Source organism: Oryctolagus cuniculus, chromosome 7, assembly GCF_964237555.1.
Source record: "Oryctolagus cuniculus chromosome 7, mOryCun1.1, whole genome shotgun sequence".
NCBI lineage: Eukaryota > Metazoa > Chordata > Mammalia > Lagomorpha > Leporidae > Oryctolagus > Oryctolagus cuniculus.
The window spans coordinates 156,327,589-156,449,484 of record NC_091438.1 but is presented as its reverse complement, the minus strand read 5'-3'; the positions used below and the strand labels follow the sequence as shown (position 1 = coordinate 156,449,484).

Sequence of the window (121,896 nt, the reverse complement as noted above, 5' to 3'; positions counted from 1 at the left end):
GGTCTTCTCAAGTTCACTGGTTCACTCCTCTGAGTGGTTGCAACAGCCAGGGCCAGGCCAGACCAAAGCCAGGAGCCCGGCGCTCCATCCGGGTCTCCCATGTGGGTGCCGGGGCCCGAGCACTTGGGCTGTCACCTGCCTCTTCGCAGGCCATAGCAGGGAGCTGGATGGGAGGCATAGGAGCTGAGACTTGAAGTCGTGCTCGGGTTTGGGGTGACGGTGTCACAAGCTGAGACAGACCCTGCTGCGCCCTACTCCCCCCCCCCCCCCCATAATTCTCTGCAGCGTTTGCAGTGTGCCTGCCACCTGAGGTCAGGGCTGGGGTTTTCCACGTGCCCTGTCAAGGGCGGCACCCAGAAGGTTCGCATTCTGGAGCTCTTTGGATTTCAGGCGTTTGGGTTAAGAATGCGCAGCCAGTGTGGCCGTAGCTGGTGAGGACCTGCTCAGTTACAGGGGTTCCTCTCTTTGTGCGCACAGCGAGGCCTTGGAAGCCAGACAGCGTCTCCCGCTGGGTGGGGAAGCAGCCTGGCCCTGTGCTCCCCTAAGGAGACTGCTGAGCAGAGCGGAGAGGAGAGACTACTCCATTCGTCAGGGGCTGGGGAGGGGGCCTCCTAAACTACACTCAGCCCTCCCCCGGGCGCCTCCACTCAGCCCCATGGGATGCTCAGCTGGGCTGCAGGTGGGAAACCAGTTGAATCCAGGGCGGGCGCTGGGCGCGGTGCTTCAGTTGCTGTGTGGGACCCTCGCAGCCCACGCCGAGAGCCTGCTGAGTCTTGGCTTCTCCGCTTCAGATCCAGCTCCCTGCGAGTGCACATCCTGGGTGGGGGGGCAACAGGTGACGCTCAAATGCGGAAGTCCCTGCCACCCGTGCGGGGGACCCAGATGCAGCTCCTGGGGCTTTGCTCCGGCCTGGCTCAGCCCCGGCTGTTGCAGGCATTGGGGAGTGAACCAGTGGATGGAAGATCTCTTGGTCTGTGTTGTCACTCTGTTGCCTTTCAAATAAAATGAAAATAAAGTTTAAAAAACTAAAATAATTTTTTAAAAAAGATTATTTATTTGAAAGGCAGAGGGAGGGAGGGAGGAAGGGAAAGAAAGAGAGAGAGAGAGAGGTCTTCCATCTGCTGGTTCACTCCCCAAATGGCCACAACAGCCGATCCGAAACCAGGAACCAGGAGCTTCCTCCGGGTCTCCCACATGGTGCAGGGGCCCAAGGACTCGGGCCATCTTCTACTGCTTTCCCAGGCCATAGCAGAGAGCTGGATCGGAAGAGGAGCAGCTGGGACTTGAACCAGCGTCCAAATGGGATGCTGGCACTGCAGGTGGCAGCTTTACCCACTATGCCACAGCACTGGCCACTAAAACAAATTTAAATCCATTTGGGTCCTTGTCCCTTTAGCAAGGGAATCCGTGAAAGGGTGGCAAGCTAAAGCAATTTCTTGATAAGCTGTCAGTGTAATGATTCTATATTCATCGTATCTATTACTACCTAATTTTGTTACATTGTATTCATTAATTCAATACATGGCTATTGTGCCAAGCCCTGGTGGAAGATAAAGCATGGATGACAGCAGACGGAAGTCCCTGTCCTCGGGGCGCTTGCTCCAGCGGGAGTCCTGGGACCTGAGGGGCTGCCTGAGCCAGGCGCACCTGCTGCTGGGCAGGTACGCGCGCCCTGTGAGGCTACTTAGTTTATGGGTGCGGCCGTGCCCTGCCGAGAGGGGCCGCTCACTACAGGGCCCCCCGACAGTGCATGGAGAATGCCTCTGATGAGAAAGAAACTTTGCACAGGTTTCAGAATAACTTTGCTTCTTAATCCCATTTCCCCCAACACCTTTCGGAGTCCCTGCCATCCAGGATGGATCCTGGTCGCTGCAGTGTTTGGGCAGTGAGCATTCTGCAGCTTCCTGGGTGAAGCAGTGGCATTGCCTTTAAGTGATTTGTGATGCCGTGAGGCCGTCAGTGTTCCCATTTGACGAATGAGAAAACTGAGGCCAAGCGAGGTTAGGGCTCCAAGTTGTTTAGCTCTGTCAGGGACGGAGGGGTGTGAATCCAGCTCTGCCCGACTTTTCCAAAATACCTTTTTTTTTTTTTTTTTTTTAAATTTCGGAGCAGAGAGACAGGCAGAGTTCCCATCTGCTGTTTCCAAATGCCTGCAGCAGGGACGACGGGGCTGGGCTGGAGCCAGGAGGCAGAAACTCAACCCAGGCTGCTCCCTTCGGTGGCAGTAACCCAAGCAGCTGAACCATCGCCACTCGTCCGCAGCGGGAGCGGAGCACTGAACCCAGGCTCTCATGGGGACACGAGCGGCTTAGCCAGCAGCCAAACACCTGTCCCCTCCAGAGACGGCTTCTTAGAGCGACACCGATGACATTATTAGCGCAGCTTTCGCTTCCTTTCCTTTCTTAGGCCGGAGCTCTGATCGCTGACGACGGATGGTTTTCTGCGCGCGGCTGCTCTCCCTGGGCGTCCCAGACAGGTGGCGGGGACGGGCCCCGCTCTGCAGGCGTGCGCTCTGGGCTCCGCCTGACCTGGTCATTCTGAAATCAGGGGCCCCTCTGGGGCCAGGGCCAGGCCGGTGTGCAGCGAGGCAGGCTCAGAAGCGGGGCTGGAGATGACTCACCTGTGCCTGTTTGTGCCCCGACTCCACTTCTCGGTCTGATTGGGCTGCTGCCGGGCCGAGCCTCCTTCCTTCTCGGTGCTGAGTAAGCAGCCCGCGCCGGCCAGGCCCGCCTCTGGCCTCCGCCAGCCCCAGCTCTCTCCCCTGCCCCTAGCAGAGTTCAGGCCCCTGGGGCTGCTGGAAGTCCCCCCCCACTGCCCTCGCGAGCTCTTCCCAGCAGCCCCTGTCTCTGCTGTTGTTGTTTTTCCCCAGCCAGCTCTTAAATGCCACCTCCCCAGAGAAGCCCTCCCTGACTGCCGCGTCTGCCGACCGACCGTGGTCTGCTCAGACAGTCCTTGCCACGCGCTGCAGCAGCCGTCCTGCGCGGCGCCGCCTCCCTGTCGGCTGTGGGCAGCTCCACGCTCCCAATTTCCAGGCCCGAAGCCTCCACGCCTCACTTCCTTTCCCATTCAGAGCATGAGCGAGGCCCGTCAGCTCCACCCCAAAGCTCATCCAGAATCTGGCCAGGTCCCCACTGCTCCCTCCTGCTCTCCCCACCCCCCTCCTTCCCCTCCCCCCAAGGTATCTGGGGGCCACAGAGCGGCATGAGTGAGCTTGGAAAACCCGAGTCAGTTCATTCTCCTGTTCAGGACTCCCCAGCGGCTCCATCTCACGAGGGGAAGGCCCAAGTCCTCACGGCAGACACACAACCACCTCCTTCTGCTCTCAACGCCTCACCCGGGCTGCCGCGCTCCTGCCACAGGGCCTTTGCACAGGCTGTGCGTGCGGCCTGCAGTTCCTCCCACCTTCTCTCGCCTCGTCCTCGCGTCTTTGCTGAGCGTTTTGTCTAAGCGTGTGCACCCCACCTCCCTTCCTTTCCCGGAGTTTAGTGTCCAGCACTTGTTCCTATTTCATATGCTTCTTTGTCTTTGTTGCTGGAAGACAAAAGTTCAGCAAGGCCCTGGGCTCCTTGTGCAAGTTCAAGTCCAAGCCAGGGCCACGGCTGCCCTACCTACTGCCAAGTGTGAGCGGCTGCCCCCAGGCTGCTTTTGTGGGTGACATTGTCTGGAGCCACCTGGTGGGTGCTTGACATGCAAGTCTCAGCCCAGGAACACGCAGGGCCCCCCGGGAGCGGTGTGTGGGCGGCAGCACACGCTGCTTCCGGGCCAGGCTCCCCTGGGTTTCTGCGCCGTTTCCTTGGACATCAGCAGGGTGGTGTCCAGGTAGTGGATGGGAAAGCTGTGCTGAGCCTGGGAACGTGCGTGGGCGTGCACGGATGTGCGTGGGGGCGCGTGCGTGTGCTAGCATGGATGTGCGTGGGGGCGCGTGTGCGTGCGTGCACGCAGCATTTCAATGGTCTGGCTGGCGGCTCCCCAGCCCTGCTGTTCCACGGCCTCAGAGCCACGGCCACACAGACCCCTGGGACCCCCGCCACCCTCCTCCCTCCCTTGCCAGGTCTGAACCTCTGGGCTGGAAGATGAAGTCGCCAGCAGACGCAATGGAGCAGGTGGAGGCGGAGGAACTGGGTAGGGGTGGTCCCCTACTAAGTCCCCGTGTGGCCTTGGCCTCTGTCTACACTGGGTGGGGGAGGGGTGGTTGGAGGGGGACACCCCTACCAGCTTCCTCTCTCCGGGCCACTTGCTGATGTGAACCAGAACTCTGAGTCCTGGGGGTCGTGTCGGGTTTTTCTCAGCCCGGGTGGGACCCCGGAGTCTCCAGGTCCAGTGGAGGCCTGAACGAGGACCCTACTTCAGGCTGCGGGCTTTCTGCCTACTGAGCCTTGGGCCAGACCCGGCCTGTGTGGGCCCAGAGAGGGTCCTGGGCGTGGGGCTGACCCCCTCACCTCCCTGGCGGTGCAGGAAATCCCAGCAGGGGTTTCTGAATGAACTCTGCCCACGGTGTCTGCCTCTCAGCCTCCACGTGGCTCGTGTGGCTCGCGTGGCTGGCACCAGGGAAGGGGGAAGGCAAGGCTGGAGCCACTGGGCCTCCCAGGGCTCCTGCCCTCGCCCATTCGTTCATCGAAGAATCTCCGTGAGCCACGCCCACGCACCTCGGGGGCCAGAGGCGGTCTGGTGCCCACGAGCCTGGTCCCAGCTGGGAAGCTGTGCTGGGGGTGATGGCCTTTCTCACCGCGGTGTGCGTGCCTTGAGGCAGCGTTTGTGTGATTTGCTTTTATGCAATTTCTCCGGAGTGTGATTGACATGAGGAGAATGGAAAAGTTCATGGAAAAATGGAATGCGATGATAGTTTAGGGGCAGGTGTTGGCCCAGCTGCTTGGGGTGCCTGCACCCCACATCTGAGTGCCTGGGCTTGAGTTCCGGCTCCAGCTTCCAATGCAACCACTAACGCACAGCACGGGAGGCAGTGGTGACCGAAACAGTGGGGTCCCCGCCACCCACGGGGAGACCCAGTCTCGGCTCAGCCTCAGCTCAGCCTGGCCATTTGGAGAGTGAGCCAGTGGGAGCTTCCCCTCTCTCCCTCTCTCTTCCTCTGCCTCTCTCAGTCTCTGCTTCTCGAGTTTAAAAAAGAGGTAAGTTTATTTTTGGTGCAAAAACTCTCAAAATATTCATAGAGAAATGCACATTATGAACAACCTGCGTAGATTTCCAAGTTGTTTGTCCCCAGTAAACTCACCTTTCATTTCATTTCGCACACACTTTTCCAGGGCCCCGCGCAATATACTTGACCTTCTGAAAGCTGCGATGTTGTAGGTTGTAGCATTTGTCTAACCCATCAGCCCAATGAGGATGGTGCGTATCACCGTCACCCTGTCGAGGGTGAGCATTTTGGAAAGCTGGGAGAACGAGGTTTCCCACAAGTGCAAAGGTCCTGTGACAGGGACAGGCTTGGTGGCACTAACGTCGTAAACAGGCCCATGGGGAAGGTGACTAAGGGGCCAAGGTGGACCAACAGGTCTGAATGGAGCAGCCAGACTCAACCTGGCACCCATAAGGGATGTGGCGGCTCAGCCCACTGCCCCAAATGCTGGCTCCTGCTCGACGCTTTCTTGGAAGTTCCGAGTTACTTACGTTGTGATTCAAGGGCAGAATGCCAGAAGGGGCTCCTGGCTCCTGGCTCCGGATCGGCACAGCTCTGGCCGTTGCGGCCAATTTGGGAGTGAACCATTGGATGGAAAACCTCTCTCTCTCTGCCTCTCCTCTCTCTGTGTAACTCTGGATTTCAAATAAAATAAACAGATCTTTAAAAAAAAAAAAAAAAAAAAAAAAAAAAAAAAAAAAAAAGAAGAAGAAGGCCAGTGCTGTGGCTCACTAGGCTAATCCTCCGCCTTGTGGCGCCGGCACACCGGGTTCTAGTCCCGGTCGGGGTGTGGATTCTGTCCCGGTTGCCCCTCTTCCAGGCCAGCTCTCTGCTGTGGCCCAAGTGCTTGGGCCCTGCACCCCATGGGAGACCAGGAAAAGCACCTGGCTCCTTGCCATCGGGTCAGCGCGGTGCGCCGGCTGCAGCGCGCCGGCCATGGCGGCCATTGGAGGGTGAGCTAACGGCAAAGGAAGACCTTTCTCTCTGTCTCTCTCTCTCACTGTCCACTCTGCCTGTCAAAAAAAAAAAAAAAAGAAGGAAGAAAAAGAAACAGCATCACAGCCCTCCGTGGCAAGTATTCTGTTCCCATCTTGTGGGTGAAGGAGCCGAGGCCCCGAGTGAGGAACTTGCCCGAAGCACACAGCTAGCAAGTGGCAGAAACAGGATCTGGCCGGCGGCTGTGTGGTTCCAGGGTCCAAGGCAGCCCGGAGTGGAGCTGGTGCAGGCTCCCCGGGCCCCTCTGCCCCTCGCCTCACATGAAGGGGACTTGATGAGAGTGTGGCTGCCCAGGCCGGCATTTTACACCTGCGGATTCAGAAGGGGGAGGTCTCAGGCTTGAACTCGGGGCTCCAGACTCCCCAGCCAGGCTCCCCGCACCTGCAGCTGCCGCCCGCTGAGGAAGCCACTGTGTGGCTGGCAGGCTGTGTGTCACCCACCTGACATCACCAGAGGGCCTGCCCCCTGCCCACAGCCGGCGGGGGATCCCCAGGCCCCGGGTGCTTGGCCGCCATTGCGAAAGGAGAAGCCGGGGCCCCTCTTGTCCTTGCCTGTCGAAGGGTCCTTGGCGCCCAGGGCTTGCTGCCAGCCTCGGAGGGCAGGGGAGGAAAGCGGCACCCCTCTCCCGCCGCCATGCTCCCGAGCCCCTGGAATTCACACGTGTGCCCCGTGCCCCCTTCTGCTCGGGCAGAGCCACTGGTGTAGCCAGAAAACATAATGACTTTCGAGCCGGGTCCTGTGGTGTCCGTCACTCACCTGGACTCCTCTCCCAGCCACCACGCTGCTGGGAACACTCGGGCAGCCCCTTGGGACGCCCGGGAGAGGCGGGGCTGGGAAGCAGGTCCTCCCACTCCAGCCTAGCATGGAGACGGCCCCCGCCCTGGCCAACACTGTTTCTGCAGCCTCCCGAGAGATCCAGAGTGGGAGCCATGGGAATCGCCTCTCCCAAATGGAGGACCCACAGACGGCATGTGTCCCGGGTAATGACCTTGTGCTCAGATCCCAGCCCCACCGCGCTGAAGCTGTGTGCCCTCAGGCAAGTCACTTAACTATTCAGAGCCTCAGTTTGTTCATCTTTAAAATGGGGCTACTACACTGACTCAAAATGCTGGGGTCAGGATTGGATGTCCAGGGACCAGCACTGTTGATATTGCATGGAAGGTCACCAAGGGCAAGGCTGAGGGCCTGCAGCCTGCCCTTCTCGGTGGCCAAGCTGGAGAGATTGTACTCCTGTGCCTGGTTTCCAGCCAGGCTTGGTCTCTGGGTATCCCATCTGTGGGTGTGCATGGTTGGGGTTCACCCATGTGTTGGGGAGCCCCAAATGTTTACCACCAACTCTGAGGGGTGAATTCCCAGGGGCCGGAGTGTCCTGGACCTCAAAAGGGTGAGGAGCCGTGGGGGCTTAGGTGGACAGGGGTCGGCTGTGGCCAGGGATGGTCCACAGAAGCTCCTGGTGGGGGCTCCTCCTTCATCAGGGACCACAGGAGAGGCTCCGGGATTAGCAGCCCGGCCCAGGGGAGAGGAAGGGGCAGGCATTTCCCTGAGGGGAGGGGCAGTCAGCCTCCCACCTGCCTGCTGCTGCTGGGGGAGGGGGTGGTGAAACCGAATCCTTAATCTGCTGAGGGTATCTGGGGGCCGGGCTTCCCAGCTGCTGGGGAAGTCCCTGGATTTCCTGTACCCAGCGGGACCCTGCGTCTTGTGCAGTATGCAGTATCCCACCAGCAACACGTGTCCTGCTTCCCTGCCCCCCGCCCAGGGCCTCCTGCTGCACCCGCCTGCCTCCGCTTTGCTGAGCTGGGGCTTGGTCTCTCCAGCTGGCTCTGGGAGCCCCTGTGACCCCCACGGGACCTGCTGCTGCCGCCCGGGACTTCCCCTGCGCTCTTCAAAGCACTTTCACGCCCGGGAGGGGTCACGATACCTGAACCCTGCTTGCCCCAGGCTCCCTCCCGGGGATGTCTGGAGCCCGGCTGCAGCCCGCCACGCTGGCCCTGGCTGCCGGCTGTGCCCTCTCTCCAGCTGCCACATGGGCGCTGTCCTCGGTGCTCAGGGGCCTGGCGCTGGGGAGAGGGGCTGTGAGGTTCCCAAGGAGGCTCCCGGAGAAGATGCAGCCGGGCTGGGGTGAGGAGCGGCCCCACAAGTCGGAGGAGTTGGTCTCAGCCTTGAGCACTGCTGGTGGTGGGGCGCCCTGGCTGGGCGCATTCACTGCTCTGTGCCTCAGTTTCTCCCCTTGCAGAATGGGCACAATTATAGGATCTTCATGAAGTGTCTGTGGGGACTCAGGCGCTAACACCTGGTACCTCTGAGCACAAAGTGAGCACTCGGTGAGCTGCTATTATTACCGTTACATTCGAAACAAATTCCCAGGCGACGAGGACTCTCCCCGAACACACTGGGCGTCCATGGGATTCTGTGCAAAGGAGGGGCTGGGGGAACCGTGTGGGCTGCGGGAGGTCCCGTGGAGTCCACGCCGGGGGCCGACGGGTGGAGAGCCGCCTCCACAGCCCCTCTCCGCGGTCATTTTTAATGGATGTTAGTATTCCATTAAGTGCATGCACTACCATTTCACTCTTCCCTGTTGTCGTGACTCTCAGGGTATTTCCAAGCGCATAAGTAACATGCTAGAAAACACTGCTGTATTAACAGTTTCTTTTTCCAGTTGAGCTGTCTCCCTAGTTTTTCTTCACTGGGGTGAGATGATTGAGCCAAAACTGGTACTTTTTTTTTTTTTTTAACTTTTGCTAAGAATTGCCATCTTGCTTTCTGAAAATGGTTGTGACAGTCACCAGCACAGCGTGAGTGAGTGTTCTGGTTTCACCACAACTCTGGGTTTGGATTTTACCAAAATTGTTTTTATAAAGCAAAAGCAAAAAAAAAAAAAAAACAAAACCCTAGGCTTAAAGCTTAGAAAAATTGCATTAATTTGCATCTCTTTGGTTACTAGAAAGGCTGAACTTTTTCAACATGCAATTAATTTTTTAATTTACATTTCCTCTTGTGTAGATTTTTAAAAAAGATTTATTTATTTATTTGAAAGTCAGAGTTACACAGAGAGAGAATGAGAGAGAGAGAGAGAGAGAGAGAGAGGGAGAGAGAGAGAGGTCTTCCATCCACTGGTTCACTCCCCAGTTGGCCACAACAGCCGGAACTGCGCCGATCCGAAACCAGGAACCAGGAACCTCCTCCAGGTCTCCCACGTGGTGCAGGTGCCCAAGCACATGGGTCATCTTCTACTGCTTTCCCAGGCCATAGCAGAGAGCTGGATGGGAAGAGGAGCAGCCGGGACTCGAATTGGCACCCATATGGGATGCCGGCACTGCAGGTGGTGGCTTTACCCACTGCGCCACAGTGCTGGCCCCGGTTGCTTTGTTCTGTGCTTAGCAAACATTTATTTATTCAAAACAATAGTTCTGCTACAGTAGAAAGTTCTAGGCCAGGAAGCAGATGTCCCCACCGCCCTCTGTGAGCCTCACCGACAGGTCACTCGGGTGGTCACTGACCTCCCTGTGGGAGCCCAGAGACCGCAGGAGAAGCAGTTTCTCCAAGAATCCAAAAGCTAGGGGAGATTGGTCGTGAGGTTATCAGTCGTCAAAAAGGTCCCAGTGGGAGGTGGGATCCCGCAGCAGAGGCCCCCAGCAGAGCGAGGCCTGGCACCGGCCCCCTTGGGACAGGCCCAGGCGCGGGAAGAGGCGTGATCCTCGGCGTTCCGGGCTCCGGGCAAACCGCTGGCCTGCCTTTCGTCAGAGCACCTGGGACAGTTTTCCTGTTGGTGAGCCTCAGTTCCCATGTCTGAAAAAAGAGGAACAGGCGCCGCAGACACTCAGTACAGATGTGTTGGATGTAGAATGCTAGGATCAAAGAGAACCGAAGCAACAGGGGAGAGCTGGAAGGGAAACCCAGTCCCTCAACAAGAATCAAAGCAGAACCAAGTAAGAATGCCAGACACCGCCCCAAGGCGTAAGCCTCCCAGAGGGCAGGGGACCGAATATTCTGTTCTGTCCACCGTCCCTCTGACAGTTCCCTCGAAATCCACCCATCCATCATCCATCCACGTCCATCATCCATCTACCCGCACACTCATCCATCACCACCCACCCATCTATCCATCCATCATCCACTCACCCATCATTCATCCACCTGCCCACTCATCCATCACCACCTATTCATCTACATCCATACATCTACCCCCCCATTCATCACTCATCCATCATCCACCCATCATCCCTCCATCTCCACCCATCCACCATCCCTCCATCCTCCACCCAGTCACCCAGCATCCACCCAGCATCCTCCACCCAGACGCACCCCCAGCAGGTGCTATGAGTGGGATGGGTGTGTGGTGGCTTTCTCTGCAGTCCCCACTCCAGGGTCCCTTCCAGAGGATCTGCAGGGCGCGGGAAAAGGCTGCTACTCAAGGCACGAGGGGCAGGAAACCGCTGCAGGTTCACCCTGCTTGGTGTGGAGGTGGGGCTGGGGCCTCCGATCTCCTGAGAGTCCCTCTCCTCCAGGGTCAGCTGCCCCTTGCCTCCTGCACCCCAGCCGGCTGGGGCCAGCAGCAGACTCCTGGGAGCCAGGACCACTGACGCTCGTCAGTTCCGGGGCGGGCCATTCAAATGACCAGGGGAGTGTCTTGTCCTGAGTCATCTCTGCACGTGTTTGCCCCCTTTTTTCTCCGTGGCTAGGAGCCCCGCGTTCCTGGAACCAGTCAGTCTGTGCGGCTCGCGGTGGTGGGGGCGGGGAGGAGCCCAGATGAACTGCACCGCGTGCCGTTAAAAGTGGCCTCCCGAGGTCCCCGCGCGCTCAGCTCAGAGCGCCGGGACTGCACGTGGGCGCCGCGCTTCCCGGGCTGCTGGCTCCGTGCTCAGCCAGCCGGGATGCGCACCCTCCGCGCCGCGCTGGGGCTGCTGCTCCTGGGGGCGTTGTGGGCCTTTCCACAGGTAAGGGGGTTCCGGGGGCATGGGGAGGAGGCAGCGGCCCAAGGGCATTCCCCGCCCACCTGGAGTGAGGGGGCGAAGGTGCCGGCAGGGGCGCAGGGAGGCGCAGACGTACAGGTGGGCGGTGGTTGCCTTTAGAGCCAGTGCGGCACCTCCTCCGGCCCGCGCGGGTCCCGGGTCTGACTCAGCTGGGAGCCAGAGAGGTGCTGTTTGTCCGTGCGCAGGCCAGCTGCGGTCCTCCGTGGCCAGCAGGGGCCAGTGTCTGACTATGCCCCTCTGCTGGGGGGCCTGGGAAGGGAGGCAGAAGGAGGTGTGCGTGAGACGCAGGGGTGAGCGCGCTGCACCAGCCAGACTGGCTTTCCTATCCTGCCTGGCCAACCAGCAGTATGGACAGAGCATCCTGGGGGGCTCCGGCTCCTGGAGAGAGGTAGGAGTGGTGCTGACGTGGGCTCTGGGGGTGGCATCTGTCCAGGGAAGCCCCAAAACTGAATTTAGGAACTGCTTTAGGGAAACCGGGCATGTGCCAGTAGCACTGGTAGGGGGAGGGGGAGTCAGATCCATCAGGTGTGGCCCCTGCATCCACACCCAGAGTTGGTACTGGTGGGTACCGGTGGAGTGTGCAGATGGAGGCGAGGGCCTGGGGCTCTAGCTCTGTCTGAGCCTGCGGGCAGGGGGAGGAGGGAGGCAGAGCAGGCTTCAGGCAGAGGAGAGAGGATATGGGTGGGACCGGAGTGGGGGGGGGGTCAGGCAGGGATCCCGCCTCCAATGGGGTTACCCAGGGCAGAGGGCAGGGGGAGCAACCCGCGGTGTTGTGTGGACTGCATTCCCCCTTGCAGGTCTCCCAGCCCTCACCTGGGGCAAGGCAAGGGCTCCCAGTGCCAGGGTGCCCGGGAGAAGACACGAAGGAATGTGAGAGGGGTTTGGGGTACTGGGCTGGTGTCTGGCAGCTGAAGGTCATGGACTTCATTTCTTGAAATCCCTCCCTCAGTTACAAACGGCAAACTCTATGCACTTCATTCTACAAGGAATAGCTGAACACATCCTCACCGCAAAACTAGACACGCTACGGATAGAGCCCGGGCTCCTGACACCTTCTCCTGATTCCTTTGAAGTTGTAGTCACCACCATTGATTTGTGCAGCTCTACCGGGGCATGCCCGTGTTTATACTGTGTACATAGAAGGTTCTGTGTTAGGTGCCCCACGGTGTGTGTGGCGCGTCCTTTGGCTTTTACAATGTGCACCTGTGCCGGGGAGAGCTTTGCTGTGGGTCCTGCCAACCTTTGCCAGTGCTGTGTAGTCTCCTCCTCCTCCTCCTTCTTCATGAGATTTATTTATTTATTTATTTGAGAGGTAGAGTTACAGAGAGAGGAAGGGACAGAGAGGTCCTCCGTCCACTGATGCACTCCCCAATTGGCCGGACTGGAGCTGGGCTGATCCGAAGCCAGGAGCCAGGAGCTTCTTCCGGGTCTCCCACGTGGGTGCAGGGGCCCAAGGACTTGGGCCATCTTCCACTGCTTTCCCAGGCCATAGCAGGGAGCTGGATTGGAAGTGGAGCAGCTGGGACTCGAACTGGCGCCCATATGGGTTGCCGGCGTCACAGGCGGAGGCTTAGCCTACTGTGCCACAGCGCCGGCCCCATGCTGTGTTGGTTTCTGCCAAGCGGAGCGGTGCCCAGCTGAGTTTCCTGCTGGTTGGCCCAGTGTATAGCCCTGGGCGTGGGAGTTTGGGGGCAACGTGTGTGCTTCTCACTCAGAGGAGCACCTACAAGGGTCTTGCAACAAGTTCGTGAAAAAATGGAACAAAATGCATGATCCACGTTGCCCAAAGGTCGCTGGTCCCGGGCTGCCGAGGGGGCTGGCTGGACAGAACACCCTCCCGCCGGCCGCCCAGGGAGTAGCAGCTTCCGCACATCCTAACCGACTTTGATCTTATCAGGGTTTTTATTTTTGTCACTGTAACCAGTGGAAGGGACTACATCCTTGTTGTCTTCATTTGCATCTTCCACCTCCTGGACTGAGTATCTCTCCTGGTCTCATGCCTGGGCACTGGGCCTTTCTGAGTAGGAATCGGATGCGGGGGGTGAGGTGCCCAGCAGGGGACTCCCTTTGGCCCCTCAAGTGGGCTTCCTCCTCCGGTTCCCCAGTCAAGACTTAGGATGCTCATTAAAAAAAAAAAAAAAAAAAAATCCAATCAGGGCTCGTATGCCTTTGACTGTAGAATCTTTTTGTCGTCTCCGTCTGGATTTTCAAATCTCTGTCGCATGTGGCTGGTACCCCAGGGCGAAAAGGCCTCTGACGCCACCCAGCGCTGCCTTCCCCAAGAGGGGCTGTGTCATGGGACCCAGGACGGCTCTGCCATCACTCGGGCGGGGGGAGGAGGGCGTGTCCCTCACCACCATCTTTGCATCCAGGTGCTCAGGGTGGGGGAGGGGAGGCCAAGCCCTTTGGTAGACTGCAGACTTAGGTCCCCCAACGTCATCCTAGCACCGAGGCCACAAGCCCCTTGCACATCCACGTCCCCCAGTTCCAGCCGGGCTCAGCCGGGGAGGGTTCCCCGGGGTGAAGCTGCTGGCGTGAGAAGCTCTGTGTGTCATCGTCCCACTGGGGCTCCCACTTAAAAATAAACCTTTTTTTCCCCTTAATTACTTCATTTGAGAGGCAGATAGACAGCCAGCCAGAGAGCCCATCTGCTTGTTCATTGCCCAGATGCCTTCAATGGCCAGCGCTGGGCTTGGGCCCAAGCTTGAAGCTGGGAACTCGGTGCAGGGACCCAACTACTAGAGTCATCCATCACCCACTGCCTCCCAGGGCCTCCATTGGCAGGAAGCTGGGATCGCGCGGAAGCCAGCTATCAAACGCAGACGCTCCAATGTGGACTGTGGGCATCTTCGTCAGTGTCTTAACCACCAGGCCAGACACCCACCGGGGCCCCACGTGAAAAGCTAGCTCTGCCCAGAGCGGAGTGCGCCTGGGCCGTGGGGTCGCAGGTCCCGGGGGGAGGGCAGGAGACGTTTGCTGGGCCAGTCCTGGGAAGGTGGCATTTGCGGGGCTGGGACCATGGGTGCAGGCAGGAGAAAGAGGCGCTGGCCTGCCGTCAAGGGCGCTCTGCTCGGAGTGGGGCTGGGGCAGTGGGAGCCCCGTGGCGGGAGGGTGCCTCATTACTCAGCCTGAGAGCAGCCAGTGCTGGGAGGCGGTCAGCGTTTACTGGAAGTTTCTGCAGCTCCCACTCATCTCTTGCTTCTTGAGTACTTGTGATTCACCCTCAGGTTTGTGCGCCCTCGGCGCCCTCGCAGCGCAGGAGTGCACAGAGGAAAACGGGCCGCGGGGCGGCTTCGTTCAGCTGGGCCTGGGCCAGCAGGGCCTTGTGGGGTCTGGGCACTGACCCTGGGATGGGGGGCCCCCTTTTCCTGGGCGGGCCTAAGCCCTGCACGCAGAGTGTCAGAAAAGGCCGCCCCGGGTCCATGCCAGTTCCCGGCCTCTCTCTTTTCCAGGGGGTGTTGGGGTGGGGGCGGGGCCCTTGTTCCAGAATCTACATTGGAAAACCACTGGGCATTCTCAGTGGCCTTTGTGGCGGGGAGGGACTTTCTGTTCGCCACCTGGTCCAGTTACTCACTGAGAGCCTGGGTCCTTCCGGGACTTTCATTCATTCACTCATTCATTCACCCGCAGCTCCTTCCGGGACGTTCATTCATTCATTCACTCACCCCAGACCTTACGCGAGCAGCTGCGCTGTGCTGGGCATGGCTCCAGGGCTTTCAATCCCCAGGAATCATTCAGCCCCTGCTTGTCTGCCTCCTGCGACGGGACGCTCACTCCTTCCCAAGGCAGTGCGTGCCGCCCGAGGTTTAGAAGATCTTCAGGCTGGCGCCGCGGCTCACTAGGCTAATGCTCCACCTTGCGGTGCCGGCACATCGGGTTCTAGTCCCGGTCGGGGCGCCGGATTCTGTCCCGGTTGCCCCTCTTCCAGGCCAGCTCTTGCTGTGGCCCAGGAGTGCAGTGGAGGACGGCCCAAGTGCTTAGGCCCTGCACCCCATGGGAGACCAGGAGAAGCACCTGGCTCCCAGCTTTGGATCAGCGCGGTGCGCTGGCCGCAGCGTGCCAGCCGTGGTGGCCATTGGAGGGTGAACCAATGGTAAAGGAAGACCTTTCCCTCTGTCTCTCTCTCTCTCACTGTCCACTCTGCCTGTCAAAAAAAAAAAAAAATCTTCACGGTGCTCCGAAGTCTGCCTCCTCAAAGCTTCCCCTGTCCTGGACATGAGTCACCCACCCCCCACCTCAAATACGGCTCAGCACTGTGGCGGCTACTGCTCTGGGCTCCCAAGACTCTGGACCCGTCATACCCAGGTCCCCCAACACGGATTTCCCAGGTGGCATGGGCCTGAAGCCCTTCGTCATCCTGTTATTGCCAACTCATTCATTCCACAAACATTCGTTGAGCACCTACTGTGGGCCGGGGGGCGGCAGGTGCAGCCACTGGGTGGCATTGTGAGACGGGGGGGGGGGGGGCCCAGCAGACACGCACTGTGTTTGTGCTGACCACAGTGGGGGCGGTACAGCCTGTGGCATGAGACAGACAGGTGTCTCTAGGTGGGGGAAACGGGACAGCCCCTCGGAGCAATGGCCTCCACACAGAGTAGAAGGCAGGAGGCAGCCAGTAGAAGGCCCAGGGGCAGAAGTCCTGGGGAGCCAGGGGTGTGGCAGCCAGAGCAGAGCGGGGAGGCGGGGAGAGGGGCCCAAGGGAGGCATGGGAGGGGGAGGCTGGCGCGGACCTCTGTGGCCTGCGGCTGGGAGGGAGGTTCCTGGCTGAGAAGTGATGTCACAGGATGGGTCAGCCGTGGGGTGGGGGCGGGAAGCTGACGAGTGCAGGAATCCAGGAGGGGCCGGTGGAGGTGGGGGTCGCTCCGAAGTCAGAGCAGCCGGGCCTGTGGATGGACCGGGTGCGAGTGCCGAGGGCAGAGGGCACCCGGGACCCTGTCCATGGCTGGGGGCAGCACCTGGCTGGCTGGTGACTTCCTTTGGGGAGGTGAGAAAAACCAGTCAAGGATAAGTCAAGGATAGAATGTGTGTTTTTGGGAAAAGCCCAAGTTCAATTTCACCTATACCTGAGTCTCCTACAGCCACGAGTGTGAGAAACCTTGCATGAGCCAGCAGGGCTGGTTCTTCCCGGGGCTCGGGCAAGCCACGCCTCCTTGCTTCTCCCACCACCCACTGCTGGCCCTGCTGGGCCGCTCCCCCGCCTGCTGGCCCCCCATCAGGTCTCTCCTCCGTCTCTGACACTCTGGGAGTCTCCCTCTCGTGCACACCTTTGCGATTCCACTGGGTCCCCGTGGCTGTGGATGAACCAGGATAATGACCTTGACTCAGGAGCCTACACTTAACCCCACAAGCTCAGGTTCTGGGGGTCAGCATGTGGCCACTGCTGGGGGCTCATTCTTCTGCCCGCCACTCCCTGCGTTTGCCTCAGTCTGCCCACTGCCCTCGTCAAAAGTCTTTTTTGGGGGACAGTAAATCATGTGCTCGGGGTGTGTGGCCTTTAGAGTCAGCCAAGGTCATACCCTGCTTGTTTGTTTTTTGTTTTAAAGATTTATTTATTTATTATTTGAAAGGCAGAGTTAGAGGCAGAGGCAGAGAGGGAGAGAGAGAAAGGTCCTCCATCCTCTGGTTCATTCCCCAAATGGCCACAACGGCCAGAGCTGGGCCGATCTGGAGCCAGGAGCCAGGAGCTTCCTCTGGGTCTCCCATGCAGGTGCAGGGGCCCAAGCACTTGGGTCATCTTCCTCTGCTTCCCCAGGCCACAGCAGAGAGCAGGATCAGAAGTGGAGCAGCCAGGACTCGAACCAGTGTCCATATGGGATGTCTGCACTGCAGGAGGCGGCTTTACCGGCTAGGGCACAGCGCCGGCCCCCACACCCTGCTCTTGACCTTGGTCTCACAGTGACCTCAGGCATTGTGGCCTCTGCACCGCCCCCCCCGGAATGGTCCCAGGCTTCCCAGACGGCGTGAGGGAAGCCAGGACTGCAGCGGCTGTGCGGAGAGTTCTCTACCTCTGTAGGGGTGGGCTTCTGGGCCCTGGTCCCTCCCCACAGGCAGGAAACACACCGGCCCTCTGGAAAGAGGCCAGGGCGCCCCCTGCTCGCACCGGGGGCCCCTCCATCCCCCCATTATGCTTTCTGTGGCTGCTACTGGGGAGTATTTTTTTTTTTTTTTGGACAGGCAGAGTGGACAGTGAGAGAGAGAGACAGAGAGAAAGGTCTTCCTTTTGCTGTTGGTTCACCCTCCAGTGGCTGCTGTGGCCAGTGCACCGCGCTGATCCGAAGCCAGGAGCCAGGGGCTTCTCCTGGTCTCCCATGGGGTGCAGGGCCCAAGGACCTGGGCCATCCTCCACTGCACTCCCGGGCCACAGCAGAGAGCTGGCCTGGAAGAGGGGCAACCGGGACAGAATCCGGCGCCCCAACCGGGACTAGAACCCGATGTGCCGGCGCCCCAAGGTGGAGGATTAGCCTAGTGAGCCACGGTGCCGGCCCCCATATTCTTAAAGAAAAGTTTGTTTGTTTGTATTTGAGATGGGGAGAGGGATGACTTCCATCTGGTTCACTCCCCAAGTGGCCACAATGGTCAGGGCTGGGCCAGGCAGAAGCCAGGAGCCCACGCGTAGGGCACACATGAGCAGGAAGCTGGCTTGGAGGCAGGGCCGCCGGCACTGCCGCACGGTGCAGCTGCCCCAGGCCGCGGCTCACCCACTGTGCCACCCCGCCCGCCCCTCTGGGGTGGTTTTTACCACATCTGAGCTACCGCTGGGAGTGTACCGCCCACACTTGCTGCAGCCCAGAACTTTCCGGAAGGCTGCAGCCCATTTGACCGGCTCCTGAAGCAGGCACGGGATTTCTGCGGAGCAGGGAGGCACAGAGGGGAGGAGGGCGGAGCCGGGGCTGAGTCTGGACTCGGGCCAGGCGGTTCTGGTACTGACCCACTCTCCCCATCGCTCTGAAACAGCTGGGAGCCCCTCTCTGCCAAGGCCCTCCGGAGACACAGCGTCATCCGCGGGCCCGATGGCTTGATCTGCAGGTCCCACCCGCAGCTGCCTTGGCGTGGCCAGACCACGGTTCCTCGGGCCCACCCCTGCTCTCAAACCTTGAGTGGCTCGCTACCGTCAAAGACAGCGTTTCCCACACTCACTTCCGGGGAGCAGGAGTGAAGTAGGAGTTCCGGGGAGAAGGGTGCTGTGGCCAGTGAAGTTTGGGAAACAACATGCAGTTTGTCTGTCTGTCCCCCTCCCCCCACCTGGCCCATTCCTGGACAGAGAGCGAGGAGAAGCCTGCGACTTAAAGCGAAGACCTCTTCCGTGGAAGTCAGTGGTTCTTGCGCTATCTGGGTTTTGCTGCCCTTTCTCGCCTCCTAACAGTGTAGAGCCAGCGCGGGATGCAGTGGTCTGTGGGAGATGACAGTAAAGGACAGGCGTGTCGCCAGGGCCCCAGTACTGGGCCTCCTGTCCTCCTGCCCGCACCGTCTGACCCCCGGACCCCTGGCGGCCCGGCCCTTCCTGCGGGGGCACCCTGCTTCGGCCGTGCCTGCTGCCCACAACGCGCTTCCCCCAGTCCAAGCCTTCTTGGCGGCCAGGGTAGATGCAGGGCTCCGCCTCCACGGCCCGGCCCTGCGCACTCTCCTCTCTGCCCGTCTCATGATCCTGGTGCCGACGTCCTGCACCGCACCAGTGCTGCTTGTTTTCCTGTTCTCGTCTACAGGTATCTCCATCTGTCTGTCTGTCCGTCCGTCAGTCATTCTCCAGATGGTCACCTAGTGTCTGCCCAGTGCCTGTTCTGGGCGCTCCCAGCACCTGTGCATCGAGACCCCTCCCCGCCCCGTGCATTGTCCCCGTGTCCAGCACGTGCCTGGTTCAGGCTGGGCACGCGGGCCGGGACTTTGGGTCTCTTCTTTGTCTTCTCAGGGGGGCTTAGTTTCCTGTTGCAGCTGCCGGTGCCACACAGTTAATGGCTTAAAATAACTCAAATTATTATCTTTTGGTTCTGTAATTTTTTTATTTGCTTGAGAGACAGAGAGAGAGAGAGAGAGAGAGAGAGAGAGAGAGAGTCAGTCTTCCATCAGCTGATTCACTCCCCAAAATCCTGCAGCAGCTGGGGCTGGACCAGGCCAAGGCCAGGAGCCCAGAACCCCATCCAGGGCTCCCTCGGGCATGGCAGGGAGGGAGTCCTTGAGCCATCACCTGCTGCCTCCTGGGGACAGGTTAGCGGGAAGCTGGAGGCAGACGCAGAGCGCGAGCTGACCCAGGCACTCAGGGGGGCGTCTTCCCTGCTGTGCCCAACCCCTTCCCCAGTTCCGTAGCCTCGGAGTCTGAGTGGTTGTTCCTCCTGAAGGCTCCGGGACAGAACCCGTTCCCATGCCTTTTTCCTCTTCGCCCCAGAGGCCGCCCCAGGGCCTTGGCTTGTGCCCCCGCCTCCACCTTCGGGGCCAGCCGCGTGGCGTCCCCGACCCTGCTTCTGTCACCACCGCATCTCTCTCTCTGGCTCTCTGAATCTCGCGTTTTTAAGGACTGGGATTACCCTGGGCCCACCCAGATGACGCAGGATGGGGTGGTCTCCCGTCTCAAGGTCGGTTAGCAGGGATTTTTGCTGCACCTGCTTCCTGAACTCCCCTGTGCCCTGTAGGTGACAGGGGCGTCGAATCTGGGGTTGGGGGTGGTCGTCGCTGGGGTCGCTGTCCTGCTGCCCCCAGCCCCTTCTCGTCTCCTCTTCCAGCCCTGGTGGGCGGTACCAGGTGAGGATGGTGCTGAGTCTCGCTACACCTGTTCCGGCGAGGGGCTCCGGCTCTATCCTCTGTGGCTGCGTCTGTGTCCCCTGAACAGGGGAGGGGGGGGAGCTGGGGGGAAGCCTGGCTCCTGCTCCCGGGTGTGACAGCTGAGGGAGAGGCTGTGTGCACCTGGGGGGTGTGTCTGGGGGGGACAGGGCGACTTCACTCTCAGGTGGCTCCTGACCTGGAGCTCAGGTGAGTGCCCTGGGTGCAGAGGGGTTCAGAGCTCCCCAGAACTGGGAGGCGACTAGTGTGGTCCCTCAGTCCCTGCGGAACGGGGTGTGGTTGGCAGATGACAGCTTCTGAAAAGTCATGCTACCCCCCTGATGTCACGAGGGAACAGGCTTGGGGGTGGGGCCATGATCTGCAGGAGGAAGCCGCTGGCAGGGGGCAGTGAGAGACTGGGAGACGGGGAGGACAGAGCCTTTTGGAAGCAGTCTCGGGGGTCGGGGAGGGGGTCACAGCCTGGAGGAGAAGCACATTGCCGAGCTGCACGGCGCTGGGCACATTTCTTCCCTGGGGCTCGGTTGTGCTGCCTGTAAAATGGGACGATCCTATTTGGCTATTAGAATCACTTTTCCTGCTGGAAGTGAAAGAATGTGGCATTTATGCTCTCTTTACATCAGCACTCTTCAAACATCGGTGCACCTGACTCAGTGGGGGGGCGGGGCGGGGCCTGGCCAGGAACGAGCAAGTCCCAGGCACCGCCCCCGAGTCAGCAGGTGTCTGTGTTGCGGGGTGCGGGGAGGGGGTTCCCTGCACAGCGCTGGCCCCGGTGAGGATGTGCGCTTGTGCCGCCCCCACCGCCCCCGCTGCAGACTTGGCCGGCACAGGTGTGGTCAGCTCCTTTCCCTCATTCAGCGGAGACCAGGTGGGGATTTTTGAAAGTGAAATTTACCAAGTCTTACAGGGAAAACCAAACCACCCGAAAGTAGCTGAGAGCTGCTCAGGCCTAGGCCGTTCTCTCTGGGCCGTGGGGCCACTAGGGCTGGCCACAGACCTCTGGCTGCACAGCTCAGCACCCCGTGGACACCTTGCTCTGCCTCCAGCAGACAGGGGAACCCCACCCAAAGGCTCCTCCTCCAGCCTCGGGCTTCCCCCTCCCACTCTTCTCCCCCCTCCCTGCGCCTTCCCAGGCAGGGCCCAGAGCGAAGCCCCCAGGCTCCCTCCCTGGTCCCCTGGAGCGGGAATGTCAGGCCCCTGAAATCCCGAGGGGCAGACTTCCGGGCTGCTGCTGCTCCAAGGCAGCTGTCACTTCTTCTCCGCCAGGAGCTGGATGGGAGCGGGGGGCAGCGAGGGGCAGCGAGGGGCAGCGTGGCAGGTGGGGGAGGCAGCAGGGCGTTGTGCTTGGGGCAGGGACTGGGCCAGCTTCGGGGGCCACAGACAGTGCAGCCCGTGGCAAAGCTTTCTCTACTTGACGGGCTGGGGGCCCTACGGAGGGGTCACAGTTCCTGGGGGCAGTTCTGGGTCCCGTTCAGCTGCATGGTGCCCAGGAGGGCTTGGCGCCACTGTGCTGTGGTCGGGATAGCTGACCTGGCCTCAAATACTTTTTTTTTTTTTTTTAAGCTTTATTTATTTGAAAGGCAGAATTACAGAGAGGAAGAGGGAAGGAGAGAGGTCTTCCATTTGCTGGTTCACTCCCCAGATGGCTGTGACGGTTGGGCCAGGTGGAAGCCAGGAGCCGGGAGCTTCATCTGGGTCTCCCATGTGGGTGCAGGGGCTCAAAGACTTGGGCCATCTTCCACTGCTTTCCCAGGTGCATTAGCAGGGAGCTGGATCAGAAGTGGAGCAGCCAGGACTAGAACTGGCACCCATATGGGATGTTGGCACTGCAGGCTGTGGTTTTTAACCCACTGCACCACAGTGCTGGCCCTAGATCCTTTTTTTCTTTTTAAATATTTATTTATTTGAAAGGTGGAGAGAGGAGAGAGGAGAGGATAGGAGAGAGAGAAAGAGAATATCTTCCATCTGTTGGTTCACTCCCCCAATGTCGGCAACAGCTGGGGTGGGACCAGGCGAAGCCAGGAGGCAGGAGCTCCACCCAGGTCTCCCCACGTGGGTAGCAGGAACTCAAGCACTTGGGCCATCACCCGCTGCCTTCGAAGGCACATTAGCCCAGAGCCAGAGGAAGCGGAGCAGCCGGGTCTTAAACCGGCACTCGGGTGTGGAGCGTGGGCATCCCAAGTGGTGGCTTTACCTGCGGCACCACAACACCCCCCCCCCCCGCCTCAAATCTGGACCCCACCTTGGGCTGGGCTCCGCCTTCTGGGAGCCTGGTTTCCATGGTGACAGGGTCTCGGGCTGCCATTCCCATCACTTCTGCAACCACACAGGTCCTTGACTCTACCCCCCTTTCTGGACTCTTGTAAAGTGATGACATCACAGGCCAAAGAAACCCTGCTGTGTCTTCTGGGAAAGGCCAGCCGCAGGGGCTGGGTGCTGGGAGAGGGGGCTGAGCCGGGCCCCCACCCACATGTCTGGGAACAGCTGGCGAGACCTGTGGCCTGACCAGTAAGCGCCACATGGAAGATGGACTCAGCTTTGAGTCTGGCAGTGGGAAGAGCGCCCTCTGGGGGTCAGCCGTGGATGCACACCGACACCCCCTGGCTGTTACAGGTGCGGTTTTGTTCGCTCCTCTCCATGCATACACGCGCTGCTGTATTACTGCTATTTTCTTTTGTGGAACCATTTGCGGGTTAGTTGCAGACATTTGGACCCTTCGCTCCTGAATATTTCAGCCTGCTTGCTTCTGTTATGTAAATAAGTCATCAATGCCACTCACAGAACCCAGCATCAGGGCTCACCGCTTATCCCACCAGGCTCCTTGGTAGCTGCCCCCCACCCCGATTCAGCATCAGCCTTCATGTCTCTCCCCCATTCTGGAACATTCCTCGGCTCTTCCTTGTCTTTCCTGCATTGGTTTGTCTGATGTTTCTCCCTGATTGGATTCAGACCGTGGGCTTTTGTTAGGATGGCCTTAGGGTGATGTGTCCTCGGCACATGGGCTTTTAATTGTTTTAAAGATTTTTTTTTATTTGAAAGGCAGAGTTACAGAGAGAGAAGAGGAGGAGGAGGGGGGAGAGAGAGAGAGAGAGAGAGATCTTCCATCTGCTGGTTCACTCCCCAGATGGCCATAACAGCCAGGACTGGGCTGTGCCAAAGTCAGCAGCAGAGCCCAGAGCTCCATCCGGGTCTCCCACATGGGTGCAGGGACCCAAAGATTTGGGCCATCTTCTGCTGCTTTCCCAGGCAGATTAGCAGGGAGCTGGATCAGAAGTGGAGCAGGCTGGCGCCAGGGCCATTAGGCTAATCCTCCACCTAGTGGCGCCGGCACACTGGGTTCTAGTCCCGGTTGGGGCACCGGATTCTGTCCCAGTTGCCCCTTTTCCAGGCCAGCCCTCTGCTGTGGCCAGGGAGTGCAGTGGAGGATGGCCCAAGTGCTTGGGCCCTGCACCCCATGGGAGACCAGGAGAAGCACCTGGCTCCTGGCTTTGGATCAGCGCAGTGCGCCGGCCGCAGCGCACTGGCCACGGCGGCCATTGGAGGGTGAACCAACGGCAAAGGAGGACCTTTCTCTCTGTCTCTCTCTCTCTCACTGTCCACTCTGCCTGTCAAAAAATTAAAAAAAAAAAAAAAAAGAAGTGGAGCAGCTGGGTCTCGGACCAGCACCCATATGGGATGCCGGCATCATAGGTGGAGGCTTAACCAGCTACACCACAGCACCAGCCCTAGCACCTGGGCTTTTGTATGCTAAGCATGATCCTGTGGCCCAGAGATGGGGACAGAATTGGGGACACAGTGAGTTCAACTCTCCTCTCTGCACCTGGCTGCTGTGTGACCTCAGGCAGGTGGCTGCACCTCTCTGGGCTGCATTCCTCCTCTGTAACATGAGATTTCCTCTCTTAACCTCTTCCTAACCGTGGGGCTTGACTTCCAAAGAGCCCCAGGGATACAGCAGGGAGTTTGTTCCAAGTGCACATTCCTGAAAAAACCAGTCCTGGACCTGTGCTTCACCCCAAACACAAGGAGGGGACTTGGCAGCAAAGGTCAGACCACAGCCCCCGGCAGGTCACGTGGGGGAACTCCCGGACACGCTGGGTGGACAGACGTGGCTTAAACAGCACTCAAATATAAAGGGTGCTAACCCCCAAGGGGATGTTGGTGAGCTGTCCGCCAGGGCCAGGGCCAGCCAAGACAGGGAGGAGGGGGCGGCGTGGTGGCGCCCTCCTGCTTGCCCGGCGCCTTCTCCCCGCGCCCACGCTGGGCGCCATCTGTAGGGGTTCGGCCCCAGCAGCCAAGCTCGTCAGGAGGCGACTCCGTGGTGAACCCCGGGGAAGGCGGAGGGGGAAAGCCGGCAGAGGGCCAGGGTTCCAAAGGGGGCCGGGAGCGTTTGCTGCAGGTGTGGGGGAGGAGAGAGGCCGGAACGCCCAGCGTTGGGGTGGGCGTTGGAGTTGCCCTCCGCCTCTTCTCCCTCATGGAGTGTTTTGGGGAGGAAGGAATGGATCCGGAAGTTCTCATCCTGATTTTTAAATATGTTGCTGTGTGTTTATTTTCATTTTATTTGAAAGGCAGAGAAACAGAGACGGGGTGATTAATTCCATCCACTGGTTCACTCCCCAAATGCCCAAAGCAGCCAGGGCTGGGCCAGGCTGAAGCCAGGAACTGGGGGCTCCATCTGGGTCTCCCATGCAGGTGACAGGGACCCAAGCATTTGAGCCATCCCTGCCACCTCCCAGGATGTGCACCAACGGGAAACTGGAGTCAGAAGCAGGGCCGAGGCCAGCGCCGTGGCTCAATAGGCTAATCCTCCACCTAGCGGCGCCAGCACACTGGGTTCTAGTCCCAGTTGGGGTGCCGGATTCTGTCCCGGTTGCTTCTCTTCCAGGCCAGCTCTCTGCTGTGGCCCGGGAAGGCAGTGGAGGATGGCCCAAGTGCTTGGGCCCTGCACCCCATGGGAGACCAGGAGAAGTACCTGGCCCCTGCCATTGGATCAGCGCGGTGTGCCGGCCGCAGCGCGCCGGCCACGGCAGCCATTGGAGGGTGAACCAACGGCAAAGGAAGACCTTTCTCTCTGTCTCTCTCTCTCACTGTCCACTCTGCCTGTCAAAAAAAAAAAAAAAAAAAAAAAAAAAACAGGGCTGGATTTGAACCCGGGCCTCTGATATGGCCTTGGACAGCCCGTCGGCATCTTAACTGCTGTGCCACGCGCCCACCCCTCATCCCGGTTCTGCATTGTGCGGCTGGGTCTCAGGCCCAGCCTTGGCCGCGAGCAGACCTAGGGCTCCCAGGACTAGAGTGGCTCAAGGGCGACCTCTGTTGGCTCTGCCAGGCCTCACCCTCTTCTCTGACCCCCAGGATCGCGCCCTCAAGGACGCCTGTGCCAGAGACCCCGGACGCTACTACGACAAGGCTGCCGGCCAGTGCTGCTACCGCTGCCCCTCAGGTGAGCTGGGCCTGGGCAGGGGACAGCAGGGCTTTGTCCTGGAGTTCTGAGCCTCTGGGGGCTGGCGAGGAGGAAAGCCGGAGCTGCCAACGCTGCGGCCCTTGGCTGCGGGTCACTGAAGGAAGGCAGAGTGGGGGGACCGGGTTGGCTGCCACGGCCAGAAGAATCCATTCTGCGGGTTTGTGACTCAGAGCTGCCCCTTACTGGGCACTTACTGCATGGCAGCCTGAGACGGTCCTGGCCTGATGCATCTCCACGCGCTCACCTTGCTGCCTCTGCACACGACGCTATCCGGCTCAGCAAGGGTACTGCAGAGCGGCCGGGGCTGGGGTGGACCCCAGCGGCCCCTTGTTTCTGGGGCCTTGAAGCCCTTGGCAGCTCCGGTCCGCTGCAGCCCAGAACACATCTTCACCCTGGGGCGGTGGGCATCTCGAGTGGGGGGCGGGCAGGCCTCTCAGGGGCTGTGGTTGACCATGGAAGCCCCACAGCCCACCCAAAGGCCTCCGCCGGCTGGGGCACGAGACAGAGCCGCTGTGCGGTCTCCGAGCTCCAGACCAGAGGTCATGGCAGGGGGGCACACGTCACTCTGCCAGCGGCGGGGGGTGGGGGGGAGTCACTGCACGTGGGCATCGCTGGATGTGGGCGAGTGTTGTCTGGAGGGCTTCCTGGTGAGGGAGGGCAGGCCTGTGGCCTGGCAGGCAAAGAAACCCAGGGTCATTGCGGGAACCCTCGCCAGGTGTTCCCAGACCTGTGGCCACTGAACACCCTCGTGAGGCTCAGACAGACAGAGGCAGACATTTAGGGAAAGAATTTGCTATTTTTGGTATTTTCTATTTCCAAAAATGATTCAGAGTAGCCACTGAAGGGGGGGAACAGAACTGTATTTTATGCTTTAGTGTGGATCCTGACGGAAGTGTGAGGTGGGTCGCCTTGCTTCCGGGCTGGGGACTTCAGTGCCCCCCACCCCCGGTCTGTGCACCTGCCGTCCGCCCTCTGCTTTCCCTCCCCTCTGGCCCCCAGCCATCCATCCCCTGTGTGTGTCACTCACCTCTGGCTGCCGTGGACTGCACAGACAGCAGGTGTCTGTTTGCTCACAATTCTGGAAGCTACAGGGTCCACAGTCAAGTACAGCTCTTGGGGAAAGCTGCCCTCCTGGCCGGTAGGCGGCGGCCTTCTCGCGATGGGGACTCTACCCACCCACCCCCCCATGAAGGGAGGCCACTGCTCCTCTCAGGCATCACTGAACGTCAGCTGCCTCGTGAAAGTCCTGTCTCCAAATATCGTCACTCTGGGGTGGGGCATGAGGGTTTCAACACGGGAATCTTGGGATCGCACAGTCCAGCCCATAGCACCGCCCCCTCCCGTCTCCTTCCCACCACCCTGTCGTCCCCATCCCCCTCCTCATCTCCTTCCTCCCACCTCTCGTCCATTTGTCTGCTCGTCTGTCCATCCACCATCTAGCCATTCACTCCTCATCCATCCGTCCATCCATCCCGCCAACAATTAAATCTCATTCTTATAATAACAAGGTCACTTTTTGCCTTTCCAGTCTTTCTCTTCTCTCTCTCTCTCTCTCTCTCTCTCTCTCTCTCTCTCTCTCTCTCTTTTTCTTTTTTTGACAGGCAGAGTGGACAGTGAGAGAGACAGAGAGAAAGGTCTTCCTTTTGCCGTTGGTTCACCCTCCAATGGCCGCCGCGGCCAGGAGGCAGGTGCTTCTCCTGGTCTCCCATGGGGTGCAGGGCCCAAGCACTTGGGCCATCCTCCACTGCCTTCCCCGGCCACAGCAGAGAGCTGGCCTGGAAGAGGGGCAACCAGGACAGAATCTGGCGCCCCGACCGGGACTAGAACCCGGTGTGCCAGTGCCACAAGGCGGAGGATTAGCCTAGTGAGCCGCGGCGCCGGCTCTCTTCTCTCTTGATATATTTTTATTTGTTTATTTGAAAGTCAGAGTTACAGAGAGAGGGAGAAACAGAGAGGGGTGGGGCAGGGGGAGACAGGAGCCTGGAGCTTCTTCCAGGTCTCCCACGTGGGTGCAGGGCCAGGGACTTGAGCCATCTTCTGCTGCTTCCCCAGCACATTAGCAGGGGGCTGGATCAGAAGTGGAGCAGCCAGGACTTGAACCGGCACCCGTGTGGGATGCCAGGACTGGATACGGCAGCTGTACGGTGCTGGCCCCCCCTCTTGACCATTCTATGGGAACTTGTGTACGTGGTGTCCTCTGCACCTTCTGTGTGCTTTCAAGTCTCTGGCCCTTTAGACACGCCCCCCGCCTCCGCCCCCCAGGTGCCCTCCCCTGTCACCCCTACCTGCTCCAATCCCAGCACCCCTCCCTCCAGGGAGCCCTCCCTCCCTCCCTGGCTGCTGGGGCTGCTTCCCACAGGGTTCTCCTGGGGGCCTCTTGTTGGGGTTTTCACCCCTCCTCCCCACTCTGTGACTCTCCGTGGGCCCCACAGTCGCAGCTGTGGGGAGCAAGACGGTCCTCCTCTGGCTCCTTTACCCCCAGCTTGGCAGTGCCAGGACAGGGAGTGGGGGAAGGGAGAGGGACGTCCCAGGCCCAGGCTCCCTGCACTTAGAAGGTGTGACTTAGGGGGAGGCCCCCCCACCCCCCCACCCCCACCCCCACCCCCACCCCGCTCCAGGGCCACACCCATGCTGATGTGGTGGGCGGGGCATTTTGCTGGAGATTTAGTCACTGGGGGCTTCTGGGCAAGCCAGAGAGGAGAAATGAAAACCCCTCAAAAACCCCTCCCTCCGTCTTGGGAGGGGAATTTCTGACATTTGCCGGCCGCTGTCTGTGTGCCGTCAGCTCAGCTGTGTGGCAGGGCGCACACGTGGGCGGGCAGTGGAGGAAGGAAGCTGGGGGACCTTTGGGACCCAATGCGGTGATGTCACCCAGCCTGTCCTGCTTCCTCAGCACTCCCGACAGCTACTCCCCTGCCCTCGGCCTCCACCCCTCAGTGACATGGTGCCCCCCCACTCCGGTAAACACAGCCACGACCCACACTGACGCAGCCTGCTGTGTGCCCGCCGCGGTGCCACATTAGCAGGGAGCTGGATGGGCCAGGCTGGGGCTGGCGCTGTGGTGCAGCGAGTCGGGGCTGCAGAGGCCTGAGCTCCTCGGGTTTGGATCTGGCCCCCAGGGCACTGCACTGGGGGGTGGGGAGGAGCCCGGCTAGACCACCTCCCCTTGTGCCAGCGCTCTTGCTCCCCACAGGGAGGGGTCTCCCCTGCAGTGCGGCCAGGTTTGAGGGGTGATGTGCGGCCAGGCTGAGTGTGCAGCAGGGAGCCGGGCTTGCTGGGGCGCCAGGAGGGGTGCATGTCATGTCCCAGGAGCCCGGATTTCTCCAACGGCTGTGAGAGTGGGGGGGGGGAGGGCTCGGTGGGCTCTTCCTGCTCCCACTGGCCTTGGACAAAGCCCAGCCCCTCATGTGGGCCCACTCAGCGTGACAGCTGCCGCCCAGGCTGACCCCTCACCCTCCACCATCCCTCCTGCCTTGGGCAGCCGTCGGGGGTGCCAGTCTCCCCCTTGCCCCCTGAGGCTTCGACCCTGCACAGCCCCTCCCCACTCTGCCCCCTCCCTCCTCTCCCTCCCCCATCCCTGTCCCTGTCTCTCTCTGTAGGATGCATTCCTCTTCATCCCTGGGCTTGAACTGACGGTACCTGAGTCCCTTGACCCCAGCCCAGCTGTAGCGCCTTTGCCGTGGGCCTGCGGTGCCTCCCCAGTCCCACTTGCCTGACCCTTGATCTGCTCGTCCTTACTGTCCGGCGTCTGTCTTCCAGATCCCCGGCCTGAGCACACAGCCGGTTCTTACCCGGGTTTTGGATGATGGACGAATGCCCGAACGTGGCTGTGTTGTCCCACCCCAGCGGCCCAGGTTCCCACGGTTCCCCCAGCAGCTCCCTCCCACCAGCCCCCCACCCAGCTTCACCCCACTCTTGTCTGTGTCTCAGCCTGAAATGTCCAGCAGGGATTTCTGTGTCGTAAGTGTGTGAGTGAGTGTGTGACGGGGAAGGCGTGGAGGGGGAGAGAAGGAATTGGGACCGGCGCAGCAAGCACTTATTGAGCTCCTGTTGTATACACGGGTGAGGAGGACAAGGTCCTGGCTCCCAGGAGCTTACCCAGCAGTAGAGGAGGTGACAAACTTAGGTTTAGGTGACACTGCAGAGAGAGCTCCGCCAAGACAAGGTCACAGGGGAGGGCGTGGGAGCTCGGAATGGGGGGAAGGCCCAAACAGCTGGTGTGCACCCCCCATCCATCCTTCCGTAACTGCGTGACTGCGTGAGTTTTAGAGAAGAGAGGTCTACTTGTCTCGTTGGTTTATTCCGGGTGCTGGGGAGCCCGCGCTGCCGGCACTCGCGCCTGCCCCGTGAGGCTGCCTGCGGCGTCCTGCACGCGCGGCGGAGCAAGCCCCCAGCGCAGGGCGCCGCCCCTTCTTCACCGGTCGCTGGTGTCCCGTGACTCCATCAAGCCCTCGTGACGCCCCGATGGCTCCGACGGCAAATGCCGTCCACATGGCTTGGGGATTATGTTTCCAACACACGAGCTTCTGGGATTCACGCTCGCCCCACAGCGTTCATTTTGGGCCGTGACAGGCACATGGACCCAGGAGGAGGTCAGCGGGAGGGTGACCGAGGCGGAAGTAGGGCGGTGACACACGGGACAGACAGCTGTGGTGGGAGCCGGGGACCGCGGGGGCTGCTAGCAGGGTGCTGGGGACTTCTGGAGGGGTGCTGGGGGCTGCTGGGGACTGCGGGGGCTGCTGGGGGCTGCTGGGCCCCCTGCTGATGTGGGCTGCCCTGTGCTGGCGGAGCCGGCTCGGGGGCCTCTGGGAAGCCGTGCAACACCGAGAGGCTGATGCCCATGTGGGAGCTGGGCGGGAGCTGGCGGCAGCTCCCGCAGGAGGGCGTCAGTCCCAGAGCCCAAGTGGATCTCATGAGGTCCGAACACAGGACCCAGGAAATTGGGCTGAGCCAGGCGGTCTCCCTCCCCCCCCCCCCCCCCCCCCGCCTGTCTGTCTTGTGCTGCCGTCACAGGATGTCCCATTTCTAAAGAAGCGAATGTTGGTTTCTCCTGGTTCTGGGGGCTGGGAACTCCCAGATGGAGGGCGTTTTGGCCTTGTGGCCCTTGGTGGCAGGCGAGAGAGTGAGGTGGTGAGAACTCCGTTTTATTACAAACCCACCCCGTGCGGGGGCAGAGCTCTTACTGAAAAAGCCCCTCCCACGACCCATTACTTTGCTCTGGGGACTCCATCTCAGCACACGAGAGCATCACCCAGTGTCCTCCGCCTATGATGTTCTCTTTCTCCCTGCACGGCGCCCCGCCCTGCCCTCCCTACACTTGACCAAGCTGGGCTGGCCCACGGTACTCCCAGTCTAGTCTGTAGGTCTCTCCTGGGGCACCGGAAGGGATGCTGGGTAAGCATCTGCCAGCCCCCAGCTCCAAACAGGAGAAAGCAAGCATCGGGTGGCTTGAGGAATCCGGGGGTCCCTTCCTCCCTGGACCAGGGCTAGGGCCAAGGGGCGGGCAGGGAGCCATCCTCCAAGGAGACCTCCAAAGTCAGCCGCCTGGCTGTGAGGATCTGGGGCGTCTGGAGCCCTGGGGCGTCTGACCTAGTTGGGGCAACCAGGGGCGCCTTGAGGAGGTGGTGTTACGGGACGATGAGGGCCGTCTCGGTTCTCCTCTCGTGTCAGAGAGCTTCCACGCAGACAGTGAGCAAAGCGAGATTATTCAAAGCAAGAAACCTCCTGCCACAGCCCCTGGGAGTGGGGCTCCGAGGGAGTCGCCCAGGAAGCCTGCGGATACTGGCCTTTTAAAATTTCTTTGTAAGGATTGATTTATGTATTCGAAAGTCAGAGCTACAGGCAGAGAGGGAGACACACACACCACCCACCCTACTGGTTCACTGCTCAGCAATGGCCAGGGCTGAGCCAGGCTGAAGCCAGGACCCGCCTCCGGGTCTCCCACGTGGGTGTAGGGCTCCAAGCACTTGGGCCATCTTCCAGTGCTTTCCCAGGCAATAGCAGGGAGCTGGATCAGAAGTGGAGCAGCTGGGACCTGAACCGCTGCCCAAATGGGACAGCAGCATTTCAGGCAGTTGTTAACGTGCTACACCAAACAACGGTGGCTCTGGATACTGGCTTGTATCCACAGAAGTGGCCACCTAGATTTAACCAGTTGGGGAGGAGCAGAGTCACAGCCACTCAGAGGGCTGGGATAACGACCAATCAATTAGAGGGCTGGGATAACGACCAATCAGAGGGCTTAAATAACAACCAACCAATCAGAGGGCTGGGATAATGACCAATCAGAGGGCTTAAATAACAACCAACCAATCAGAGGGCTGGGATAACGACCAATCAGAGGGCTGGGATAACGACCAATCAGAGGCAGGGCTGAAAAACCCATCCGCGGGCTGGACTTGGTAATCCCACTAGCCGCGCTCACGATAGAACTAAGTACAGCTGAGGGCAGCCTTTGGGAAGAAGCAAGCACTTTGCTGTTAAAGGGGCTCTCCCCGCTTTCTCAGGCTGGCAGGAACCTGACCTAGCTGCCTCGTAGCCGTCTGACTCCTCACGGTGGTGTCCAGAGGAGCCCTGAGGATGAGCAGGAGCTGGCCTGGCCAGGGTGGGGAGAGCAGGTGCTCAGGGTGGGGACAGGGAGTCTGTGAAGCCCAGAGGTGGGCGCAGACGGGCCAATCTGGAAGCAGCCCGGTGGGGCTGCTCAGGGCTGAGGGTGTGACGGAGACGACGGGGGACGGGGAGGGGCTGGTGACCAGGCTCCAGGCGGAGCGGCTGTCTGGGCAGGAGTTCCCGGCCCAGAGCGGCTGGGTTCGGTTGCCGGATACCGAGGCCGAAGCTGCCGGACTCTGGGGCTTGAAGGCAGAAAGGTCTTGGGAACGAGCCCCGAGAAGACCCCCAACAGGTCTCTGGTGGCAGGATGGGTGCTCAGCGGGAAAAGCTACCTGGAGAACGGGAAAGGACCAAGGAAGTGACGGAGCCCCGGCCTTCCTGCCTTTGCTCCCCGACCTTGGTCCTAGCTGTTCCTTCCCCAGCTGGAGTCCCCTGCCTGGTGTGCTCTCCCTCCAGCCCACAGCATGGCTGCCACCTCTGTCCCTTGGGGCAGTGAGGCCACGCCCCCCCACTCTGCTTTCCCACTCATGATCCCTGCTCTGTCGTCCTGAGAGTTCAGATCCACCCTAGAAACCCACTTGCGCATTTCTCTCTTCCCTGGTTGTCGCTTGTCTGCAGGCTACAGCGTCAGGGCCACGGGGACAGGGCCTTCGTCGTCACCTGGGACATCCATGGCGTTCAGTAACTGTCCCGAGTGGAAAACCAGTGCCACCCCATCCCCGCCACTTGGCCTCTAGTGTGTCTCCTGCCGTGGGACAGGTGCTGGTGCCGAGAAGGGACAGGAGAGGGTGGCGTGGGGTCAGGCATCCCGGCACGGGTGCAGGTGGAGGCGGCGAGGCTGCACAGCCTCCGAGGCCGGCAGAGGGCTCAGACCAGCAGTTCTCAAGGTCTCTGAGCTCCTGGTTACTGGTTGTTGTGCAGGCTTCCCGGAGTGACTGGGGGCACAGAAGAGCTGGGGGCTCCGCATCTCGAGTCCTTGCTGTTGTCCTTTCTGGGCCCGCGTAAGACAAAGGAGACTTGGGTGGCTCAGCCACAGATGCGTCCACGGAGCCCTAACTTCAGGGGCTGTTCAGTGGTGCCCTCAGGAACCCGGCCTGGGCTCAGTGTCCACCCCTTCTGGGCAGCTTCGAGCTCAGGCGAGCCTTTCATCCAGGAACCCAGCAATAAAGGCAAGGCCACGCGTGGGGGTGCCCCCCTGGGAGTGCTCGGAGCAGGGGCGCAGTGCAGGCATGCGTGGGTCATGTGCACATGCTGAGCCAATCCGTGATGAAGAAGATGGTGCATCCTGATTGGCCTGTCTGGCTGCTGGGTGCCTTCCACAGCCTCCCTGGACAGAGCCGTGCGGACAGCCAGGGTGCCCAGCGCCCTGTGCCCCCTGCCTCAGTGCCGACTCTTGGTCTCCTCCTGCAGTGAGAGGCGAGGGCTGCTGGGTGCTTTGTGCACCCCGCATGCCGGACTTGGCTCTCAGGGTCCAGACACTCTTGGGCTCCCCAGTGCTGGCAGGGGAACGAGGTTGCTTTCTCAAGCCTGCTGGGTGCCATGGGTGCCGGAGCTGTCCCTTTCACCCTTTCAACAGCACCAGGAGGTAGGTCCTCTTATTAAAACCTAATTTTCTGATAAGGTCATTCTTTGTAGCTTGACCGAAGCCAGGCAGGTGCAGGTAGCAGCCCTGGAATCCCAGACCTGGCGCTTTCTGGTACCTGAGCTGTTTGTCCCACCTGTTGGGTGAACTTGGACAAGGCTTTGGCCGTTGTGGAGTTCCCTTTCCATCTGTTAGGGGACTTTAAAATGTCCATGAGAGTAGAATTGAGTGATTTTTTTCCTGATATAAAGAATGTTGAAATCCATGCGTACCAGGGGGTTTTCAGAAAGTTCCAGGAGAACTTTTATCACTTGTTATGATAAAGTTATGCAAGGATTTCAAAATGCCTCGCACCAAAATAAACTGATCTTTTAATTCTCTTTTTCCATGAACTTTCTGAAGGTCTCTCTTGTAGCTCTAGAGTTGGACTGATATGTTTGGGGGTGGCAGGGATCAGAGGTGGCCTGGATTTTTTTCTGCTGGCTGCTGCTGCTTTTTAAAACAATTTATTTATTTGAAAGGCAGAGTGGCACAGAGAGAGACAGAGATCTTTTGTGCGCTGGTTCACTCCCTATATGGCTGCGACAACTGTGGCTGGGCCAGTCTGAAGCCAGGAGCCAGGAGCCAGGAGCCAGGAGCCAGGCGCTCCATCCAGGTCTCCCACCTGAGTGGCAGGAGCTTGGGCCACCCCCTGCGTTTTCCCAGGCTCATCAGAAGGCAGCTGAATCAGGGACGGAGTCGCTGGGATTGCAACAGGCACTGCAATATGGGACGCAGCGTCCAGGTGGCGACTTCAGCTGCTGCACCACGCCCCTCCCCCTCCCTCTGCTTCTTTTCCCAGGGCTGTCACCCACGCAGCCGTGCCCGCAGGGGTCTGCCGACTGCAGGAAGCAGTGCGAGCCCGATTACTACCTGAACAGGGACGGCCGCTGCACCGCCTGCGTGAGCTGCTCTACAGGTGAGCGTCGTGTTCTCCCTCCGCGGGCTCCTTCCAGGGGCTCAGAGGGGAGGTGGAGGACCTGGAGGGCAGGGTGCATCTGTGGCTGGTGCCTCGGTTTCCCTCTCGGGGTTTTGGGTTAGTCTCAGCCAAACTCTCTTGCATCTGTATGCTACAGAGACTTGGCCTGTGTGCAGATGAAGAGGCCTCCCGTGTGTTGAGTGCAGTCTTTCCCGCAGTCCTGGGCTGAGGGGAGGGGTCGTTGGTCACCCCCGGCTTACAGTGAGGAGTCGGGATTGGTGGGGCTGAGGGACTTTGCAAAGCAACGCAGCGCTGGTGCGTGGCAGAACTGGAGGTTGAGTCGATGGCTTGACGCCATGAATTGTGTGTGTTCTCTCCCTAGGACCACAGTGCTTCCAAAAAAAGCTCATTTAATGGGCGCTTTTCTTATTAATTTCTCTTTTTAAAAATTTTATTTGAGGGGCTGGCACTGTGGCGGAGCGGGTAAAGCCCGCTGCCTGCTGTGCTGGCATCCCATATGGGCGCCGGTTTGAGTCCTGGCTGCTCCATTTCCAATCCAGCTCCCTGCTTATGGCCTGGGAAAGCAGTGGAAGATGGCTCAAGTGCTTGAGCCCCTGCACCCATGTGGGAGACCCAGAAGAAGCTCCTGGCTCCAGGCTTCAGATCAGCCCAGCTCCGGCTGCTGTGGCCATATGGGGAGTGAACCAGTGGATGGAAGACCTCTCTCTCTCTCTCTCTCTGCTTCTTTTTAGCTCTGCCTTTCAAATAAATGAATCTTTAAAAAAAATTGTTTGGAAGGCAGAGCTCCAGAAAGAGAGGGAGAGACAGAGAATCTTCCATCTATTGTTTCACTCCCCAAATGCCCACAACAGCCAGGGCTGGGCCAGGCTGAAGCCAGGAGCCAGGAACTCCATCTGGGTCTCCCCCGTGGGTGGCCAGGGCCCACCTGCTTGGGCCATCCTCCACTGCTTCCCCAGGTGCATTGGCTGGGGACTGGATCAGAAGTGTGCGAGCAGCTGGGACTCGAACTGGCACTTATTATGGGCTGCCGATGTTGTTGGCACGAGGCTTACCCTGCTGCACTACGGCGCTGGCCCCACTGATTTCTTCCTGTGGTTAGTGAACGCCACCTGGTGTTCATCTGGTATTTGTGTGGGTTTTTGTGGGAGATGGGGGGTGGGGAAATTTGAGTTCTTCTTATGGCCTAATAAATGATCACCTTTAGAGTGTTCAGTGTCTGTTTTTTGTTTTTTTTTAAGATTTTATTTATTTATTTGAAAGAGTTACACAGAGAGAGGAGAGGCAGAGAGAGAGAGAGAGAGAGGGAGAGAGAGAAAGAGAGGTCTTCTATCTGCTGGTTCACTTCCCAGTTGGCTGCAATGGCCAGAGCTGGGCCGATCCGAAGCCAGGAGCCAGGAGCTTCTTCTGGGTCTCCCATGCGGGTGCAGGGGCCCAAGGACTTGGGCCATCTTGTGCTGCTTTCCCAGGCCACAGCAGAGAGCTGGATGGGGAGTGGAGCAGCCAGGTCTCCAACTGGCACCCATATGGGATGCTGGCACTGCAGGCCAAGGTGTTAACCCATTGTGCCAGAGTGCCGGCCTCTGTGTTCGGTGTTTTTTTAAAGATGTGTATTCTCTTTGTTGCATGCAAAGTTATCTGTGTTTTAGATCAAACTTGCTAATCATGGTATTTTATAAAATTTATTATTATAAGGTGAACAAGTCTCGTACACACAGATTTAGGAGCAGAAGGGTGTGTCCATCCTAGCCTCCCTCCTGCCCAGCCAAGGCATTTAAAGGAGATGCCGCCTGTTACCGGTCACCAGCTTTGCTCTGCTGGTGGCTGAGAGCTGTGTGAGTCTCACTGCCCACGTGCATGTTCACCCTGAGGCTCTCATCATCTTCTTCCTGCTTTGGCTTCACCCGTGTCAAGCGTATGCTAGTAGGAACATCGGTGCTCATAGATAATGTATAGTTTTAGTGACTGGACCTTTTATCCACACGAAATACAACTCTTTGTTCCTTCCAGTCCCTTTTCACTTCATGCCATGATTGCTTGATGGAAATATTCCCATTCCTGGTGCCGCATTGTGGCTTAGGCGGCTGAGCCTCCACCTGCGACCCTGGAGTCCACTTCTGATCCAGCTTTCTGATGCGCCTGAGAAAGCAGCAGAAGACGGCCCAGGTGCCTGGGCCCCTGCACCCATGTGGGAGACCTGGAAGAAGCTCCTGGCTCCTCGGCTTTGGCCTGGCCCAGCCCTGGCCATTGTGGTCATTTGGGGAGTGAACCAGTGGGTGGAAGGTCTCTCCCTCTCTTCTGCTTCTCTCTCTCTCTCCCTTCTTCTCTCTGTAACTCTGCCTTTCAAGTAAATAAAAAATAATTCTTGAAAAATATATTAGCACTCCTTCTTTCTTATATTAACTTATTCTTATATTCTTCTTATATTAACTTATATTCATTATTAAACTCGGGCAATGCAGAGGGTAAAGGAGGAAGCTGTGCTGCCGTCCCAGCTGTCCGTCTTCCAGTGCCTCGTGCTATCCTTGGGCAGCTCCGTGTTCTTGTAGCTCTGTGTAGGGTGGGGGCTTAGTAACCAGAGTGCAGACGGAGAGAAGGGGTTTTAAAGGAATGACGAATGTTTTTAAAATTGATAGAGAGAGCACATTCCTGTCTGCTATTTCATCCCCCAAATGCCCACAGTGCTCAGGACTGGGCTGGGCCCAAACTGGCAGCCAAGGACTCAGGCCGGGTCTCCCCTGTAGCTGGAGGGCCCAGATCACGTGAGCCGTCTCCACTGCCCCAGGGTCCGCACGGGCAGGCGGCTGGAAGTGGGAGCTGGGCTTGGGAGTCGAACCCAGGCCCTCCGATATGGACGTGGGCATCTTAACTGGTATCTTTTTTTTTAAGATTTATTTTTCATTTATTTGTGAGAGTTACAGAGAGAAGGAAAGAGAGAGAGAGAGAGAGAGAGGGAGGGAGGGAGGGAGGGAGGGAGGGAGGGAGGGAGAGAGGGAGAGAGGTCTTCCATCACTGCTTCACTCTCCAGATGGCTGCAACAGCCAGGGCTGGGCCAGGCCAAAGCCAGGAACCTGGAGCTTCATCTGAGTCTCTCATGTGGGTGGAGGGGCCTAAGGACTTGGCCATCTTCATCCGGGGCACGAACAGGCGCCCATATGGGAATGCCAGCACCACAGTTGGCGGCTTAACCCACTGCACCCCAACACCGGCCCGGTAACTGGTATCTTAGCTGCGAGCCGCCACCCCAGAACGGCTGTGTGCTATTGATAGTGTTCAAGTCATCACAGCTCACTCTATTCAGCTGTATCAGAGGAAGTAGAATGACAAAGCTCAGACTCAAAACTCAAGTGTCTACATCAAAAGAGACAGCAGTTTCTTAAAAAAAAAAAAAAAAAAAGGAAGAAAGAAAGAAAAAGAAGAAACCCTCTAAAGCTCAGAAAAGAGGTTCTGAGAACCAGCAAGTGGTTAGGGGCTTCGTGAGGATGCCCTGGCTCCGCCTGACGCCCCGGCTCCTCCTGTCAGCCTTGGGAGGGCAGCGAGGAGCCGGCCCGCCCCCACTGCCCCCCCAGGACGTGGCCCCTGCGAAAGCCGAAGTCCCCGGCAGGCCAGCCTTGATGTGCTGTCCAGATCCGTGCCTGCGCCCTGGGGCAGGCCGGCCCAGCTCTCACTCCCACGCCTCACCTCACCTCACCGGTTCCGGTTCCCGCTCGGTGCATTTTTCCGGGAGGACTTGAGCCCGGGCCCCTGACAAGGGGGGTGGACATCCCAGGAGGCGTCTTAACTGCTGCGCCCGATGCCTGCCCCGAGAATAATCCTTATTCTTGCAAAACCAGAACTGTTTGCAGGCGGTCGGTCCTCCCCGGCGTCCCCCACCCCCCGCCCGGGGCCTGGCAGCCGACTTCCCGGTCCCACCCCCCGCCTGGGGCCTGGCAGCCGACTTCCCGGTCCCCGTGTGTCCCTGGGCTGCTCTGCCTCCCTTCTCACTTGCAGTCTTGAAGTCAAGTTTTCCGGGAGCTTTGCCTCTTGCTAAGGCTGCTCGCAGTGCCTCTGTTTCCGTTGGGCTCTTTGCTGTGTCCCTGTCCCGTTGTCCGCTGTGTCCCTGTCCCGTTGTCTGCCCCTCCCCTTCGCTCCTGCCACGATGGCCCAGCTGTCGCCTTTCTTGTCTTGCTCCAGCGTAGCGGGGGCGGCAGCTCCGTCCTGACGTGGTGGGTGCCGACCCCTCGGACGCCTCTGGCCTCACTGGGCTCCGGGGTGTCTTCTCAGCTCAGGGCTTCCTGTGGGGACTGAGGGTCACTTCTGAAACTCGTTTTGGAGCCTGAGGGTCGGGGACGGGAGGCATAGGTCAGCCAGAGGTGGGCGTGTGCTTGGGGTCGGGGTGGGTAGGGGCTGGGGATCTGCCTGCGCCCTGGGCAGGTGCTTGCTCAGAGCCCCGGCTGCCTGGGCTGCCTGGGCAGGGGCGCTGCACTGCTGGGGCTGCTTTCACCCCAGGCCAGGCCTGGCTTCCAGGAGGCCGGCACACCCGGCCAGACCGCTTCCCAGCGCTTGCTCGTTTGTCTCTTTCTTCTGCTCCCTCGACTGTTAGCGCTTGTTAAGTTTAGGACCTTCCTCCATTAGTGCTGCTTTTCCTGATAGTCGATGACTTCTACTTCTTCCCCCCAGTGAAAAATTTTACTTATTTTCCATTTTATTTGAAAGGCAGAGACTTAGAAGGCACGTAGTTGGTTCATTCTTCAACTGCTCTCTCTCTCTCTCTCTCTCTCTTTTATATTTATTTATTTGAAAAGCAGAATTACAGAGAGGCAGAGAGATAGAGATCTGGTGGTTCACTCCCCAGATGGCCACAATGGCTGGAGCTGTGCCGATCCGAAGCCAGGAGTCGGGAGCTTCTTCCTGGTCTCCCACATGGGTGCAGGGGTCCAAGGACTTGGGTCATCTTCCACTGCTTTCCCAGGCCACAGCAGAGAGCTGGATTGGAAGTGGAACAACTGGGACTTGAACATGTACTGATATGGGATGCCAGCACTGCAAGTGGTAGCTTTACCCAGTACACCACAGTGCCACGTCCCCTAGCCCCAAAATGCTCTTAACAGCCAGGGCTGAGCCAGACTGAAACCAGAAGCCTGAAACTCCATGTGCGTCTCCTCTGTGGCTGACAAGGACCCAACTACTTGAGCCATCGTCTCCAGGGTGTGCAATAGCAAGAAGTTGAATTCAAAGTAGAGTAGCCGGTGGGGGGGAGGGGCATTCAGTGCTGTGGCACAGTGGGTAAAGCCTCCACCTGCAGTGCCAGCATCCTATATGGGGGCCGGTTCATGTCCTGGCTGCTCCACTTCCAATCCAGCTCTCTGCTGTGGCCTGGGAAAGCAGTGGAAGATGGCTGAGGTCCTTGGGCCCCTGCACCCACATGGGAGACCTGGATGGAGCTGCTGGCTCCTGGCTTCAGCCTGGCCCAACCATTGCTTCCATCTGGGGAGTGAACCAGAGGATGAAGACTCTCCCTTTCTCCCTTTCTCTCTCTCTCTCTCTCTCTCTCTCTCTCTCTCTGCCTCTCTCTGCCCTTCAAATAAATAAATCTTTTAAAAACCTTATTTATCTGTTTGAGAGACCCCTATGTATTTATTGCGAAAGAGTGGTGGTGGGCAAGGGGAGAATTCTGGGATGCCTGTGCTAACCAGGGCTGGGCTGGGGCTGGAGCCAGGAGCCGGAGTCTCAATCCAGGTCTCCCATGTGGGTGTCAGGAACCCACTCACACCACTGCCTCCCAGGGCTGCCTCAGCAGGAAGCTGGGATCAGGAGCCGAGCTGGGGCTCATACCGGGTGCTGTCTCCACCAGCGTTTTAACTGTTGGGCCAGATGCCTGCTCCTCGTTGTGAGTTGTTTTTAAAGATTGCTTGATTTGAAAGAGAAGGAAAGACAGAGAGAGAGAGAGAGAGGGAGATCCCGTCTACTAGTTTGCTCCCCAAACAGGGCTGGGCCAGGCCAAAGCCAGGAGCCAGGAGCTTCCTCCAGTTCTCCTGTGTGTGTGGCAGGGACCCCAGCATCTGAGCTGTCTAATGCTTTCCCAGGTGCATTAGCAGGGCGCGGGACCGGAAGTGGAGCAGCCGGCATGGCTGGCGCCCACATGGGCTGCCGGCATTGTGCAGGAGGCAGCTTAACCTGCTGCGCCAGAGCGCAGGCCCCTCATTATGGTTTTAATTTGCGTTTCCCTAGTTGCTAATGAGTTGAGTGTCTGATCTTGTGTGTATTGCCACTCATTTATCATCCTTGGAGAGACGTCTGCTCAAGTCCTGGCTGTTAGAAAAATCGACAGACTTCATTTATTGCTTTCAGAGCAGTTTTAGGCTTATAGAAAAAATGCACAGGAAGTGCCAAGATTTCCCATTTACCTACTCCCTGGCCCCTCAGTTTCCATCTTCAACACGGGCCAGTGCATGGTGCAGTGGGTAAAGCCGCTGCCTGCGACACCAGATCAGGGTACCAGCTCAGGTCTCGGCTGCTCCACTTCCCATCCAGCTCCTTGCTCACGCGCCTGGGAAAGCAGCGGAAGGAGGCTGAGTGCCTGGACCCCTGCCACCCACAAGGGACACCCTGATGGAGCTCCAGGCTCCTGGCTTCAGCCCGGCCCAGCCCTCCCTGGCTGTTGTGGCCTATGGGGGAGCAAACCAGAAGATGGAAGATCTCCCTTTCTCTCTCTCTGACACTCTGGCTTTCAGATAAATAAAAATCAATCCTAACAAACTTTGCGTTAGTGCCCCAGGCTTGTTCTGCCCACCCCTGACACTCTGTTGTTCACCCAGGTCCATGCCTGATGGCTGGGTTCCCTGGGGTGCTGCAGACTCCGGGCTCGGACGGGTGGCTAACGGCACGGCCCCCACCCCAGCGCCACACGGAAGGGTTTCCCTGTGCTCCACCTGCGCCCTCCCCCGAGTCCCGGGGGCTCCCACCTTTGTGCTGTCCCCACGTCCCAGAGTGTCACACCTGGGCATCCCAGCACACCGCGGCTGTCACTCACAATGTGTGTGGAAGGTTCCGCGTGTCTTTTGCCTGCTTTACAACTGGGGCATTCATTTATTTCCAGCCCATTTTAGTGGCCTGGGGGTGTGGGTTGTGGACCCCGCTAGCTCTCCTGTCCTCCCGGGGGCTCTGCACGGAAGGGCCCAGATGCCATTCCCTGCACTACAGAGGCCCACGGTGGCATCTGATGCCCTGGGCGAGGCTGTCTCCACCCTTGTCCCTGCCCTGATCCCCCAACCCCGTGGTGCCCCTCTGTGCCCTTCAGACGACCTTGTGGAGAAGAGGCCGTGCTCCTGGAACTCCTCCCGCGTCTGCGAGTGTCGGCCGGGCATGTTCTGCGCCACCTCCGCGGCCAACTCGTGCGCCCGCTGCCAGGCCCGCCCCGCCTGCCCCCCAGGGATGGCCAGCAGGTTCCCAGGTAAGTCCCCACCCGAGGCCCAGGGCTGAGGTGTGTGCTGCCGCCCCCTCACCTAGCGACTCTGACCTCCAGCCTGTAGGGCTGCTTCCAGGAGGCACCGTGCACCTGCCCGCCGGCACCCCGGTGCTCCAGGCCTGGATGGCCCGTGCCTGTCTGTTCTTTGGAGCTGCTTGTGTTTCTTCAGCTCTGTGTCTGGGGTATGGGAGGCAGGGGCACCTCCAGGGACTCGCGCGGTGTTGCTCCTTGGTCCCCGGCTCCCGGCTGGGGCCTTTGTTGTATGCATCACTTCCAAGGCTTTTAGCTGCCCTGGTGGGGGAACAGGGAAAGGCGTATCTCTCACCAGAGGGAGCCCTGGGGTTCTTGTCTTTGTGCAAGAAAGAATTCAGGTGAGAGACGAGAGCAAAGTAACAAGTAGCAAGGTTTTCCTGGGGACAGGGCATCCGTCAGAACGGAAGGGACAGGGAGAGCGAGCCCAGACACTCGGACTGGGGGAGAGCGAGCTTGCATGGTTGAGTGGAGAGAACACATCGGGCAGGCAGAGGGCTGGGCTGCGAGGTTTTGAGGGAGTCTCTCTCTCCCCCTCCCCCTTCTCCTCCAGGACCAAAGGTTTGCTGAGTGTGAAATTCCTTCCCCGTAGGGGGAGCCCTGGCACAGGCAAAGGGCTTCCCCCGAGGGCAGCTCTGAAGGTTTCGTTGCCCCGAGTTACCAGGCCAGGGAACCCGCCTGGTCCTGGAGAGGGAGAATCCTCCGGGGAGCCCTCCTTGGGGGCGGGGCTGGGGCCACCTGGGAGGCTCTCAGGGTCTGGGCGGGACCTTCAAGGGTAGGTGCTGGGCTTCCTCTCACTCACACACAGGCTGATTGCTAACTCCCACCTAACTTATCTACTCTATCTGCCCAGCATGGAGTCTTGGAGAACACGCTTCTCTGCACAGCCCCTCCCTTTCAGCTGCACCTGCCCTGCAGGGCTGCGTGTGCTTCTCCCTCCCCCGGGCCTTTGCCTGCCTTTGCCCCTGTGGGGACACACTTCCTCTGCACAAGGGGACCCGCTCAGTCCCTTCCTACTCAGCTTGGGCTCTGTGGCCAGACACCACTTCCTCGGGGGCCTCGCCTGATCGCTCCCCAGGCGGCTCAGCACGGGAGCTTCTGCAAACGTGGGCAGGTACCTTCGTTACCTTTGTTCCTGTCCGGGGCTGACCCATGCCCGTCTCCCTCCTAGGCCTGAGGCCTCACGAGGACAAACAGCAGGTGCACGGGGCTCACCCTCGTCTCTCCACTGCCTGATCAAACGCCAGGCGTGGGCTCCGTCTCCATGGGTTCTTGCTGAATGACATGGGGCACCGGACAAGGAGATTGGAGCTGGGGTGGGTGGGGTTCTAGTCTAGTCAGAGTCTCCTTGGGTCCCAGGGGAGCACTCAGCTAAAGGACACAAAACCCTCCACCCACAAGCAGGGGCAGTGCCCTGGACTGGTGTCAGCTACCTGGACTTTTCCAAAGCTTTGCATCTCTGGGGCATGCTCCCACCCTTTTCTACGCCTCAGTCTCCCCAGCTGTAAGATAAAGAGGTGGAATTTGAAGGCCTTGGTGGCCTTCGAAGCTCAGAAAACCTTGCATTTCTGCCTTGCCTGAGTGAGTCGTTCTAGCTGGGCTTGGAGCCGGCTTCCTGCCTGCCTGGCTGTCTGGGCTGTGTTCCTGTGACTGCCACACGGTGGCGCCAGACCCCACTCCTTGCTGCTGCACTGCCCAGTGCAATCCCACTGGCCGTGGGCAGCCACGGAGCACTGAGACTGTGGCTGACCCACACTGAATGCCCGTGAGCATGGAGGGCCTGCTGCATCTCAAGGCTGAGTGTGAAGAAGGGATGTGTCCCGTCAGGATACTGATGACCTGGGCGTGTGATCAGATTTCAGATCATTGAGTCAAATAAATACATTATTAAAATTCATATTTTTAGAGATTTATTTATTTATTTGAAAGACAGAGTGACAGGGAGGGGGAGAGAGAGAGCTTCCATCTGCAGGTTCACTCCCCAAATGGTTTCAACAGACAGGGCTGGGCTAGGCTGAAGCCAGGAGCCTGGAGCTCCTTCCAGGTCTCCCATGCAGGTGGCAGGGAGCACCTGGGCCATTTTCTGCTGCTTTCACAGGCGTGTTAGCAGGGAGCTGGATCAGAAGCAGAGCAGCTGGGACTGGAACCAGTGCTCCGATTTGGGATGCCAGTGTCGCAGGCTCTGACTTAACCTGGTGCGCCACAACACTGGCCCCTTAAAATTCCTTTTAGTGATTTCTTTTTACTTTGTAAAGTCTAGCTTCTAGAAAATTTATTTATTTATAGATTTATTTGAAAGGCAGAGTTACAGAGAAAGAGAGAGAGAGAGGGAGACAGCGACAGATCTTCCATCTGTTGGTTCACTCCCCAAATGGCTGCAACAGCTGGGGCCGGGCCAGGCCAGCGCCAGGAGCTTCATCTGGGTCTCCCATGTGGGTGTGGGAGCCCCAGCACTCGGGCCATCTTCCACTGCTTTCCCAGGCCATTAGCAGGGAGTTGAATCAGAAATGGAGCAGCCGGGACTCGAACCGGCGCCCATCTGGGATGCCGGTGTGGCAGGTGCCGGCTTAACCTGCTGTGCCACAGTGACATATGAGAGACATCACGTTTCTGTTGGGTATCACTGCTTCAGAGGTGCTCTGGGCTTTGCTGCCACATCTTGCTCTCTCCTGCTTCCCTGCGCCCCCCACAAACCCCCCCAGCGGAGCCCCCCAGGCTGGGTTTTTAAAAGCAAAAGTTTTTTAAAGTGCAAGCTGGCCTCTGCTTCCGGGTCAGCTGGGAGGCTCCGCTGGCTTCCTCTCCCGGGATTCCCGAGTCTCCATACGCCCTGATTTCCAAGGGAGGAAACAACTGGAGGCCCAGGCCGGGGGTGGGGGGGGTAGGTTACCGGAGGACACCCAGCAGGGAACAGCCTCACAGGGATTCGAATGTCAAGCCTCAGTCTTTTACCCCAGCCCGCGACACATCCCTAACAGAGGCCGGCGTGGCTCCCGCCATCTTCCCTGAACCCCTGGGGTGCGGTACCACGCTGGGGTCACCTGAGTGTCACGGAGCAGGACTGGGGGTGGGGAAGGACGTGCTGTCACGGGGCGCTTCCGGTCCGCGTGCGCCTGCTGTGGGCGGACAGCCGCGTGCACTCTCCCTTGGCCGTGGCCTGTGGTAGCAGGCGACTTGCCCGGCACAGCAGGGCCCTGGGGGCTGAGGCTCAGGTGTGCTTGCTGGGATGCACCTGTGTTTTCCGGTCCACTCTGCTCCCACCATGACGCTTTGGGTTGCCCGTGACAGCATCCCCATGTTTGCCATGAGTCCCAGCATGGCTGGACCCCGGGGCTCTGTCTTTCCCGCCTCTCATCTCTTCCCTTCTGTCCGGAAGAGCGGGGCTCCAGGCTTGCTTCCTGCCACGCCTTGGTGGAAAGGACACCATCTTTCTTGCCATACGTTTCCCTTCCTGCCAGAACCAAGGCCTTAGAATCGCCTCGGGCAGGCATGGCTGTGTGTGCGCCCCGCCCTGAGCAGCTGGTCTGGCCCGAGGAGTGGCCTGGGTTGATCAGTCCCCCTGGTCCTGGGGTCTCCCATGGTGGGGAGCCTCGGTCCCAGACCTGACTCGCAGAGACTGAGATGGGAGCTGGAGGACCCCCCCCCCCCCAGGGACGATCAGGCTGCTGGAACCCTGGTGGCCCCTGCGTTTCCGAGACTCTGCAGGTGCACCCCCGCCACGTGGCTCCTCCACACCCCTTCTGAAGGCACTGTGATCCCCGCAGGCACAGCCAAGGACGCCGAGTGTGAGCCGCCTTCCCCGGCCACCAGCCCTGCCTGTAGCAGCCCCGAGGACTGCAAGGCGCCCCCCAGGTGACTCCAGCCCCCTTCCTCCTCCTCCTCCCTTCAGGGGAGTTGTCCCACCCCTCAGGGTGCGGCTGGGTGGCGGTGCAAGGGGTGCCTTAGCCCAGGCCACAAGTCACGTGCAGCCCCACTGTGGGCGCACATGCTGTCCCTGGGAGCTCACAGCCGGCCTGCCGGGGGCTGGGATGGGGGCTGGGCCGGGGGCCAAGGGCTGCCTCCACCCAGCACCAGTGTCCCTGAGCAGGAACCCCCCAGGGCCCCAGGGCGGGATTGTCAGGGCCACCTCTGGCTCTTCCCCAGGGGCACCGCTCCCCAGGCCAAGCCCAGCCTGAGGTCCCCAGCCACCTCCAGTACCAGGACCACGCTCCTCACGGGGGCCACCCCTCCCACCCCAGAGGATGCTTCTAGACCACCGAGGACCGACCCTCCCTCCACCATGGCCAACCTGGGCATAGACCCAGACCCAGGTAAGGGCCGGTGAGGCCGGCCGTCTCCCTGGCAGCGGCGTTCTGTGGGTGAACTACGTGCGAGTGCTGGTGGCCAGGGCAGCTGGGCACTGTGCCTCTCTCTTTGACCGGAGGGCACAGAGGAGGGTCTCAAGGGCGGAGCTGGCGAGCTGTGGGTGTCGAGGGCCGGAGGTGGGCCCTGCAGTGGGCTCGCTGTCTGGGGATGTAACAGAGACCTGGCGTGGGAAAACTGCCTCTAAGCAGGCACCAGAGAGTGGAGGAGCCAAGCAGTGTATCAACGCCACGGGCTCAGCTGGAATCATTCCTGAGACCTGAGCGACAGTCCCGAGTGTCTTACATAGTTGTAGGCTCATCAGCATTGCACCTTAGCTGTTCCAGCATTGGTGGGTTTAAATTGCAGCCTACGTGACTTAGGACTACACTTCCAATGGTCTGCGGGCTGGCGTGTTTGTAAAAGAGAATCCTAGGGCGGATTTATTAGCACAGATTTATGACTGGAGTTGGCAGAAGCAGAACTTAGGACGTCGTCCCTCCCTGGACACCATCCCAGGGCAGCTGCTCCGCTGGTTAATTGCTAGTGGCCACTTTACAAGGTCTGTGCCGGGAGGAGGGGCCCGTGTTTGTCTGGTTGTGGCTGCATTTCCTCTACAACAACACTTCCGAGGGCCATCTGCTGGCCAGGCAGCGTCCGGGCGCTGAGCCGATCCTAGGCGAGCCTTCCTTGTTCCCAAGGTGACAGACGGGCCCTTGCTCCACTCCCTTTACTTATTATTTCTAAAAATATCTATTTTACTTATTTGAGAGAGGGAGAGAGAGAACACTCCCATTTGCTGGTTATTCCCCCAAATGCCAGGCTGGGTCTCGCATGTGGGCGACAGGGATCCAAGCACCCAGACCATCCTCTGCTGCTCTCCCAGGTGCATTAGCAGAGAGCTGGATAAGAAGTGGAGCAGCTGGGACTCGAACCAGCATCCATGTGGAATGCTGGCATCACAGGTGGTGGCTCAACTCTGTGCCACAGCGCCAGCTCCAATCTCAGAACTTGGAGCAACACTGGACATGAGCCCTTTGTCCCCGGGCTGTGTTCAGGGGGCCCCTCCCTCCTGTGCATGGCCTCCCTGTGCCGTGTGGTGCCGGTGGATGCCAGGAGGGTCCGCCCTGTCCCGCAGTCCCTCTGACCCCGTGGTTTGTGCCGCGTGCTCTCTGTGCTCAACCACCTGTATGTATTTTCTAGGATGATTACTGCTTTTCCTTCATACCCTTAACTTTTATTTATTTATTTTTAAAAAATTAAAAGATTTATTTATTCATTTGTGCTACGGGGAGGGGGGGGAGAATCTTCCATCTGGTGGTTCACCCCCCCAAATGGCCATGATGGATGGGGCAGGCCAAGCCAAAGCTAGGAGCCTGTCACTCCCTCTGGGTCTCCCGCGTGGGTGCAGGGGTCCAAGCACTTGGGCCGTCGTCTGCTGCTCTCCCAGGCCATTAGCAGGGAGCTGGATGGGAAGAGGAGCAGCTGGGATGCGAACCTGTACCCATATGGGATGCTGGCACTGCAGGCGGCGGCTTTACCAGCTATGCCATGCCCTGGTCCTGGTATTATTTTGAACTATGAGAAATTACTGATATTTGACCATTTTTGACCGACAAAACCAGAACTTTGTATGGCTCAACAAATCCTCATCTACAGAAATCCAAGGTGTGTTTTTTTTTTTTTTTTTTTTAAGATTTACTTATTTATTTGAAAGGCAGTGACAGAGAGGCAGAGAGAGAGGGAGAGAGAGAGATCTTTCATCTGCTGGTGCACTGCCCAAATGGCCACAATCGCCAGAGCTGGGCCGATCCGAAGCCAGGAGCCAGGAGCTTCCTCTGGGTCTCCCACGCGGGTGCAGGGGCCCAAGCACTTGGGCTGGTCTCTGCTGCTTTCCCAGGCTCGTGAGCAGGGAGCTGGATCGGAAGCGAGCAGCCGGGACTCTCACGGTGCTCTGTGGGTGCTGTGCTGCAGGAGAAGGCTTCCCCGTGGCCCCCCTGTCTTTGATGTGGCGAGGCTGTGCCCAGCTGCCTAGCCTCGCTGAGCTCCCTGCTTTGCGCCAGTAGGGCACCTGCGACAGGCGGCTTGTCCGTGAGGGACAGCCTGGCTTTGCTCTTCCCTGCTCTGCCGCATTGGCTGGCGTCTCCTGTGCCCTAATAGGGTGGACCCCCTTGCCTTGTTCTATGACAGCCACGAGCAGGAAAGTGGCATGGCCACAGAACCGGGAGAGGCTGGCATGATGGCCGTGTTGGGTCCCAGAGGGCAGAGTGGGAGGCGGGGGCCAGTGGGACACAGCTGGTGCTCCTCCGTGGGGCTGGGACACGTCCCTTCCCTCCGAGTCTCAGGACTGCGTCTGCAAGGCGGGGCTCACCTGATGGGGGCGGGGGTGGGGTGGGAGGGATTGGGAAGCTGGGCCCGGTGCGTGGGGGCTTCAGGGATGGGGGGGTGGTAAGACCCTTGCCCGGGCGGCCTGGCCTGGAGCTCCTCTGCTCTTCCCAGGGTCGTCCCCGACGCCGACACAGCTGTGCCCGCAGGGGTCTCCCAGCTGCAGGAAGCAGTGCCAGCCAGACCACTACCTGGACGCGAACGGCCGCTGCATGGCCTGTGTGAGCTGCTTGCGTGGTAAGACCCTGCAGACAGTGGGGGGGGCTCGTGGGGAGGCGGAGGCCTGTGGGGCTGGGGAGAGACCTGGTGTCTCCAGTGACTCCTGCTCCGTGCGTGGGGGCCCCTGAGCAGAGCTCCCCCCATGCTCCTTCTTCCCTTCATGGAAATTTACCCATCAACCCCCTCCAGGTTCCACAGCCGTTCCAGCCTCGTAGGCACTGCGATTGCCCCATTTTACAGATGGGAAGACTGAGGCTTTGGGAAGTCTGGGGACTTCTGACGGCTGGAGCTTGCAGCCAGGCACAGCTACCACGGGTTCTGGCTCTTGTCCATCCTCAGGGAGCCCCCTGCCTGCTGGCGCTTCCCAGGGGCTCCCGTAGGACAGGTGGGATGAGGGTGCTGGGCTTTCCCCTGGACAGCTCACCACAGCTGCGTGGCAGCATCGGCCGTCCGGTGCCATTCGCCAGGGCCACGCAGGGCAGGGAAGCTGCCGGCGCCACGGGCCACTCACAGAGGCCGCTGGGAACGGTGCTTCTGCCTCCTTGTCCGGAGCCTCGGCCTCGTGGCAGTGAGGACAGGAGAGGCAGGGAGGCTGTCCGAGGAGAGGCAGGGAGGATGTCCGAGGAGTGGCCTCCGTCCAGTTCCCAAGGCTGCGTGGCAACTTTTCCCCAAACTCGGTGATGCAAACCAGCCATTTGTCGTGCTCCTGGGTTCTGTGGGCTGGAATCCAGACCGGCCCTGCCCTGCGGCGCCTGGGGTCCTGGCTGGGAGACCTGCAGGTGCAGCTGGGATCAGGTCATCGCTGTCATCCGCTGTCTGGGGGACGGCACCCAGCTCCTGCCCAGGGCCTCTCCTGGGCTTCCCTCAGAGGCGGAGACAGTGAGCGAGCGAGCGAGGGAGAAGCAGAGGCAGGGACAGAGACGGAGGGACAGGTGGTGGCAGCAGCCTGTCCTTGGTCACCCAGTGGGGCCTCAGCCGAGGTTCTCACGAGTCTCGCTTGCGATGGAGGAAGGGAAATAATTGCACTGCAGATGGATTTATTTGAATAGTAGAGAGAGAGGACAGACAGACAGGCAGACAGATCCCGTCTCTGGCTTACCGCGGAACGCCTGCAGCAGCTGGGGCTGGGCCAGGAGCTGCCGGGGCCGGGAGCTGGGCCGGGTCCCCACAGGTGTCTCCGGGAACTCTGCCCTCACCTTGCGATTCCGGCTTCCGTGAGCGCCGCGAGGTGCCCGAGTAGAAACGTGTTCCATGTTCTTACGTCTTTTCTTTCGCAGAACCTCTCTCACTTTATTTTTGCCTAAGAAAAAATTCTTTTTCCCAGCACCGGAAACTCCAAACATAGCAGGGAGCGGGCTCAGTTGGGCTGTGCTTCCTCCGTGGCTTTAAACAGTTACAGCCACGGCCAGAATGGGTCCACAGAAGCCCAGGCTGCTCCGCTGTGCCTGGGGGGGGATCGGTTAGCTTCACTGAGATCGGGGTCGCGTGTGTGCTCTGGGCAGTGGCCTCTGAGCTGCCCGCCGCCCCGGGGTTTCCTCCAGCCACTGTTCCCCACCTGCTGTCCCTGCCCCACCCCCAGCCCCAGCTTCCTGTGGGGGAGGGAATGTTTGCATTTTCTAGGATTTTCCATAACTGTGCTCCCGGCCCCTCCCCCACCTCTCTGTGCCCTTCAGACGACCTTGTGGAGAAGAGACCGTGCTCCTGGAACTCCTCCCGCGTCTGCGAGTGTCGGCCGGGCATGTTCTGCGCCACCTCCGCAGCCAACTCGTGCGCCCGCTGCCAGGCCCGCCCCGCCTGCCCCCCGGGGATGGCCATCGACCCCCAGGGTAAGCCGTGCCCACCCCAACCACAAGGCTGAGGTCTCTGCCCCTCCTGCCGAACCTCTGGCCTGACCATGACCTTCAACCCCGGCTGTTAGCGAGGTCAGGTTTGGACTTTGGTTATTCTTTGAGTAATTAGTCCCAGTTAGCAGAATAAAATCTGTATTTGGCATTTTGGTAAGATTTTGATGATTTTTAAAAAAGATTTATTTATTAGCCGGCGCCGTGGCTCAATAGGCTAATCCTCCACCTTGCGGCGCCGGCACACCGGGTTCTAGTCCCGGTTGGGGCGCCGGATTCTGTCCCGGTTGCCCCTCTTCCAGGCCAGCTCTCTGCTATGGCCAGGGAGTGCAGTGGAGGATGGCCCAGGTGCTTGGGCCCTGCACCCCATGGGAGACCAGGAAAAGCACCTGGATCCTGGCTCCTGCCATCGGATCAGCACGGTGCGCCGGCTGCAGCGGCGGCCATTGGAGGGTGATCCAACGGCAAAGGAAGACCTTTCTCTCTCTGTCTCTCTCTCTCACTGTCCACTCTGCCTGTCAAAAAAAAAAAAAAAAAGATTTATTTATTTATTTGAAAGTCAGAGTTATACACAGAGAGGAGAGGCAGAGAGAGAGAGAGAGAGAGAGGTCTTCCATCCACTGGTTTGCTCCTCAATTGACCCCAATGGCCTGAGCTCCACTGATCCGAAGCCAGGAACCAGGAGCTTCTTCTGGGTCTCCCACGTGGGTGCAGGGGCCCAAGGACTTGGGCCATCTTCTACTGCTTTCCCAGCCACAGCAGGGAGCTGGATTGGAAGTGGAGCAGCCGGAACTTGAACTTGCGCCCGTATGGGATGGCAGCACTGCAGGCGGCTGTCTCAACCTCTAGCGCTGGCCTCTTGATGATTTCTTTTCATTGTTTGAGAGGTAGAGAGCTTCCTATCTGCTGCTTCACCCCCCACTCTCCCCGTCCCGTGCACCCTCAGTGCCTGCAATGGCTAGGACTGAGCCAGGTTGGAGCCGGGACCTAGGAACTCAACCCAGGTCTTCCGCATGGGTAGCAGGGACCCGACTCCGGGGGCCATCACCTGCTGCCTCCCAGGTGTGCGTCAGCAGGAAGCTGGATTGGGAGCTGGGACTGGAACTCAGGCTGGCCCAGTGTGGAGAAGCTCCTCGCCCTGCTACCAGCTACAGGAATATTCCATAAAGTCCTTTTTGATATAAGCACGAATGAGCAGCCACAACCGTCAGACTTGCAAGGAAAGCCAGCGCTGGGGAGGGGGAGGGACCAGGTATGCAAGCAGAAAACCCCAGCATGCCGAAGCAGCAACAGAGGAGAACCTAGCATTAAACTCCTGTCCACAGAAAAATTCCCCAAGTTGTTACAGCCGTAAAGCGAGCTTAGGATGCTATAAAAACGGAGCAACAAGAGATCAGAGGGCGAGAAGTGGGTTTCAGGCCTGTGTGGTACTGACCTATCCCCTCGGGGCTGGGGCTCCCCTCGCACCTGCTCTCCTTGGCAGTGAGCGTGATGCTCAGCTTCGCCAGTAGAGGGCGCAGGGAGCCACTGCAGGAGGAAAGCGGCTCCTAGGGTGGTCTTGGCTTGTTCCGGCTCCTGCTGCAGTCTGCCTGCCCCAGGGTGTGTAGGGTGGGGGTGTGGGGGCACATCTGGGGGTGCTCTGCCTCCGTGGCGCTCCCGGAGCAAGCAGACCGCACAGCCCCAGCTTATGCCTGGGGACCACCCTCATGTGGCCCTGCCTATGCAAGTTGACACCTGCAGGGTTGGCCAGCAGAAGGGATGGCTGTCCTGCTGACCAGCTGAGCCAGGGCAGAGCGGGATGACCAGGGCTCAGAGAAGGGGGAATTGCAGTACATTTCATGATTACTAGAGTTGAAAACCTGAGGCTGTGATAAAGACACATTATTCTTAAAAAAAAAAAAAAAAAAGATTTTGGGGTCAGCGTTGTAGTGCAGCTGGTTAAGCCACCGCCTGCAAAACCAGCATCCGATATGGGTGCCGGTTCGAGACCCAGCTGCTCCACTTCTGATCCAGCTCCCTGCCGATGCACCTGGGAAAGCAGCAGAGGATGAATCAAGTCCTGAGGCCCCTGGACCCACGTGGGAGAGCCGGATGGAGCTCCAGACTTCTGGCTTCAGCCTGGCTCAGCCCTGGCTGTTGCAGCCATTTGGGGAGTGAACCAGCAGACGGACGATCTCTCTCTCTTCCTCCCTTTCTCTCTCTCTGACTTTTTGTTTTGTTTTGTTTTGTTTTGACAGGCAGAGTTAGACAGTGAGAGAGAGAGAGAGAGACAGAGAGAAAGGTCTTCTTCCATTGGTTCACCCCCAAAATGGCCACCATGGCCGGCCCTGTGCTGATCTGAAGCCAGGAGCCAGGTGCTTTTCCTGGTCTCCCATGGGGTGCAGGGCCCAAGCACTTGGGCCATCCTCCACTGCCCTCCCAGGCCACAGCAGAGAGCTGGGCTGGAAGAGGAGCAACTGGGACAGAACCGGTGCCCCAACCGGGACTAGAACCCGGTGTGCCGGTGCCACAGGCGGAGGATTAGCCTAGTGAGCTGCAGCGCTGGCCATTTCTCTCTCTGACTTTAAAATTTTAAAAAATGATATTAAATTTTCTTTTCAAAAATGGAAGTGATATTTAAACTGGAGGAATGCACCCCGTGCTCTGCCTCCCGGAAGTCACCGGCCCCCGCTGGTGAAGTCCTTCCTGGAGACACCAGGCTCGCCACACTGACCCTAAGATGTTGTCACCCTCAGAAATTCCCGCTGAGAGCGACGCCACCCCTGAGCCGCCTCCCCCGGGGACCCTCCCTGACTGCAGCTCCCCCGAGGACAGTGGGGCGCCTGCCAGGTGACTCCCGCCCTTTCTCTCCTTGGGCTGCTGGGGGACGTGGGGAGGGGAGACGGCTGGGCCTGGTGGAGGGGTCCTGGGCTGGGAGGGCGTCTTGGGGACAGTGTGTCCTGCTCTGTGCTGGCACCACTGGCAACCTGCAGAGCGAGACCACACGCTGCCTCCGGCGTGCTCGGCAGGGGCCGTGCGCAGAGGCCGGGGCCTGGGCTGTGTCCCCGGCAGGGGCCGTGCGCAGAGGCCGGGGCCCGGGCTGTGTCCCCCGGCAGGGGCCGTGCGCAGAGGCCGGGCCCGGGCTGTGTCCCCCGGCAGGGGCCGTGCGCAGAGGCCGGGCCCGGGCTGTGTCCCCCGGCAGGGGCCGTGCGCAGAGGCCGGGCCCGGGCTGTGTCCCCGCCGAATCCCGAGGTAGCGAGTGGTGCCTGTGCAAGCACTCTCCCTGCTCTCCCTGCAGCACCGCCACGCTCAGCTCCCAGCTGGACCCCCACACCCGCTCCTCCAGCACCCCCGGCTCCTCCTCCTCCACCCGGAAGCCCACGCTGGATCCAGGTAGGGACCGCCCCAGGGTGGGGCCTGAGTGGAGCCAGCCTCCTCCGGTCAGGAGGTGGGGGTGCGGGTGGTGGGAATCAAAGTGGACCGCGGGGTTCGGGCCTCCGGGGCCGGGGCGGAGTCGCTGGCTCCGTTGCTGGCTCCCGCTTCATTCCATGGCCCATCACTCCCCTTGAGAAGAGCTTTTAAAAAAGATTTCATTTATTTTTGTGTTTTAAAGATTTGCTTGTTCTTTACTTGAAAGTCAGAGTTGTGGAGAGAGAGGGAGAGACAAAGATCTCCCATCAGCTGGTGCACTCCCCAGATGGCCGCAATAGCCAGAGCTGAGCCAAGCCCAAGCAGGAGCCAGGAGCTTCTTCCAGGTCTCCCACATGGGTGCAGAGGCCCAGGCACTTGGGCCATCTTCTCCTGCTTTCCTAGGCCATAGCAGGGAGCTGGATTCAAGAGGAGCACCCGGGTCTTGAACCAGCCCCCATTTGGGATGCTGGTGCCGCAGGCAGAGGCTTAGCCGGCTACACTGCATCGCTGGCCCCCAAACACCTTGATTTTCACATTTGGTGCCTCAACTCATTTTCTATTTATTTATTTATTTTAAGATTTATTTATTTATTTGAAAAGCAGAGTTACACAGACAGAGAGAGAGAGAGAGAGACAGACAGACAGATCTGTCCACTGGTTCACTTCCCAACTGGCCAGAAGGGTCCAGGCCGAATCCAGGAGCCAGGAGCTTCATTTGGGTCTCGCTGTGGGTGGCCAGGGCTTAAGTGTTTGGGCCTTCCTCTGCTGCTCTCCCAAGCACAGTAGCAGGGAGCAGGATGGGAAGTGGAGCAGCCAGGACTCGCATCAGCGCCCATGTGGGATGCCGGCACTGCAGGTGGTGGCTTTACCCGCGACGCCCCAGTGCCGGCCCCCAGAAAGTATTTCGTGAGTGATTTCATGACCTTGACTGGTTGTTTAATTCCATCGAGCTCCAGTTTTCTATTCTGTAAAGCTGCAGTGGCACAGCCACGGGGGGCTGCATGTGACTTGTCCACACTACGTGGCTGGCGTGGGACTGTCCCACATATCTGGCAATTCACGTTAAGATTTGCAGTTCTGGGGGGGGCATCGTTGTGGGGTAGTGGGTTAAGCTGCATCTGCAGTGCCAGCATCCCATATGGGTCGTGGCTCCTGTCTCAGCTGCTCCACTTCCTGCCCAGCTTCCTGTAATGTACCTGGAAAGTTGTGGAGGACGCCCAAGCGCTTGGGCCCCTGCACTCACGTGGGAGACCCGGATGAAGCCCTTGGCTTTGGCCTGTCCCAGCCCTAGCCATTGCAGCCATTTGGGGAGTGAACCACTGGATGGAAGATCTCTCTCTCCCTCTCCCTTTCTGTCTCTGTAACTCTGCCTTTCAAATAAATCAATCTTAAAAAAAAATACTTGCAGTTCTGACTATGGACACTAGGTGGAGGTAGTTCTCAGGTCTTTAAGGGCTTTAAGGGCTGAGACGCCCTTAGCCGGCGCTGACTCTGAACACCTGAAAATGGACATAAACGGAAAGGGATGGCGGCACGGGTGAGCTCACCGGGGAGGCCGCTGCAGCCCTAAGGCGTAAGGAGATGCAGCCAGACAGGCCCCTGGCCTGGCCGGAGCCCTGACCTCCCATTTACCCCCCGGGGGACCTCGGGCAGGTTTCCTAGCCGTCACGGACCTCAGTTTCCCTAGTTTGTGAAATGGAGACATGCAAGGTTTCCAGGCATGGGGAACCCCTGTTTTGGGGGTGCCCAGGGCGGCCCCTCCCTGCTGCAGCCACACTGCGAGCCGCGAGCCGCCCGTCCCCCTCCTCCACGTCCTGTTGACCCCCATTTCTCACCCTCTCCTCCCACCATCAGCGGTGCTCAGCTCCCTAGGCCCAGGCGAGGGCGGGCGGGCAGGGTGAGGTCTGGGCGGGACCCCGTCCTGGCATGGGAAGGGACCAGGCGCTGTTGGTCACGGTGGAGTGCCCGTCCTGGCAGAAGAAGGCAGGCAGGGCCATGGCTGTCGTGTGCGGCGCTGCGAGGTCCCCGGCCCCCTGCCATGGGCTGAAAGTGCAGCACCCGCGTGTTTCAGGCCCCGTGCTCTTCTGCGTGATCTTGGTGCTGGTGGCGGCGCTGGGCTCCGGCTCCTTCCTCCTGTGCCACCGGAGGGCCTGCAGGAAGCGGATCTGGCAGAGTGAGTGCCTGCGGCCTCTGGCCGTGGGGGGTGGGGGTGGGTCAGGGTGCTCTGTGCTGGCCTGGCGGTGGGGGGGGGGGCTCCCCTGCCTGGCCCGTCTCGCCAGCCCTGCTCCTGGTGTCTCCCCAGAGCTGCACCGGTGCTACTCGGCCCAGACCTTCCGGCCTGCGGTGGAGCGAGTGGGTGAGTGTCTGGTGGTCCCAAGGCTGCCTGAGCCGCAGGACCTGTGGCAGCTCTGGGCCCGGCTCTGGGCTTGGAGACTTCAATTCTCCTCCCAGCCCGGCCTCCCCACGAGCTGCCCCTCCCCAGTCTGCAGTGGGCAGACAACACCAGCGCACTGTGTGCTGTGGGTGGTGCTGGTGTCAGGTGCAAACCCAGCTGGTCCTACCTCTGCCTCGGGGACCCCACAGGGCTCCCTGGCGCCTTCCCCTCTCTCCTGTCCCCTCCTCTGCCGACACAGCGGCGGAAAGGCCTAGGGCGCCAGAACAGGTGGCCGGGCTGGAATCCTGGCTCTGTACCAGCTGCGTGGCCCTGGGCAAATTCTTCTGTCTCAATTTCCTCATCTATGAAACGGGGACAAGGGTTACTGCAGACGGGGCCTGAGAGGCACGGGTGGACGCCTGCCCACGGTCCACGCTCAGCCAACAGTGGGTGCTGCCTGTGTCTGCAGCCTGTTCTTCACCTGGTGGCTTGGTGGCTGGGCCCAATCGCCAGGTCAATTCTTGGAGGTGGCCTTGGGGAGCCCTTGACCCTCCCAGGCTGTCCAGGCCAGGGATCACCTGGACCTGGGGCAGGGGCCGGGGGCCGGGAGCGTGGGTCTGAGCCTTCTTGTGCCGGGGCCTCGTCTCCCGGTGCAGCCGGGCAGGTCCTCCTCCCCCACAGCGCTGATTGTGCACCTGTGGGGAATTGTCTGGGCTTCCCTTGTGGTCTACACGGCAGCCTGCTCCCAGGGACCGTGCCCAGTCCAGACGGAGGAGATGAGGGGCAGAGAGGCGCACGGTGGCCCAGGGCCCTCAGCCTCGGGCAGCAGAGCCCGCCCCGTGGGGAGCGTTGCCCGATGGTGGTTGTGTGTGGGGTGGGCTCAGCCCTGTCCCCTCTTCCTTCCTCCCCCAGCTCTGTCTCCTCCGCCCCACCCCACCCCATGCCCCCCCAGGTCCCAGGCTGCGTCCCGAGACCCCCGTGGGCACAGGAACACAGTGCGCCGAGGCAGGGTTTGAATCTGCTGAGTTTCACAAGCAGGGGTTTCTGTTTTGATGGTTCCAGGCCTGTTTCCATGAGCTGTCAGCCTCAGCGAGTCACTGAAACCGGCGTTTGCTTTCTTGACATTTTTCTAGTATTAGACTTTCCATTGCCGTCAGTTTATTTTTCTCTTCAAACCCTGGTGACACCCGTTGTGTCCCCTCCTTCCTCCCTCCCCCCCCCCCAAAAAAAAAAAAAACAAGCAAGCAAGCAAGCGCCTTCCTTTACAAAGCCAGGCCTGGCAGGGACTGAGCCTGGGGCGGGCCGGGCACCTGGATCGTCTCTGGCCTCCTGGCTTCCTTGGGTTCCCAGAGGGAAGGAGGGTGAAGCTGTGATCTGCGCGATGAGACGCTGAATTGCTCTGCCCTGGCCGCCTGTGTCCTGGTGACGGGGCAGCACCTGCCGCTGCTGTCTCCATCCTGCGGCCGAGCAGCTGGGGGCACAGGAAGACACAGCACCTGGTTAAAAGCCTCGTGCTTAACAAGCGGTTGGATTTTGATCCTGCTGTTGCGATTTTCCTAAAACGGGTTTCTCACCCCCAGCACGACTGCCATGACTGTGGGGGCCTGTACTGATGCCAGTAGCGCCCGCTGGCGGCCGGAACCCGCATGTCTCCAGGCATCGCTGCGCAGGCCCCGGAGGGAAAGGGCTCCGGGTCGCTGAGAGCCACCGGGCTGAATTCTTGCCACCTTTCATTTCAGCGGGATCTGAGTCGTTACTTTCCTGTTACTTTGGACAGATTTAGGTTGAGAAAATTCTTTTTCGCTTTGAAACAACTTCGGGCTGACAGAAAAGTTGCTTGTCTGCCCCTGAGCCATGGGGAACCAAGGCTTTTCACATCGATACGTTACCCGCAGTGAGTCCTCAGGTCCTGGTCACGTTTTTCTTTTCTTTTAAAGATGTATTTATTTATTTGAAAAGTAGAGTTACAGAGAGAGAGAGAGAGAGAGAGAGAGAGATCTCCCACCTGCTGGTTCACTCCCCAAATGGCTGCAACAGCCAGGGCTGGGCCAGGCTGAAGCCAGGAGCCAGGAGCTCCATCTGACTCTTCCACGTGGTTGCAGGGCCCTAAGCACTCGGGCCATCTTCCACTGCTTTCCCAGGTGCATTAGCAGGGAGCTGGATGGGAAGTGGAGCAGCCGAGACTCGGACTGGTGCCCCTAGGGGATGCCTTCATCCCAGATGGTGGCTTTACCTGCTGCACCACCAAAGCAGCCACCCCAACCCCATTCAGGTTCCTTCGTTTGTCCCAGTAGCATCTGTCGCGGCAGCAGAATCTGGCTGAGAGCCGTGTGGCGCACGTGGTGCTGTCTCTTGAGTCTCCCTGTGTCAGCTTCCCGCCTTTCTGTGGCTCTCGTGGCCTTGCCACTTGGGCCTGTGGTTTCCTGGATGCGCCTCGCTTTGGGCTTGTCTCGTGTTTCGTTGTGCGTGGACTCAGGTGGGGCGACTTGGGCGGGCGATCGCAATAGGGCTGCTGGGCTCTCCCCGGGCCGGTCGAGTTCTGGTGTGCCCTGGGGCACTATGGGCTTTGTGAAGGTTGCAGGCGAGGGGACTGCCCCTCCTTGGGATTGGTCCCGGGGCACCCTGCACACCCCACCCCCCGGGGGGTGCTCAACGTGACATGATGTCTCATGTGAAGTGATGGCACAGAAGCCACACCGTCCTCCACGCACTTGCGTCGTCTCGCAGAGGCTTCGAATCCTTGGCACAATGCAGATGCGGTGGAAAGAGTGGTCAGCCGTGCTGCTGAGGCCACTGGGGTGGGGCGCCTTGTCCTGCCAAGGGCCGGTTGGCTATCTGTGCCATCATTTGTGGGCCACGCAGACTTGCAGCCTGCTGTAGATGCAGTGAATGTCGGGTCCTGCCTGCCCAGGCCAGATCCAGTGATGTCCCTCAGCCCTGGTTAGGGAAGAGCGACGAGACATGGTCGTTTTCTGTCTTCCATCCGTGGCTGGTTGAAGCCCAGATGTAGACCCCGTGGCTAGAGGGCCAGCCGTGTTTTCAGAGGAAGTTTTTTGAGTCTCCAGAATTCACTCTTCATCAGGTTTTATTTTCCCATTTATTTTTTTAAGATGTATTAATTTATTTGAAAGTCAAAGTTACACAGAGAGAGAAGGGAGGGAGGGAGAGAGAGAGAGAGAGAGAGAGGTCTTCCATCTACTGGTTCACTCCCCAGTTGGCCACAGTGGCCAGAGCTGTGCTGATCCGAAGCCAGGAGCCAGGAGCTTCTTCCAGGCCACGCAGGTACAGGGGCCCAGGGACTTGGGCCATCTTCTACTGCTGTCCCAGGCCCTAGCAGAGAGCTGGATCGGAAGAGGAGCAGCCGGGACTCAAACCTGCACCCATAGGGGATGCCGGCACTGCAGATGGCGGCTTTGCCGCCCCCCATTTTTGCATAGATCTGTGTATGGACTCAGGGATTCTTGTTTTTACCATCGATATATTTTTTTTTTTGACAGGCAGAGTGGACAGTGAGAGAGAGAGACAGAGAGAAAGGTCTTCCTTTGCTGTTGGTTCACCCTCCAATGGCCACCGCGGCCGGCGCGCTGCGGCCGGCACACCGCACTGATCCGATGGCAGGAGCCAGGTGCTTTTCCTGGTCTCCCATGGGGTGCAGGGCCCAAGCACCTGGGCCATCCTCCACTGCACTCCCTGGCCACAGCAGAGAGCTGGCCTGGAAGAGGGGCAACCGGGACAGAATCCGGCGCCCAGACCGGGACTAGAACCCGGTGTGCCGGCGCCGCTAGGCGGAGGATTAGCCTAGTGAGCCGCGGCGCCGGCCTACCATCGATATTTTTTAAGATTGACTTTTACTTTATTTGAGAGGGGGCAGAGAGAGCGAGCGAGTGAGAAGGTGCACTCTCGTTCACTGGTTCACTCCCCAAACACCCACAAGGCTAAGCCAGGCTGAAGCTGGGAGCGGGATATTCAGTCCAGGTCTCCCACATGGGTGACAGGGGCCCAACCACTGGAGCCATCACCTGCTGCCTTCTAGGGTGCGCATTTGCAGGAACGTGGGCCTGGGAGCGGAGCTGGGACCTGAACCCTATGTGGAGCCTGGGTTTCCCAGCCGGCAGCCTAAGTGCCAGGCCGAGGGCAAATCCCCTGTCTTTATTTCGATGCTCGGGTTGTCTCTGCTGGGTCCGTGGGAGCCCCTTCAAGCGCCTGTGTTCTCTTGGCCCTATCCTTTTGTGCTTGGTCCCTCTCGATCCTAAGACGCACCTGGCTCATCTCGTCCTCTCGCGCCCCAGCCCCGGGCCAGGCTGTGTCTCCCAGGGCCCAGGCTGTGAGCCTGGGGCGCCCACCGCCGGAGCCTGCCGCCCCCTGTGCCAAACCTCTTCCTTGAGCCGCTTCTGCTTCCAACAGCATCAGCGGATCCGGGCCGGAGGAGGGATGCGGCAGAAAGGGGCGAGCCCTGACGACGGGGAGGGCTGGAGGGCGCCCCCAGGGGTCACCGCAGATCCGTGCCAGATGGGTTTATGAGAAGTCTGTGATTAGTCCAAAAAGCAAGGAAACCCATCAGAGAAGAGAGCGGGCTGGAGGCACATCCACGGGGCAGAGCGCTTGTGCAATCTGACCTGTGTGCTCCGCTAGACTGCTTCTGCCTCTGTCGAAGGCTCTGGGCTGTGGCACGGCCGGCCGTAGGCGGATTCCGGGTCTTCCTGTTTACTGTTCTGTGCCATTGTGCTTGCTTCTGTCCAGCTCTGGTCTACTGTGCATGTGTGGGGCGGGGAGCAGCCCCGTGTCCCCCGGGGCGTTTCTGGGCCCATTGTGTGCTAAGCAGCGTCCCCAGGCAGCTTCCTTTAGCAGTATTTTGATTAAAAAAAAAAAAAAAGAGTTCTAAGTAGACTGCATTTTTAGGGGAACAGTCCTGGGCTTACGGAAAATCTGAGTGGGCAGTACAGAGTCCCCTTGGCCCCGTGGCCTGTTTCTCTGTCGTTAGCTCCCTACAGAAGTCGTGATCCTTGGCCCAAAGCTGGCTACATGGCGTGCAGCTGCAGTGCGTCTCCTTAGGCCCCTCTGGCCCGGCACAGTCAGAGATTTGGCAAAAGGCCCCCTCCTGGGATCTCTTTAATGATCTCACAGTTAGCCTGGGGCTTGGGGCTTTGGGGAAGGCGGGCTGCAGAGATCAGCAGAGATCACGGCCGTGGTGGTCTTGCCGCAGCAGGTGCACCTGTCTCAGCACGGTTCGCCAGCAGGCGTCGCCACGCTGGAGCGCTCCTCCAGCCTGCACTAAAACCCCGAGGTTGGCACGCTCCGTCCCATTGTCCAGATGAGAAGACCGAGGCTGGGTTGCACCGTCGAGGCGGCCTCTGCTCCAGGTGCCTCGTTGTTTGATGTTTGGTGTCTCCTCAATTCTGTCATCACAGGCACCCCTGCTGTGCCGGCCCTTTCGCTTCTCCCTGGTCGCAACCCCGGGTCACGGGGCTCGGCCCCTCGCTGAGACCCTGTTTCCTTCCTCTCCCAGAAGGAGTTTTGTCAGTTTTATTTGTTTGCTTTGTGACTCAATCACATGCTTTTTGGGCCTCCTCTGGCTACCCCAGAGACCTGGCACCACGCAGCCGCCGGCTGTTTGCAAAGCTGAAACCCTCAAAGCATGCAGTTGGCGTCGTTGATGTCATTGACAAGAATGTGGCAAGGGCAGTGGACGGTGGCTGTGCCTTGAGGGAGTGAGCCATGGCTTCCCATGGTGACTGCCGTGCCGGGACGGCAGCTCCCGGCGTTTGCCGAATGCAGATGCGGTCCTGTCCTGTGGTCCCACACTTGTGCCTCCTGCTCTTGTGCCCCCAGGCTCTCGCTGCCGCCGCTGCTCATGTAACAGATGTCCCAAGGATGCTTTCCGAACTGACCCCGTGACCACACTGCCAGGCCCCTGTGGACGAGGGTAGCAGTGCGCATTCGGGGCTGCTGGCATCAGAGAGGGCCCTAGAGGGCGTCTGGCAGCACCGGCGTCTGGCAGCGGGGTTGTCGAGACCACGGCAGTCGCCACGTGGCGCGTCCCTGGAGGGTGGTCTGCGCTGGCCGCTGACCGGCAGCCCTAGAATAGACCGGCCGCCTGGCCTCCTCCTGCACCCTGCTCCGAGGGCTTGGCCCTGCCCTGGCCTGTGCCTGGGATGAGAGAACACTTGTGGGGGGGGGAGGGCCGCGCAGCCCACGGGAGGGAGGAGAGCGCGGCCCCCCTGCCGGCCACTGCCAGGAAGGGAAGCGGGGCTCCAGTGTGGGCAGCGTTCCCCAGGACCCATCCTCTCTCTCCCCTGCGTGGGGTCCTCCGTGTGGGCTCCGCGCTGCTCTGATGACCTCGGGCAGCTCAGACCCTGGGGGCTGCAGGGCGGAGGCAGAGGCCCCTCCGAGCGCGGCGCAGGGGGCCATGCACTTCCAAGCTGAGCTCGCGTGTGTCTGTGGTTGTCTGTGTGTGTGTGTCTGCGTGTCTGTGTGTATGGGTGTCTGTGTGTATGCATGTCTGTGTGTATGGGTGTCTGTGTGTGTGTGCATGTGTCTGTGTGTGTGCCTGTCTGTGCGTGTGTGTACAGGGGGCTGGGCAGGGGTCCAGTGTGCGATCACTCAGTCATTGAAAGTGGGAGTGGCCGGGAGACAGAGGTGGTCTCCCAGTTCTCCAAGTGCTGCGGGAGAAGGACCTCCCCAGTGCAGTCTGGGGGTGCCCATGGATCCCTCAACCGAGGTGCTCAGCTGTGGGCAGAGCTCAGCACCCCCTGCCTCCAGGGAGCCCCTGGCGACTGGGGGGCGGGGCCGGTGGCCGCCAGCCCCACCCTTGTGACACCACTGCTCTTCTGCCTCTTGCAGATTCCAGACGATGGAGGAACCCAGAAGTAAGTACCCGCCCTTGCTCCCCCCTCAACCTGACTCCTGCAGTTTGGAGAGCGGCCAGGGAGGGGGTGCAAGGGCCAGGGTGCAGGTCCCTCCCGGGGAAGGGGAGCCCCGCCCCCACAGCAGCCCTCAGCTCCTGGCTCAGCCTGAGGGGTTTTCCTGGAGGAGGGAGGGTGGTGGGTGTGGCCAGGAGGAAGCCCCGCCTGCCCGCCTGTTTCCCCTTTTCTCCTTTACTGGGGGGGGGGGGGGTCAGTCTTGTCCTCGAAACCAGGTGCCAGATCAGTAGCACAGATTTTTTAAAAAATTAGCCATGGTGCACCGGGCCCCTGCTACACGTGCGAAGAGGCTGGGGCTGCCGTCCTGTCGTAGGAAGGAGAAGCAGGACCCGGACCGGCCAGGTGGTTCTGCAGCGGGTGGTGCCAGGAGGACGTGAGCCCTGCTTTGTGGGACTCCAAAGCCCGCACTCCCGCCTGCTCCCCTGCGCTGCTTGCCGCGTGCCTGGTGCCTGGCGCAGGGCGGTGGACTTTGCAGCTGGGCGTCCCTGACAGGGGCCCGTGGGTTGGGTCCTCGGGAGTCCTTCCCTGCCCTGGGCCCAGCCTCCCAGGGGAGGAGCCGAGGGAGGAGCCGGCCATTTGCAGCTGGCTGAAGCTCAGGTGTACCTGGTCCACATTTTTTTTTCCATGTATCAGTTTTTCCGTTACTTTGTTTGAATGAAGCCTTCGTACATTAAGAAAAGTCTCTTCCCCTCACGCTCGGCAGGGCACACAGAACCACAGGGCTCTTTCCGTTTCTAGTCGGGGAGGGTCTCCCGCACCTGGGCTTGCGTTTGGCCAGTTGCTGTTGTGATACTGAGAGTCCCCGGGCGAGGTACTTGGGGAGGGGTAAGATGTTCCGTGTGGGCCGCCAGCGGCGGTGACAGATGAGTGACTCGCTGAGACCTGCGACCTTTTGGCTGCTGTGAGAGAGGCAAGGTTAGGGGGTGCTGTCTGAATCACTCCCAGTTGTTCATCTTGGAAGGTAGATGGTGCCCTCCTGGGTACTCGCTGGCACTTTCCCACGGCGCAGCTGCCTGGAGCGCTTCCGGGTAACAGTGAGAGGTGACCGGCCCAGGTGGTCGGCCTGGGCAGTGCGGGAGTCCGGTGCTTCCGGGAGACTTCGGTGCTTGTGAGTGAGGATTAGAGAACGAGAGCCCGGAGTTCAAATCCCGGCCCAGACACTTACTACCTATGTGAGCCTGGGCAAGTTACCCCTCTGTGCTTCAGTTTCCTGATCTGTGAAGTGGGAGGGTGCTGTTGGTACCACGTTGAGGGGGTTGTGAGCATTCCACGTGTCGAGGACTTAGGATGGGCCCTATGTGCCTGCTAAGGCTGGCTGAGTTGCTCGTCATTATTACCCTTATTATTTATTTTTTTAAAGATTTATTTATTTATGTGAAAGGCAGAGTGACAGAGAGAGGGAAAAAGACAGAGAGATCTTCCATGCACTGGTTCACTCCCCCAAATAGTCTCAATGGCTGGGGCTGATCCAGGCCAGAGTCAGGAGCCAGGAGCTTCCTCCAGGTCTCCCACATGGGTGCAGGGGCCCAAGTACCTGGGCTGTCCTCTGCGGCTTTCCCAGGTGCATTAGCAGGGGGCTGGATCAGAAGCGGAGCAGCCAGGACTGGAACCAGCACACCAAAGTGAGAGTGTCCCCAGCTGTGGCTAACCGCAGTGCCACAGTCCTCTGTGCCAGCCCCTACTTGGTGATTTAGTCCAAACTCAAGCAGAGCCGGGCCCGCCTTGGGGAAGTGGGCTCCCCGGCCCCAACGCTGGGGGAGGTCGGGGCGCCGCCTCAACGCCTGTCCCACTCCTGCAGTCGAGCAGCACCGTGGTGGCGGAGCTGGGCCCAGAGCCGGCCGTGGAGACCTGCCCCCTCGTGGGCACCGCTCTCGTGGAGGACCTCCCGCTGCTGAACGCCAGCCCGGCCGGGGGCCCCTCACCCTCATGGGAGCTGCCTGAGCCCCGAGTGTCCACGGAGCACACCAATAACAAGATCGGTGAGTCCTAGGGTGGCCGTGGGCAAGGGGGCAGAGCAGAGACGGGCTGGACCTGCAGTGGGACCCGAGCTCCTGGGCTGCACCTGGATTCAGGTTTCGGTGAACAAGGAGTAGCAGTGAGTTTACCCCGAGGGCACACAAGGAGTGCCGAGGGTGGCACCTGCTGGCGCTCGGGTGAAAAGTGCCCCCAGTCCCCAGGTCCGAGCACCAGGAGTGCAGGAGGGACACAGACATGGCAGCAGACCCCCACCTGCCTGGCATCCCACGCACCTGGTAGCCACCATCTCTTCCTCTCCAAGAGCCACACCCCCTTTCTGGGGAGGAAGGAGGGTCTTCTCCCCGGTTCGCAATCGGGAAACCAGCTCTGAGGGCCGGGAGGATTCTCCTGGTCACGTGGCTACAGAGTGGCACAGCTGGGACCCGAGCCTGCATCTGCTGGGTCTGCAGCCCCTGGCTTTTCCTCCCGGCCCAAAGTGGGCTCTGGTGCCCAGCGCCTCCCAGCTGCGGCCACCCTGTGGCTTGGGTGAACACCCTGCCAGCCTCCCAGGGCCTCCCTGCCTCCTCTCTTGCTTCTTCTGGTACAAGCAGATGCTTTCTCCCAAGTGTAGCTACGTGGTCCGTGTCATGCCCAAGTGTACCTGCACGGTCCGCGTCACACCCTAGTGAACCTACACAGTCCGTGTCACTCCCTATTGCACCTACATGGTCCATGTCACTCCCAAATGAACCCACACTGTCCGCGTCACGCCCTAGTGTACCTGCACTGTCCGCGTCACGCCCTAGTGTACCTCTGCACCCCAAAACAGAGAGCAGCGGCTCGGGCCCCAGCCCACGGCCTCCAATGGGGCCTGAGGGCCCCTGGCTCTGGGGTCTCCACCAGAGGGGCTGGGTGAGAAATGGCACCCAGAGGTGGGGGGGAAGGGAGACAGGAGGTGAGACGTGTCATGCCCCCACTCGGAACCCTCCAGCGGGCCCCAGCTCCCTGCTTGGTGAGGTCCAGGAGTCTTAGTCGCGTGTCTGAGGCTGCCCACGAGCCGACCCGCAAGCCTCACTGGGGATGGCAGTGCTGATGGGGATGCCCTCTGCCATGGGGGCAGGGGAGGCCTGCAGGTCCTCTGGACCCCAGGACACAGGGACCCCTGGTCCTCTTGATCACCCCCAGAAGAGCGCCCCCAAGAGGACCAAATGCAGACCTGGCCATGGGGCCCCTTCTTGGCCTCCTTCACCCCTGGAGGACACAGCTCCCCTGGATCTGGGAGCTCTGGTAGGGCAGGAAGCTCCCAGAGGGCGGGCAGCCCTGTGGCCGAGGCAGAGCCAGCAGGGGCAGGACTGCCGGAGGTGACGAGGCCGGAGGCCCCTGCTTTGGCTGCTTCTGCCCAGTCGCACCCCTGCTTGGCGCCCCTGCCCGCTGCGCTGCCCCTCAGCTCCCCTCTTCTGCTGGTTTGTCCTCTGAGTCCTGTCTCACCTCCTGTCTCCCTCCCCCCCCACCTCTGGGTGCCATTTCTCACCCAGCCCCTCTGGTGGAGACCCCAGAGCCAGGGGCCCTCAGGCCCCAATGGAGGCCGTGGGCTGGGGCCCGAGCCGCTGCTCTCTGTTTTGGGGTGCAGAGGGTACCTGGCCCGTGCTTGCCCCCTCCCCTCACCCCAGCCTGCCCTCCAGTTCTCACTGCTATTCTGAACACTTCTCTCTTTCCTGGGGGTGCTGCAAGCCGAAGAAGGGCCAGCATTGTGCAACAGGGCGAGGGGCGGGGTCCCCGAATCTGAGGATGTGACCAGAGCACCCCACAAGGGAGGGGTCCCTGAGCTCCTGGCCTGCCACTCCCCGGTTCTCCCCCTGGTGGCAGCTGGGTGCTGGGGGCCAGAGGCGGCTGACCTGGCTAAGGTCAGGCATCCCCACTGCCCAGATCCTGGGCACTTAACTCCCCTGAGTCCCTGTGACCCCTCGAAGAAAAGGCCGCCCTGGAAGCCCCCGTGATGGCTGTGGTGGGGACCACAAGGAACTGCACCTCTGATGAGCGGAGGGAGACCCACCGGCACCCACTGTGCATGGCAGGCCGGGCGTGCAGCCCCGGGGGAGATGGGCTTCAGCCAAAAGCCCTGAGATGTGTGCCCAAAGCGAGGCTGTGTGCCCCCTGCTGGGGTGGCCTGGGCTGAGCTGGCTCCCAGGACAGGATGCCAGGATGGCGCGGCCACTCCAGCTGTCCACTGGAGCAGAAGAGGTGGCTGGATGGGGTGGGGGTCTCTCGGGGTTTCTCCTGACTGCCTGGGACCTTAGCCAGGTCAGTGGGCCTCTGTGGCCTTAGGGTCTCACCATCCAGGGGGACAACGGTGGCCTCCTGGCCTTGCAGGAGCATGGAAGCTTGGGGCAGGGTGGGAAGGGCCTGGTGCATGCTCGCGCCTTCCCCGTTGCCTTCTCCGGAGCCACGTTCTCCTCCTTCTTCCTGGCCCCCCACCCTGGGAGTGTGAGGAACACCTCAGGCAACCTTCTTGGGTACCAAGTGGGTCAGGTGTTACCTCCTCAGCACACAGGGCCCTGGGAGGATAGTGGGGCTCGCTATGCACCAGAGAGGCTGTGCCGTCTGCCTGAAGTCACACAGCGAGAACGGCAGGAGTGAGGCCCGGCCCCTTCTCTGCCTCTTTGCTCTCCTCCCGGGGGTGCAGGTCTCCCCATCTCGCCCATCTCTTTGTCTTGCAGAGAAAATCTATATCATGAAGGCCGACACGGTGATCGTGGGGACTGTGAAGGCCGAGGTGCCCGAGGGCTGGGGCGTGGCAGGGCCCACAGAGCCCCAGTCGGAGGAGCTGGAGGTGGACCATGCTCCCCACTACCCGGAGCAGGAGACAGAACCTCCCCTGGGCAGCTGTGGAGATGTCACGTTCTCAGTGGAGGAGGAAGGGAAGGAGGACCCCCTGCCCAGCAGCGCCTCTGGAAAGTGAGGCCCACCCTGGGCTGGGCCTGAGAGGGCAGCTGGATGTCCCCGGGAGGCCAGGGAGGCACTGGCGACACCGAGCTGGGGTCTGGAGTCCCTGTGGCCTGATCGGAGGTTCTAGCGTCCTGTGGATCTGTGCGGGAGGGGTGCTGGTGGTGGTGGTCTCTGCTCCTGTCTCCCACTTGGTGACTGTACAGCCAGAGCCTAGGGTGCTGGGGCCTGGACAGGAGACCCTTGCAGGGAGCTAGCTCCCAGTGGTGATTTTGCTGGGCCACAGATCGATGGCCGAGACAGGGCCCCTGCTTTCTCTGCTGCTGGGGGCACCAATTCCAGAGCCTTGGCACCAGACACTCGCCACGAGAGTCAGTGCCCACCGAGGGAGAGTCGGGAAGGCCGGCTCACTCCCTGCCTCCACCCCCTCCTCTCCTGTGGCCTTGCTGCCTTGCCACCAGCCCCTCGTCCCTGCAAACGTGGACCCCGCAGGCACAGAGCCAGTGCCCCTGGTTCCTCCCGAGTCAAAGGGAAGTTGCGGGATGGGGCAACATTGCTGGCACCATCTGGGCTCAGCCTGGTCCCCAGCCCTGCTCCTGCCCGCTCTCCCTGTTCCTTGCTCCATGGTGGGCCCAGCTCAGCTCGCTGGTCCCTGAATGTCCCCAGCCACCCCCGCAGCCACCCCTGCAGCAGGAAGCATCTTGGATCCAGATGTCTGCGGCCCCTCAGCAGCTGCAGGGCCCCGCCCCTGAGCCCCCGCCTGCTGGCCATGCTCACAAGGGGCAGCCTCGTTTGCCAGGGACTTCCTCCTGCCACCGAGATGGGGAACTGCAGGCCCTTCCTGGGGTCCCTGGCTGCTCTGTGGGTACCATCTGCCCTGCCCCGGAAATGGAGAAGCATCTCCCTCCATCTGCTACGCTTGAAATCCACTGCACCAGCCCCGCCGTCTGCCGCCACTGCTGGGTGCCCTCGGGGTGCGCTGTTGGCCAGCACCCGCCTCCCAGCCGTTCGTCCTGCCTCCTTGTGCACGTCGGGACCTTGCACGCGCTGGCTCGGCCTGGACTCTGGGACTGTGCATTTCACGCTAAGGAGCAAGGCTGCCCTTGGCTTCCAGGCTGCAGCCCCCCCCCCCCCCCCCGAGTACAGATGGGAGGCCCACAACCAGATCTGCAGCCTCGGGGGCGGGGCGTCCAGGCAGCCTGGGTTCTCCTGGACTTGCCCGCGGGCCAGGCCCGGGAAAGCCGCCGTGACTCACCTCTGCTTGCTCTCTGCAGGAAGTTGGGGCTGGGCCAGGCGTCACGAGGGCCGTTTCTGAACTCGCTCTGATGTTTTGGGGAAAGTTGGAGAGGCCGGGCGGGGCGTGGCCAGAGGTGGTGGTACTGGGACCTGGACTCTGGCCAGTGGGGGGGGGGGGGGCGGACGCTGTCTATTCAGGTGCCCCCATGGGGGAGGAGTGGATGAGGTCTTCCCCCCCCCCCAGCTGGGGCCGTGAGGAGTGCGGGACTCCACGCACCTGCCAAGCAGGGCTTCCCGGTGGAAGGACCCTGACCCACGTTTGGGAGAAATGATGCGCTCCCTCACCTGGTGGCTCTGCACACAACTTCTCAGAAGTCCTGACAGCCCATAATAATGAAAAATGGCAAAGCTGAGGCAGGGGTTCCCTCAGCATGCAGACACCAAGACCACTGGCCCCGATGGACTGCCACTTCTGGGCCAGGAGCCTGCCACCTGCTGTGGCCCCGCCCCCCTCACCCACCCACCCAGACTTCTGTGCCCTGGGCCAGGGCCACCCTCGGAGGATGCTCTCAGTAAAGCCCTCTTGCCAGAGGCTCCTTTTTGGTGTTTGTGCAAAGGTCCTGGGGCACTCCAGGGCCTTCTACCCTGCGGGCCGGGCTGAGCAGCTCTGCAGCTTTGCAGGGTGAACTCCTAGAGCTGTGGAAGGAAGGGGAGGACTGAGGGTCTGTGGAGCCTTGTGGCCTGTGCCTCAGCAGGAAGTGCCCGCCTGCCACCGTGGGCCCAGCTCAGGGGCCTGTGCCCACCGCAGGCTGCCACCTGAGAGCCTCCTATTACGGGCTGTGTGTGGGGCGGATGAGACCAAGGGCTGTGGATGGACCCCTCTCCACCCAACTTGGGATGTCCCCCTCAGTCCATCTGTGAAGCAGCCCCTGCCTGCCGCGTGGTCAGTGCAGGAGCCAGGGTGCACGTCCCTGGGGAGACCGGGCTTCTGGACTCTGCTGTGGGGACTCCCAGTGGGCACACGCTCAGGCTCCCACCACTCAGCGTGGCAGTGTCCAAGGTTCCCTTCTACGCCCTTCTGGAACAGGTGTGGTAAGCGAGAGACAGCAGGTGCACAGGTCCCCGAGGGGTTGGCAGGCTCTAGGCTTCTGAGGGACGCCGAGACCGGATGCCAGTCCCTAGTTTGGGACGAGAACCGACTCCCCAGAGTGGCTCTCTCTGTCTCCGCCGCTCCCCTGCCCACCGTGGAGTCCTGCAGACCCGGGCCCAGGACCTGGGCCCCCTGTCCCGTGGTCGCCAGCACTGACTTGTGGAGCTGAGCCAAACGGAAACTGCAGGGACAGAAGGTCGCGCGGCAGCCGCAGTCCCCTGGGGCCCCTCCCTTCCCGTCCTCTCCTTGACTGTAGCCGTGGGTGGGGGGAGCTGTGGCCATAATGAGTGGGGGTGAGGGTTCCAGAAGCACAGGCAGGACCCAGGAGAGAGGCACACGCCTGCGAGTGCAGTGGCACGGGATGCCCGGGTGAGAACCGCCAAGGGTCAAGGGCGGCCCCCTGGGCCTGAGAGAAGCTCACTGAGCACCTTTGGGGCCCTGCCCCCTCCCCAGACTGGGCACACACCCTGAGACCCTCGCCCAGGCTGACCGGCAGCGGGGTCTGCTCGCTGCCTCCCGTGGCCCTGACACCCATGGGAGCAGCTCCAGATAGAGATGGCGCTTCGGAGGTTCAAATCCCAGCTCTGCTCACCTGCTGGGTGATGTCGGTTACAGTCTGATCTCTCGAGGGAGCGCCTTGGTCCACTCCCTGTGGCTGTTACATGGCACCCACCACTGCGTGAGTCACAAAGATAAGAGGGGTCTCTGGCTGGGGGTCCTGAGAGCGGGCGGGGGGAGTGGCAGGGAGGCAGGTGCGGGCGGAAGAGGCAGCACATGAGCTGGGGCCTCGCTTTGCAACACCCAGTCCAGACCCAAGGCAGCAGGAGTGAACCCAGTTCCCTGAGAGCGGCAGGAGGGACCCGCACATCTCACAACCGCCCTGCCCCGCTCTGCGGCCAACATGGCTTCGGAGGGGCCGGGTGTACGCGGACGCCGTGGCGTTCAGTTTCCTCATCCGTGCGGTGCGGGCGTCTGGAGTCTCCCTGGCAGTCTCCCCGAGCAGCCCCTGGCCTGTGGCTCCTGCGCACTGAGCGGCCGCCCCCGCCCTCGGGCCAGCCTGGCAGCCACTTGCCAAGCGTGAGCCCTTCCCACACCCACAGGTTCAGCCGCCCAGGCTTACAAGCAGCTCCCCCTCCAGGGGGCTTGACTCGGAACAGCCGGCTCCCAGGAAAACGCGGCCTTGCTGGTTGGTTCCCAGGCTGGCCTGCTCATGGTCGTTGCCATTACCCAGGGCTTTCGGGCTAGCCTGGGCACCAGCCCCCGGAGAGGGGGGTGAACTGCTGTGGGAACTCCCACAGTGCTCTGTAGGGTGCATGAGAACCCCTTAAACCACAGTCCCAGGACTGGCTATCCGTGGGATGCCTGCAGCTCTGGACACGATTGTGAGGTACCGTCATGGTTCTAGTATGTTCCGCTGCACCGCTTTCCTGCTCAAGGCCTCTCCTCCCATCATTCCTCCTCCCCTCCAAAATCACCAATGGTTGGCCAGGCCCAGGTGTCGCTCTGAGCTTGCTGGCCGGGGTTCTGTGTCAGGTGGGTGGGGCAGACAGTGGTGCCTGATTCAGTCCCCAAACAAGGTCTTTCCAGTTCCATGGGGACATTTGCTGTGAGAAAAGCCCGGCCAGGCCCTGGGACCAGGTCTGGAGGGGACCTGGAGGGGTCAGTTCCAGCCAGGGCACAGGGGTAGGCTTCTCGGAGGAGGTGCCCTTTGGGCTCTACCCGAGTGATGGGCCCAGCCAGCGAGCCCCAGGAGGTGTGGTATTGCACGGCGGAGGTGGGACTTGGCCTTGAGATTCGGAGAGCAGACGGCCTGGAAGCAGAGTGAGGGGGCGGGGAGGGGCGGCCGTGCAGGAGTGAGTGGGGCCCTTGGGTTCTGTGGTCCGAGCCCTGGGCCATGCTTGTTTTCCTCCTGCGGGGACAGCACACATCCTGCTATTATGTCCACGGACGAGAAAGGTGGTGATCAGTGGGCTCGGAGGGAGGCTGTGAGCCTTGGCTGGATGTGTTTCTCAGGCCCCGAGTTAAGGAAACACGGCTGGCCGCGAGGTGGCCACGCCCGCGATGGCGCCGACGGGGGTGGGGGGGAGCAGTGCTCGGCGCCCCCTGGCACCAGATTGTCTTCCAGCAAAGACCGAAGGAGCCGTGTTCGCAGGCACGAGCGTCACAGCGGCCGGCGTGGCCTGCACCCTTCCTGGCCCTTCCTAGGAGAGGCCTCCCCACCACGTCCTGGCCGTGGTGCGGGAGCCGTGGTTAGGGACAGACGGGCGGCCAAGTTCAATCTCCAGCTCAGTGAAGTCCAGCTGCCCGGCCTCAGGCAAAGCCGAGAGGCACCCTCACCTTAAGCTTCCTCCCCGTGAAATGGACGTAACGGTTGCCTTGCAAGGTGGCCCGATGTGGGGGGTGGGGGTGTGTGGGACGTGCTCAGCCCAGCGCTGGACCCAGCTGCACATCGCGCTAAGGAGTCAGCAGCTGAAGCGTTTGCCCGAGCCCTTCCCGACCCCTCGACCCCTCGACCCCCCCCCCCCCCCCCCCCCCCCGTGCCTCTGAGCTCTGCGATGACAGCCCAGCCCTGGAAGTAGGAGACCTCCTGCAAACCGAGGTTCAGAGATGCAAAGCAGCTGGCCCCCATCACACAGCAGGGAAGTGCCAGCGCTGGGGTTCCCCGCCCCCGCCCCGACTCCAGGATCACCGTGCACGGCCGGGGCCCCTGTGGTCAGGCTGTGTGTCCATCGCGGTCACTGCCTGGCCCCGTGCTTCCCAGACAAGCTTCCTGTCACCGCCAGTCACCGCAGCTGGGCGGGGGAAGGAGATTGATCTCAGTCCTTTTTATGGGGAGGTGGGGACCGTCACCTGGGATCCAACAGCCTGTCAGGTATGGCTTTCCAGTTCCAGAAAGGACGCAGGGTGAAGCCAACCAGAGCCTGCCCCTTGAGGCAGCCGTTCCTGAAGGCGTGGGTGGCTCCGAGGGCCTGGGACACTCAGGGCCGGGGCGGCTCTCGCTCTCAGAAAACCCTGGAGTCTCCCTCTCTGGCCTGCCCAGGACACGGGTCAAGACCACGCCTGCCCATTTTACAGATGGGAGACTGAGCCTGTGGCGGTCAGCATGTTTGCCTGGGGTCCCAGCTTGGTGCTGCCCAGTGGAGACCGGGCCAGTTGTGAGCTGGGGCCAAGGGCCCAGGGGTTCACCCTCCAGTCCAAGGGAGCAGTACGGAGGATGGGCTGGTTTTTATTCTTCCTTAGGAACAAAACAAAACTGGTGTTAAAAGGAATTGAGAGAGGGCAGAGCGGGAAGAATTGCTGTGTTCCTACATTTGTGTATATGAAATGCATGAAGTTTGTATACCTTAAATAAAAGGTTTCTAGGTTAAAAAAATTTGAGATAGGATCTGGTGTTGGTACGCTGGCATCCCATGAGTGCAGGTTCGAGTCCCGGCTGGTCCAGCTCGCTGCTAATGCACCCAGGGAGGCAGCAGAGGACGGCCCATGCCTGGGCGCCTGAACCCACGTGGGAGACCCAGATGAAGGTCCTGGCTTCAACCTGGCCCAGCCCTGGCTGTTGCGGCCATCTGGGGAATGAACCAGCACGTAGAAGATCTCTGTCTCTCCCTCTCTCTGTAACTCTGCCTTTCAAATAAGTAAACTTTTTTTTTTTTTTTTTTGACAGGCAGAGTGGACAGTGAGAGAGAGACAGAGAGAAAGGTCTTCCTTTTGCCGTTGGTTCACCCTCCAATGGCCACCGGTGGCCAGCGCTCTGCGGCCGGCGCATCGCGCTGATCCGAAGGCAGGAGCCAGGTGCTTCTCCTGGTCTCCCATGGGGTGCAGGACCCAAGCACTTGGGCCATCCTCCACTGCACTCCCGGGCCACAGCAGAGAGCTGGCCTGGAAGAGGGGCAACCGGGACAGAATCCGGCATCCCGACTGGGACTAGAACCCGGTGTGCCGGCGCTGCAAGGTGGAGGATCAGCCTATTGAGCCGTAGCACCGGCCAAACATGTATTTTTAAAAAGGAATTGAGATAAGTGAGTGGTGAGGCAGCTCCGCCGGCGTGGCCGTGGCCGTGGCCCATTGCTGTGGCCCGCAGCCGGAGCAGAGAACATCACAGGGGCTCCCGGGCTGACGACCTGCGCGGTCACAGAGGGCTCCGTGCTGTCACCATCTTGAAAATTAATAATTTTGAACACGTGGCCCCATGTTTTCATTATTTTTGCCAGTGCTGGTGGGGCTGGGGGCTGGTTCATCAGGCGCCGGCTCGCAGCCTCGCAGTGGCCGTGAGGATGAGCTAGCAAACCCCTTGCCTGCTCTGCTCACCACCCCTGAATCCTCGGCTTAAAATCCCAAGGGACGTCCATTGGGCCTGCCCGTCTGCTGTTTGGCCCCGGGCTGGGCAGAGAGCACCCACGCCCACTGGCACAACACCAGCTGGGACCACGCATCGGGACCTGGAGCCTCCGTTTCCACAGGGCTCTTGGCTTCCCTCCACGGCGTGGCTTGGGCTTCCTCGGGCATGCCAGCCGCCGGGTTCCTGGAGCAAAAGACCCCAGAGGCTGGAAGTGGGAGGCTGCCAGGGACTTGCAATGTGGACCCAGAACTCGCTCCGCGTCACTTTGCCACCACGTTCTGTCGCTCAGGCAGGCACAGCGCCCAGACTCAAGGGCAGGGGCCCGGATCCTTCGACAGAGCTTGGAGAGCCCAAGAACTTGGGGATCACGCCCCATGTCAGACCGTGTGCCTGTCGCTCTCTCCTGCGTCGTCTCACCCCCTGCAGTGTTACCACGCACTTCCTAGAGTTGGTGCAAGGAAGCTGTACCCCGACAGAATCCCAAGCTCACCCGGCCAGAACTTGAATCCGAGTTTGCCCACCTCCCGGGCGTGCGCCAGATCTGCTCCTGGGGCTGCCCCGTGCCCTCAGGGACCCCCGCTGGCTGCGGGTGGCAGGCTCACAACCCAAGCCCACATCTATCAGGTTGGAGAGCGAATGAGGCTCCCGGAGGAGTAGGGGCAGCACCTGGCACCTTCCAGGGCAGGATGGGGGCCCCCGGGGGTGGCACAGAGCCCGGTCAGGAAGTCGCAGAGACCTGTGGGCAGATATGTGAGAAGAGGCGTTGGCAGGGGTGCTGTTTTTCACTGTGACTATGTTTCACTCAGGAAATGCCCCCCACCCTGGGCAGAAGACCCTCTGTGAGTGCTCCTGGGGTTGACCAGGGTCCCTGGGACCAGGCTAGTTCGCCCTGAGGGCCCCTGTGTGCCCACCTGGGCTGGGCTCTGACCAAGGAGATGGAGGGGCCGTCCCTGCCACCCAGGAAGCCCCACGTCAGCACAGGCACTTTTCCTGCTCTCAGTACCCGGAAGTCCTCACTGTTGTCACCCCCTGCTACAGGTGGGGAAACTGAGGCACGGAAGGGTCAAGTCCCTTGTCCAAAGGTCGTGTGGCTGCTAAGTGGTGTGGCCAGAATTCAAACCCAGGCCACCTGGCCAGAGTCGGAGCCCCCAGCCGTGGCCACGCTGTTCCGTGGTGGCCCAGGCCCGGTGGCCACTGTGCCGAGACCCCAGCCCTGGGTCCCTGTCCTGGAGGACACCAAGCAGGCACCCCTGGGGCTCAGTTAACATGGAGGTGGTGGAGTTTGCTTCCTTCAGGCAGGAGTTGAAATTCAATAAATCTATAGCAGGCTGATTTCTAGGTTGATAGTTTTGTATGGCCTGCGAATGATGCTATATATAAACAACCGGCTTTTGGCAGATAAGACCCACATGCCCCGCCCCCTCCTGCCCCCAGCCCACCATAGCTCCCCTTCCTGATTCCTCGGAGACCCAGCTGGTCGCTAACTTCAGCGGGCACCTCCTCACCACGAAGTCTCTGCTCTGTGTCCAGCCTCGCCTTGCTCCTCCTCCTCCTCCAGAAAGCCTTCCAGGATACCCAGCCGGGACTGCTGTGTCCTCGGGGCTCCTGCAGCTTTGGCTTTGGGGCAGATGCTGGAAGCTGAGTTCTACAAGCCCTGCAAAGACGTCTCTGAAAAACCGAATTCACAGATTCACTCATTCAGCCGCTCAAGCGACAGACTTGCAGGGAGCCGCTGCGTGTGTCAGGCACTGCGGGCAGTGGTGGGGCAGACGGGGTTACTCTCAGGGGGTCAGAGCCTGCTGGGGAGGGAGGCAGCCGGGAGGGAGGTGCCGGGGGGGGGGGGCTCAGGAGCCCAGAGGGTGACCCGCCCAGGTGCAGGGCCCCGCCCCCTCACCCTTTAAGGATGCTCGTTCACTGATTTGTGAAATGGATATTAAGCTCAATCTCTGTCCCGCGGGGTGGTTGGGACACCCAGCACCGCTTCGAGTCGGCCAAGAGTCTCCGGCGCGGCCAGGGCCCCTGTGCGGGCCGGGGGTGCGGCCAGGCTGTGGGCAGGTGCGTTCCAGGAGGCAGGAGGACCAAGCAGTTGGAGTGCTCAGGAGTCTGGGGTGGACGCTGCCCCGTCCCTGCCCCGTGTCTCCGGATGGCGAGACAACGGAGACGATTTCACGGGAGGGGGCAGTTGTCCTGAGGAGGGGCTGGGCTGGGCTGCCGGCGGCCAGTGGCAACAGCCTGGGCTGGGCAGGGGCTGCAGGGGCGTTTCTTTTGGGGGTGATGGCGAGGAGCAAGGCTGACACTTGGAGAACCTCCCAGGGAAGCCGTCCCCGGCACCCAGGGAGACCCAGTTCTGGGGAGATGGATCCGCGGCCACCATCAGGTGCTAAGACGAGGAGAGATCCCCACCAGGAGAGGGTCCGAGAGATGCCCTCGAGGGGGGCACAAGGGAAGGGGCCGGAAAGAGGCAAAAAGGCCAAAGAGCCCACTCCCACGGGCAGCCATCCCTTTTACGGGGTGGGAGGTGGGGCCTGATTGAATATACACATGAGGTGGGGCTTGGGCGTGGTTTAGCGTGCATGAGGTTTTCTGGGAGTTTTTAATGGCACCTCCATGCGGAGTTTAACTTCCACATGTTTGTCTTGGCATCTTCTCCTTCCCAGTCCTAGCTGAGGTGCAGGTGCATCATGGGAAAGTGGACACACTGGATTGACGTGTAAGGGGGTGGAGTTACAGTGCAGGGCTGCAGAGACAGGAATGCTGGGAAAATCTCCCGGCTCATTCATTCCTGCTGGACTCCCTGCCTGCTTCTCCCGTGTTAGTTGCTGGGGGGCTAGCGGTTCTTGGGGTCCTCCTTTGGGGTGCAAGGCAGGGAGTGGAGGAGCAGCAGCTGCCGTGCCGGCTAAGTCAGGGCTCAGGAAGAACGTGTTGAACCTGCAGTACCGGCGGGGCCTGGGTCACAGGGAGTCAGTTCCTGGGAGGGACATCCTGGAGACAAACCTTCCCAGGGGACAACCTAGACTTGTGATTGTGGCTGCGGTGGCCCCAGAAGCCGCAGTGCCCCTCAGCCTGGTCACTTTGGCTGCCCCTGTCCCCAGCACCTGCAGGGACGGTGTCCCTGGCGAGTCACTGTGTCCTGTCGGGCCCAGCTGCGGCCGGGGCTGTGGCTGACACACATACTCGTATGCTTCTGGCCGAGCGAAGATTGGGAAATTGTACCCTGGGAAAATTCCTTGTTTCTTCTTCTTTTTGAATTGAGGAAGGGGGGAGTTGCCGGGGAAATGGCTCTGTGACGTGGACATTGCGCGCCCTGCGTGCCGTGCGAAGGCTCAGGTCCTGCCCTGGAATCCCCGCGGGGGTGGGGGCCGCCGTGTGTCAGGGAAACAGGACCACAGCCATCCGGGGTCCAGCCCGGCAGGGCAGGGCCCCGTACTCCCTCCCCCTCGCTAACCAGGAAGAACATGCTTGTTGGTGTCTCACAGGCCCACGTGGCCTGCAGGATGTGGGAAATGGGCAGGAGGGATTCGGGAAGCCCAGGCCTTGTGGGCCCAGGCAGCCCCTGGCCCGTAGCAGGGGAAACGGAGGCTTGGGGAAGACTAGCATGCAGGATACTGGTGCTTTAAAATTAAGAGGAAATTAAAATGAACAACAACAAAAAATCCTTACAAATAGGTAGCAATACTTTTGGGGGGGGATTAACATCCAGAATAAATAAAGTAAAAATATAGTAAAAATGGCATGCAGCCCTGTCACCCGTTAGAACCACTTTATTTACTTTTGTTTGTTTTTATGTTTATTTGAAAGGCAGAGAGACAGAGATTTTCATCCACTGGTTCACTCCCCAAACGCCTGGCTAGGCGCAGGGAGTCCATCCAGGGCTCCAGGCTGCAGAAGGCTTCCCGCTGCCCCCAGGGTCTGCACCCCCAGCAGGAAGCAGACTGGAGCGTGGAGCTGTAACCATGGTGACTCCGTCTCCCTTTCCCCTTTCACATTCTAACCGACAAAGGCTAACTGCTAGGCTTGTGACTGCTCAGAGTGTCCAGCAGACGCTCGCCCAAGAATTTTAGGGGCTATCTCAGGGAAATGGTGGAAAGGGTGGACCTCAGACAGGGGAGGAGTTCCTGACTGTAGAGTCCAAGTCAAAATGGAGTGAATGGCTAAAAGCTGATTGCTGATCTCTTGCTTCTGTACATATCAGCTTTGCTTGCTATCGGTTAAGGGTGTATCCTGTGAAACAATGCAGGGGCCCAAAGTCCAAGGTACTAAGTTGCACCCTGTACTGTTATCTTACAACCACATTTTGGATTTGCTATTGTTCCTGGGTTTGTTATTGTTCATTGTTATCTTACAACCATGTTCTGGTTTTGTTATTCTTCATTGCATTCCAGGGGTTAGAGATTGTGAGCCCTAGTGGACAGAATACTATAAAAAGCTGTGTAACTCACTGCTGGGGTGTCATTCCCCATGGGTGGCTTTGCCTCTCATTTTCAATGAAATTCATGTGTGACTGTCACTGGTGTTTGTAATATTCTATTTTAGCTGACGAGTGGATGCAACATGGACCACCAGCCCAAACCAGCCAAGCTTCTCGTTAAAGAGCTCTTATCTGGAGGGCAGCAGGGTGGGGAGCAGCCCCGACCCTGGAACCCGCCCGGACTGCCTCTCCCCCGGGCAGTGAGGACAAGCACTCTTGAGGCTGAAGATGCCTGCTTTCCCCGGGCATTCTGGGTTCTCGCGCGAGCCTGTTCCCTTGCACGGCTCCCATCTCTGGTGAACGGCTGTGCAGCTGTGAGCAGCCTGGGCCTGATTTTGATGGTAGCGTTACGGCTGACATGTGGTGGAGAAAAGATTGCCTCAGTTCTTGGTCTCACGTGGAAGAAGAATTTCCAAGTGGACATGGCAAAGAGAAAAGCAAAATTTATTTGAGTCAGAGACCTCTAGCCAGCGTGGCCTGGAGGGGGCCCCAAGACAGGCGGAACCCGAAGGGCCCGGTGGTACTGGGGTTTTTTAAGTGTACTTTTGGGGAAGAAAAAAACTCTATGACCAGGTCGATATTCAGTTACAAGGCAAGGACAAAACCCATCAAAAGACTGATCTGTAATCTTGTTTGGTGACGGGTGGGATAGGGAACTCGTTTTCACAGTAAACTGAGCTCAGGAGGATGGAATCCCCACTCCTTTGCTATTCTCATGGTAAAATTGGAAGCTGCCAAGGAGTGGGGCAGGCACTTAAAAAAAAAAGATTTATTTTATTTATTTGAGAGACAGAGTTACAGAGAGAGGTAGAGACAGAGAGAGAGGTTTTCCATCCTATTGGTTCACTCCCCAAATAACAACGGCCAGAGCTGAGCTGATCCGAAGCCAGGAGCTTCTTCCAGGTCTCCCACGCGGGTGCAGGGGCCCAAGGACTTGGACCATCCTCTACTGCTTTCCCAGGCCACAGCAGAGAGCTGGATTGGAAGTGGAGCAGTGGGGCTAGAACCAGCACCCACATGGGATGCTGACGTTGGAGGCTGGGGCTTTAACCTGCTGCACCACAGTGCCGGCCCCAGGAGTCAGGCACTTTTTTTTTTTTTTTTAAAGATTTTATTTAGTTATTTGAAAGGTAGAGTTACAGACAGTGAGAGGGAGAGACAGAAAGATCTTCCTTCCATTGGTTCATTCCCCAAATGACTGCAATGGCCGAAGCTGAGCTGATCCAAAGCCAGGAGCCAGGAGCTTCTTCCAGGTCTCCCACATGGGTGCAGGGGCCCAAGCACTTGGGCCACCTTCTACTGCCTACCCAAGCCATAACAGAGAGTTGGATTGGAAGAGGAGCAGCCAGGACTTGAATCGGCGTCCATATGGAATGCTGGTGCTGCAGGCAGAGGATTAACCTACTGCGCCACTGTAGAATCAGAATCAGAATCAAAATGGAGTACGGGTGGCTAAACCCTAAATGCAGATCTCTTGCTTCTGTACAGGTTAGCTTTGCTTGCTAATGGCTAAGGGTATATATCTTATGAAAATGTGTGGGCCTAAATCCCTGGGAATGCAGTTGATATTAGTGTGTCCTTCACTGTTATCTTAGGTCTGTCATTGAGTTTGTTATCCTTAACCATTGTCTTACAACCATGTCTTGGATCTGTTATTGGGATTGATATTGTTATCTTACAAACATATTCTGGGCTTTTATCACTCACTGCATACTAGGGAGCCGGTTTGAAATTGTGAGCCCTAGTGGGCAGAATACTATAAAAAACTGTGTAAGTCGCTGTTGGGGGCCACACTCTGGTAAGGAGTTTCGGTCCCGATCCATTACCTTGCCTCTCATTTGTCTCTCGTTTGCTTTTCATTTTTAATTGATTCAAGCGTGATGTCACTGTTTTTTTTTTTTTTTTTTTTTTTTTTTTACAGGCAGAGTGGACAGTGAGAGAGAGAGACAGAGAGAAAGGTCTTCCTTTTGCCGTTGGTTCACCCTCCAATGGCCGCCGCGGCCGGCGTGCTGTGGCCAGCGCACCGCGCTGATCCTATGGCAGGAGCCAGGTACTTATCCTGGTCTCCCATGGGATGCGGGGTCGAAGCACTTGGGCCATCCTTCACTGCACTTCCTGGCCACAGCAGAGAGCTGGCCTGGAAGAGGGGCAACCGGGACAGAATCCGGCGCCCCGACCGGGACTAGAACCCGGTGTGCTGGCGCCACAAGGCAGAGGATTAGCCTAGTGAGCCGCGGCGCCGGCACCGGTTTTTGTAACATTTTGTTTTAGCTGACGAGTGGATGCAACACCACGGCGCCGGCCCGGCAGGCACTTTGGCCTTGCTAAAGATAACTTTTGGGGAAGCAAGCATTTTACCTTCAGTTTCCACTGGGACCACCCTGACTGCCCATTAACTCATCTGACTCCTCACAGCAGCAGAACTGGGACTCGAGCGCGGAGACTCCAATAAGGGATGAGGTTGTCCCAGTGTCACCTTAACCGCTGCTGCAAATGCCCATCCCCTTAAAAATTAAAAAAAAAAAATCTATAACCACCTTAAACGTTTGGGTTTTTCTTTCTTTCTGAATAGTTTTCAAAAACTATCCTTGCTGGTTGCTGTGGTGCTTGCTCAATCTCTCATTTTCCTTTTTTTTTTTTTTTTTTTTTTTTGACAGGCAGAGTTAGAGAGAGAGAGAGAGAGAGAGAGAAAGGTCCTCCTTCCATTGGTTCACCCCCTAAATGGCCGCCACGGCCAGTGCACTGCGCCCATCCGAAGCCAGGAGCCAGGTGCCCCCGCCCCCAGGTCTCCCAGGCAGGTGCAGGGCCCAAGCACTTGGGCCATCCTCCACTGCACTCCTGGGCCACAGCAGAGAGCTGGATTGGAAGAGGAGCAACCGGGACAGAATCCCGTGCCCCAACTGGGACTAGAACCCGGTGTGCCAGCACCACAGGCGGCACCGGCCTCATTTTCCTCTTTTTTTAAAAAGAGATGTGTTTTTTTATTTGAAAGGTGGAGTGCCAGAAGCAGAGAGGTCTTCCATCTGCTGGTTCACTCCCCGAATGGCCACAATGGCTGGTGCTGGGCCAGGCTGAAGCCAGGAGCCAGGAACTCCATCCGGCTCTCCCATGTGGATGCAGGGACCCAGGTACCTGGCCCTCCTCCCCTGCTTCCCCAGGTGCATTAGCAGGGAGCAGGATCCGAAGCAGAGCCGCCAGAGGCCACGCACGTGGCAGCTCCATCCCCTGGGCCACACCACCAGGCCCTTGTTTCCTTCTTACAGTTGAGACCTGTCAACAATCCTGGGCCCGGAGCCAACCCGCTCATCCACCAGGGGTTACAGGCCTGCGTAGTCAGTGCTGTACCCCGTATTCCAAGTGTCGCCCCTACAGCGCTCAGAATTCAAAGCAGGGGCCTACACACAGTGCTTAAGAGGGAGAGAGAAGACATGCGTCATGGTGTGGGTGGGCTGCCCCACATGCACAGACGCTATGCCCATCCCAAAGGGCCAGAGAGCTGCCTGTGGGAATTGGGGGAGGGAGGCCTGGGATGGACACCCCAGCATGGTCAAGAGGTAGGGGAGGGGTGCTGCCCTAATTGAATGTACAAATGAGGTGGAGTTGGGTGGAGTCTAGAGTGCAAAAGGGTTTCTGGAATTTCCGTGGTTTAACTTCCACATGACCCTCATGGCCTCTCCTCCTTCCTGGTCCCAGATGAGACAGGTGCCTCATGGGAAAGTGGGCGTGGCAGATTGACAGGTAAGGGGGTGGAGCTACAGCGCAGGGCAGGCGGAGGCTGCTCACCTAACCCTATCTACTGCCCTACCTGGTCTCCCACATCACAGGGGTTCTGGGTTTTTCTTTCTTTTTTTTTTTTTTTTTTTAAGATTTATTTTATTCATTTGAAAGACAGAGTTACAGAGAGAGGTAGAGACAGAGAGAGAGAGAGTGAGAAGTCTTCCATCCGCTGGTTCACTCCCCAGACAGCTGCAATGGTCGGAGATGCGCCAATCTGAAGCCAGGAGCCAGGAGCTTCTTCCGGGTCTCCCACGTGGGTGCAGGGGCCCAAGCACTTGGATCATCTTCCACTGCTTTCCCAGGCCACAGCAGAGAGCTGGATCTGAAGTGGAGCAGCCAGGACTCGAACTGGTGCCCGTATGGGATGGCGGCACCGCAGGTGGCGGCTTTACCTGCTCCGCCGCAGCGCTGACCCCTAATGTAGGTTTTAGTGGGCCCCTGGCATCGGTGCCTTAGCCCAAGCCCCTCTGTAAAGAACCCCTTGAGCTGGAGCGTGAGTGGCTGCCCCTGCGCCGAGCGTGGCTAACATTTCCACAGCAGCCTCTCTCCGAGCGCTTGGGAGGGGCCCTTCCGGAGCTCGCGGTTCCCCTTTCTAAAGATCACGGCGCTGAGCTCGGGGCCTTCGGGTTGCAGGCCTGAAAGTCACTTCTTGCCCCCCCCCCAATGTGGGGCTTGGCTTGAGTTGAACTGAGATGTTTTTCAGGAACTTGAAGCCCAGTTCAAGACAGAGTCTTAACCCATCTGCCTCCAGGTCCCAGACAGCTGGAGTCCACATCGCCAACCTAACATCTTTCTTTTTTAAAGATTTATTTAGGGACTGGCGCTGTGGTGTAGCGGGTAAGGCTGCTGCCTGCAGTGCCGGCATCCCGTATGGGCACCGGTTCGAGTCCCGGCTGCTCCACTTCTGATCCAGCTCTCTGCTATGGCCTGGGAAAGCAGCAGAGGATGGCCCAAGTCCTTGGGCCCCTGCACCCACGTGGGAGACCTGGAGGAAGCTCCTAACTCTTGGCTTCAGATTGACGCAGCTCCGGCCATTGCAGCCAACTGGAGAGTGAAACAGCAGATGGAAGACCTCTCTCTCTCTCTCTCTCTCTCTCTGCCTCCCTTCTCTCTCTGTAACTCTGACCTTCAAATAAATAAATAAATCTTTAAAAAAATAATTAAAATGATTTATTTATTTATTTATTTGAAAGGCAGAGTTACAGAGAGATGGGGGGGGGGCTTCTATCCACTGGTTCACTCCCCAAATGGCTGCAATGGCTGGAGATGCGCTGATCCAAAGCCAGGAGCCAGGAGGTTCTACCGGTCTCCCACGTGGATGTAGGGGCCCAAAGACTTGGGCCATCTTCTACTGCTTTCCCAGGCCATAGCAGAGCTGGATCAGAAGTAGAGCAGCCAGGACTTGAATGGGCACCCATATCGCCAACCTAACATCTTCAAAAAGATATGCTGGCTTCCCACCGCTGACCAATCAAAGGCCACAAATGCTGGGGACCAATCAGAGACCCATACCTGAGCTCTCACGGTTCAAACTCCACCCCCTCCCACACCCCAAATCTATAACTCGCGACTGCTGGCTCCTTGCTCAGAGAGACCTACTTCATCCCAGCATGCCAGGGCCAGGCATTGGCTTACTATGTTCTGGGGTGAGAGTGGGGGGCACCCAGTCTTGGGGGAGTCCAAAGGCAGTGGCGCGAGGGACAACTTAACAGGCAGCCCTTATGTGAGGTCTGGCAAACCCTCCATGAGACAGGTTTCCGGTTTACAGGGAGATTTGCTGTAGAGAGGTTTGTTCTGCATAACCTGTCTACACTCTGCTGGCTGTGCAGACTCGGGCAAGTGGCTTAAAATCATCTATAAAACGGGACTATCAGGCCCTCCCCTTGGGCTTGGCTGGAGTGCAAATGTCAAAGGGGACCTTGATAGAGAGGCTGCCGGTCTGAGATGGACACTGGCACCTTTCACTCCTGCCCCACCCCAGTGCCCAGGGGAAAATGAAAAGACATAGAAGGAGCTCTGAACAGATGCTGGGTGTGTCCTGTTCAGGGGGAGGGGGAGATTTGGATGCTCCAGCGATGTCAGTGCTCCCCTAAATCAACGCCTTGAAGCTACAATTTAAAACACAGCTGGAGAGGCCGGCACCTGCAGGGCCAGCATCCCATATGGGCGCGGTTTCAGTCCTGGCTGCTCCACTTCTGACCCAGCTCTCTGCTCTGGCCTGGGAAAGCGTGGGAGGATGGCCCAAGTGCTTGGGCCCCTGCACCCGCGTGGGAGATCCGGAGGAGGCTCCTGGCTCCTGGCTTTGGATCAGCGCAGCATTTGGCTGATGTGGCCATCTGGGAAGTGAACCAGTGGATGAAGATTTCTGTCTCTTTCTGCTTCTACCTCTCTGTAACTCTGCCTTTCAAATAAATAAATAAATCTTAAAAAAAAAAAAAGGCAACTGGAGTCTGAGGAGCTTGACACATGTGTTTTATTCTTTAAGATTTATTTATTTGAAAGGCAAAGTTACAGAGAGAGGGAGAGAGACAGAGAGAGAGAGAGAGATCTTCCAACTGCTGGTTCACTCTAAATAGCTGCAACGGTCAGGGCTGGGCCAAACCAAAGCCAGGAGCCAGGAGTTTCTTCCAGGTCTACCATGTGGGTAGCAGGGGCCCTAACACTTGGGCTACCTTTTGCTGCTTTTCCCAGGCCATTAACAGGGACCTGGATAGGAAATGCAGCAGCTGGGACATGAACACGTGCCTGGATGGGATGCCAGCATTGCAGGCGCTGTCTTCTACCTGCTATGCGACAACGCTGGCCCTGGACAGACACATTTTAAAATGCGGGTGGACGAATACAGAACCCTGTATGAGTAAATCAACTTGGAAAAAGAACAAGCAAGGAAAATTCACTCTAATTGTTCCGCACTAAATGTTCTGCATAGGTCTCCTAATGAAAACCATATGAAACCAGCCCAGGATCAGAGAGGCCAATGGGGCAGAAGAGAGCGTGCAGTGATGAACCCGTGTCCCTAAGGGAGGTGACGAGAGGGTGGACCGCTTGGCCGGTGGCACAGGAAAGACCGGCTTACTCCACGGAGAGATCCCGTCTCTGACTCCGCTATATTACAGCCCTAGATGTAAGGGCTAATGTTTTCTAAAGCTAATGAAAAGAAATATGGATGGTTGGGGGCCGGCATTGTTGTGCAGAGGGCTTAGCTGCTGGTTGCAAAACCAGCATCCTACGTCAGAGTGCCAGTTCAAGTCCTGGCTGCCCCACTGCCAATCCAACCCCCTGCTAATGAGCCTGGGAAGGCAGTGGAGGATGGCCCAAGTGCTGGGGCCCTGCACCCACGTGGGAGAGCAGACTGGAGCTCCTGGCTGCCGGCTTCAGCCTAGCTGTGCCCTGGCCGTTGTGGCTGTTTGGGGAGTGAACCAGAAGATGGAAAATCTCTCTCTCGCTTTGTGTCTCTTCCCACATCTCGGTCACTCTGCTCTCCAAGTAAATATATATTTTTTTTTTTTTGACAGGCAGAGTGGACAGTGAGAGAGAGACAGAGAGAAAGGTCTTCCTTTGCCGTTGGTTCACCCTCCAATGGCCGCCGCCGCCTGCGCGCTTCGGCCGGTGCACCGCGCTGATCCGGTGGCAGGAGCCAGGAGCCAGGAGCCAGGTACTTTTCCTGGTCTCCCATGGGGTGCAGGGCCTAAGCACTTGGGCCATCCTCCACTGCCTTCCCGGGCCACAGCAGAGAGCTGGCCTGGAAGAGGGGCAACCGGGACAGAATCCGGCGCCCCGACCGGGACTAGAACCCGGTGTGCCGGCGCCGCTAGGCGGAGGATTAGCCTAGTGAGCCGCGGCGCCGGCCGTAAATAGATATTTTTGAGACATATAGAAACATATAGAAAATTATCTTCATGACCCACAGGTAGCTAAGCACTTTTTGAGTACAATCCAAATGACAAAACATGGATGGACTTAATTACATTGAAAATCAAGGATGGGGGCAGGGGTTTGGCACGCTCGAGAAGCTGCTGGAACACCTGCACCTCGTGTTGGAGAGCCTGGACTTGGGTCTTGGTTCCGCCCCGGGTCCCAGCTTCTTGCTACGTGCACCCTGGGAGGCAGCAGGGAGTGGCTCCTGCCACCCACACGGGAGACATGGATTGAATCCCCCTGGCTGTATGGGCATTTGAGGTGGAGAAGAAACCAGCAGATGGGAGAGCTCTGTCTGTCTGTCTCTCTGCTTTTAAAAACAACTAAGGACACAATTAATAAAGTTACCACATGAATAACAGAATGGAGGAAGTATTAGTGATATCTACAAATGACAAAGGATTAATATCTAGAATATTCAAGGAATTATTGCAAAGGTACAAGAAAAAGACAGGAAATAATAGAAACACACTCAGAGGATGTGAGCAGGCAGTTTGCAAAAGGGGAAATCCAAATGACTAACCAATAATGAAGAGGTACTCAAACCCACGAATATTCAGAGAAATGCAAATGAAGTGGCAGTAGGTTCCACTTCACACGAAGTCAGCGTGTTGGCTAATGGAGAGCTGGGGAGCAGGTACACCCAGCTGGCACTCTGTCGCCCAGCCAGTGGGGTCTGGTGGGTGTGGCCACGCCAGAGAAATCCTGCCTCCGTTAGTGAAGTCGGTCCACGATCCAGCAGTTCTCCTCCAGAGAAATTCAACGCCCGCAAGCACCACCCTGAGATTGACGAGGGCTCAGCAATTGCAAGGGGAGGGGTGAGGGGAGCAGGGATTGGGGGAAAATAGAGCAAGAGAGAGGAAACGTTGCACGGTGAGATCTCGGCAGCGTGATTCATGCAAGCGTCTGTGCCCGAGGTCCCAACCACGAGAGTGAGAGAAGAGTTATGCAAAACCAGATTGCATTCAGACCAGCCACAGAATTACGAAATAGCTAAGGATGATTAAAAATGGGGGTGCCTGAGAAGAGAAGGGGCTAGCTGGAGGGAGTCACCCTCCTGGCCAGAGGGAGAACCCAGGGCAGGCAGGGAAACTGAGGCTGGCGAATGTGGCACTTACTCACGGATGGAGCAGGCAGCTACGGCTTGTCTTGGGATAACATCCAGGGAATAGTTGTCCAGAGAGCACCTGCTCCTTCGGTCCCCCAGGGCCACAAGGAGAGACCAGGGAGACGAGGAGGGAGTAGGTGAGTGGCAGGTGGAGGGAAGTGGGATGGCAGGGGTTGGAGTAGAGCGAGCCCTGGAAAGGGTGCAAACAGCAGCAGGACCTGGGTGAGGTTGAGAGGTGGAGGGGGACGGGCAGATCAAGCGCTATGGTGGACGTGTGCACACGAGGGTCTCCCGTGCTGCTGGCCAGGGTGGACCTGGGTAGTCTTTCGGGAGAGGGGTCAGCAGGACCCAGAGAAAATGAAAACGTGCAAACCTGCCTGCCTGGCAGTTCTACTTTCTAGGTTTATCACCTAGAGAAACTCAACCCCGTGAATCGGGAGACAGGCGTGAGAGCGCACACGCAAGGCATGTTGTGGGGCGGCTGTGTCCGGGTTCTGGTCTCCGAGGCCAGGCAGAACGTGAGAGCAAGTCCCAGGTAAAGGTCAGCAGAGGAATTAGAGTTATTTGCAGGCAAAGCGAAAGTACACACTCGAGGAAGTGTGGGCAATGCTTGAGCGTGAGCTCACGACGTCTGGGGTCATTGCTTTACATGATCTGCAAAGAGGGTGCTGTCTGCTCAGGGCTAATTGAATATTCATAAGGGGTGGTGTTTGGGGCGGGGTTTGGGTACGGCTCATTTCGTTGCCCTTTTATGGAAGTCTTGGAAATGTCATAGCATGAGGTACATGATGGGAGTGGAAGCGCCAACCGTGGTAAGTTTATGATAATGATATTGCAGTTAGCTCTGGGCATCGTGGGACACAGTCAGCAGTCGTGCTGGTCACTTTGGGCCACTGCTGGTCCTGGGCAGCAGTTTTGTGGACACTGGTTTTCTGCAGCACAGAGTGGGAGGGTTGGATTGGGTAGGTGGGCTGTAGGGAGGACTTGGTGACCTCAATTCCTCCTTGCTCGTCTTGCCAATAATGTCTTGCTCTGCAGAGTCATCCCTCCGTCTTTGTGGAAGGCACAGGGAAGAAGCCCACGTTCCATCACCTCACACTGTGCCGGGGGAGTGAAAATCGCTTCCCCAGCTCATGTGGCTTCCGCTGAGCTTCGTCACCTCCAGTCACCCATGATGGCTGGGATCCCTGCACGGCCATCACTTTTACACGAAAGTGTTGGATTCTGGAAGAGACAAATTTGACAGCTAGGACGAGTGTGCATGGACCTGCTGCTTCCCAGGTGGTGGAAGCCGAGGGATCTCCCTTACCAAAATCACAGAGCCTCTTGGATCGACCATAAAAATCCTTTGGCTAGGGGCCGGTGCAGTGGCACAGCGGGTTAACGCTCTGGCTTGAAGCTCCGGCATCCCATACGGGCACTGGTTCGAGACCTGGCTGCTCTACCTCTGATCTAGCTCTCTGCTGTGGCCTGGGAAAGCAGCAGAAGATGGCCCAAGTCCTTGGGCCCCTGCACCCGTGTGGGAGACCGGGAAGAAGCTCCTGGCCCCTGGCTCCAGATCGGTGCAGCTCCAGCCATTGTGGCCATCTGGGGAGTGAACCAGTGGATGGAAGACCTCTCTCTCTGTAACTCTGTCTTTCAAATAAATATATAAAATAAATCTTTTTTTTTTTTTTGACAGGCAGAGTGGACAGTGAGAGAGAGAGACAGAGAGAAAGGTCTTCCTTTGCAGTTGGTTCACCCTCCAATGGCCGCTGCTGCCAGCACGCTGCGGCCGGTGCACTGCGCTGATCTGATGGCAGGAGCCAGGTACTTCTCCTGGTCTCTCATGGGGTGCAGGGCCCAAGCACTTGGGCCATCCTCCACTGCCTTCCCGGGCCACAGCAGAGAGCTGGCCTAGAAGAGGGGCAACCAGGACAGAATCCGGCGCCCCGGCCGGGACTAGAACCCGGTGTGCCGGCGCCACAAGGCAGAGGATTAGCCTAGTGAGCCGTGGTGCCGGCCATAAAATAAATCTTAAAAAAAAAATCCTTTAGCTAGCTTCTTCCGCGAGCCCACTGTGTTGTTGTGAGAGCAGCAAGCTTTGTTAGTCACAGCACAAACTCTGCCTTGTTTTTCCAGTCGGTATTCAGTTGTTCATGGTCACTTTAGGGGATCTAAAGAATCTTGTAGTTGCTCTAGGGCCTGGCCAGCAGGCTGGGCTAAGCCACCCAAGGGAACAGTCAGATTTCTTAAGGCAACTTTCTGGTATATAGTGAGCTTTCCAATGTTTGCAATTATGGTAGAAAAGTTTATCGGGGGATTTCCTGTCCATTCACGTGGGCCAACATCAGGAGACTTTAAGGCATCATATAGGAGTTTGGCTAACACAGCTGAATCCGGATTCCAGATCCCCATTCCCAGGAATGTCCATTTTTTCCCCGTCTGTGGTGGTCCTATCAGCAGTATGGCTTCCTTTTGCTTAAACAAAGTGGCATAATTTCCTGGGTCAGGACGCATCCCAAGTAAGCTACTTCCTATTTAGAGATCTGGGCTTTGGTTGGGGAAACTTTATAACCTGGCACTCCTGAAAAATCCAAGATCTGAATGGTGTTTTCATCTGAGTCCTCCTTAGCAGGCCTGCAGGTGAGGAGATCAGCTACAAGTTGTAAAATGGCTCTGACCTCTAAGCAGAGATGTCTAAGTGCATTGACACACATGAGGGCCTCCCGAAAGCCCTGAGGAAGGGCTGTTCCGGGCTCCTCCTGAGTCCCGTTTGAGGAACACACCTGGGGGTCTGTGTTTAAGGCACACAGAAGAAGGTCTAGGACTGCGACCCAAGGGGTGCCTTCAGGGACCTGGGCTAGGACAGCACAGAGATTGGGCACAGCAGGATGAAGTAGGGTGGCAGCCCACTCACGGCCCCAAAGTCCTGAGCCCCTCGGCAGTCCTCTTTTGACTTCAAATGGGCTGAAAAGGGGTATCGTGGGCGCCTGCCATGGAGCCAGCACTCCATGATTGAGGGTTGGAGTCGCAAGGTTGGGGCCCCACCTGGCTTCTGTTTTTAGGGGGTGTTGGCGTGAATGAGGACATCTTGCCTTGTCCTTTGGGAGGACTGTGATGGGCACGGCATGTGTAGCTTGTCTGGGTGTGCCCTGGTCCCGGCCTGAGGAGTTTCTGTATTTTGAATTTCTCCAGCTTGGGGCTTGTCTCAGTAATCAGCAGCATCATAATGGCTAGATTTAGGGGATTATCCTGAGGGAAGTGTCAGGGAGGGAGCTGATCCCCATGGAGTAAAGGACTCAGGTATCCCAGGGTCACCGAGAGCTGGTGGGAGGTGAGGACCTCTTCCAGCTGGCAAACCTGGGGCAAAGTGAATTGTTGGGAGAGGGCCTTGCCATCGGGCCCACGTGGGCATTCAGAACAGAGTGAGTGGCTCCTTATCAATGGAGAAATTAATATTCTTAGCTGTGACATCCAAGGTCTCCTTGGATTCTCTTCCTTACGTTGAGTTACCTTCCTGATTTTGAAATAATTTATGACCTTTGCAATACATTTCTTTCTTTTTAAGAAAAGATTTATTTAGTTATTTATTTGAAAAAACACACTTAGAGAGAGGGGGGTGGGGAAGGGAGAGAGATTCCACTCGCTGGTTCTTTCTCTAAATGGCTGTAAAAACTAGGACCGGGTCAGGCCAAAGCTGGAGCTCTGTGGGGAGCAACTCGGACTAGACTGTTACTGGAATTAAGACTTATTCTATGCATCTGCTCTCCCACAATATGGCGCTGGGAGAGGAGGAAACAGCTTCTACACAGCTGCCTCCAGTTTAACCAATAAACAGCAGGACCTGCTCCTGATTGGAGGAGAGCAGCGTACTCGGCGTGTGGGCAGCCGAGTTGGGATTGGTGGAAGAGGACTATAAAGGAGGAGAGAGACAACATGCACCAGGAACATCTAGCTGAAGGAACACCTGTGCAGCCCCCGAGAGAGCCGGCCGACGGTGTGCCGCTCCCCCGCGGAAGTGGGGAAAGTGGCCAGGGGGAACCGCCCTTCCACGGAGGTGGGAGGGACGGCAGCCAACCCGGGAAGAACCAGCAGCAAACCCAGGGAGGGCCGAGCAAACGAAAGAACAACGCAGGGTCCTGTGTCGTTCCTCCACGAAGACAGGGAGCGACAGAGCTCCCACATGGGTGGCAGGGACCAAGCACTTGAGCCATCTGCTGCTGCTTCACCAGGCCATTAGCAGGGAGCCGAATGAGAAGTGGAACAGCCAGGACTCGAAATGGTGCCCATGTGGGATGCCAGTGTTATAGATGGCAGCTTAACCCCCTGTACCACAAGCAAGTCCCAATACATTTTTTTTATACCAGCCACTAGTCAGGTCACCAACTGATCTCAGCACTTGGAATTTTTTTTAAAGATGTATTTTTTGGCTGGCACCGTGGCTCAATAGGCTAATCCTCCGCCTTGCGGCGCCAGCACACCAGGTTCTAGTACTGATCAGGGCGCTGGATTCTGTCCCGGTTGCTCCTCTTCCAGGCCAGCTCTCTGCTGTGGCCAGGGAGTGCAGTGGAGGATGGCCCAAGTGCTTGGGCCCTGCACCCCATGGGAGACCAGGAGAAGCACCTGGCTCCTGCCTTCGGATCAGCGCGGTGCACCGGCTGCAGCGCGCCGGCCACGGCGGCCATTGGAGGGTGAACCAATGGCAAAAAGAAGACCTTTCTCTCTGTCTCTCTCTCTCTCAACTGTCCACTCTGCCTATCAAAATAAAAAAAAAAAAGATTTTTTTTTATTTGAAAGGTAGAGTTACAGAGAGGCAGAGGGAGAGAGAGAGAGGAAGAGAGAGAGAGAGAGAGAGAGAGGACTTCCATCCACTGGTTCACTCTCCAGATGGCTGCAATGGCCGGAGCTGCGCCTATCCAAAGCCAGGAGCCAGGAGCTTCTTCTGGGTCTCCCACGTGGGTGCAGGGGCCTAAGGACTTGGGCCATCTTCTACTGCTTTCCCAGGCCATAGCAGAGAGCTGGGTCGGAAGTGGAGCAGTGGGACTCAAACTGCCCATATGGGATGCCAGCACGGTAGGTGGTAGCTTTACCTGCAGCACCAGCCCCGTGCACTTTGAATCTTCAGCCCTGTTACTATTGCACTTCTGAGCTGTCTGTCCGTGGGACTGCTGTGGCTCTCACGTCATCCTGATCAGGCTGCTGAGCTGCTAAGGAGTCAGCATGGGCCACAGCCTCAGCCCAGACCCACTGTTTATCTTCAGGGCTGCGACAAGCAGACAGGACAACGTGTGGGGCACCCCAGCGCAGATTAAAGCCAGAGTTGGGGTCTGCAATTCCTCCGTAAGTTTGGCAGGGTTCTCTGAAAGCTTCCCTGCCTGTCATTTGCATCGACTGAAGTCAGTCGTGGGAAGAGGGACATGGGCGTGGCGCCTCCGCGGCCACCTCTCCCAGAGAACAGCGCTCCCTCTCCCTCGCATCCGGAGGGCAGTGTGAGTGGTTCTGGCTGGGCTGTCCTCCAGTAGGGCGGGACAGGCAGGACTGTGGGGGGGAGGTGAAAGAGAATGGGGGTTGAGGGAGAGGGGAGGACTCCTTGCCCCCGGCGATGATGCTGGTGCTGGGACACGCTGAGCTGGAGGCGGTGGTCATCTTCCACACCCACCTGCTGCTCCTTTGCATCTGCTGTGTCTGAGAGGGTGGGGTTTTGGAAGAGGGCTGTGCAGGTCTGCACGCAGTTGTCTCCTACAGAGGGGGTCAAGCTGAAGGTAGGACTAGGGGCCAGCATGGTGGTGCTGTAGTCTAGAGGACCACTTGCCATGCCAGCATCCCATACTTGAGTGCAGGTTAGAGCCTTGGCTGCTACTACTATTCTCTCCTTCTCCTTCAGCTTTCTCTTCCTCTTCCTCTCATTCACTTAAAAAACAGAGTTACAGAGAAAGAGGGACACACACACACACACGATGTTGCATCTGCTGGTTCACTCCCCAGATGGCTACAAATGGCCAGAGCTGGGCCAAGCCAAGACCAGGAGCCAGGAACTCCATCCAGATCTCCCACGTGGGTGCAGGGATCCAAGTACTTGGGCCATCTTCTACTACTTTCTCAGGTGCATTAGCAGGGAACTGGATTGGAAATGGAGCAGCTGGGACTTGAACTGGTGCCCATGTAGGATGCTGGCATCACAGGTGGTGACTCAGCTTATTATACTGCAACCCAGTCCTACTACTCCCCTTCTGATCCAGCTCCCTGCTAATGCGCCTGGGAAGGCAGCCGAAGACGGCTCGAGTACTTGGACCCCTGCACCCACGTGGGAGACCTGGAGGAAAAGCTCCTGGCTCCTGGCTTTGGTTCAGCGCAGCTCCTGCCGTTGCGGCCAAGTGGGGAGAGAACTAGCAGATGGAAGACCCCTCTCTCTCTCTGCCTCTCCTTCTCTCTCTGTTTAACTCTGATTTTCAAATAAATGAGAGAGAGAGAGAGAGAGAGAGAGAGAGAGAAAGGATCGTATTAAGGTTGATGGTTGGCCGGCACCATGGCACAGGAGGTTAATCTTCTGTCTGCAGTGTCAGCGTCACATATGGGCACTGGTTTAGTCCCGGCTGCTCCTCTTCCAGTCCAGCTCTCTGCTATGGCCTGGGAAAGCAGTGGAAGATGGTCCAAGTCCTTGAGCCCTTGTACCCTCATGGGAGACCTGGAAGAAGCTCCTGGCTCCTGGCTTCAGATTGGCGCAGCTCCAGCCGTTGTGGCCATTTGGGGGGTGAACCAACAGAAGGAAGACTGTTCTCTCTCTCTTCCTCTCACTGTCCGTAACTCCACCTCTCAAATAAAATCTTAAAAAAAAAATAAAGTTGAGTGTCCCATTTGGTGACCAGATTTCGTCATTCTCTAGCTTATATTGTGACCAGACAGTGTTGCAACACAACACAACACGACACAGCGCAAAACAACACGACACGACCCAACATGACACAGCACGACACGACACAACACGACACAGCACGAAACAACACGACACAGCATGAAACAACACGACACACCACAACACGACCCAACATGACACAGCACGACACGACGCGATACAGCACAGCATGACATGACATGACACAGCACGACATGACACGACACAACACAACACGACACAACACAACATGACATGACATGACACAGCACAACACAACACGACACAGCATAACACTACACAGCACGACATAATGCAACACAACACAACACAAAATGACACAGCACGACACAACACGACACAACACAACACGACACAACACAACACAACACAAAACGACACAACATGACACGACACAACATGACACAACACAACACAACACGACACAACACGACACAACACAACATGACACAACACAACACGACACAGCATGACATGACATGACACAAAATGACACGACACAGCACAACACAACATGACACAACACAACACAACGTAACACGATACAACACAAAACTGCACCACATGACACAACATGACATGACACAACACAACACGACATGACACAACACGACATAACACAAAACAACACACCACACCACAACATGACACAACACAACACGACACGACACAGCATGACATGACATGACACAACACAACATGATATGACACAGCACGACATAACACAACAGGTTTTTCTTGTTTAGAACATCTAGTTTACAGGTTTCCCATTTTTTTTTTTTTTTATTTTTTGGCAGGCAGAGTTAGTGAGAGAGACAGAGAGAAAGGTCTTCCTTTTTCTGTTGGTTCACCCCCTAGATGGCCACTACGGCGGGTGCACCACGCTGATCCTAAGGCAGGAGCCAGGTGCTTCTCCTGGTCTCCCATGGGGTGCATGGCCCAAGCACTTGGGCCATCCTCCACTGCCCTCCCGGCCACAGCAGAGAGCTGGACTGGAAGAGGAGCAACCGGGACAGAATCCGGTGCCCCGACCGGGACTAGAACCTGGTGTGCCGGAGCCGCAAGGCGGAGGATTAGCCTAGTGAGCCGTGGCGCGGGCAGGTTTCCCAGTTTTTAAGGAAGCAGCCCAGGGGAGAGTTCCCCATGCTGAAAGAGCCTCTTCATGACAGGGAGAGAAAAAGGAAGGGGGGGCTCTATGGGGTTCCAGCCAGTGGGCGAGATTGGATCTGGTGTCCCAAGGTCTCAGCCACGTCCTTCGAGGCCCACTTGTGGGCCGATTCCTGCTTGCAGCCACAGATCTTGGACACAGTCTGTGGGGCCTGAGCGTCTCAGGCCCCCTCATTTTGCCCAGGGGTCCCCGGCCTCAGGGACCTTGTGTGAATGGGGAAACTTATGGGAGAATATATGGTCGTGAGGGGCCTTAGGTCTCATTGTTAGCATTGAAACGAGATGATAGCCTGCCTGGCACTTCAGGCCCAGCCTGCAGTGGTGTGGTATGGCCGTTAAAATAATCTCAGGGGCTGACACTGTGGCATAGTAGGTAAAGCCGCCACCTGCAGTGCTGGCATCCCATAGGGTGCTGGTTCATGTCCCAGCTGCTCCACTTCCAATCCAGCTCTCTGCTACGGCCTGGGAAAGCAGTGGAAGATGGCCCAAGTCCTTGGGCCCCTGCATCCACATGGGAGACCTGGAGGAAGCTCCTGGCTCCTGGCTTTGCATTGGCACAGCTCCGGCTGTTGTGGCCACCTGGAGAGTGAACCAGCGGATGAAAAATCTCTCTCCCTCTCTGCCTCTGTATAACTGCCTTTCAAATAAATAAAAATATTTAATAATAATAGTAATAATCCTGAAAGTTACCTATCGCAGGAAGCGTAGAGTTCTTCTTTCGAAGAATGGGGAGAAACTCAAACGGAATATTCCTTAGGGCTCCCATCAGTGACGTCTCAGGACCCTAACTCAGCATCCAGAGCCCGCGTTCCGATTGCCAAGGAGACAGGAGACAACAACACCAACAAATTGGAGAAAACAAAGGCCCAGGCGCGTCAGGAACTTGCAGGCTTTGGAGCCAGGAATGTGAGGGTGGCCATTTGCCAAAGGGCTTTCCTCAGGGACAGACATCATTTACCTACTACATACAGGCAAAGGTTTCTTGAACAGGGAACACTGCTCAAATCCTGAGAGAGTGAAAAGGTGGGGGCTTCGGGGCATCAGCACACGAGATGCCAGGTCAGGCAGAAAGTCCACGGCCGGACAGTGGTAGAAACCAGGAGGCCCTCTGGTCAGCCCCAGTTGGAACAAGCCCCAGTCTTCCATTCCATCTTTACAGAGGACCGGACGGCAGCCAGTCTGCGTGGTGCTGGCTCTCAGCCTCCCTGCCTCCAGCAGTCCCTGGAGGGAGCAGCCATGGTTGAGCTGAAAGGAATTAGCCCGCAAGGAGTGACGGAGGAGAGAAAGACGAGGAAACCCAGACTGGAGCCAGGGGAGGGGAGGGGAGGAAGGAAGACTCCCCAGCCAATGGCCTGTTGGGTTTTCACCTCCCGGCTGCCTCGCCGCGAAGTCACGGGGTGGCTGCACCATGTTCTTGTCTCCAGTGCAAGAAAGAATTCAGAGATGAGATGCTGGGAGAGGTTAGCGGAGGGGAAAGAGTTATTCGCTTGCGAAGTGAAAGCATCCAGTTGAGAGGGCGCGTGGTGAGAGTGAGCTGCACGGAATGAGGTTCGGGGTCATTCCTCTGTTCAGGGGGGGCCCTTTTTCTGCCAAGAGCCGTTTGGACATCTATGACATCATTCGTGGGCCACACAAAATTATCCAGTTAAAGATGAGCCTGCGATGGATCTGTCCTGTCCCACCTGCTCTTGCCTTGGCGGGGCCAGACCAAACGCAGCCCATGGGCGACGTTCCCCCCACCCCCGGCTTTATAAGATCTGGAGACAGAGGCGTTGGGGTCTGGGTCAGGGGTGGTGTTTGGGGCAGGCCTTGAGTAATGCCCAGTTCCTTGCCTGTTTTGTGAAGGTCTCGGAAGTGTCGTGGTGTCAGGTGCAGGACGGGAGTGGCAATTTTATGGTAATAATATGACAATTAGCTCTAGGTCGTCGCGGGGACACAGTCAGTAGCCACATCGGTTATTTTTGGCCAGTGCTGATTCTGGGCGTAGTTTTGTGAAGATGTGGTTTTCTGCAGCTCAGAGAGGTGTGGGGGTTGTGGATTAGGTCCTGCGGGGGCGCCCACAACCTCAGCTCCTCTTGCTGGTACCTCCTTGCCTGTAGCACACAGGGTGGCGGGGTGGGGCAGGGTGGGCCGCAGAAATGACAGACATCCAGGTTATCTACTGCAGGGGGGCTGAAGGCAGGGGGTGTACAGCCGGCACAGGGCACAGCACCACACGGCAGGCGGCACAGGGCACAGCCTCACACGGCAGGTGGCAGGCAGAAGCCACGCCAGACCTGAGCTCCCCAGTGTGGAAAGTTCTCAAAAACAGCAGGGTGGTGCGGCGTGCCGTGTCATACCATTCGTCCAGGTGTAACGTGTGCGTTTGGTACACAGTCGGGCCTCAGTCTCTGCGCAGGGTGGGTGCCAGGCCCCCACAGATACCAAAATCCACAGGTGCTCACGCCCTTATATAAAACGGCATCGTATTTGCATAGAACCTACACACATCTCCTGTACACCTGAGTCACCTCCAGATGACCCCCCCCCAGAGGGCTGTGCGAATAGTAACGCCGTATTGCTTGTAGAACGAGGACAAGAGAAAGAAGTCTGTTCCTCTTCAGAGCAGATGTTTTCGACTGTTTTCACACCGCGGGGTGTGGACTCGTGGCTGGGCAGGCGGAGGGCCGGTTGTCTAACTCTCCCTTCTCCCATCCTACGTGCAGGCGGACAGGGTCGGGAGCGACGCGGCACATCCGGCGTGGTTTCCTTCGAGGGGGAAAGGGAAGGGGCGAGAGCTGGGAGGTGGAGGCCAGGAATCCACTCACGACGGCGTCAAAGGATTAGAAGCAAAAACCCAATAATTTGATCGATGTTTACTGAGGACCTCCTTAGGAGCTCAGATCAAATGGATAACCGCACTGCTGTCAGATGCTGGGAACCCAGCAGTGAGTTCGGACGTGGTCAGGGAAGCCTCTTGGAGGACCAGGGGCAGCCGGAGGGAAGTGAAGAGATGAGCCACGCAGGGGTCTGGAGGGAGCGAGGTCTGAGTGAGTGCAAAGGCCCTGAGGTGGATGCCTGTGTTCCTGGAGGGCGGGGCGGGGTCAAGTGGTATGCTACCAGGTCGGAGGGCAATGAGGTCAGTCCAGGCAGTGGGATCGAGTGTTCTGTTATGCTTTGGATGAGCCGCAAATACAGCAGTGTGGCTTGCTGTAGGATGGAGAGGAGAACCGTCCAGCAAGGAGAGGACCTGCGCGGGGACGAGGACTCACTGGGAGCCCTCCCCGTGCACAGTCACTCCCGCAGCGCGGGCACACTGCCCTCAGACCCTCAAAGCAAAGGTTGGGGAGCGAGCGCAGCCCTGCCCCACCCCGTGGAAGTCACAGAACCCCGGAGTATCAGCACGGGAGGGGCACTTGGTCCTGGTGCAGAGATGGCAGAGGCCAGGCGCTGGCGCCGCGGCTGCCGCTCTGCCTGGCTGCCCCATCGTGCCCCTTCTCCCGCAGAGCCCACATCCAGCCTCAGAGTCCTCAACACCGAGCCCCAGGCACCCACTGCCAAGCGGAGCTGACATTTGGGATGAAATCAGTCTGCCCTGCCTTCTCCCCCAGCCTCTCGGGGAGACCCTGGTCCAGGTCACCAGGGAGGGCGCTAGCATGGGGACCCCCTTGAATCTCAGCTGGCCCCACTTGCGTCCTCCAGGACTGGGACCGAGCTGCCGCTGGGTGCTGGGAAGAGGTGACCCAGGGCAGGAGGTTTTACTGGAGTAAGGGCGGGAGGCAGCCTGGGGGCCCTCCTGGTTTCCTCACATTTCCCAGGTTCTTCTGGGAAGCCCGGGGCAGGCCGCTGCACCCCCAGGCCCTCCCCTTGATTGGAAGGAGATGGGAACAGGCGGAGCTGGGGAGCAAAGTTTGCAGTGCTCCCCCCGCCCCGTGCTCGGCACGCCCGGCTCAGCCCAAGACGTGCCCTTTGGAAGGCAGAGGGAGGAGGAAGTTGCTAGGCTGTGGCTAACACCAAGTGTAGCTTCCTGTTCCTGATTTTAGGACATGAGTCATCAGCCTACTCAGGGCTCTGAGATAAGCAGCGAAAAGAGTTGCTTGGTCTGGCTGCGGGCCGGGCTGGTGGGGAAGGGGAAGGGGTCCTGGTGCCCAAGCAACCCCTGCAAGATGGCATCCCCCTTGACCCTCAGAGGCGGGGGCAGGAGCAGCTGCCTGCGGGCTGGGTTTGAGACCTCACTGGGCCAGAGCGTCGCGCAGCAGCACACGCCGTGGCGGGAACCGCTCCTCCCAGCTCAGCCGCAGCTCACCCCTCCAAACCGTTCCTGGCCACAGCTCCTGCCCCACCCAAACCGTCTGCACCTTTCTCAAGCGGTCCTCAGTCACCTGGGGCCTCATTCAAAACCAGATCAGGCCCTCAACTGACATGGGACACGGGCCCAGGAGTCTGCCTGTGCGATGAGCCTTCCAGTTGACCCTTTTGCTGGTGGACACTGTCGTCTTGGTTCCAAAGGGCCCACCGGGATGCCCGGCACAGAATAGCTGCTCAGTAAACACCAGTTAGCAGCTGGCTGGCCTTGTACGCGGTGTGTGCCACAGGGAGCCTTCTGAGAGGCACGGTTTGCTTGCTGGGGTGTGAGGGGGGTTGGGGGCCGGGCTGAGGTCTGGGAAGTTCGGAGACTCGGGCCCAGGGTGGCTGGGCAGTTGGCCTCTGGTTGGGGACCTGTGTCTCTGCCTGTTACCCATGAACAGGGAGCAAGCCGGAGCCTTTCTGCCCTGTGGGGCTGGGGCCCTAACAGATGCAAGGCTTGGAAGTCTGGGTTGCGGGCGCAGGGCATGGGAGGGATTGGGCTGCACTGGCTCCTTGGGGCTGGGCCTGGCGTCCTCACACTCATCCGCTCACTCACCCACATCTGCTTCCCTGTCTTGCCTGCCTGCAGACACTTCGTCCTGCATCCAGGTCGTGTTCACGTCAGCGTGACCTAGCTCCTATTTCCTGTATCCCTGTGGCTCGCCAGGGAGGCAGAGGGGACCTCGTGGCCTCGTCCCCTGCCCTGGGCGGGGGGGACTAGCAGTGGGAGACGCAGTCCGGCTGAGCTGAGCTCCTTGGCTGTGAAGGCAGCCAAACCAGGTTTGACCCATCGAAGCCCTGATGAGCTGTGTGAGGGTCCTAATGATGGCTTACGTCTCCAGGGCAAGACGTAAGCCATCGGGCGGGCCCAGGGCAGGCTTGCCATAGCTGTGGCGTCACAGTGACGGAGGGAGGATCCCCGCATGCACGTAACTCATGATAGCGAGCGGGGAGTGAGAGTCACGTCCCTGGGCGTCAGCTTCATGGGCGGTGGTAAAGGCAGCTTCACCGAGGGTAGACAGCGGGGCTGGGGCTGAAAGGACAAGCACACGGTCCCCGGGCAGAGGATGCTGTGTGCACACAGGTTTGGAGGCAGCAGCTCAGCATCCCCCCAGCTGCCTGGGGTGAGTGTGGACTTCCGGGTCGTGGTGCCGACCTGCCCGGCTGCAGGCTGGGCCAGAGCCTGAAGCCTCCAGTGCCTGGCCGAGGAGGCTGAACTCGATTCTGAAGGCTATGGGGAGCCGTGAGCTGGGACCAAGTCTCCCGACCTTGGCCTTGCTGACATTTAGGGCTGGATACTTCTGTCACAGGGCTGACCTGTGCATTGCAGGATGTTTGACGGACACCTCCTCCCCTTGCCTGATGCCAGCAGCACCTTGCCCTGGCCTTGCAATGGTGACAACCAAAATGTCTCCAGACATTGCCAAATATCCCTGGGGTGGGGGGAGAACCCCCCAGCAGAGAACTACTGGAGAGGCATCAGTACCATGCTATTGAGGGCTGGCCCTGGCCTTAGAGGGGCAGAGCCCAAAGCCAAGTGAGACGGCCACAGCCACGGCCATGACCACGGCAGAGCGGGCTGTGGGGCGGGGCCGGGGAGGAGCCATGTGATGTAGATGGTGGGTTTTGGCAGATGGTGAGTTTTCTGGGGCTGAGTTTTCCCAGATTCCCCAGTGGCAGGTACAGCGTGGTGGGTGTCAAGAGCAAGCCCCCATCCTGAGGAGAAAGCCCTGAGCCCCCTTGCAGGTCATGCTAAGAGACAAAGGAGTTCAGCCGGAATTTGCCATTGTCCACGCCCAGGCCACACAGGCTGTCCACACTGGAGCAGGCAAGAGAGAGGGTTCTGGGAAGCAGTGGACCCTGGGCCACTCTTGGAGGGAGGGAGAGGGTGGCTGCCTCTATGCTGGGTCAAGCAGGAGGCGGTGAGAGGGGCAATGTGGGAGCTCTGTGACCCAGGAGGTCGGGGCCGCACACTGACGGGGGAGTCGGGTCTGTTTGGTCCACTGTGGGGTCCTCGGCACCCCCTCCGTGGAGTGGACATGCCTAGTGGTGGCCCATCAAAGACCTGTGGCTGGTGGGCCTCGGGTGGCATTGCTGGAGGGAGACACAGAGCCAGGGACGTGAGCTGAGCTGAGCAGGGCAAAGGGCAGCAACCCGTGCACCCCAGGGAGGAAGCCGGCTGTGATTCTTCGCTACCCCAAAGTGCTTCCTGTTGGGGGAGGGGGCCTCAGCAGCAGCTGGGAGACCCCCCCCCCCTTCAAATGGGAGCCACAGCGGGGCTGGGGAGCCATGGTCGCCAAGAAATCTACCCAAGTACCCCAGAGAGGGTGAGCCGGAGACAGACTCCCAGAGGAACCAGCACTAGGCGGGGGACAACAGTGTCTGCTACAGCCCACTGCACCTCCTTTCTCCCCAGACCCTCACTCCCGGGCCTGATCCTGGAGGGCTCCAGAAGTGCCCTTGTCCATGGGAAATGGGAAGTCACCCTGTCCTCAGGCCTGAGCCACCCAGCCAGAGAAGGGGAGTGGCCCCACCCCACAGAAGGGATTGGCGCTCTGGGCTGGACGTGTGGTCAAGCCGCTGCTAGGGGCGCCTGCATTGCGTTTGAGTACCTGTGTCATGTCCCGACTTCCTGCGTGTGTGCTTGAGAGAACTGAATTGAGTTCCCAGCTCCTGGCTTTGGCCTGGCCCAGTCCTCAATGTTGCAGGCATTTGGGGAGTGAACCAGCAGATGGAAGCTCTCTTTCTGTTTCTCTTTCTCTCTCCACTTTTCGTTGTGGCAAAACAGGTAAAGCTGCGGCCTGCGAAGCCAGTACCCAATATGGGTGCCAGTTGGTGTTCTGGCTGCTCCACTTCCCATCCAGCTCCCTGCTAATGGCCTTGGGAAATGCAGCAGAAAATGGCCCAAGTGCTTGGGCACCTGCCACCCATGTGGGAAACCCCGATGAAGCTCCTGGTTCTTGGCTTCAGTTTGGCCCAGCCCTGGCCATTGAGGCCATTTGGGTAGTGAACCAGCAGATGGAAGATTCTCTCTCTCTCTCTCTCTCTCTCTCTCTCTAACTCTGACTTTAAATAAATAAGTAACTCTTGGGCCGGTGCCATGGCTCACTTGGCTAATCCTCCACCTGCAGTGCCGGCATCCTATATGGGCACCAGGTTCTAGTCCCGGTTGCTCCTCTTCCAGTCCAGCTCTCTGCTGTGGCCCAGGAAGGCAGTGGAGGATGGCCCAGGTGTTTGGGCCCTGCACCCATATGGGAGACCAGGAGAAAGCACCTGGCTCCTGGCTTCGGATCAGTGCAGCGCCGGTCGTAGCGGCCATTTGGGGGGGTGAACCAATGGAAGGAAGACCTTTCTCTCTCTCTCTCTCTCTCTCTCTCACTAACTGTCAAATAAGTAAGTAAGTAAGTAACTCTTTAGAGAAAGGGAAAAAGAGTCTCATTTGACAAACTTAAAAGAGAGCTAGGAGCGCTAAGGAGTTTCCAGGATGGGATTTTCATGGCTCACATGTGGTTTGCCCCGAAGCTCTCTTTGGGGTTTCAGCCTTACTGTGAGGTATTAAGAGGGTAGAAGTGTGATCGGAGCTTGGTGCCTGCATCTGGGGCCTAGGGGAGGTGACGAGGGTTAGAATAGGTCATCAGGTGTAGCCCCATGGGTGGATCCTGGCAGTGTTGTAAGAAGAAAGAGAAAGGGGAGTGGACATTTGGTGCATGAGGCAAGACACTGCTTGGGACCCCCACGTGCTGTGTCAGAGTGCCTGGTTCGAGTCTCCACTCCTTTGCTTCCAATCCCAGCTGCCTGCTAATGTGCACCCTGGGAGGCAGCAAGTGACGGCCCAAGTACTTGGGTTCCTGCCACCATGTGGGAGACCTGGACCAAGTTCCTGACTCCCAGTTTTGGTCTTTCAAGCCCTGGCTATTGTAGACATTTGGGACATGAACTAGCAAGTAGAAGATCTCTCTCTCTCTCTCTGCCTCTGTTTCTCTCTTTCTCCTTGTCTGTCTCTCTTTCACTGTCTTTTCAAATAAAATGAAAGAGGAGGAGGAGCAGGAGGAGGGAGGCCAGCACACAGCACACACCTCCCTGGCTCCTGCCCTGTGACGCCCAGCACCACCTAGGGTCTCTGCCAGCAGAGGCAGCCCTGCAGCCTCGGATCGCCAGCACCCCGAGACAGACCGACCTCTTCATGACGCCCTAATGTGCTGGTGGTGCTGTGTCGTTAGCAACAGAAAGAACAGACGGCTGCGGAGCCACTTCCAGCAGGACCCCCGCCATGCTGCGCCGTGCCCTTCACCGGCAGGGCCAAGTGGGCGGGGTGGTTGGAGGGAGGCGAGGAGGTGTTGCAGGGGACATCCGGGAGGACTCCTGCCCCTGCTCCTCTCTCTTAGGGATCAGGGAGGCCTCATTCTGCTCCCGGGAAGACCTGGAGAAGCCAGAAATCTCCCCGCCGGCTCTGGTGCTGCCTCTCGGCAGAGCCGCGGCTCTGGGCCGTGCCAGCCGCACCCTCCGCAGGCCAGCACCCACCTTTGGAGACCAGGTGATTTCCCAGGCTCCTGACCAAGAGGTGGGACTTTCCAGTCACTTCCCTGCTTCTCCCTGTGTGCCTAGAAATACCGTCCTTGCCATCTAGGGGGGCGGGTGGCCCTGAGCAGGGGTCGCTGCACCTCCACAGTCAGCCTGCAGTGGGGAGCCCTGCCTGCTCTGCCCACCCCACCCCTCAGGGATGCTCTCCGCTGGGATGCAGGGCGGGGGTGGGGGAACATCTGCTGGCCCTCAAAGTGGGGGCGGGGAGGCCGAGGGCAGCTGCACAGGTGCTCGGTCACGCTGCGAACCCCAGACAGGCCCGTCCTCCCGGCCTTGGCCCCAGCCAGCCCCTTCCAGGCACCCACGGTGTCCCGGACGGCGTTCTCTCCCAGCCTTGGTTTACCTACCAGCTACCTGGGCAGCACAGGGTAGGACTCGAGGAATGTTCTCAGCAAATAAATAAATGGAAAATATTAGTAACAGCTAATTCTTATGTAACACTTATTAAATAAGTATTAAGTAATTACCAAGCTCATGAAAAATACATAGTATGAGAAAATGATATGTGGGATACAAAATTTTTTGCACACATATGCCTTTTTTTTTTTTTTTTTTTTTTTTTTTTTTTAACCTATTTGAAAGGCAGAGTTAGTTACAGAGAAAGGGAGAGAGAGAGAAAGATCTTCCGCGAGGGCCGGGGCTGAGCCTGGCTGAAGCCAGAAGCCTGGAACTCCACGGGGTCCTCGTGGGTGCAAGGGCTCAGGCGCTTGGACCATTTTCCGCTGCTTTTCCCAGGCGCATTAGCAAGGAGCTGGAACTGACGTCCAGGTGCAGGGCCCACAGCCGCGGGCCGGGCCGGGGGCGTGTCCGGGAGGCCGGCGGCAGGCTCCGCCCCGCCGCCTGAGAGCCAGCTAGCAGCCGGCGCCCGCTTTCTTTTTCAGTTGAAGGCGTCGGAGCGCAACGAGCGGGGAGAGACGGCGCCGGAGCGCCGGGGCCAGGGACCGCCGGACTCCGCCGTGCTCGGCCGCCGCCTCCTGCACCCATGGCGCCCGCCACGCTCTGGGCCGCGCTGGCCGTCGGACTGCAGCTCTGGGCTTCCGGGCACACCGTGCCCGCCCAGGTGGGACACCCCGCTGGTGCGCAGCCCCTCGTTCCCCCCAGATGCGCACGGCGTGCCCCTAGGGATCCACTGGGGACCTCTGGCCTTGCCCCTGCGCGCCCGGGGTGAGACTTGGGCCCCGCGGCCCTGGGAGCCCGGGGCGCACCCCGGGTTCCTTCACGAGCACCGCGGGGATTGGGGGGGAAGAACCCCGCTAGACCCCAGGCCGCCCCGGCCCCCAGCCCCCAGCTCCGCGCCCGCCGCACCTGCCGGCCCGTGCTTCCGTGCCGCCCGCCCGCGGGGTCGGGGCCGTGGCCCACCGGTCACGGTTTTCCTGTGTCTTAGAAACCGCACGCCCGCGCGCCTGGAAGAGCCGGGCAAGGTGTGCAGTGAGCGCCTAATTAGATGCCGTGGGGGTGCGAGCCGTCTGCCCTCTGGCTTTGCCCGCGTCCTAACAATGTGTCCCGGTCTGTCCTGGGGGTGCTCTGCAGTAGGGGGCCCCAGCGCCAGGCAGAGGCGGTCTGCACGGCCCCAGGAAAACGGAGCAGTGACTCGGTCTCTGGGCCAACGGCCCTGCCACCCTTCCTGCCAAGGCCAACAGTGCAAAGAGACCGTGGGTCTTTCGCCTTTGTTCATTGTGATTTGTTGACTGCCTGCGTGGTCTGGTGACATGTGAGTGCCCCATTTTATGGAAAAGGAGCGCCAAGGCTCGGAGAACTTGGGAGCTATGGAAGAGCATGGGGTTAGCTCTCCCTCCAAAAGGAACGTCTCCTCTTCCCCGCGGCTGGGGAGGCCGCGTGCGTCCGTCCTTTCTTGAGCCTGCCCTGATGGACACAAGGTGGCTGAGCCGTCCCGGGGCGGGGGGGGGCGGGGGCGGGCTGGTGGGAGGTGACTTGGTGTTCCAAAGTCAAAACATCTGGGGGCTGGTTGAGGGGTGCTGTCAGACCACAGTCGGCGTGGGCGCCACCCCAGGGGAGGTCCCGGGTGGCCTGTGTGACAGTCCGGCTTTGGGGACGCAGAGTGAACACATTGCTGTGGTCCCAGCCTCACGGCAGGAGGCCATCTGCTGCCAAGCTGGGGCCCCGGCCGCCCCCCAGAGGCTGCAAGGGGACAGCCATGGGCACCTGGCCACGGTCCTGGTTGCTTGAGGGGTTCCCCACTCCCCCCCCCCCCAGCTCCAGGTCAGCCCAGAGTCCCTCCCACAGCACGGGTGCCGTAACCCTTGGTGGCTCTCCAGAGAGACCCAAGCCCAGAGCACCTCCTGCTGGCCTGGGAGGCCTTCCGTGGTCCCTGTGACGGGTGCAGACTGCCGCAGGTGTCTGGGGCCAGGATGAGACATCTGCCTGCGTCCTCCCGGCTGGGGGTCGTCGTGCACCTGTGGCCCCTGCCTTTGCCCGCACTGTGCCCTCTTCACAGCGCGCCCCCTAGCCCGTTCTTTGTGGCCTTTGCCCAAGCCTCTGTGGGAAAGTCGGGACGGGAGCCCTCCTTGGAACCATCAGGGTGCTGTGTCCTTCCAAGGACAGACAGAGTTCTGCTTCGTAGTCTGGTCGTGTCGCATCCCCCTCAAAGGGTGGAAGACCCCCTAGGGGAGGGACTGTGGGTTTCTCCTCCTCCTCCCTGGGACCAGCACCACAATAACCCGTGTTCAGTGTCAGGCACTGCACTAGGGACTCTGCCATTGAAACCTGCCTCTCCAGAGAGCTGGGTGGTGCTGCTCCCGTTTAGAGACGCGGACACAGGTCTGACAGCCCAGGATCCTGGAGCTGGGACTTGAATTCAGGTCTGCTGGATTCCACAGCTCTTTTTACCACGCCCCGCCCCCACCCCGTGTCCCCTCCGAGTCCCCACTGCTGCCCCCAGCAGCCCCTCCAGGCAGCAGGTACACAGTGCTGTTGGCATCACCTGACTGAGCTGCAGAAGGAGCCCCAGGGAGGAGTGGCCTGGTGGCAGGTGCAGCAGATCCAGCTTGCCCTGGGGCCTCTGTGCCTTTTACCGCTCTGGCTGCGTCCTTCATGCGTCCATCAGTAAATGCTGGGGAAGCTGGTGGGATGGGCATGGGCAGGGCCCTGGCCGTGCAGGAGGCTGAGGGGGCTCTGCCTGCTGACTGGGACCCCTACAGGTCCTGGGGCCCAGGGGCTACATTGAAGTAGCCCCTTGACAGTAGGGACTCCATTTTGGGGCACTTGAGACTCCATTCTGGGAAAGCAACCCCCCCACCGTGAGACTCTGGTCTGAAACTATGATCTCAAGTAGTCGGACAATAGCAGGGCACTGCATCACCCTTGGCAGAGCACAGAAACCCCCTAGCATGATCGCTCAAGCTTAAAAGTAGAAAGGTTGCACCTGGGTTACCTGGGCTAATAATGAAGATGTGATTTGTCTGTCTTAAGATCATAATTGCTGATTGTAAGATTCTAGCAACCGCTTAGCAACCGTGTATTCTCTCCCCTCTCCTGATTTTGCGGTTTTTGTCTTTATAAACCCTATACTTTAGTTCCTCGAGGCTCCTCTGTTCTTGTAAGTTCAGACAGCCCCAACATGTTGGATCAATACATCTTTAACCCTTTGCTGGTTGCAAGAGAGAAAGTCTCTTGGAGTCGTTCCTCAGGCGGTGGGCGTTTTCGGACCCTAACAGCATCATCCAGGGGCTCCCAGGCTGGCTATCGGGTGGGGTAGCTGCTGGCCCTGGGGGCTCGTCTGTCCTCCATCACATTCCTCTCTCTATGCCCCCTGCCTGATGCCCAGCGGGCGTCCTGTGTGCTGACCTCGGCTGTGGCCTGGGGGTGGGGCAGCGAGCAGGTGGCCAGGCATGCCGATGCCAGGTCACTCATGGGTCACTCGTTCCTCCAGTGCTTGTGGGCACCTACGGCAAGTCCAGCCCGGTGCCTGGCTCTGGGGACGCCGGCATGGCCTCTGCCTGGCTCCAGGCTTCCCGCAACCTCCCTGCCAAGCAGCTGTCGGCTCTTGCTGACTTGGCTCGGCCCCCGCTGCCCCCTGACCTCGGGGCCAGTGTACCGAGCCTCTGTTTTCCCAGTGGCTGACGTCGAGAGCGTCCCCGGCTTCCCTGTGCACAGGGCTCGGCAGGTGTGACAGGCTGAGACCCTGCCTGGTGTTCTGTGGCCGTTGTCCAGTGGCTTCCCACGGCACTGCCACTCTCCAGGGCTGGGTGATGCTTTCTGGTCCTCCCCATCTGATGTTTCTAGAGGCGTAGCAGGATGGTTGTGTGGGGGAGGGGAGGAGTTTTGCGCCAGCCGTGGCGTGTGTGTGTGTGTGTGTGTGTGCGCGCGCGCTCTAGTCAACTCTACACATCAGCCGTGTTTCACTTTGATGCCAAGCTGCCTGCTTTCCTGTTCCTCAAATGCACGGCGCGCACACCTGCCTCGGGGCCTTTGCACTGGCTTTCCCCTTTGCCTTGAAAGCTCCTCCCACTGAGAATCCCCTCGGCTCATTTTCTCACTTCCCTCCGATCAGACGGAGCACCGGGCCTGTGGAAGCCGCCTGCCAGCCGCCCTCCACCCCTCTGCTTGGTTTGCCTGTGCAGTACTCGCGCCCGGCTATCCCGTTACTTGTATCGCCTCCTCCCTGGAATGTAAACACAGTCAGGACAGGAGCTCATCCGCTGGTGTAGACCCGCCGCCTGGAACGGGTTTCGGTCTCGCACTGTTGATGTTTGCGACGCCTGCCTGTCTGTTTGGGGCTGTCCTGTGGTTGAGGGGTGCTTAGAAGCTACATCCCAGGTGTGGGCAGCGCGCCCAGCGGGCTCGGCACTCCAGGCTGTCTCCAGATATGGCTGAGTGTCCCCAGGGTGGGGGGAAATTGCTTGAGAGCCACTGGTGTGGGATGGTGCCTGGCACATAGTAGGTGTTCAAACGGTATTGAGTAAGCGTCAAAGAAGTGCACCCGAGCTCTCCAGGGCTGGGGCGGCACGAGGGTTTGGACAGCCAGCGGGGGCAGAGCTGGGGTCTGGTTGGCTGCCTTCTCTGGGGCTCGTTCTCTGGGCCCCCCTGCTGGCTGTGCTGTGTGCGCTGAGGCTGCTCCGCCAGTTAACCCCACCCCCCATACTCCCATCCTGGTGTGTGACAGGGCCGCCCACTGGCAGTGACTCAGGCCCCACTAGGTGTGTGATTTGCCCGGAAGCAGGAAGGGAAGGAAGTTGGGGGTTGGGGAGGGGAGAGGGGTGCCCTGGGGTGAACAGGAACCAAGTGGAGAGACTGCATCTCCCGGTTCCGACACTCTTGGAGACACGGGCAAGTAGTGTTGGCCGGGGCCTCGGAAGCAGACTGGTGTCTGCCATTTGCTGGCTGTGTGACCCCATCCACGGCAGCCTCTGTGTTCTCATCTGTGAAATGGGTATATTCCACCTCCATGCTGGCGGTTAGGACCTTAAGTGCTGTGTGGGCTGTGATTTGAGCTCTGTGGTTTGGCAGTCCTGGCCTGGCTCGCTGGCTCACAGACAGTGTCCAGCCTGTGAGGGGGTGGTGGTAGTGCAGAGATGGAGTCAGACTCTCTGCAGGCCGCAGGGCTGGGCGGCCTCCGTCTGACTGGGGCTCCTGCCCGAGCGGCTTCCCCTGAGAACAGCTTCCCTCCTGTCTCTTGGTTGCCCTGATGCCCCCTGGCCGGCCCCTCCTGCCCTGCCCAGCTGCCCAGCCTTTGGACCCTGCACTGTGGCCACGTTTGTAGGGTCAGGAACTCCGGACATCACTCCCCAGCCTGCCCACCCAGTCAGGGAGTCACAGGTGCTGGATGTCCTTTGGGCGTGAGCCAGGTGTAGATTCGCTACCTCTGCCTGCCCACGTGCTGTGTGGGCATTGGTGGGTGCCAGGAAACCTCTTCTTTGTGACCCCGAGGAGGGGAAGTCTGGGGGTCTCTTCTGAGCTCCTGATGTCTGGGCCCCCCCCCCCCCCACTGTCAAACAACTTCCAAGGCTGCCCTGCTCTGAGCACGTGCAGGCCTGGGTGTTGGGAGACCAGAGGCCCCCCTGTGAGCACTGTCGCTTGCTGTGTGAGCTTGCTCTGGTTGCTTAACCTCTCTGGTCTCGGCACTCCTGTTTATAAACCTTACAATGCTTGGTCCAGGTGCCCACCCGGCACTGAGACACATTGGGCAAAGGGCACAGGTTTGGGGGCAGGGCTTCCAGGGGCTTCCCCAGAGAGCCCCCATCCCCCACAGTGAGCATCTTTGCTCCATGGCCTCTCTTCTTGCCAACCTCAATCCCACTTGCTTTGGTGGGAATTGTGTCCTTGGCACAGGACCCAGGGCCCCCCAGCCCGCTTGCCTGAAAGACTCACGGGAGGCCTTGGGCTTCCCGGCCCCCTGCCCCTTAGCTCCTGACTGAGCGCCTGGTCAAGCCACTCTCTGGGAAGGTCACCTCCTGCGGGGGGGCTCAAGGTCAAGGGCGCCCGAGCCCCCCCGCTGAGTTGTGACGGCAGCAGGGCCTGTTCCTCTGCGGCCCACATTCTTTTTCCACCGTGTGGCGTTGTGATGTCACAGGAGGCAGTGACATCGGTGTGGTTTGGGGCACGGGGCTGGGAGCCCCGGAGGCGGAAGTGTCTGTCCGCCGGCCGGATGTTCTGGTGGGCGGCCTTGTCTCGGGCCCCGCTTTACTGGGGGCCGGGAAGAACTGCCCTGCCTCCCTGAGGCCCCACTTCCTCTTGGCACCTGCGAGGCCGTTCCTAGAACGAGGCAGCCGGTGGCCAGCTACCCCGCCCCCAGCCTTGGTGCCGTGCAGGGGGCTGCGGAGTCCGTGGGGGAGCAGACAGAGTGGGCGTGGACACTGGCAGTGCGCGGCGCCGACTCCTTTCCAAGAGTGCTGGAAGCCGGCTCTGTCTCCTTTAGGAGCTGGGGGCGCTGGGTTGTCGCTGTGACCCCAGACAGGGCAGAAACCCCCTGGGGGTTTTGATTGCCTCTCTCTGCACCCAGGCAGTGTCCCCCACGCCCACCCCCGCCAACTGTTTCAATCTGAGCTTGGCCCTGCGGTGGGCAGTGCTGTCGTGGCCGCTGGTTCAGGGAACTGAGTGGGCCTGGGGTGAGAGTGGTGTGGGGAGGGACAGGTGGGCTGTGACATCTGAGCTATCAGGACAAAGAGGCTGCAGCGGCGGACAGAGCTGGGGCCTGGCTCTCGTTCGGGGGGCCCGACACCCGGGCCTGGCTCAGCCAGGGGAAGGCTGGGCCAGTTCCCTTCTCCCTGTGGGACCTCAGCAGTCCTGGCTGTACCTTGAGAGCAGCAGGCACCCGCCCGGCCCCTGTGTTCGAACCCCATGACCCCAAGTATTAGCCTGGGCTGGGGGAAGCTGGCTGGGGGTCGGCAGCTTTGAGCAGGCCCAGGAGGGCAGCTGAGAAGGTCTAGGTCTGGCCCAGCTCTGGACTTGACAGTGATTGGCCGGGGAAGGGACCCGGCCAGCATCCTGGCCACCCCTGCCTTCCTCCCGCCACCCTCCGGACCCTGGTTCCGTCTGCAGCTCCCGGAGGCGCAGCTCCCGGAGGCCCAGCTCCTGCTGGCCCTGCCGTCACCCAGCCTCTGCCCCTGCCTGTCCTGTGCTCCCAGCTGCCCTGGGCCCCCTGCATCCATGTGGATCCTCCCAGCCCGGGGGACTCCGTCGCTTCCTGTCCTGGCTCGGCCCTTCGGTCCTGCCCTCATCTTCTCTGTCCCCTTCCTGCTTCTGTCCCCGTGCCACCCTCCTCAGTCCTCCTCCTGCCAGGCCCACACAGGGAGCGTCCCGATCCCCAGACCTTGGGACGAGTGGACTCCAGGTGGCAAAGGGGGGGCAGGGAGGGGTGCAGGCGAGAGGGGCAGGGGCCAGGGCGGGGCTGTCCTGGGGACAGCGGCAGCACAGGAGGCTGCAGGTTTGGAGCCAGCTCAGAAAAGTGGACAACAACCCTAATTTGGGGGGAATTCACTAAAACCCTCGTTTATTGCTTGCGTCAGGTCAGGCCCAGGAGGTATGTGCTGTTATCAGTCCCATCCTACAGATTGAAAGACTGAGATTTATTAATTAAGGACCAACCAGCTCCTTCAACGATGCCTGCTCTAAGTTAGGGGTCTGGTCTGAAGCCAGGCGCCCTGATCCCAGAGGCCGTGGGCTCAGCCACCACCCTTCCCACCTCCAAGGAAGGCAGGGATGAGGGTCTTGGGGGAGGGGGAGGAGGCCTTTGGGCTGGAGGGAAGCACAAAGGAGGAAGGGGGGATGCCCCGCCCGCACCCCCTCCCCCTGCAGCATGAGGCCCCTTTGGCGTTCGCTCTGCCCCAGCCGGAGCCAAGGGTCTTGGTGCTTCTGGTCTCCTGTGTCCTGGGAGGCCAGGCTGGCTGCGGCTGGTAACCTGGGCTGGGGTGGGCATGACATGGGGCAGGGCTGGCTGAGGCAGCCCCCGCCTGCCTGGCTGCCTACGGTGCACCGCACAATCATGGTCTCCCTGCTCCCTGGAGGCAGAGCCAGGGTTCTGCCCCAGGTGGTCAAGCCCCAGAGCCTGGGCTTAGACCACTACCCAGTGTGACAGTCGAGGCGACCCTGGGGGCTGCCATCTGAGAACCGCCCCCCAGCCTGCACCCCCCCACACTCCAGGTGCCTCCCCCTCTCATTCTCAGTCCACTTCCTGCCCGCTTCCCAAGCGAGCCCTAAGCCACATCAGGGAGTCGGAAATGAAGACGTTGGCTTCTGCTGAGCCTGTGGCATGTTAGGCACCTGCTGTGGGCTGTGCACAGGCTGGCTGCAGACTGATGAGTAATAAACCCACAGTGAGCGACGCTGAGCCCTTGCTCCGGCCAGACGTGGTGCTGGGTGCTGCACACACATGGACTTAGTGACTCATAACAGCCCAGGGCGGCGGGCACTGCTTTTGTCCCCATTTTATAGATGGCAAAGTAGAGGCAGGAGGAAGGCCCTAAAACCTAGATGTGTGGCTCAGGGCTCATAGTGGGGCGTTGGGGGTGTGGTCCCTTGACAGGGAGACACAAGGCAAATAATGATCTCAGACGGTCTGGGCGCCACAGACCTACACCTGCGTTGCTGCAGGGGTCTCCAGGAGGGACCTCTGACCCCCTCTGGGAGGGCTCGGAGGTTTTCGGGGACTCTTCGAGGAAGTAGAGGGTCAGCCAGGCCAAGGAGGGGACAGGACCCTCGGGCCGAGGCAGCAGCCGGACGCCAGGGGCTGGTCTGCATCCTGGACGGTGGCAGGGGAGGTGCAGGCAAGTTGGGAGCTGGAGGCCCGGCCCTGGGCTCCCTGCACACCCAGCAAGGCAGATGTGCTTGGCCTGAGGGCAGGGGAGGCCATGGAAGCTCTTCTCTTCTCTTCTCTTCTCTTCTCTTCTCTTCTCTTCTCTTCTCTTCTCTTCTCTTCTCTTCTCTTCTCTTCTCTTCTCTTCTCCTCTCTTCTCCTCTCTTCTCCTCTCTTCTCCTCTCTTCTCCTCTCTTCTCCTCTCTTCTCCTCTCTTCTCCTCTCTTCTCCTCTCTTCTCCTCTCTTCTCCTCTCTTCTCCTCTCTTCTCCTCTCTTCTCCTCTCTTCTCTCTTCTCCTCTCTTCTCCTCTCTTCTCCTCTCTTCTCCTCTCCTCTCCTCTCCTCTCCTCTCCTCTCTTCTCTTCTCTTCTCTTTCTTTTCTTTTCTTTTCTTTTTTAAAGATTTGTTTGTTTATTTGAAAGGCAGAGTTACAGAGGGAGAGGGAGAGACAGAAGAGAGAAATCTTCCAATTGCTGGTTCGCTCCCAAAATGACCTCAGTGGCCAGGGCTGGGTCATGCTGAGGCCAGGAGCCAAGAGCTTCTTCCGGGTCTCCCTCGTGGGTGCAGGGCACACGCACTAGGGCCATCCTCCACTGCTTTCTCCGGTGCATTAGCAGAGAGCTGGATTGGAAGTAGAGCAGCTGGTACTCAAACCAGTGCCCATATGGGATGCTGGCACTGCAGGTGGCAGCTTTACCTGCTGCGCCGTGGCGCTGGCCCCTGTGGAAGCTTTTAAGGAGAGCCAGTGTGGGATGCAGAAGTGGCCTAGGTACGGCTGCAGAGGGACAAGGCTGGGACCCCAAACAGGGAGAGGTGCACAGAGTGGTGAGGAGGCAGGCCCTGAGAACCTGCCCTTGTGACCTGTCTCTGGGAGGTGACTGGGAGGGCTGGGGCGTTCTCTGTCCCCAGACTGAGCATCCCTGGGGGGCAGGGACACTCCCCAGCACCTCTGTCCCCTGGCCCTTGGCGCAAAGCCAGATCCCATCCTGGGCTCCCTGTCTGCCCCCAGCGTCGCAGGCAGCAGTCCTGGAGTGGGATGTGACACCCCTGGGCGCCTGCCTGTGATGTGGTCAGGCCCTCCTGACGCGGAGGTGCTCTGTGAGACAGCAGCCGGCAGCCAGGCCTCCACTGCCTGGCCTCCCGAGAACCCCTAAGACCAAACACTCCTGCCTCGTCCCGGGGCCCTGCTGTGGCAATGGTGTGGCCTCTCTGTCACTTGCATGTGGTTCCTCATTGTGTGGAGGTCCTCGGTCCTTAGGCAGACACCCCTGGCCCTCCCCACAGCTGTGCCATCTGCCCCTGTGACCCCCCCCCCCGGTCTGGGAGAGTCTGCGATGCCCCTGCTCCTGCTGGCTGCGTGCACCCCACCCCCACCCCGTGATCTCTCCTCTGTGAAATGCAGGGGCAGGACCTGCTAACAGGGTATAAAGCCGTCAGGGGCGTGGAGCAGAGGTAGCTGCTCCTGGACCCTGGATTGCACTGAATCTCTTGACGCCTCCGTGTCTTCATCTGTGAAATGGGGCTGTGCTGACCTCGGTGTGTTGGTGCAAGGATAAAACGCAAGAGTGTATGTGAGCATGCCCAGCACTGGGTCTGCGCCCAGTGGGTGCTTCTCCTGCTCTCAGCAGCGTCTGGCCGTCCTCCTAGCTCTGGGTTTGAGGAGCGCATGCTCCAACTGAAGCCTGAAGCTCCTGCCTGTGGCCCCTCCTTCCCTGCACCTGCCTGGCAGATCCCTGCCCAGGCTGCTGCCTGCCCGGGGGTGATCCCCGGGGGACACTGGAGGTATGGACTCTTTCCAAGGACAAGAGGCATCCAAGAGAAATCTCTGGGAAACTAAAAAGCAAAGACCCCAAAAGGATGCTGATGGTGGCAGCAAGAGCAAGGGGTGTCAGGTGCACCTGGACCCTGTAACTAGGTCAGTGCACCTGCTATGATGGCAGGGGTCCAGTGCACCTGGGAGGGCACACATCTCTGGCCCCTTTCCTCCAAGAGGTCACCTGCTCCGGCTGCCCCACCCCCACCCCGGAGAGAGGGGATGAGGGGCAGAGGCCAGGGCAGGGGAACCCCACCCCACCCCTGCCCTCAGCTCTGCTCTCCCCTGGTGCCCAGACCCAGCCCAGCTCTGCTTCCTCATACCCCAGCCGCTGTCTCATTCAGCATCTGCACCTCTCCGCCTCTCCTGAGGGTGGCCACACCCCCAGCACCTCTGAGGTCATTGGGAGGGAGCTGAGTCTTTGATATCCGCCCTTAAGAGGCCAGAGCTGTGGGGTGGGGCTGCTGGGGCCAGCTGCATCTCACGTTGGAGTGCCCGGGTTTGTTCCTGGCTCTGCTTCCGATTCCAGCTTCCTGCTAATGTGCACCCTGGGAGGTGGCAGGTGCTGGCTCAAGTGCTAGGGTCCCTGCCACCCACATGGGGGACTAGAGCTGAGCTTTTGGCTCTTGGACTTTTTTCTTTTAAATATGTATTTATTTGTTTGAAAGAGGTACAGAGAGAGAGAGAGAGAGAGAGAGAGAGAGAGAGAGAGAAATCTTCATCTGCTGGTTTACTCCCCAGAGGGCTGAGCCAGGCCAAAGCCAGGAGCCAGGAGCTTCACCTGGGTCTCCTGTGTGGGTGGCAGGGGCCCCAGTGCTTGAACCATCTTCTCCTGCCTTTCCCCGGCCATTAACAGGGAGCTGGATGGGAAGTGGAACAGCCGGGAATCAAACTGATGGCAACCCGGGCCCCTTGGCTCCTGATATTGACCTGAGCTAGCTCTGACTGTTGGAAGCATTTGGGGCATGGACGAGTGGATGATCGCCCTGACTCAGTCTTTCTCTGTCACTCTGCCTATCAAATAAATAAAATAAAGATAAGAAATTGAAGAACATTTAATTAAAAAAAAAAAAAAAGAACCCAGAGCTAGTCCTTTGGTCTGTGGACTTAGAGCACAAGCAGGCCTATGCTGTCATTTTATAGGGGGGAAACTGAGGCACGGAAAAGCTGGTACAGCCCACAGCAGGTGCTTGGGTGTGGGGATGGAGGTAGAATGGCCTGGGGCCCGAGATCCAGGCTCGCAGGGCTGGGGGAGGCAGCCTGGTGCCAGCGAGGGGGCAGCCGGGCCGAGGGCAGGAGGAGGAGGCCTGCCCCTCCGTACACTGGGGTGGTGGTAGCACGGCGTGGGGACTTGGAGCCTGCAAAGTGCATAAGCCACGATTGCTGACGCCTGCGTGGACCAGGCTGTCTACGGAGCTCTGACTACTCCTCGTCTCCTGCTTCCCACTCCTTGCTCTGGCCCACCCTGGCCCAGCCACCCTGACCTTCTGCACCATGCATGGGGCATCCCAGACATGGACACGGTCTCCCAGTCTCCCCACGCTCCAATTTTCCCTCCCCCTGAGCCCTGACTGCTGCTCACGTGTGCGCCTGTGTTGTGCCAGTTAGCACACCAGCCTCTCCAGGCCAGGCACTTCCCTTTGCTCCGTGCTGCAGAGCCAGTACCCAGCTGTGCAAAGCAAAGAACCAGAGGCTTCCAGCACCCTGGGCTTCCCAGGGGCCTCTTGCCGTGCTCTGGGGACCTCTGAGGCCCCCGGCCCTTGTGACCCCTGCAGGGACTCGGGCCCAGGCCCCTGGGCTGGAGTTCAGGAGCAGCCTCTGCTTGGGGAACGAATGTGGCTGGAAGGGAGTGACCTTTTGTCCTGCACGGCTGGGGGGATTTTTGTTCCTCATGGTTTAGCCATGACGGGGCTGTGGTTTGGTGTTTTTTTTCTGTCCAAGAGGATAAACAGGCCTGGGGATTGCTCAAGAGAGGGCTGACCCCGCCGCCAGCCGCGCGCTCCTGGAGCAACAGGAAGCCTGGGGAAGGCTTTTCACAGCCAAGCTCCAGAGGGGGAAAGAACCTGGACCCGAGGCCGCGGGCGGCTGCTGGCGAGTGGGCCTGCAGGCTCCGGGCACCCGGCCACCTGCTCTGGCGGCCAGGAGCTGCTGTCCACGGGCAGTGATGCAGCCTGCACTAGGCCAAGACAGGGCCCTTTCCCATCGTGCTGTCTGCTGCTGCCTGCAGTTGCCCTGGCCCTGTGGCTGTCGGGCCCCTGATGGGTGAGGGGCAAACCCCAGCACGGGGCATGGGGTTCTGGGGCAAACTGGGGCTGTGAGGGCAGGAGGTGCAGCCCCCTCTGCCTGGGGGACGCAGTCTAAGGGAGGCGGCAGCTGCTTCTGGGAGTGGTCCCCCCAGTGTGGGGGAGGCAGGCTCCGCGCAGTGCTGCTCAGTTGAATGCTGTGTGCAGTGGGAGCTGCAGAAGGGACCGTTTCTCTGGTTTCGGGGCTCCCCAGGCCTCTTGCACGTGCCCCTCCACCACTTCCCCCAGCTCATCCTGCTCTACCCTGGGACCAGGGAGTCAGCGTGTTCCGCAGAGCCCCAGAGCCACGGGGCCAGTTCCTACTTTTTCAGTTTACTGTGCAGTCTCCTGGGCCCACCCCGGCTGCGAGTGGAAGCCGGATGCAGGCAGGAAGCCGCTCCCACTCACGCTGGGAGAAGCCCTGAGAGGGGTCCTAAGCTCTCACCCTCTGCCTTGACCAGGGAGCCTGGAAGCCGGCCTGTGTGCTGAACTGTGAGAAGAAAAGTACTGGGATCACACATCTGTGTGTGTGCGTGGGTGTACATGCATGTGCGGTCTCATGTGTTTGTGTGTACATGTGTGCATGCATGAACATGTGTGTGCATGTGGGTATACCTGTGTATTGTGTGCATGAGTGTGTGGCATGTATGTGTGCATGCTGACATGGGTGTGTTTGGTGTGCATGCATTCATGTGTAAGCATGAATATGTGCGTGTATGTGTTTGCATACATTGTGCATGTGTGTGCATGCATGTGTAAGCATTGTGTGCTGAGTGTGTGTACACATGCACACGGGAGCACACATTGTGCATGCATGTGCAGGTACAATTGTTTGCATGTGTGTACATGCATGTGTATCTGTGTGTGCACACATGCACACGGGAGCACACATTGTGTGTGTATTGTGTACATATGTTGTGCATGTGTGTGCATGCAGGTGCAGGTATGCATGTGCATACATGCGTGTGCACACATGCACACAGGAGTACTCATTGTGTATACATGTGTGTGTGCGCACATGTGTGCAAGTGTGTATGCAGACTTCCCCACCAGGAGGGAACTGACGTTACTTTTTTTTTAAGATTTATTTTATTTATTTGAAAGGCAGAGTTATGGAGAAAGAGAGACAGAGAGAGAGGTGTTCCATCCACTGTTCACTCTCCAAATAGCCATAAAGCCGATCTGAAGCCAGGAGCCAGGAGCTTCTTCCTGGTCTCCCACGTGGTTGGGCCATCTTCTACTGCTTTCCCAGGCCACAGCAGAGAGCTGGATCGGAAGAGGAGCAGCCGGGACTTGAACCAGTGCCCATATGGGATGCCGGTGCTGCAGGCCGTGGCGTTAACCCGCTGCGCCACAGCGCCAGCCCCTGAAGTTACTTTCTAGATTTTGCGTTGTGCAGAATGGTTCCACTCCCTTGCCCAGCCACCAAACTCACCGGAGCTGATTCTCCTGGGGTCAGGCCCTGAGCCTGGGGTGAGGGTGAGGGTGAGTCGAAGGCAAGCCAGGCTGATGGGTGCATCCAAGTTTAACTTTTCTGGCCCTGAGTTGGGGCCGGCCCTTCCAGGAAGTGACACTGCAGCTAAGTTCACTGCTTGGGTCAGCAACCTCGGAGCACTGACTCCACACCAGGCCCGGAAACAGCAGCTAAGAGGAGCCCCCAGCCCATGGCCTGCCTCTGGGGGCTCCCCGTGCTGGGGCGGTGAGCCCACCCATGGCTGTCCTGTCTCCAGGACCTGGGAGGAAGCAGCTCGGGCCTCTGGGTCTGGATGAGTCACTCAGGGTGGAATCCTGGGGCGGGGGCGGGGTGCCGCTGTCAGGAATGTCAGAGGTAGCCCAGGGCTGCTGCAGGCCGAGGGGCCCACTGAAGGCGTTGGGAAGAGCAGGCACCCCAGCTGGGTGGGCCGCACCCCCTGAGCTTCCAGCCGTGTGAAGCCAAGCGTGTCGGTACTGCTTGCTGGGTTGAGCTGGGGACACAGCTGTGTTTCCAGGCCTGCTTTGTCACACACCACAGGGAGCAGGCCAGCGCCCAGCTGTCTCAGGCCCCTGGTGGTCACCCCTCCCACGTGGTGCTGCAGAGGGGGAGGGGAAGACAGAGTGGGCCCCCCTCTTCCCCGCGACAGTAGGAATTTGGTAGCCGGTGCCCTGGCTCGTGTCGGTTCTGATTGGCTTGTTAGTGGCTGGCGGCTTAATAGTTTGAACATCTCCCCAGCTCCCGTGTCAGGCACTTGCCTGAGGCCACACCACTGGTAAGACGGGCGCTGAGGGCTTCAAACCAGGTCTCTCTCACTCTGCCCACCCTTATCTGTCCAATGCAGGTTTAATTAAGCTTGTAGAGCCCTGTGATTGCAGCTGGCCATGAGGGGGCATGAGCTGGCCCTCTCGCTCCTGGGGCTCAGGGTGTGTGTCTACCTCTTCCTCGCCCACGCCATGGTTCCTTCCAGGGAAACGCACCAGCGCTGAGTGTGCTCACAGCCCTGCGGGGATGGCCAATAATGCTATCCCCCTCCTGCCAAGGCCCAGACCACCAACCCTGATCTCTCTCTACTCATGACTCGGCTCATTTCTTCTGGTGGCCTGTGGCACAGTGGTTGAGATCATGAGCCATGGAGTCGGACAGGACCTGGGTTCAAATCTTCCTCTGTCACTCACGGGCTCTGGGGCTTGGTGAGCCACCTGTCCTGGAACCCCTCTTGGCTGGGCTGTTGTAAGTCGACCCTGGGGTGATACCTGGTTCAGGTGGAGTCTTCCAGAAGCAGAGCCTGGGGCAGGGGTTCCCTGGGGATAACTCTCAGAGGACAGAGCAGGCGAAGGGGCCAAGGAGGGACATGGTCGCAGTGGGAGCTGGGAGGCCCTGGCCAGCGAATGGGCCAGAGACCGTCCTGAGGCCAGGGATGGCTTTTGCCGGAGAGCTGCTATCAGCCGACCCCTGCAGGCACCGCCAGCATCTGGTGGGGCAGCGGCAGGCCCCACCCCCAGTAACCGAAGCCCTTAAACAGTGCCTGCACCTGTTATTGTTATCTGACACCTGTTCACTGAGCCCAGCTCTGCCAGGGCTGAGGGTCTAGGAGATGTGTGTGTACGTGTGTATGTGTGTTCACACACACGTGTGTGTGTCTGTGCCCATGTGAGTGGAGGGACGAGGGAGCCTGCCCTTGCAGCAATGCCTTGCTCGTCAGAGGGGCTGGATCCGGGCTTCCCAGAAACCTCAGAGGAGGGGGAGGAGCTAAACCAGCCTGGGAAGTCAAC

At 59.3% G+C, this 121,896-nt stretch overlaps 2 protein-coding genes across 2 annotated transcripts in view; both read left to right on the top strand.

Annotated features, from left to right (window-relative positions):
* Window positions 1-10,796: 10,796 nt before the first annotated feature.
* On the top strand, window positions 10,797-70,168 carry TNFRSF8 (TNF receptor superfamily member 8). Its single transcript, XM_051834348.2, has 15 exons — window positions 10,797-11,064; window positions 25,222-25,309; window positions 34,363-34,479; window positions 41,777-41,929; window positions 45,736-45,823; window positions 46,115-46,281; window positions 48,812-48,934; window positions 50,590-50,742; window positions 53,493-53,586; window positions 54,035-54,129; window positions 56,219-56,320; window positions 56,450-56,503; window positions 63,362-63,387; window positions 65,240-65,420; window positions 68,115-70,168. The coding sequence occupies exons 1-15, from the start codon at window positions 11,002-11,004 to the stop codon at window positions 68,354-68,356; spliced, it is 1,746 nt and encodes a 581-aa protein (XP_051690308.2). The 5' UTR covers window positions 10,797-11,001; the 3' UTR covers window positions 68,357-70,168.
* A 36,004-nt stretch (window positions 70,169-106,172) lies between these two features.
* TNFRSF1B (TNF receptor superfamily member 1B) overlaps window positions 106,173-121,896 on the top strand; it is a 30,521-nt gene continuing 14,797 nt past the window's right edge. Inside the window, exon 1 of the mRNA XM_017337588.3 lies at window positions 106,173-106,365. Coding sequence (XP_017193077.2) covers window positions 106,288-106,365 — 78 coding nt within the window. The 5' untranslated portion in view covers window positions 106,173-106,287. The remainder of the gene's footprint in view (window positions 106,366-121,896) is intronic.

Bases quoted from the DNA above. Each gene is read 5' to 3' on its own strand.
- TNFRSF8 (XM_051834348.2), top strand. From the start codon at position 11,002: ATGCGCACCCTCCGCGCCGCGCTGGGGCTGCTGCTCCTGGGGGCGTTG. The intron at 34,480-41,776 runs GTGAGCGTCGTG...TGTGCCCTTCAG, and splicing joins CTGCGTGAGCTGCTCTACAG to ACGACCTTGTGGAGAAGAGG. The intron at 46,282-48,811 runs GTAAGGGCCGGT...TGCTCTTCCCAG, and splicing joins GGGCATAGACCCAGACCCAG to GGTCGTCCCCGACGCCGACA.